Source organism: Hoplias malabaricus, chromosome 11 (assembly GCF_029633855.1).
Source record: "Hoplias malabaricus isolate fHopMal1 chromosome 11, fHopMal1.hap1, whole genome shotgun sequence".
NCBI lineage: Eukaryota > Metazoa > Chordata > Actinopteri > Characiformes > Erythrinidae > Hoplias > Hoplias malabaricus.
The window spans coordinates 37,151,163-37,295,341 of NC_089810.1; the positions used below are offsets into that span (position 1 = coordinate 37,151,163).

The following is a 144,179-nucleotide window of genomic DNA, read 5'->3' on the forward strand; positions in this document are numbered from 1 at the left end:
GAAAGTTTGGCTTCATTCCTCCCTACGCTGTGTTCCTTCTGCATACCAATCACGCTGCATCTCTCCCTTTGTCTCTCAGGATTTTTTTTTTTTTGAAGCTTATTCTTCAAATCTTTTTCTTCAGAAATAAAGAAACATTGGTGGTAAGGCAGAAGAAAATTAGAGGACTAAAGTTAAGCTGCAATTTGTCGACACTGTTTATTCACGTTTACTTTATTTTTATTAAAATTCCTGAAGGCCCCTGCATATATCTTTCTGTTAATGGAAAACTATGTAGTATTTTTACCTTACAACGACAGCTTCAAAATGATTGTGAGACTCCTCCGACCTGTAAAAGGTAGAAGAGTGCCTCTCTCATTGCTCCCAGGGCTGCTTCTCTAAAATACTTGGCCGTGCAACTTCAGAACCGCATAACGCTTTACCGCACGTAGCTCATGGGTGTTTACCTCACTACAAGAAGAAGGTTTTCCTGGTATGGACATTATGGCAGAGGGAGCAATGAGGAGAGAGAGAGTGAGAGCGGTTGTTCAAGAGTTAATATTGGACTCACTTTACTCAATGGGGTGAGCTGAAACAGACATGAAGGCACAAGACAGGCACACTTTTCTTCTTGAAGTAGTAAGTCACATATCGATGCACTTTCGTCATGTGTTGCAGTGTTAGTGATAAAATTTGTAGATGAATGTGTTATAATAAGGTTTACTGAGCATTTAATAACTTTAGTTTAATAACAATTTAATAACGTTAGTGTTTATAAGTGTTAGAATCAGGTTTTTGAGAGTTATTGATAGGCCAGTGGTAGCACCTGCTAACATTAGCCGGATTAGCTTACATTTTAGCATTAGACATAGATTCTTTTAATAAGGGTTTTTATTTCTGTCAGTTGCTGTGTGGTTGTAAAAGCTAGAGATCCACTAAAGTTACATTTTGTGGCTCTAATAACATGGCCCAGTGTATTATGAGTGTTATGTGGGGTTTATCATGTAACCAACATCATTTTATTCAATTACACACATTCCCCAGGCTCAGCATTGAGGTAATGTGTGTGTACCACAAGAAGCCCAGATTGTGTTTATTAGCTGAAGCCCAAGAGCCATTTGTGACCGATGTGAATAACCCTTGGCTCAGCAGGTGTTTGTGTGAGAGAGAACACATTTGTAGGAAAACACCAAATACCCAGTTGTATGTTAGCTATCAGATGCCTGCTTAGCGTTTAGCGTCTTTAGAGATGTGGAGTGTTAGAGTCACATTACCCACCCAAAAAGAGACCATCCAGATGTATTATCTTGGACTCCTAGCCGTGGAAGGACAGACCTCACAATTTGCTCATTAAAGGGCCACTTACTATACATTTCATTGCAGTAAAATATGACAAATGACACTAGAGGGCGCCCATGAGCCAGGCTTAAATGGGTGAAGTGAATGTGATCAAAATGGCAAATGTAAGAACTATGTCTCAAAGTTGGAGGCCACTGAGGAACCTTTGTTATGAATGTGATGGGAGACCACAGTAAACTCATATTCTAAGCGTCCAGTCAATTCTAGCAACACAAACGTCCACTTACTGATGAGCCACTCTCACATATTTCTTGTCTTGGTGACAGCTGTCTTCTCTTGTCCTTGGACTCGTCTAGTATGTTTCAAGTGAGGCGTTTGGGTTTTTCAATTTGAGACTTCTCTGCTAGTCTTTGCGTCTCTTTCCCACACCCTGTCTTTCTCATTCTCTCTTTATCTCTGTCTCTCTCTCTCTCTCTCTCTCACTAAATGTGTGGTGTGGACTTGTTGTAGGACTTTTAAAAGTCAGCGCGGTCGTCTCCTGGGGCGTGGAGCATCAGTAATAACCCGCACACAGAATCCTCCTCAAAGTCCCATCATCACTTTCTCCATAGGACCTGAGGGAATAAAGAGAAGAAAAGAGAGAAAGACAAAGAGAAAAGCTTGTTTTTCTTTTCTCTGACTCTCCGACTCTGCACACAAGTCCAAACATGAAAGTGATCAAAGCGTCTACATTGTCAAAAGTGAAGGAGCAGACGGACGTGGAGAGCAGGAGCGATGAGCCGATGGATGACATTAGAGCCATGAGTTAGTAAGAATTAATAGTAATTATGAATAATTGGGCGGCACGGTGGCGCAGCAGGTAGTGTCGCAGTCACACTCCTCCAGGGACCTGGAGGTTGTGGGTCCGATTCCCGCTCCGGGTGACTGTCTGTGAGGAGTGTGGTGTGTTCTCCCTGTGTCTGTGTGGGTTTCCTCCGGGTGACTATCTGTAAGGAGTGTGGTGTGTTCTCCCTGTGTCTGCGCGGGTTTCCTCCGGGTGACTGTCTGTGAGGAGTTGGTGTGTTCTCCCTATGTCTGCCTGAGTTTCCTCCGGGTGACTGTCTGTGAGGAGTGTGGTGTGTTCTCCCTGTGTCTGTGTGGGTTTCCTCCGGGTGACTGTCTGTGTGGAGTGTGGTGTGTTCTCCCTGTGTCTGTGTGGGTTTCCTCCGGGTGACTATCTGTAAGGAGTGTGGTGTGTTCTCCCTGTGTCTGCGCGGGTTTCCTCCGGGTGACTGTCTGTGAGGAGTTGGTGTGTTCTCCCTATGTCTGCCTGAGTTTCCTCCGGGTGACTGTCTGTGAGGAGTGTGGTGTGTTCTCCCTGTGTCTGCGTGGGCTCCTCCGGGTGACTGTCTGTGAGGAGTGTGGTGTGTTCTCCCTGTGTCTGCGTGGGTTTCCTCCGGGTGACTGTCTGTGAGGAGTGTGGTGTGTTCTCCCTGTGTCTGCGTGGGTTTCCTCCGGGTGACTGTCTGTGAGGAGGGTGGTGTGTTCTCCCTGTGTCTGCGTGGGTTTCCTCCAGGTGCTCCGGTTTCCTCCCACAGTCCAAAAACACACGTTGGTAGGTGGTTTGGTGACTCAAAAGTGTCCGTAGGTGTGAGTGTGTGTGTGTGTGTATGTGTTACCCTGTGAAAGACTGGCGCCCCCTCCAGGGTGACTAATGACTAAATTGATTACCAATGGATTAATCTGTAAATGACTCTGGTTTTTACTGTATGTAAAGTGTTCTTCAGTATTTTCAATTCATAACACATATTTGACCACAGGGAACCTACTTAAAGTTAACCCTTTGGGCTATTTCTTATTAAACTGATTAGCATTACTAGAGAGTTTGTCCCTCTTTGCTGCACTAGATGTTAGAAAATTGCTGTGAGAATTTAATGGCATTCATCACTGTGGTCGTATGTGAATGATGTCAGATATTTCTCCCAGTGGTAGTAGATGGTGCGCTTTACTTTTAGAAAATGCAGTTCCAGTACTACACTCCCCTCTAGCGGATGCTTGGCGCGTTGACACTGTGACCTTAGACCTATGTATGGCTGTTAAACACATCTCAGTGGAGGTTTTACAGTTAAACTGAGCATATGTAACAGCAGTGTGTGAACATTGAAGTAGCCGAAATGAAAATGCAGTAGAGGTGTCTGTAAATATTTGGATTACCGTGGATATGAGCGTGTCCTCATCTCTATGTCACTGTTCTCTCACCTGAGAACGTGAGCTCTGCCGAGCGTAAATTAGATCAGACACGAGCAGTTGTGGCATCTTGTCGAGTCCAATCCCCTCACGCCTTGTCACACACACTTCCGCTCACCGACAGCTTCACGAACAAAAAGTGTGAGTGTGAGGTAAACGAGGGAGAGGTGAGGTCGGGAGCTGCTTTTATGCTCGCGGCGACGCAGCAGAAGCTATTAGCATCAGGATCGATGCAGATGCTATGGAGACAGCTGCTGAGGTTCATTACTGATTAAACAGAGACACAGACTCGTGTAAGGGGCCGTTGTTTGATAGACATTAAAGATCAAGGAGAAAATTCAAATAATAGACAGAGGAGAATCTTGAACAATAGCATGTGAGTCAGCCATTCCTTGACATGATTTTAGAGTAATATTTAATTCCGAAAGATTACATATTATGTAAAATAATCGTAATTTTAGTACATACTATAATACGTTAGCTTGAATGGCACACTCAAAAAAAAATAAAAAATCACGTACACTGTAACTACACATTCACAAGTCGTGCCAACAACAGATCACTCATTCATGTGTATTTCTATTCACAGTCCCCTCAAGCCAACCTTCACTACTCAAGCCCACACATTCATTACAAAACCATGTAACCATCCTCCGCACCCAACCAACTCAACTGAATCCCCACCCATAAACCAGACAGAGGCCAAATAAAAGCTGCCCCAAGACTTACACACACTACTGTCTAACTAGGGAACCCTGCCCCCATGTGGCCAGAAAGGGAAAAACAAAAGAACACTGAAAACAGAAGTATGAGGAATCCATAGAAATTCATTCTCCCAAAAAGAACCGGCCCCTCACACCGCTCCCAGTGTCTTTACACCTGCTCTGTATAAGGGACTACCCACATTTTTAGGTCCATCACCCAGAGGGGAAAAGAAAAACCCCTACTAGTCCCGAAACGTAGCTAACTTCCTCATAACACTCACCTTACATATGGGACACACCTCTACCGGACCACCCCAGTGATGCACCCAGGTGTCAAAGAGACCTCCACGACATACGAGTCCACTCTCCCTGGGGCAGATGAATCTCTCCAGTCAGTGGGGGAACAGGCACTGATTGCAACAGTATGGTCATGTACAGCATCACTCAAATCTAACGTATCATCGTTAAGTGTGTGTTCGTTCTTGTAAGCTTTGGCTCGATTAAAACAAACCCTGGTGTCATTTCTCTGATAGTCCTGTTTGTAAGAATAAGTGCAAACTCTGGTGCACACCAAACAGCTGGACTATGTCTGCCTGAGGAGGTGGGTCCCTGTCAGTTTCTGAAAAGACTGTGAGATGATTCGTTTCATGTATGAACACAACACAAATGAAAGCATATCTAATAGAGCTTTTCCACTGCATGGTACCTACACTACTATACTAGGCTCTCTGGTGCCTCGTGCTTCCAAGTGACCAAGACCAGATCAAGAGAACTAAGCTAAAACTCAGATTCACTATATCCACGTCCAAGTCCTCCTTGTTGAACCCACCTCTCACTGCACACCGCTTAAGGTTGCCATCTTTGGAGCGTGTATTGATGTTCCACTCTTCGTCCACTTAAGTCTGATTACCGCAATCAGCCCTGTTTCTTCAGTCTATGGGAAGCAAGAGTCTCTGGGTGTCCATTGTCCGGCGTGATGCCAGCGCCTCACAAAAGAAAGACTTTTTATGTCTGTGCCACTCCAGATATAAAGGCAACAAAATCTTCTTAAAGTAAAAATGACCCAGAATAACAACAACACACCTGCTTTACCTGCATCAAACACACTCTCACACACCCCCTATTCTCTCCAGATTGTGTTACTTTACTCCCTGGAGAAGCAGATTTGGGAAGAACAAGCTTGCGACAGCCTGATAGTCAATTCCCCAGCTACAAACAGCCATCCTTTCCTTTGGGTTTCTGACTGAGGCTTGGCCCAAGGTGTAGAGATATGTCCAGAAAATGCGGAGAGATATAAAGTCACATTAAATCAAAAGTTAAGGCTTTACAATTGAGGAAACCTGTGGAGAACTAATGCGAGAGAAGAAAGAACTATAATAATACACTGCGGCTAAAGTGATATTTATTTGTTTTTTAACATCATCTCCCAAAAAAATGACATCTTGTCAATACCTCTAATATATTTTGTGATTATGAGTAAGAATATTTTAAGAATATTCAGTACTGAGCTAGACAATTTTATGTGTTTTATTTTATGTGCAGAAGGCAGGAATACACCCTGGAGGTCACCAATCGACTTACCAATGTGTGTTTTTGGACTGTGGGAGGAAACTGGAGCACCCGGAGGAAACCCACGCAGACACAGAGAGAACACACCACACTCCTCACAGAGAGTCACCCGGAGGAATCCCACGCAGACACAGGGAGAACACACCACACTCCTCACAGACAGTCACCCGGAGCGGGAATTGAACCCACAACCTCCAGGTCCCTGGATCTGTGTGACCTACCTGCTGCGCCACCGTGCCGCACTTCATGGTGTCTATACTATGGTCATTTTCCCACTAGTCATGGAACTATGTATACAGGACAAAGTTAAGGAGAAGTGGAGAATGGGAAAGAGAGAGACAGGAGCAAGACCTAAGGAGAGAGAGAAAAAGAGAGAGATGAAAGACTTCCAGAGAGAGAGTGCAGAGTCAGACCCCTAATAGAAGGAGAAATGATCAAGGTTTTCTCTGACTTCACCCAGATTATTTACTAGTCCGGGTGGAGGATAAAGTCCGGGTAATGTTTAGGACGAATGTTGCAGGTGGACAAGTTCACACACACAGCTCCTCCGGGAGAACTCCGGGATATTTCTGGTTTACCGTGCATGTGTGAAAGAGAGGGGGCTTGAGAGGTTCAAGACCACTGGAGAGTGAGAAATGAGAATTTGAGAACAAGACAAAGAAAGGTGAACGAGAGAACAGGACAAGGGACAAGAGAATGGACAGAGAGAGCTGGTGGTGGAAGAAGAAGGAGACTTGGAGGAGGGAAAGTGAAGAGACCACAGTGGTGGCAACATGATGACAGTCATCAAAACATAGAACCAAATTCACACACTTAGTGAATCGATCACTCTGCAAAGCAGTCACTCCGTAACTTAATAAATCAACCAGTTAATCAGTGAGTCACTGGATCTATTTAACCCTGTACTTCAAAGATCAGGACCACCACAGAAAAGGTATGATTTGGTACGAAAAAAAATGGAAGAGGAAGAGGTGAGAAGGCCTTGTTTAAGGAGACAACAAGTCACCAATGAAATTTCAGCTAGAGTAGAAGGCCATATCATTAGCAGTGGTTTATCCACAAGAGAAACTTATTTTAATGGTCTTTGTAGATCATGGGTTTAGAAACAAAAGCAAGTCCTCTGATGGAAGTCTCTGCTCTACTATAAGGACTACTGTACGTCCTGAATATACATTTTCTTCAACCATTCTGCTGCAGCCACATCCAAGCCATTCACTCCATTAGACCAGCACCGTATTCATCATTTCTCAGTTTTCTATTTCCTTGGTGTGGGAATGTTTGTGATCGCAACCCTCATAAACAGGCAAACCTACCCCAGGGCACAGAGGAAGTTATTGGTGATATCAGAATAGAAGGATTTTTCAGGTCACTGCTGATTGTGGAGAGGAAGTTAAACTATGGATTTGTGTTGTAGACATTTAAACACCTGTTTCCATTCACCACCGTCAAGTAAAGTAGCCATGTCTCTCTCACTCACAAAATGTCCTCTTTGAAGCCACAGTGTGTGTGTGAAAGTGGTGGCCACTAGATGGCGCTGCTGTGTTTTCTCGTGCTGCCTCAGTTCCGCTTCTGGGGGGAAGAGTACATTAAGTACACTAAGTTGGGCCACCAAAAAATTAATTTATCAATCAGATAAAGCGTTTTTGTTTGAATTAATACACGGGGTTTACCTCATTTAACGATTTAGGGTTTTTTCATTGTTGCTATATTTTATTTAATTTTAATTTTACTGAACTAAGCTAACTCTGAATTAGCTCTGAGCTAACGATGAATGCAAAACGCGCTAAATTAATTTTGTGAATAATTTTTGTTATATAATAAACAATGAATATTTTCCAGTTGATTACTCGAATTCTTTTCAACTGAAAATTTAAAAGAAATTAATTTAAAATATTTTAAATATTAGATATATACAATAAGATACATCAATACATTTAATTATAAATTAAGTTAATCAAGACATGTGTCTTGAGCTTCATAATTCATTGGCTGTTATTACTCCTGAAGCACACAATATGAATGAAGAAACCTAGAGTTAATTCAGAGAACTGAGAGAGTCACTTGGGATTCAGCTTCTTTGTGTTAGAGAAGTGATAGATACATGATGACTCTCTCCCTATTCTGTATGTACTGTATAGTACACTATTTGTAGTCATGGATTTGAACGTTATCTGCACCTGTGACAACTGCATTGCCTGTCTAATATCCATCTCTAATATTTTATGTCACGATTTGAGTACAGAAGCTATAGAATTACATGGTGTGTGTGTGTTGTTTGGGATTTGTAGTTTTATTGTCCATGTGGCGCATTGCTCCACCCTTTTCAGCCTTGCTTTGAGGTATGTGGGTTTTCATTTCAGATACAGGTGCTGCCCAAACTTAAAATGGTTCCCTGCTCCCTACATAGTGCACTACGACGGTTAAAAAAATAATAATACGACCTCTACACCTCAGCAGTGCTCTAAACAGTAGACAAGAATACGTGAAGATTATGGGTGAGTGTATATATTTAAATATTAAACTGTCATATTGCGCACTATCTGTTTGTAGAGAACTTATAGAGTAGTGCACTACGAAGGGAGTAGGGAGCCGTTGGAGCGTCTGTCATTTTGTGTCAAACAGACGCCCCGCCCACTTTGTTTACGTAATGCCGCTCTCTTTCTTTGGGCGGAGTTTAAATCGATCTATGCCTGCTATGTAGTGCACTAGTTAGGTCATGAAATGTTGGCATCTACAAATTAATAAAAATTAATAACGTATTACATGTCTAAAAGTAAATTGCTATATTTAACCCAAGGCTCACTCTATAATTTATATCGTACTTTTCATGTGTATATTGCACCTAGATGGTGCACTATGTAGGGATTATGAGTAGGGATCGAAATGCGAAATTGGGATAGATCCAACTGCGCTTCTCTCTCTCTCTCTCTCTCTCTCTCTCTCTCTCTCTCTCTCTCTCTCCTTCCCACCCCTCGGTGTTTGCCCATCCCCCATTCTCGCCCCCCCCCCTCTCTCTGTTTCCATCCAGCCTGCAAAAAAGAGAGAGAGAGAGAGAGAGAGAGAGAGAGAAAGCTCTGAGATCACTGAAGCTGCAGCAGTTAAGCTGCCGGAGGAAAAAGACCAGAACCACAAAGGAACGGGACACGTTTGCCCTCAAACATCTGCCCCAGAAGGTGAGTTATACCCCTGCACGGGATTGTTTTTCACTCTTTCCCTCTCTCAGCATTTCTCTCGTCCCCTCCTCGGCTGTCCTGCTTTGTAAAGGCACCGGAGAAAGAGCGGACGGAGGGAGAGTGGTGATTTGTTGCCTTGTTTTGTTTGGTATGGTTGGTGGTGCGCTCTCTTCCACCTCAAATCTCCAAAGACAGTGCGGGAGCGCGGAAAGGTGAGTTTATAAAATGCGTATGAAGCCTGTTTTCCGTCTTTATGGGAGCTCTGCATTGTTTGCTGTTATCCGTATTTGTCCACATGTATCCGTCAGCTTTCATAGTCCACGGGATGCAGTGGATGGAAGATGAGACGGGGAGGTGAAAGGATATAAGGAAGAAAGCGTGGAGAGAGAGAGAGAGAGAGAGAGAGAGGGGGGGGGGGTTGCACTTCTCTTTCTATCGTCTTTTTTCCAGTGGAGGAGCGCAGCCAAAATGGTGTCATATGTGTGGAGCTATGCTTTAAAGAATAGCGGAAAAACACTCTTTTTCCCCGGGATCACCAGGCCAGGCCTAGATCTAATGGCATGAGGCTCAGTGCGGTGTGTTGGGAGGGGGGGGGGGGGTGAAGTGTGACACAGCTGGGATGATGATATTTAGGTGATGTATTTATTTACTGTAACGGTTTACACAATTGTTTTGTATATGATGCATTCATAGATTCCACCACTGAGACAGACTCGAACTGAACCTTTCAATAAATACATTTATTAATGTGTGAAAAGAGCGTGTCGATATTTATTTAAAAAAAAACATACAGATATTTCCCAGTAAACATTCAGCCGTTGATTCAACGTTGAAATAACGCAGTGACTGTCGTCTAATCAACGTTCTCTTAAGGTTGAAAATGAAAGTTGAAAAGACGTTCAAACACAGACATTGAAAAGACGACTATTAGATGTATTTTGGACGTCCATTGACGTTTTGAACTGGTCCCGAAATAAATTACTTGTATAAAACGCCTTTTGGACGTCCACTGACGTTATCGATTGGTCACCACTTAACTAACTTATTAAGATAGATTTTGGACGTCCATTGACGTTTAAAATATGTCCTTGACGGACAGACTACTTTCACACCTAGTTTGAACGTCCAGGGACGTTCCTTGTTTACTGGGTTGTCATGAATATATCAAGAGTTTTGGTAAATATTATGCTATATAATATAAATATGCAGTCATTCCCAGTAAACAATTAGCCGTTGATTCAACGTTGAAATAACGTAATGACTGCCGTCTAATCAACGTTCTCTTAAGGTTGAAAATGAAAGTTGAAAAGATGTCCGAACACAGACGACTATTAGACGTATTTTGGACGTCCATTGATGTTATTAATTGCTCCCGAAATAAATTAGTTGTATAAAACGCATTTTGGACGTCTACTGACGTTTAAAATATGTCCTTGACGAACAGACTACTTTTAGAACGTCTAGGGACGTTCCTTGTTTACTGGGTTATTACCAAAGACTGACTTTTAAATGGCACTGACCCAGGCCATGTCCCATTACAGAGACCTCAGTCAGACTTGGTCTATTGATTTTGTTGCAGTGCAATTTGTGGAATGTAGCAGACGTCATAAACATCATATCTGTTTTTTCGTGGCTGCTGCTTAAAATATATATTGATAAAATATAATTGTGCTTTTGGATGAGTGATGTTTTTATCATCCTATATATTTGTCATCGCCATACTTTAGAGCATTTCGAACATGGTCAGGGCTTTAAAATCACTGGCTCCATGTTTCATAACAATGAGAGCTCGGGCTGTGGATTGACTGCGTAGTGAGTAAAGTGATGCGCTGGTTCCAAAATATTGCCAACCGCTAACGTCACGTGATGTTGAGGGCTCTAAATGCTCAGCAGCGTTTGTCAGTTTCTCCCAGGGTGTGACCCTATGAGTCCTTCATCATCAAAGCATTTTGCTTAAATATAGACTGTCAGTTCCTTGTTGAATTATGTTGGTGTCCACTGTAATACTGTGTTTTATAATATGCAGAACTCATCAGGGATGTTTTTGTAATTATACATTGAGGTGTAGTCTATTATGGGACATATATATGTCTCCTCAAAGATAAGGGACAGAGTGTTCATCCAGTTTGGATATACGTGGAGTAGAGATATAGACTCGGTGTATGTAGAACACATGATGATATGGCCAGTCGTACATTATATTGCAGTGCAGTGCTTTTGTACATGTTGGGTCAGTGTCGTATACTGCAGTGTTATCTACACTTCTACAATGTGATCTCACTTGTACATTAAATTATACTTTTCATTGTTTGTTTTGTTCTGTGGCACATAAATCGTTATTTTACAAGTTATACATGTGGATTATGGATGTGTTAGGTATATATGTATATGGATAAATATTACATATCATTGCATTGTATCTCATTGTTTTATGGGCCATATAACTTCATCTCAGATCTAGAGGCTTTATTATTGTTATTGATTGTTATGGTGTATATATATATATATATATATATATATATATATATATATATATATATATATATATAGACGGTTGGATTCTAGTTGGGGCAGCATGGTGGCGCCAGCAGGTAGTGTCGCAGTCACACAGCTCCAGGGGTTTGATTCCTGCTCCGGGTGACTGTCTGTGAGGAGTGTGGTGTGTTCTCCCTGTGTCTGCGTGGGTATCCTCCGGGTGGCTGTCTGTGAGGCGTTGGTGTGTTCTCTCTGTGTCTGCGTGGGTTTCCTCCGGGTGACTGTCTGTGAGGAGTGTGGTGTGTTCTCTCTGTGTCTGCGTGGGTTTCCTCCGGGTGACTGTCTGTGAGGCGTTGGTGTGTTCTCTCTGTGTCTGCGTGGGTTTCCTCCGGGTGACTGTCTGTGAGGAGTGTGGTGTGTTCTCCCTGTGTCTGCGTGGGTTTCTTCCGGGTGACTGTCTGTGAGGAGTGTGGTGTGTTCTCCCTGTGTCCGCGTGGGTTTCCTCCGGGTGACTGTCTGTGAGGAGTGTGGTGTGTTCTCCCTGTGTCTGCGTGGGTTTCCTCTGGGTGACTGTCTGTGAGGAATGTGGTGTGTTCTCCCTGTGTCTGCGTGGGTTTCCTCTGGGTGACTGTCTGTGAGGAGTGTGGTGTGTTCTCCCTGTGTCTGGGTGGGTTTCCTCCGGGTGACTGTCTGTGAGGAGTGTGGTGTGTTCTCCCTGTGTCCGGGTGGGTTTCCTCCAGGTGACTGTCTGTGAGGAGTGTGGTGTGTTCTCCCTGTGTCCGCGTGGGTTTCCTCCGGGTGACTGTCTGTGAGGAGTGTGGTGTGTTCTCCCTGTGTCTGCGTGGGTTTCCTCCGGGTGACTGTCTGTGAGGAGTGTGGTGTGTTCTCCCTGTGTCTGCATGGGTTTCCTCCGGGTGACTGTCTGTGAGGAGTGTGGTGTGTTCTCCCTGTGTCTGCGTGGGTTTCCTCCGGGTGCTCCGGTTTCCTCCCACCGTTCAAAAACACACGTTAGTAGGTGGATTAGTGACTCAAAAGTGTCCGTAGGTGTGAGTGTGTGTGTTGCCCTGTGAAGGACTGGCGCCCCCTCCAGGGTGTATTTCTGCTTTGCACCCAATGATTCCAGGTAGGAAGTAACCAACTATTATTTGTTGTTCTACGTATTCGGTTCCTGTTAGGCATTATGTTTTGATAGTATTTCCAGTACTCATATCAAAACCTTGAGTGATGGCCTAACGCAAATCTGAAATCTCTACTTTAGAGATTACGAAGCTTTGAAATGAGGAAAAAAAGGAATAGACAGTTTGAGAGAAAACACTACATCACACAGGGTGTGTTAGTGCTGTTTCATGTTTGATTTGTTACAGGATTGTAGCACATTCATTCTTGTTTTTCCCTCTAATGTCCCATTCATTTCAGCCCAACATTGTTTTTTTTAACAGATATATATTAATATATACTTACATTTACATAAGTATTGACTGGATCAGTAAACTAGGTCCAGTACTGGTCCCCTTTAATCTAAGACACTTTACGTTATATAACGGTAAGGGCCAGCTTAAGTCGTCTGAAGTAATAACATTTAGAGAGTTCCACCCATAACTTTCATAACATTTTGGGAACAGACACCATTCCCTCAGTTCTTAATGATTGCACTATTATTAATCATCAGTTCTGTGAAATGCTGTAATTGAGAGAGTAACATCTGAGAGAGAGAGAGAGAGAGAGAGAGAGAGAGAGAGAGAGAGAGGTGTTTATTCTCTCTCTCTCTCTTTCTCACAAACACTTTTCTCCCTGTATTTGGTGTGTGTGAGTGGGATGTGTGGTGGTCTCTCTGGGGGCTTTTATAGTGTGAAGTTTGGCAGAGAGGTGTCTCTGTAGCTTTAAATCTTATAGCTTTCTTCACAATATACAAATTGTAATGAACTAATTAGGCATTGAAAACAAAGAAACAGGGCTCAATAATACTGCTATTAATCTATTAATACTTAGTGTGTATATATATATATATATATATATATCACCAGGGATCCAACCAGTGATCTGATGACACCTACGCTCAGACCCCGGCGCCACTCGCGAGTACATGCTATATATCAGTCTTTAAGGCACAGTTACATAATGTTATAATGTTAAGTGATAGATATTCATTCATTCCTTGTGAGTCGGGGAACAGGCCTCAAAAGTGTGCCATTCTCTTAAAAGAGAATCAAATATTCACCCAGTCACCCCAACGATCACAGCCATGGACCTATGGATTTTAGAGTCATCCTACCATAGGGTTTTTGGAAATGTAGACACGGGGAGAACACACCACATCAGTGAGGACTGAACCCAAGACCCTTGAACCCACTGCGCACCGCTGTGCAGCTCTGACATAGATTATTAATGATTAAATACATAATTACTAAATAAAACATGGATTTCAGAAGCCAACTCATAATAATGAACAGGCTTTTGAAATCATGAAAACATACAGAGACTTTGGGAGGGAAACATGAAAGAAATTAAAAATAATAATAAGTCTTTTAACCCTTTAAGCTTACAAGTTAAAAACCAGCATTCGTATTGCACCATAATGATTCTGGTCTTTTTATTAAGTAACAGCATTTCTCCTTAAACACACACACACATACACTTCAGCCCTGGGGGCGTGTTGTTTTCTCCAGATGAAGAGTTTGAATGGAGAATGCTGGGGGATTCTGCCTCCTGGCTGCTGTGCAACACTCCACTAGGTTTCTGCTGTTGGTTTTCACTTTTATTTTTATTTATTTATTTTTTTTGGGAGCTGTTTGTGTACAAAGGCATTTCATATTTACTCACTCCTCATCGGGATTGTACTTCCCGGGAGGAGCCGAAATCTTTGAATGAATTAAATATTTTATGAAGTAACCCCTTCAGCCATAGACCTATTAATCATTCATGAACCATGAGACATTTTCAGTTACTAAATTATTTGGTAACTGCTATGAAACTACCAGCCTTGGTCCTGAGTTTATGGTCGGGTCTGTGTTGCTTTAATGTTAGCTACGTTAGCTAATGTTAGCTGAATTAGAATTACAGAGAATTCATAATTTCCTCTAATGAGTGGATTCAACGGCCTTACAGTTAAACCTTTGTTGAACTGCCCACACGGTTGTATAATCTCTACAGATATAAGATGAATAAATAAATTTAATGGGTGGAACAACACAGCAGCAGCACATGAGGCTAAGGTCACAAGGAGCAGTGCTAATAGTCGGCTAGCTGTATATAAACCCCCCCTCGCTAGGCCGTTGAGCAGTGGAACTGTGTCGTATGGAGAGATGAATGCTGTAAAGTAGCTTTATGATAGACGTCATTTAGAGAGAGTGTTAGCTTGTGAGGTAATGTGTGTGTCATGGTTACTCTGAGTGACCAATCAGTGTGAACAAATTGCTCTGTTGGTTTTGCTAATTGTTAGCGATCCAGTGAAGTTAGCACATTGTCATCAGAGTTCATGGAGGATGAGCTTGCTCTCTCTCTCTCTCTTGCTCTCTCTCTCTCTCTCTCTCTCTCTCTCTCTTGCTCTCTCTCTCTCTCTCTCTCTCTCTCTCTCTTGCTCTCTCTCTCTCTCTCGCTCTCTCTCTCTCTCTCTCTCTCTTGCTCGCTCTCTCTCTCTCTCTCTCTCTCTCTCTCTCTCTCTTGCTTGCTCTCTCTGTCTGTCTCTCTCTGTCTCTGTGTTTATTGTGGGGAATGCACTAAAGCCTGGCAGGCTAAGACTGGGGGTATTTTTGGACTGTGTGTGTGGGCAGACGCTCAAACTCACTTTCTTTTCTTTCTGCTGCAAGGAAGAAAAAAAGAGAAAGAAACCAGCCCCATTGCTTTAGTCACTTCAACCCAAAGGAAGCAGTTTCTCTGCTTACACAAGGGTTAACCCCTTAAAGTCCGCAGAATAGAAATACAAGTGTTTGAATGGGAATAAATGAGGGGTCTTGCGGATTTTGATAAATCTATAAATATATCGCAAATCTGCTATCACTCTAAACGTCGTAATCCACATGATAATAGAATTAGAACATGGCAGACGCCCAGTGATATAGGTACAATACACTTATTTCTAAAAAAAAAAATAACTATATCCCAAGAAATATCCAAAGAAAAACATGTTTTCTTCATTTTTTTTGTCGAATTTTTAATTTACTGCATCATTTGAACACAGCAGCTGTTCTTCACATTGTGTGAAAATTTCATGATGAATGGTGAAATAAATGTGCTCCAAAATGACATGGAAATACATTGACTTCCATTAAAGGTTTTTTTTCTTAATTTAGTTTTTTGAAGATACATGTTTTTCTTTGGACAGAGGTGATGTTTCATATATTTTTAACATTCATTTCCATGTTAATGACAAACTATTATCATATTTACGCTTTTGAAAACCATTCAAATGGTTTGTTTTTGACCATAAAATGAGTGTTTATTCTGTTGAATATTATAAAGCAATGCAGCTTCGGGTTTCAAAACTTCGTAACAATCCATTTGGCGTCTGTACCTCCTAATTTTACAGCATCTGTATGAATAATAATAATATTAATAATAATAATAATAAATGATGAAGTGCATATGAATAGATCTTATCCTGTCAATAAAGCTATTCAGTACACAATTGTCCTGTCATTTTGGTGTAATTTGTTCTCTGTGCAAATAGTTATGTATATGTACTGAACTCTGGAGGATATAGTGTGTGTGTGTGTGTGTCTCAGAATTTGGAGTTATTTCATTGTGGGAGTGATTGGCGTACACACATTCACATGCATGCACATACTCATACACATTCACACAGTTACTCACACTCAAACACTCATACGTACACACACACAAGCTTACACTCACTTCCGCAGTCAGGTTCTGGCTGGTGGGTGGGCCATGTATGATCCAGAATTAGCATGATCACCAGCTGCCTGTGTGAAAGTGCGTGGTTCCAGAGGTGATAATGAGAGGCCGTTGCTAGGATGAAGGGCAGGAGGGTCACACTTCTTCTCTCACTGGGCAGCGACTTGAATTTCTGCTGGAAAAATGTATTACTGTTTTGTTTTTTATATATATATACATTCTTTATAATGCAATATACTAGTACTACACTGTAAAAGGAATCCAACATTTTTAGGGTTAATAGCACCCCTTGAGGAGAAACTTCAAACTGCTAAATGTGAGTTAACAAGCCACATATGAGTCGTTTTAAAACGATTGCAACAAAAGTCATTTACATACAATATTAATAGTACAATAAAGCACCACAGATGAGACAAATGTACAAGGAAGTTGACAAAGCAATAAGCAAGATAGAGAAAGATTCAAATTCAGCCTGTGTGTGTGCGTGGGCGCTGTGTGTGGACTGCCAAGCGTGGTTTAATTTAGTATCACACGCTGCACTAGAATTATCCAGCCAAACCTCACTCCATCTCCACCAGCTCAAAGGATACAGAGATCTGTCTGTGTTGGAGGGGTGGAGAAATGGAGTCCAGTGGTAGAGAGAAGGAGTTGTGGCAAAACGTTACAGTCGTTTTATACCAATTGTATGGTGCGTTTATTTGAGGACAGTCGTTTGAAAGACGTAAATTGAAATAAATGAGGTTTGTGAGTGAGGTTTTGTAGCTACTGTATGTTAGAACCAACTATTTTAGTAAATACAGTAAAATAGTTAGTAATTAATATGAATTGTTCGGTAACAACAATAAAGCATTGAAGATTGTCTATGAATTATTCATCTATTATTTTGTTCCTAGTATATTATTCATTAACTACTATAAAATGCATTGTATCTACTATTAATTAATGTATGCAGTTACTTCTATAAATTATACAGTGTCTCCAGTGAATTAAAGCATCACTTCTTACCAGTCATTCACAACGCACTGTACAACTACTGCTGTGTAGTTGTTAGAGTCAGGAGCCGAGGTATGGACCTGTATGTGGACCACAGGGGTGTGCGGGGTTAATGGTGGCCCCTGGGGGTCAATAGAAAGGCCTGGGGCTGGAGGTGGGGGGGGTGAGCCGTGTCCTGGCTCTGTCTCAGCGCTCTGCGGCTGGGGTTTGGACGATTGTTCAGAGGATAATGGCTCGTACAAAGCGGAGGTGAAAGCCAGGACCAGAGCCAGGATGGAGCTTTTTTTCACAAGCTTTTTTAGAAACCCAGAGAGAGGGGGGAAAAAAAAGCTCTTGCAGTAAAAGAACAGAGATGGACACTCCCCACCCTCTGCCTGCTTTCATTCAGGTCCTGTAGGGCATGCATGAGGAAGGTGGGTCTATTATGTGCCTGTTGTTTCAAGTGTGTTAATTGAGTGACTTGGAGTGTGTTTGTGAGTGTGTGTCTTTGTGTGCGCTCACGTGTTGGGTTATAGAGGGCGCGCGCACACACACACACACACACTACGGTTCTGAGTGTGAACATAGAGGAGTGAGTTGGCTCAGGTACAAATTTATTTCAGCCTCTGCACCTGTGTTTGAACAGCAGATGATTACAACTCCAGCACCTGTACTTCACTCTTTATAAGCTCTACTCTTACTGGCCACTTCATTAAAAACAGCTTCGCTACGTGTCCAAAGGTTTGTAGACATGAGTAAGTTCTAATGAGTAAGTTCAGCTATTTTAAGGTGCTACCAATTCTGATCCCCGTTATAAATACAGGGACCAGTAGAATAGGAGCCTCTGAAGCAGATGTGCAAAGTGAGGACAAAAGGGATATTAATTCCTTGTGTTCTTGTGGCTCAAGGCTGATTTTGGCTTTAGGCAGAGCCTGCGCACGTGCAGTTACACCGGCAAAACACTAGGATTAACTCTTCAGTTTTCTAATCTGTGAAGTGCACTATTCAGGGAGTAGGGCGCTAATTGGAACAGTGAGTTGTTTACAACGTGTGGTGCCCAGAAAGTAACCAAAACAAAGCCAGTATGTGTTCCTTCTCCTTGTATCCATCCATCCATTCATTATCTGTAAGCGCTTATCCAAGTCAGGGTCACGGTGGGTCCAGAGTCTACCTGGAATCACTGGGCGCAAGGCAGGAATACACCCTGGAGGGGGCGCCAGTCCTTCACAGGGCAACACACGCACTCACACCTACGGTCACTTTTGAGTCGCCAATCAACCTACCAACGTGTGTTTTTGGACTGCTGCTCCTAGTAGAGTTTTTTTTTCCTCCCCTGAGACGTCCACATTTTTCACGTGCTCCGCATTTTTATACGTACGATGACGTCCAAACCAAACCAATGAAAACCAAGTAAACCTCTCCCTCTTTAAGAAATTGTCTACAATAATCTACATTTTTCTAGACCTTATTAACACTTTAATGATTGACTTACACACACCCCAAGGGCGTAGAATTAGCATGGACGGAGGTGACCTGTCCCCACCCATATCCAGCGATTATTGAATTGTCCCCACCAATAAATAAATAAAAAAAAAAAAAAACAGATCTGTCAACGTCTAGAGCTGCAGAAAGGGTTAAATCACATTCTCTACTCGAGTCCTACCTCCCCGTGACACATGTGGCCAGTGTGATTGGCTGTGTGCCTTTCTCTGCTCTCATGTCTTTCTAGTTTGGTTGTTAGCGGTGCCAAAACTGATAGGAAAAGTTTCCAGTCGTAAGCGAGTGTTACTGTGCGAGACTCAGGTGCATTGTGGGTGACACATGGGCGTCAAAAGCGGGTGAGGACAGCAGTATAAAACACCAAAGTGGACACACTGAGCTAGTTTTCAAAGAAACGTTTGAGTCACTGAAAGTCAAGTTCGCTAATGAAATGAGTCCATGATAATAACAGCACAACACACTGCCACTTGTCAAATCTACACCATTGAGTCACACACCGACGATCAATTGGTCTCTGCTTCAGAAAAATGGAACTAGACGTGACAGACGTGTTCTCAGGTCCTGAGTTGACCCTGAGCGGAGTTAACGCAGGTGGAGTACAGTTACGTATGGAATGGAGGGAGGGTCTGATGCATACTTTGCACATCTGTGAGACATTACACCTCAGATTCCATCTCAGTCGGACCGTGCCCTTCAGTCTTTGTTTTGTTTTGTTTTCTTACTTTTTCACTTCTGCTCACGTGTGCTTTCCTCCGTTCCCTTAAACCCTGGAGACGACTCCCATCCTCAACAATGAGAGAGGGGGAGGAGATGAACAGATAAAGTGGTGGGAGGTTAAGTGATAGAACAATATACATATACAGAGAGATGGAGAGAGAGGGAGATAAACAGATAAATAGGAGAGGGAACAAAAGGGAGTATGAGACAGAGTGATAAAGTGGGAGAAGAGGAGAGAAAGGCAGAAAGACTGAGGGGGGAGGGGGTGTCGGACAGATTTCTCCCTCTGTCTGTCTCTCTCTCTCTCTCTCTCTCTCTCTCTGAGGTGAAGGACACTACATTAGTGCTGAAAGTTTACAGCCCAGTGAAAATCACTCTGTGATGAATGATCATGTGACTTACTGAAACAGTGATGGATGAGTTGCAGCCATCACACACACACACACACACACATACTGAGGCTGTGGGTAAAAATAAATATTCAAGTTTTGTTTATTTATGCATATTTATATTTATTTGTATTTATTTTAAATTTATTTGATTTTTATATTTATTTATTTATTGTTTATTTGAAGCTTCAGTTTGTTTCTAACTGTACGCATTGTTCTTTATTTATTTATAAAACTGGAACTTAAAACACTTCCAGTCCCTGCCGCAGGGAGGCCGATGCACAGATGACCAACCTTCACGGGGTCTATGTAAAATAGTTATCGCTGCTAAGTTAGAAACAGGACAGTTATGGGGAAGGAAAAGAAAGGGCTCTGGAATTTGATCCAGCGCAAATAATAATAATAATAATAATAAATTTTGGGGGGGAGGGGTCGCTGGGTTTAAATCACCAGCGCAAAAGGTGGTTGCGACACATCTCCCATTTACTGTATAAAGCCTTGTTTCGACTTAAGTGGAAGAATACACGGTTGCGCGGCGGAAGAATACACGGTTGCGCGGCGGAAGAATACACGGTTGCGCGGCGGAAGAATACACGGTTACGCGGCGGAAGAATACACGGTTACGCGGCTCGGGACCGAGGAGGATAGGTTTTAGGATAGAATAAGTGCGTACAGTATGTTATTTACGTACAGTATGTACGTATGTTCCGACTTACACCGGAAATCGGTTTACGACGCGACGTAGGAACGGTTCAACGTCGTAAGTCGAGGACCCCCCTGTACACCCTTCATAAAACACTGAACCGGTTTCTTCTATTTTTTTATGGCCTTCTACAGTCGACATTTTACAAGCGTTTTTTTTTACGTGTTTTGGCACAAGGCAGCTGGCTTATCCCCAGTGAATGCACAAGAATTACAGAAAACATGAACACAAATGTATTCAAATTATATAAAACCTACACACAATCTGTAACTCATTCAATGTGTATTATTATTTAATTAATAATTATTATTATTTAATATTTTTACCCACAGCCCCTCCTGGGCGCCATAGTAACAGTATAGTGACATATTAGTGGCTTCATTAGGAGATGTAAACACACTGTGGTTCCTGCTGGGTTCAGCAGGTAGATTACATTATATTTAAGCTGAAAAACGGATTAAATCTCGCAACTAGCGCTCTCCCTTAGTCTCACTCTCTTTAGCAGCTCCAAAGAGACTCACCGCATTTCTCACACAGACAATCATCACAGTCCTAGTTAATCTGAAAGGGAATACAGGGGAAATATTGTGATGCCGTAAGATCATTCAGTCCACAGCCACTCCGGTCTGTCTCTTTTTCTGTCTCTCTCCATGGTGCTTGTGGAACTTGTCTCTCTCCCACAGTGTGCTCTGTTCTCACAGCTGGACATCAGGAGCACGTTTAGTCTCCACAGCACGAACACACAGAGACACACACAGGGTGCAGTTGTGCTCCGACTCTCACACAGAGCATCTCTTTAAAATCGTCATTATAAATAATTCAGCTCTCTCTCTCTCTCTCTCTCTCTCTCTCTCTCTCTCTCTCTCTCTCTCTCTCTCTCTCTCTCTCACACCCCTCCACAAACTTGAAAAGAGACAGGAACTACCCTGTATGCCAATTTGCGTCTTTTACATTAGTACAGAGAGAGAGTAATGTGAAATATATTAAAGGTGGATTTACTAATGTAAAAGTAGAAAATGTACAAATGATGGACACATTAAAGAGAGAGAGAGAGTGTGTGTGTGTGTGAGAGAGAGAGAGAGAGAATGTCTCACACATTAATGGGAGGTGTGTAATGAAGGTGAAGATGAAAATCAGTTTCATGTGCCAGAGAACAGCAGGAAGACAAGTGTCCTCTCTCTCGCTCTCTCTCTTTATCTTTCTCTCTCTTTCTCTCTCTCTGTCTTTCTATCGCTCTTTTCTCTCTGTCTCTCTTTCTCTCTCTCTCTCTTTCTCTCTCTCTCTCTTTCTCTTTCTCTCTTTTTCTCTCTCTCTCTCTGTCTCTCTCTTTCTCTCTGTCTCTCTCTTTCTCTCTGTCTCTCTCTGTCTCTCTCTCTCTGTGTCTCTCTCTGTCTCTCTCTATCTCTCTGTGTCTCTCTCTCTCTTTCTCTCCGTCTCTCTCCGTCTCTCTCTGTCTCTCTCTCTTTCTCTCTGTCTCTCTCTCTGTCTCTCTCTCTCTTTTTTTCTCTCTCTCTGTCTCTTTTTTTCTCTCTCTCTGTCTCTCTCTCTTTCTCTCTCTCTCTCTCTCTTTTTCTCTCTCTCTCTCTCTTTCTCTCTCTCTCTCTCTCTCTCTCTCTCTGTGTTTGTGTACACTGCTTGGCCAAAAGTTTGTGTACGTGTGCTCATCCAGCTTTAATAAAATAAAGGGATTCTACACGTCAGTGGATGTTTTTGAGTAACTGTTGGAACATTTCTGTGTAGATTTGAGTGCATTCAGCCACAAAGAAGAGTCCAGTGATGCTGTACGATTAGTTCTGGATCATAGATACCACTCCAGCTCATCAAGGCAGGTACCTCCACTGCTACCCAGGCCAGGCCTTGCTTGGGTGTTATGCCCCTCCAGGCCACATTTAACTCTAGGCCCAAGTGCAGTTCCAGCTTTACATTCTGTAGTTCAATACACTAAAATAATACTGTAGATAAGAGCAGAGGTGTGTGTAAGGGTTTAGGAAGCTCTGGATAAGAGCAGAGACATGTGTAAAGGTTGTTGGCCTCGGGGCTCCACACACACTCACTTTGTAACCTCAGTGCTGAAACTGATTTTGCTCCAAGCAGAGCAAGAGGAGAAGTGGAATGGAGGTGTGTGTGTGTGTGTGTGTGTGTGTGTGTGTGTGTATGAAGGATGGGAAATATGAGTGAACGGAAATATATTTCCATGTATTAAGTTGTTGAGTAATCGAGCTACACTCGACATCAAAATATAATTTTACATGCAGTTACATTATAACATAAATAATTGCAATAAATTCATTTATTAAACAGTGAAACAGTTCCGTCGACAGTAGGATCGTGAGATGGGATTCGTGCTCCCTGGCTTTACAAAAATCGAAACGGACATTGGTGACACGGTGGCGGAGCAGGTAGTGTCGCAGTCACACAGCTCCAGGGACCTCCTCCAGTCCCGCTCCGGGTGACTGTCTGTGAGGAGTGTGGTGTGTTCTCCCTGTGTCTGCGTGGGTTTTCTCCGGGTGACTGTCTGTGAGGAGTGTGGTGTGTTCTCCCTGTGTCTGAATGGGTTTCCTCCGGGTGACTGACTGTGAGGAGTGTGGTGTGTTCTTCCTGTGTCTTCGTGGGTTTCCTCCGGGTGACTGTCTGTGAGGAGTGTGGTGCAGACAGTGAATGAATGAATGAACAAAGGAATGGAACTGCCGTGGATACAGTGAAATTTATTCAGAATTTTACAGTGTGCTAACAGCTTTGTTAACAATTTATAATTATTTTTTGATAAAACAGGTGGAGTGCAGATGTTAATGATTAAATTGATGAAACGATTAATCATTTAATTTCTAATAGAATTATTTTTAGTGATGCACGATTTATCCGTGGCCAAAATATGTAATTTGCCGATTTTTTTCTAGTCATTGTTATTTTTGTTATTATTTTTATCGTATATTGTCAGATATTGGAATTTTAGCCGATATTACAAATGAGAACTTGCTGCTTGCGAATGTGCACAGACGCCTGTAAATACACAACTTTCTCTGCCGTGTGAACGTTTTTCACAGTTTCTGCAGAGAACACTTTCTGGGATTAAATTTCTCCGTGGTGAAAAGTAACTTAAAATATCAGTGATGCTCAGTACACACACGCACACACATAGCAGTGTAAATATAGACACACACACACACACACACACACAGTAGGTTAACTGACAGAAAGATACTCTCAACCACCACAGTTCTTATATAAAACACATGAAAATAGATATAGAGTCATTCAGCATCTGAATCTATTGATGATAAACGATTACAAACTCAAACTCCAGCAGTAAATCTTTGATTAAAAATATAAATAAACTACAACTCACACTTAAAAGATAAAATAAAGTATAAAAGTACAGAAATGTACAAATACTGAAGAAAAGTCCTATGGCCACCTGTGATAAAGAATGTGTTTTGCTTTGATCCAATGTGAATTTGCTTTTATTTAAAAAAAAAAATCCATCCATCCATTATCCACCGCTTATCCAGGTCCGGGTCGCAGGGGAAGCAGTCGGAGCAAAGAAACTCAGACCTCCCTCTCCCCAGCCACCGCCTCCAGCTCCTCCGGGGGTATACCGAGGCGTATCGAGACATGTAGTCTCTCCAGCATGTTCTTGGTCCGCCCCGGGGCCTCCTTCCCGTTGGACATGCCCGGAACATCTCACCAGGAAGGCGTCCAGGAGGCATCCGGACCAGACGCCCGAACCACCTCAACTGGCTCCTCTCGACGTGGAGGAGCAGCGGCTCCACTCCGAGTCTCTCCCGGACGTCCGAGCTCCTAACCCTGTCTCTAAGGGAGAGTCCAGACGCCCTGCGGAGAAAACTCAGTTCAGCCGCTTGTACCCGCGATCTTGTTCTTTCTGTCACTACCCAAAGCTCGTGACCATAGGTGAGGGTTGGGACGTAGATGGAACGGTAAATCGAGAGCTTTGCTTTTCTGCTCAGCTCTCTCTTCACCACAACGGACCGGTACAGAGCCCGCATTACTGCTGATGAGACCCCGAGGTATTTAAACTCCTCCACTTGAGGTAGGATCTCACTTCCAACCCGGAGAGAGCACTCCAACCTTTTCCGACTGAGTACCACGGCCTCGGACTTGGAGGACTTGGATCAGTATCGACTACTCCAAGGTTATTGTATCGGCACAAACAATTCTAAATCAGTGCATCCCTAAATGTCAATTTTATTTAAATGAGTGAACGGCATCAATTTTAGAAAAATAGAGTTAAATACGGCAAACGTAAACCTGTTTATTGTATCCATGTTTTAGTTTGTACAGCTGTATGTCGTATATAGATCTGCAGCCACATCTCTGTATTCGCTTTATTTTTCAAGGATTTTCATGGATTTTGATACCACAGTGATTTGATTCCTGACACTAGAATTGACTCTCTGAATCAATTTTAAAGAATTGGAAATGAATCCAATATCGAGGTCAGTGATGTGTGCTTCTGTGCATCACAAATAAGCCTTGATTCATGAACTACATTGTAGTCGTTCGTACGTGAATTAAAGTTTAACCAGAAGTGACAACTGCTGTTACTGATTCATTTGACCCCATTGTGGTCATGAGGGTCCGTCCGAGTGCTAACAGGAGCAAGGTTCATGCCGAGGTCACAGGTGTGTGTGGGTCGATGTTGGTGTAAATCTGCATCATTACATTGCAGTGACTCTAACTGGGGGCAGCAGCTGTACAGTGCTTTTAATCTACTGTACATCCAAAGACAGACTTCTATTTTACTTTATTCATAACACATAACACCTCATACGCTACTAGGAAGGCCTTAGACTAGTTGTTGCTGTGTTACTTTGGCAGCATTCAGCCACAAGAGCAATATAGAGCTAAATGTTATTTAACTTTTATATGACATTTTATTTTACGTTACACATGTGCTGCAATCCCTTTGCAACCCCTGCACAGTGCTGTAACCCTCCACTCCACTAGGATTATCAGCTTTCTTCCTCGTAGATGATGGCGAAAGATGACCAGCAGAAAGCTGCAGCACCTCTCAACAACTCAGTACAAAAAAGAACAGATTACATAACTACAGCAGGACCACGGTCTTCCTTCGGAGGGGAGGGGGGTGCAGTGGCAGGGGACAGAACTGGGAGATTGAGAATGCAGGGCAGGGAGAAGAGGTACAGAGAAGGCAGAGGAGGAAATATAAGACAGAAAAAAAGAAAAGGGGATGAGGAGGGGATGGAGAACTGATAGATGTTTATTTTACAGTTACAAAAATATATATGAAATAATTTTAAGTGTGTGTTCTCCCTGTGTCTGCGTGGGTTTCCTCCGGGTGACTGTCTGTGAGGAGTGTGGTGTGTTCTCCCTGTGTCTGCGTGGGTTTCCTCCGGGTGACTGTTTGTGAGGAGTGTGGTGTGTTCTCCCTCTGTCTGCGTGGGTTTCCTCCGGGTGACTGTCTGTAAGGAGTGTGGTGTGTTCTCTCTGTGTCTGTGTGGGTTTCCTCCGGGTGACTGTCTGTAAGGAGTGTGGTGTGTTCTCTCTGTGTCTGTGTGGGTTTCCTCCGGGTGACTGTCTGTGAGGAGTGTGGTGTGTTCTCTCTGTGTCTGCGTGGGTTTCCTCCGGGTGACTGTCTGTGAGGAGTGTGGTGTGTTCTCCCTGTGTCTGCGTGGGTTTCCTCCAGGTGCCGCGGTTTCCTCCCACAGTCCAAAAACACATGTTGGTAGGTGGATTGGTGACTCAAAAGTGTCCGTAGGTGTGAGTGTGTGTGTGTGTGTCTGTGTTGCCCTGTGAGGGATTCCCGACTTGTGCCCAATGATTCCAGGTAGGCTCCGGACCCACCGCGACCCTGAACTGGATAAGGGTTTACAGATAATGGATGAATGAACGAATATGAACGAAGTGTAAAAAAAAAAAGAAGAGAAAGATAAAAAGCCAAAAAGAGGGGAAAGAAAGAATGACAAAAAGAGAGAAAGAAAATCGAGATGTAGCTAAATGCATGGGAAAAACCCTGGCTTGTCTCCGATGATGCGTCAGCTATCCCAAAAGAACACGTGAGATGTTATGGACGTTGCATGCGGCTGTCCACCCACTTAGCATTAGCATCAGTTCGAAAAACAGGGACGTGTGACATCACATGTTTCAGTGGGAAGCATGGCCTCCCAGTGTCAGTGGCGTCATGTGTGATTAAGCCGTGTTCAAGACAACAGGCGGAAGTGGAGACAACTAATGATGGGGTAAATACATATAAAAGGAAAAGAAATAAAGGGCAAGAAAGTGCTAGGAAAAAAATGACGGAAATCTACAGCGAGAACGGGGTCGGAAGTGAGAAATGAGAGGAAGAGTGATGGAGAAAAAGAGAACAACAAACAGAGAAGGCGCATGGGTGAAATGAGAGAAAAACAGGGGGATCCAAAGATGGAGAAGAGATGCAGGCTCAAGGGCACTGCAGCAATGTTCCACACTCACTTCGATTATAAAAAAAGAGAGAGTGGGGGGGGGGGGGAGTTATTCATAGTCACTGCTGAAGGAGGAGGCGGACAGAGGCGATTGGATTGTAAAAGGAGTTAGAAAGAGAGAGAGAGAGAGAAGGAAAGGTGATTATTGATTCAGTGGAAAGAGAGATGGAGGGAGCTGGAAGGATAGAGAAAGAAAATGAGGGAGCAGGAAGAAAGATGTTGGAGAGAGAGAGAGAGAGAGAGACTGAGAATGATACAAAAAAAGAAGCCATCTGTGATATAATATTTTTCTCTTACATTTTACTGTCTTTCGCTCTCTCTCTCACACACACACACACACACTCAGACGCCCACACTCATGCACTAAGTTAGCCTCAGTGGGGTGTTATTTTCTCAGTGTGACCTCCTGCATGCATTAAGCTCACGTCATGCTGCAGTGTTCACAGCAGCCATCTGAGAGAGAGAGAAAGGGAGAGAGAGAGAGAGAGAGAGAGAGAGAGAATTGGGGCTGGAGGGATGTAACAAGGGCTCTAGAAATAAATCAAGGGCACTGAAAAGAGAACAAGGGCACTAGAAAGGGAGAAAAAAGCCCTATATTTACAGTGTCTGGCAGAGAATCTAATCCAAAGCTAATTTCAATGTTAATCATGTTACATCTCCAGGCTAATACAGCATTGGGAGTCCTGCCCAGGGTATGACATAGGGTCCTTGTCCCCAGTAGAGAATCAAACAGTAGACTGCAATGCGAATGTTTCTGCAAAATTCAGAATATAATAAACCTTAAATTATTGGGCTGCGTTTATTCTTTTAACGGAGCAAAGCTTGAAGAATTAGCATTTTTGGATCACCTCATATAATGAGCCAACATTACTACTGGACTCAAGGATTATTATTATTACTATTACAGTGTATTTAGGGAGGAGCTACAGCAGTAGCCCCAGGACAGAAGCAAGGCCACTATGTTACACTGGTGGGAAATCAAATCCTGTGTGTCTGCCAGGGGCAAGCGTGGCCTAATGGTCAGAGAAGCAGACTTAGACCTGGAAGGTCACTGGTTTGATCTCCACAGCGGTGAGAGTGAGATCAAGGCTGCTCCCCAGGTGCAACTGATGTCTGCCTGCGGCTTTGGGTGTATGTGTGCTCACTGACACTAGTGCAAGTGTGTGTGTGTGTGTGTGTGTGTTCACTGCCATGGATGGGTTAAATGTAGAAGACATTTTGTTTGTTGTGCAATGACTAATAAATACAAGTGTAATCTGTAACAGAGTGGAGAGTGGGTTTGGTACCATCTACTCTACCATAGGAAGTCCATGCTGAAGTCATTTCAAGTTATTTCCTCTCACCAGTATCTCTTTGACTGTAGAGAGACCTATATACTCAGTAACTACAAACCACAGAAAGGTTTCAGAAGCATGTTTGAAGTAATGATCAGGTCATTTTTCAGCTTGTTTTCTTTGCTGCTCATATTTCGATGAGGGCAGGCTTTTCTCATTTATTCTTTACCAGTAAGCATTGTGAAACTTCCATTTTATAAATGCCACGTTTAGCATTAAACGTCTTTACCATTTAGGGTCTTTTCCACTATAATGCCTCTGGTTATACAAAGCTCCATGTCTGCTGCAAAGGGAGTGCTGTACAGTTGCTGTAGAGATGGATCTATAAGGGAATAAAATGACTAGAAAGGAGCAGACGTTCTAGAAAATCGAGAAGGCTTGAGGAAACAAGAACCAAGGACAGTAGATGAGTATTTGACCTAGAGGTTGTGGGTTTGAGTCCCGATCCGGGTGACTGTCTGTGAGGAGTGTGGTGTGTTCTCCCTGTGTCTGCGTGGGTTTCCTTCGGGTGATTGTCTGTGAGGAGTGTGGTGTGTTCTCTCTGTGTCTGCGTGGGTTTCCTCCGGGTGACTGTCTGTGAGGAGTGTGGTGTGTTCTCCCTGTGTCTGCGTGGGTTTCCTTCGGGTGACTGTCTGTGAGGAGTGTGATGTGTTCTCCCTGTGTCTGCGTGGGTTTCCTCTGGTTTTCTCCCACAGTCCAAAAACACACGTTGGTAGGTGGATTGGCGACTCAAAAGTGTCCATAGGTGTGTGTGTGTGTGTGTGTCTGTGTTGCCCTGTGAGAGACTGGCCCCTGGGGAATACACCCCTCCAGGGTGTATTCCCGCCTTATGCCCAATGATTCCAGGTAGGCTCTGGACCCACCGCGACCCTGAACTGGATAAGGGCTTACAGATAATGAATGAAAGTATTCTAAAAGAAAATATTTAATAAAAATGAGAAATTATTTTATGTATACATATGTTTTTAAAAGCGTTTTTGCGTAACATAATTGTAGTTGAATATTCAAACATTCTACAGCTCTTTTGCCATGGTAACTGCTGTGTAGTATTAAAAATAACAAGCGAGATTTTATTCAACAAAACATAACCAAATAAACACGTATGAACATGCAACGTTTACAAACGCTAACACAACACAATCTTTAAATCATCTAAGCCAAAATTCACACACATTTTTGGATACAGAACCATCCCCAAGAAGAGACCAACTTGATGTACCGGCTTTTGCAGCGTTTTTTTCCTGATGGAACTCATAATGAAGGCAGTGACGAGTAAATTCTTCTCATTTGCCTTTTTTAAACTATTTATTTATTATAAAATGAGCACTGTCTTTAAGACTATGCAACATTTAACAATTAAAATTACAACAAAGTGGGAGAATATACCTACATTTAATAAAAAAGAGCAAGAGATTAAGAATGTGTACTTGGACATTAAAAGGGGATTAAAGGTGCTGGATAGAAGCAAGGACCCTGGAACAGTAAAACAACGTAGGGTAGAGAATACAAGGCATTATGAGTTGAGTAAAGTTATGGAATTATGTTTCTTCAGATTTAGGCTTGAGTATTGTTTGAATCTTAAAACTGAGTACCTCCAATAAAGAGCGTGAATGGGCTGCAGGGCTGGGCTGCATATGGTGATGTGCACTGTAGGTGAAGAGGCTCTGATTTGTTTTCGCTGGTGAGTTGGGAACATCTGTTCTCCACTCAGTCCCCAGAGACTCTCAGCCACACATTTATCAGTTTCAGTGGTAGAGGCACCTGAGATTCAGCTGATTTACCTGCCTCAGGTGTGTTAGGAAATCAAACACAAGAAAACATGGGGGTGCACCGGTCATCCCTCGGGAGAGAATTGCTACCAACGATGCGGTATAGTACACATATAGACATAAGACTATTATAAGGGATGTCTGCGTACTGTTGGATAGTGCTGGACGATGTGGCCCAAATTCATATCACTGTATGTTTCATAATTTCATTTCGATACAATATATTTCTGACGCAGTTATGAACAAAATAAAAGCCACAATAAACTGCCAAGAACAAACAAGAAACATGACATCACCATCAAACCTAAACCTTTTTTAATAGTAATATAGTGATCCCTCGTTTTTCACGGGGGATGCGTCCCAAGACCACCCGCGAAAGTAGAGGAAAGATTTTATATTTTTTATGTATTTAACGAGTATTAGGACTTTTAAAACCCTCCCTGTTTCTGTTAACAACCCGCCCTTTGCATTAAACAGTCATTCTATAATGTTTTTCAGCTGGAACTACATGTAATATCCTACCAGTTTCTTTAATAGAGTCATTCCTAAGCTGTGATTTAGCGTAAGTAAATTTCACTCGGATGTGGACATAAACAATACATGTACTGTACGTAAGATTCACTTGTAAATGATATATTTTGTCACCTACAGGTCTAGTCTAATACATTCATTATCTGTAAGCGCTTATCCAGTTCAGGGTCGCGGTGGGGTCCAGAACCTACCTGGAATCATTGGGTGCAAGGAGGGAACACACCCTGGAGGGGGCGACAGTCCTTCACAGGGCAACACAGACACACACACATTCACTCACACACTCACACCTACGGACACTTTTGAGTCACTAATCCACCTACCAACGTGTGTTTTTGGACTGTGGAAGGAAACCGGAGCACCCGGAGGAAACCCACGCAGACACAGGGAGAACACACCACACTCCTCACAGACAGTCACCCGGAGGAAACCCACGCAGACACAGGGAGAACATACCACACTCCTCACAGACAGTCACCCAGAGGAAACCCACGCAGACACAGGGAGAACACACCACACTCCTCACAGACAGTCACCCGGAGCAGGAATCGACCCCACAACCTCCAGGCCCCTGGAGCTGTGTGACTGGGACACTACCTGCTGCGCCACCGCATAATGTAAAGTGAAATATTGAAAATGTGTTTAAAAATCATATTGTTATTGAAACATTTTATATTGTGCTGCACGACTTTTGGACGTAGAGTGTGTATCCCTTTCTCTCTAAGGCTGCTTTTTAGTAGCAAGGTGAAAAATTAACTTTAGCTGGAGCAGAAGAACAAATAATGTCCACGTGAATAATGATATTGTTTGCATTTCATCTGAGTGTGTTAGAGGACTAGTAAAGGTTAAAGGAGTAGTTTGTCCTTTTAAAATATTACACACACAACACAATAAGTTAAAAAACCCATGTGTAAGAAGTCATCCAGGACCTAGATAATCACTTATATCTCAAGTATCTCATGTATGTTTTATTTCCTACCGATTACTTAAGGAGAATTCCACTTCAGATATTCTGCGTAGTTCAGTGGTTGAGATGTAAAATATGACCAGTGCTGTTAAATGGAACCAGGCGCCTCTGTGTCTGCAACACAAATGGAGTGTTTTATTTCCTCTCCACAACCAGCAGTGAACGCCTCCAATCTAAAGAGCTTCATGTGGAATGATGATGGAGAGGTGTGAATTATCTGAACAAACAAAAATGACTTGAGGACTATTTTGCCTTATAACAGCCTGTAAAATAATATCCCTCCACCATGAAGGGTGTTTAAAACCAGAACCTTCACAAAACAACTCAAAGTCACCATTCCGACGTCTGGTTCCATTCACTACCATTGGGGACCGTTGTGACTCTGTACGTTTCTCTAAAATGGAGCAGGTGATTTTGATTCGTAGTTACTATGATGCTGAGTGGTGATAACCAATGAGACATGAGAGACAAATACACACAGGACAGGTGAATAAAAGAGTGAGTGATAAAATGTAAAGAAGTGGAAACAAAGAGGGAAATAGAGAGAAAAGGAGATGGATAGAAGGGAGATAGTTTGAGGCAGACGAGAGAGAGAGAGAGAAGAGATGGAGGAAAAGAAGAGGGAAATGTAAGGAGATGCAGAGGTATGGTGAATTGAATGAGGAACGCTTTCATTCTACTTTAGTGGGACAAGGTCATTCTGTCAGTCTGATTAATGATTCTGCACAGCAGGAACACACACACACACACAGATATACACATATTGCAGATTTGCACACATGTTGAAGTCTACATGTACACACAAACACCACATTGAGGGCAGATGGGAACATGAAATTTATTGTACCTGGCATACTATAGTGTACACATACACAAACCCAGAGTAGAATTATTAAATATATGGAGATCTTGCATTGTGATTTATTATTATTATTATTAATATTGCTTTGTTTATTTAATATGTAATGATTCCTATTGTACAGTCATTCTAATCCATGGTCTCTACATACATACCATACACTGTAAAAAATACTGGAAATCTTGGAAATTTTACAGTAAAATACTGGCAGCAGAGTTCCCAGGCATTTACAGTATTTTTACAGGAACACTACTGTATTTCAAATTTACAGCATATTACTGTAATTGAGTATTACAATAAAATACTGTAGCAGACTTGCTGTAAATTTACAGCAATTTTTTACAGTGTACGAAACAATCACACTTAATTTCAGACTTCATACATCGAAACAGCATATGGAAACATTGTAACATTTACTTTGTCTGGCAAAGAAACAAAGAATGGTGGGAAATATGCAAATTAACCACAGAGCGAAGGAATCCAAGTCCATTTTCTCTACAGAGTAAAATCAAGAACTCTGGAATGTGTGTGTATGTGTGTGTGTGTGTGTGTGTTCGTTCCTGCTGCACAAGTCATGTCTGCGCATTCTGTATAATGTCATTGTTAAATTCACACAGGAAACTGACCATTCCATGTTCCTCGCTCAAAAGCATTCTAGCAACTGTTGCTAGGTTAGACAAGCTTTGCAGAATCTTTATAGTTTTGTAAAGCTTGTCTAACCTAGTAACAGTTCTTACAAAGGAGCATTTTTGTGAGCATAGCATGGATTGGAAGCTCTCTCTCTCTCTCTCTCTCTCTCTCTCTCTCTCTCTCTCTCTCTCTCTCTCTCTCTTTCACTCGCTCTACCTCTTCGGTTGCTGCTCTGCTTCGCTCTTTTGCTTGGTGTGAGTTTTATTTTGCTGTGCTGTGCTCGATGGTGCTTCTCTTGATCATGACCTTGCTCTCCTTTTTTGTTTTCTTTTTTGTTTCTTTTGTTTGTTTCATTTTTTCAGATTTGCATATCCATTCCTCCTCCTCCTCCCTCCTTCATTTCCCTTTCCTTCTCCTTGAGAATGGCAGGCGGACCCCCCACTGACAAATACAGTTTTCTCTACCAGACAGACAGCAGCCACTTAAAGAGGTCAGTCTAGTGCATACATTCACCTGCAGAGAGAGAGAGAGAGTGTGTGTGTGTGTGTGTGTGTGTGGAAGTGCTGACCCAGATTTGAGTTATTTGTCTATAATATGTGTTTAATATTCTTGATTATTTTCTAGAGATATTGCTGCTTAATAAACATACATCCAGTGGAAAAAACCCCAGAGGTGCACCCTTTGCACCGTGTACTTTTATCATTTTTCTGTCCTAACCTTGTATTTTTATTTAATTGAATAAAAGGTTTTTTTGTTTTTTTACAAATTGCATGGAAAATGTCCTTTTATTGCTTCAGTGTCTTAACAGTTTAGAGATGAATGGACCAATAGAAATACTAATTAAACCCATTCAGGCCAGGAGTTCAAGAAAGATTGGGCCACTTTCAGGCTTTGTACTAGCATAGTCCCTTCTCTCCCAACCACACAAACACAGGGCTTGCCCATGAGCGGGATCTGTCAGCAGACAGATCTGGGCAGCTCTATCAGCACGACACACTGTTCAGTTTGAAAAGAGCTGGTGGCTGGTCTCAAACGTGTGCTTGCCTTCACCCTCAAAGGTTGTTGGCATTTTCATTACTTGACATGATGAATATCTAGAACTTTTTAGAACAGCAACATAGAATTGTGTTGCTATATTTTCTACAGTTACACACACACACACACTTTACACAATACAATTTTATTTTCTATTTTAAATACACAGATCTTATTTAAACACTTGACTAGATGAGATTGGGCCCATGTTTGTGAATTAACACATTCATTTCCAGTGAGTTTGTACGATGAAGTGTTTTTGTGTTGATTTAGTGTTCATTTAGTGTTTTTGTCTGAAATTTTAAAGACTATTTAAATATTTTAAAGACTATTTAATGCCATTGATGTAATGATATTTTAACAGCATAATAATGCACTTACATCCCTTTACAGCAATAAACTATTAGCAAAAAATATATATACTCATATAAACAAATATACATATTTAAATAAAACAACTTAATGGCTACAGAACAGAGAGACCAGAGAAAACCAAGGAACATAACATATTGCGAGCGAGTGGATATTGGAGAGGTTAATTTTTATAAAATTAAACACACCAGAAAACAAGGTCATTCAAAATTATTGAGAAAATGTCCATATATTGTACAAAATGTTGATAATGTAATTACTGTTCCAGGTCTATTTACACAAGGATTATATTCTGTATCCACTGTATATAATTTTTGAAAATCATATATTGGTGTTTCATGTAAAATTACGATGTTTCTTCACAGTTATAACAAACTCATCAAACTTATTACTGCTGTTCCTTCCTCCATTTATCTACTTTCTCTCTCTCTCTCTCTCTCTCTCTCTCTCTTTCTCTCTCTCAGCAAGAGCAGACTGTCTTCCACCATGAACCCAGTCTACAGTCCCGTTCAGCCTGGGACCCCATACGGAAATCCTAAAAACATGACCTACACAGGTGAGACACTTTTTTTTTAAGAACAGATACAGTCTGTAATATGGCTGATTGCAGAAGAAATGCCTTATGATTTTGCTGTGACATTGCAGTAAGGTTTTGTTGATATTAAGCCACATAAACATTGGTGAGTTTTTTGGTAGTTTGGTAGTTTTTTGTTGGGTGAGTAGTTGATTAATATTTGACCCCAGCTTTAAGGTCTGAATGGACTCAACCACACTCCTCACAGACAGTCACCCGGAGGAAACCCACGCGGACACAGGGAGAACACACCACACTCCTGACAGACAGTCACCCAGAGGAAACCCACACAGACACAGGGAGAACACACCACACTCCTCACAGACAGTCACCCGGAGCGGGACTCGAACCCACAACCTCCAGGTCCCTGGAGCTGTGTGACTGCGACAACACCTGCTCGTTATAGCAAACTTTTTTTTTTCTGCTTCCAGATTTTTTTGTTCAATTTTTTCCCTTGTTCCACATGTTATTGATTTGTGAAATTGTAACCAGTAAATCTTTCGTCATGAATTTGCTGCTGTCTGCAGATCTGTAGAGTGGAGAAGTGTAGTTCATAAATCTGGACTTCCTCTGTTCAGCTTTACACTTATTGTGGTCTGCCTCGATGTGACATTTCATATTACATATCTGGGGAGGTGCACGTGGGGCTACTGCATAGAGTACAATGTAGTGTTCACATAGGACTGGATCACCTATAAGAGCATCCCAGAAACTTCATACTCCTGCAGAACCTCCTATATGCATCTTCAAACCCACGAAACACGTGAATACGATTGATGAGCTCCCATGACTCATACACTCGGTTGAGCAAAAAGTGTTGGACTGTTCCACGACCTGGGCAAAATGCATATTGTTCCTCCTGAATCTGAGGGTCACCTGCCAGGCTCGGCCTCCTTTCCATCGCCCTGGCGTAAGCTTTTTCCTGGAGGCTGAGGTGTGTAATATTGCTAGAATTAGAACACAACCTCTGGTCTTCTTTCTTATTAATAGGGTCCAACATCCCAGTTTACCAGTCCCTGGGCACTGCCTCCTGATGGAAAGCGTAGGAGGGGCATGTCTGCAGGGTTAAGAGGTTCATGAAAGTGCTTCTTCCACAGCTCAGCTATATCCCCAGAAAAGGTCGATGCTTCCTCCGCTTGCTTAAAACAGCTTGTACGAGCTCTCGTCTCCCCCTCCTGACCGATCGAACAGCTTCCGGCAGCTGTCTCACAGCTTTTAGCAGCTGCCTGTATGGCTGAGGACTTGAACATGGTCCATTCTGACACATTGCCCTTGCCGTGACTTAGCACACAGAGCAAGTGTTTACTCAGGTGAGAGCGGAACTCGTCCCTCACCAAAGCCTGTGTTTGGTGCAGAAACTGCACTGCTGCATTTAGCAGATATCTCCAGCCACAGCTCTGATTCTCTTCTCAAACAAGTGTCCAAAACAAGACTTTAGGTCAAATTATAAAAAGATATTGAGGAGAAAATTGAGAGAGGAAAAATGGGGGAAATATATATACTTAGATATAATTATATTTTCAATTTAACACCAGCAGGTGGTGTCGCAGTCACACAGCTTCAGGGACCTGGAGGTTGTGGGTTCAATTCCCGCTCCGGGTGACTGTCTATGAGGCGTGTGGTGTGTTCTCCCTGTGTCTGCGTGGGTTTCCTCCGGGTGACTGTCTGTGAGGAGTGTGGTGTGTTCTCCCTGTGTCTGCGTGGGTTTCCTCCGGGTGACTGTCTATGAGGAGTGTGGTGTGTTCTCCCTGTGTCTGTGTGGGTTTCCTCCGGGTGACTGTCTATGAGGAGTGTGGTGTGTTCTCCCTGTGTCTGCGTGGGTTTCCTCCGGGTGACTGTCTATGAGGAGTGTGGTGTGTTCTCCCTGTGTCTGCGTGGGTTTCCTCCGGGTGACTATCTGTGAGGAGTGTGGTGTGTTCTCCCTGTGTCTGTGTGGGTTTCCTCTGGGTGAATGTCTGTGAGGAGTGTGGTGTGTTCTCCCTGTGTCTTCGTGGGTTTCCTCCGAGTGACTGTCTGTGAGGAGTGTGGTGTGTTCTCCCTGTGTCTGCGTGGGTTTCCTCCGGGTGACTGTCTGTGAGGAGTGTGGTGTGTTCTCCCTTTGTCTGCGTGGGTTTCCTCCGGGTGACTGTCTGTGAGGAGTGTGGTGTGTTCTCTCTGTGTCTGCGTGGGTGTCCTCCGGGTGACTGTCTGTGAGGAGTGTGGTGTGTTCTCCCCGTGTCTGCGTGGGTTTCCTCCGAGTGACTGTCTGTGAGGAGTGTGGTGTGTTCTCCCTGTGTCTGCGTGGGTTTCCTCAGGGTGACTGTCTATGAGGAGTGTGGTGTGTTCTCCCTTTGTCTGCGTGGGTTTCCTCCGGGTGACTGTCTGTGAGGAGTGTGGTGTGTTCTCCCTTTGTCTGCGTGGGTTTCCTCCGGGTGACTGTCTGTGAGGAGTGTGGTGTGTTCTCCCTGTGTCTGCGTGGGTTTCCTCCGGGTGACTGTCTGTGAGGAATGTAATGTGTTCTTCCTGTGTCTGTGTGGGTGTCCTCCGGGTGACTGTCTGTGAGGAGTGTGGTGTGTTCTCACCGTGTCTGCATGGGTTTCCTCCGGGTGACTGTCTGTGAGGAGTGTGGTGTGTTCCCCCTGTGTCTGCGTGGGTTTCCTCCGAGTGACTGTCTGAGGAGTGTGGTGTGTTCTCCCTGTGTCCGCGTGGGTTTCCTCCGGGTGACTGTCTGTGAGGAGCGTGGTGTGTTCTCCCTGTGTCCGCGTGGGTTTCCTCCGGGTAACTGTCTGTGAGGAGTGTAATGTGTTCTTCCTGTGTCTGTGTGGGTGTCCTCCGGGTGACTGTCTGTGAGGAGTGTGGTGTGTTCTCCCCGTGTCTGCGTGGGTTTCCTCCGGGTGACTGTCTGTGAGGAGTGTGGTGTGTTCTCCCTGTGTCTGCGTGGGTTTCCTCCGGGTGACTGTCTGTGAGGAGTGTGGTGTGTTCTCCCCGTGTCTGCGTGGGTTTCCTCCGGGTGACTGTCTGTGAGGAGTGTGGTGTGTTCTCCCTGTGTCTGCGTGGGTTTCCTCCGGGTGACTGTCTGTGAGGAGTGTGGTGTGTTCTCCCCGTGTCCATGTGGGTTTCATCCGGATTACTATCTGTGAGGAGTGAGGTGTGTTCTCTCTGTGTCTTCGTGGGTTTCCTCCGGGTGCTCCGGTTTCTTCCCACAGTCCAAAAACACACGTTGGTAGGTGGATTGGCGACTCCGAAAGTGTCCGTAGGTGTGAGTGTGTGAGTGAATGTGTGAGTGTGTCTGTGTTGCCCTGTGAAGGACTGGCGCCCCCTCCAGGGTGTATTCCCGCCTTGCGCCCAATGATTCCAGGTAGGCTCTGGACCCACCGTGACCCTGAACTGGATAAGGGTTACAGATAATGAATGAATACATATATTTTTATAAGTATATTTGCTGATAAACTTATAAAAAATACTACATTGAACCATTATTTCTTCATTGGAAATACAACTGATAATAACAATCCTTTATAATACTGAGTGTCCCAAAAGTAAGGAGACAGAAAGAAAGGAAACACCCACAGACGAAATGCTGATTCAATTTTAGAAACATACTGTGGAGCAAAGGGGTACAATGGCCTTAACAGGTTTAGCTCTTCACTTACATCCTGTGTCTTTAATTGGATCGCCATTTTTATTTCTGTGTTTTCCTTTTTTTTCTGTCTGTTTACTTTTGGGACACACTGTATACTCTTTTACCAACAACAAAAAAAGGATGCCACAATAAGAGTCCCTTTTACTTTTTTTTTTATCATTGGGACATTGCTGTTTAAATCTCCAGTGATACCTCAGCCATCTTATGCTGGAAGAACACTATTTGCACTCTGGCTGGGTAAGATGGCCCCCCACAGTGTCCCATCACTGCTCTCAGTGGTAGCCAGCCTAGGCATCTGTCAGCAGATTGGACAGATTCGGGCAGTGCTTAGCTTCACTTGATTTGGAGGAAGCTAGCTTTCACCTTTCTGAGTTTGGTGATGATGTGTGTGTGATTGGAGGAGACTAGCCAATAATCGAGGAGAAAAGTGAAAAATAAAATAGAAATTAAAAGACAAAAATGAGGTGCAAATATTTGTTCCAATGGATCAATGAGTAATAATTTGTTTAATAATTAAAATATTAATTTAAACAAATAATCATTTATTTGAACGATTTGTATTGCTCCATTTGTCATTACATATAAAGGCAAGTGTGCTATCTCTCTCTCTCTCTCTCTCTCTCTCTCTCTCTCTTTCTCTTTCTCTCTCTCTCTCTCTCTCTCTCTCTCTCTCTCTCTCTCTCTCTCTCTCTCTCTCTTTGTTCACATTTTTCGGTTACCATGGGAGATTTACATTACTGGATCAGAGGCAGTGAGTCAAGTGCATTAGTCACCAGCTTTATAAAAGTGTATAATCCCACATTGGCCTTTGGTTCAAACTCATGATTTCTAAAGAAATCATATTCTTTTTCACTGTCTTCAGTTTTCTTTTCTCTTGAATGTCTGCAGGTTATCCAGGAGGCTATCCAACCGCCGCTCCAGCGTATACACAAAGCCTGTATCAGACTAGCAGCCCAGGCTATCCTCCAGGTAAACACAGACACACACACACACACACCATGCTTATTGGTCCTAGCATAAAACTTGGCCTGTCAATCAATGGACTCAATGGAAAGTACAGTTCTTTATACAGATTGAAAGGACTGACCATATAAGACCCATGTGAAGCACACATAACAGACACATGCTAATGTAAAATTAAATATACCTGGTCAAATGATAGACTGCACAGTAGCACAACAGGTAGTGTCACTGTCACATGAGCGTTTAATCCCCACCTGAGGGTTGTGAGGTGTTTGGTGAGATCTCCCTGTGTCTTCAAGGGTTTTCTTCAAGTGCTCAGGTTTCCTCCCACAATCCAAAAACACATGCTCGTAGGTGGACTGGCTGTGCACAAATGTCCATTGGTGTGTGTTGTGTCCCATGATGCACTGGCTCCCTGTCCCTGGTGTGGTCCTACCTTGCACCCATTGATTCTGGGTAGGCTCTAGACCCACTGTGAAATATAAAAATTTTAATCTGAATTTTGCACAGGCCACATTTTATGTATGATTATACCCAGTATGTAAATATATATATACTTCCATTAAATTAGACGAGGGGCAGGTAGTGTCACAGTCACACAGCTCCAGGGGCCTGGAGGTTGTGGGTTCGATTCCCGCTCCGGGTGAGTGTCTGTGAGGAGTGTGGTGTGTTCTCTCTGTGTCTGTGTGGGTATCCTCCGGGTGCTCTGGTTTCCTCTCACAGTCCAAAAAACACACGTTGGTAGGTGGATTGGCGACTCAAAAGTGTCCGTAGGTGTGAGTGTGTGAGTGAATGTGTGTGTGTGTCTGTGTTGCCCTGTGAAGGACTGGTGCCCCCTCCAGGGTGTATTCCCGCCTTGCGCCCAATGATTCCAGGTAGGCTCTGGACCCACCGCGACCCTGAACTGGATAAGGGTCACAGATAATGAATGAATGAATAGACCAGGGGCTATTTTCAGCTTTAAAACACTCAATACTCACACATGATTGTTCCCATAAATTAATAAACATTGCATGAAAGCCGGAAGTTATTAACTACAAATTAATCAGTAATTAGTTTCATTACGAGTAGTTGAGTTGCTTGGCAACAGTAACCTACTCTTCATGAACTGTGTCGCTTGCAAAACTGGCTTATTGCAAATGTAACTTAAAATAAGTGAAATGATTTATTGACATTTTTATTTTATGATGTTGCATTCTGTCATGATTTTACAAAAGCAATAAGCCACATCACAGTGGCACAGCATTGTTCTCCATAGTACAGTCACTGTAGTGCAGTCTTACTTCTTTAGTGTTAGCTAAGACTTGTAGTTAATTTGCTTTTGTCTCACAATAATTGCTGGATAGCGATGTTTTATTTACACTTAGCAATAATCATTATTATAATCTTTTTCACCTCAGACTGTGAATTTTGCATGTATGTGATTCTTAATGGTAGATAAATAAATCTCTATTATTTCACTTTTACGTCAGCCGTTTCACTGAATTTCTACCTGCCCCGTTACAAGAGATGTTAAGAGAATTCACACGTCCATTAGGAACCGCTGAACAGCAGGCCACTCTTGGGAACACGCCATGGGTATTTTCATACAAAATCAATGGTAATGTTCTTGCATTGGGCATCTTTCCTGTAAGGTCTTTAGTTTTGGGCAGTTTTGTAGCAGAGACAGAGGTTGAGTTAGCCCTAATGCAATAGATTTAGCCAAGGCCTGTTTAGTGACTGAAGTTCAGCTTCTTTAGGTTTGCTCTGGAGCTACAACTAATTGATTAAACTGAATAATAGAAGCTTATACACCGCACACCCACCATGTGTTGAGTAAATGAGTCGTTCACTTTTTACATAACATTTTTTGACGTTTTCAAAATTGAAAACTGTGAGAAATTTAATGAGTAAAATCTTATATTTCTTTTCTTTTTTTTAAATATATATTTATTTATTTATTTTTAAGTTTCTTGGTCAGAAACAGCTTGTGAATAAATCTAATTCAATGACATTTTGTTACATGTTTGACCTCAATTTTATTCTCTCATAAATTTACAATATATACTGTAATTTCTAGCTGGAAAACCAACAAAACAAACTTTTTACAAACATGTCAAGGCTGATTGATTTCATTTGGGATTAAGTGGAATTCCATTAATCACCAAACTCTTTTCCTGTTTCATTCATTCATTGTCTGTAACCCTTATCCAGTTCAGGGTCGCGGTGGGTCCAGAGCCTACCTGGAATCATTGGGCGCAAGGCGGGAATACACCCTGGAGGGGGCGCCAATCCTTCACAGGGCAACACACACACACACACACACACACATTCACTCACACACTCACACCTACGGACACTTTTGAGTCACCAATCCACCTACCAACGTATGTTTTTTGGTTTGTGGGTGGAAACCAGAGCACCTGGAGGAAACCCACGCGGACACAGGGAGAACACACCACACTCCTCACAGACAGTCACCCGGAGGAAACCCACGCAGACACAGGGAGAACACACCACACTCCTCACAGACAGTCACCCGGAGGAAACCCACGCAGACACAGGGAGAACACACCACACTCCTCACAGACAGTCACCCGGAGGAAACCCACGCAGACACAGGGAGAACACACCACACTCCTCACAGACAGTCACCCGGAGGAAACCCACGCAGACACGGAGAACACACCACACTCCTCACAGACAGTCACCCGGAGGAAACCCACGCAGACACAGAGAGAACACACCACACTCCTCACAGACAGTCACCCGGAGGAAACCCACGCAGACACAGAGAGAACACACCACACTCCTCACAGACAGTCACCCGGAGGAAACCCACGCAGACACAGAGAGAACACACCACACTCCTCACAGACAGTCACCCGGAGCGGGAATCGAACCCGTGTGTGACTGTGACACTACCTGCTGCACCACCGTGCCGCCCTTCTTTTCCTGTTAATATTTCTTTATTACAGTAAAATACAGAGATTTTACTTGGCGATGAGCTTCGTCTGAGTGTATGATGAGTCCCTGATTGACTGATAGATTCTGAGTGGAGAGAGATGCTGTTTTGTCTGTGGACAACAGATGGGTGTGAATGGGGTGTAGGTAGAATTTGGATCTGTACATATGGGCTGTGTGTGTGTGTGTGTGTGTGTGTGTGTGTGTGTGTGTGTGTGTGTGTGTGTGTGTGTGTGTGTGTGTGTGTGTGTGAGAGAGAGCGAGAGAGAGAGAGACCTGCTGAGTGAACGTCAGCTCCTGTGGAGCTCCAGGCTGGCATCTCCCTGTCTCATGGCGCTTTGACTCAGAGTCTGAGACAAAGACCAACCAGGTGTCAGAACGGTGGGAAATATTGTGCTTTACACCTTTAAAGTCATAGTTAGTGATGATGAGAGAGATCTATGAATTGAAAAGCCATAAAATGAGTTTGTCCAATTGTACATGATCAGTGAAAGGAAGCATCAGTCTGACAGTATTTACAATACGCGACTCGGACAAGACCACACTACTCACAGAGTTTAGAAAAGTACCATGTGAGAACATCATCCATCCCACTACAGTGAGGATCAGTGAGAACCCACTGATTTTGGTTTCATTGATTTCTTTATTGCTAGAAAATGGCAGTGTTGCTTATCGTTTCTGTGGAATCAAGATGTAAGACAAGGCCAGGCTGGATTTAATAAAGCAGCTTTCAAACACAATTCATACATTCATTCATTCATTATCTGTAAGCGCTTATCCAGTTCAGGGTCACGATGGGTCCAGAGCATACCTGGAATCATTGGGCGCAAGGCGGGAATACACCCTGGAGGGGGCGCCAGTCCTTCACAGGGCAACACACACACACACACATTCACTCACACACTCACACCTACGGACACTTTTGAGTTGCCAATCCACCTGCCAACGTGTGTTTTTGGACTGTGGAGGAGGAAACTGGAGCACCCGGAGGAAACCTACGCAGACACAGGGAGAACACACCACACTCCTCACAGACAGTCACCCGGAGGAAACCCACGCAAACACAGGGAGAACACACCACACTTCTCACAGACAGTCACCCGGAGGAAACCCAATTAGACACAGGGAGAACACACCACACTCCTCACAGACAGTCACCCGGAGCGGGAATCGAACCCACAACCTCCAGGCCCCTGGAACAACAGCTTTTAAAACAGTTAAAATTTTGTAAAAATACATTAGAATCTAATGTTACATCTAAGAGTACATTTATTTATAATGCACATAACTAACTGTACCATATTGAATTGTGTTGATTGCATACACCTCATTTAAACTCCAGGTCTCCTTTTATTTTACGCAGTTGTAGAATGAACTATTACAAATATTCACGTTAATTTAGCGAACACGAATGGACTTTAAAACCACTGTTGTAGGTTTAAAGCTTCATTTACACTGTTTGTACGTTTAGTGACAATAACGTACCTCTAATGTACCCTTTTTTTGAGTGTGTACTAAAGTGCTGTTGCTATAATTTAGACTGAGCTCAAGGCCTGTGCAAATAAGTCTGGATTTAGAAGTGGGTTCCTTCAAAGTTCTCTGTGAACTGGGTCCGTTTAAAAGTGGCGTAGGAGCTGAACGCTGCTTCTCCCTGGTTAGTCTTCACCTGAGGCAGAACTAACCGAGTGATCTGAGAGTCCTGCTTGGCTCATATCTCTGTAGCACATCTGATAAATACGTCCTAGAAGGGCCTCTGGACCTTACATCCATTACGATCGTCACTGGTTTTAAGGTGGAGATCATTGTTAATACACCATTACCACGTTTAACTACGACTTGATACATGTCGTGTATATTCTGTATCATAAAGTTGCATTATAACACCATATGGAGGCAGCTTTAGATCCATGGACATGTCCGTGTCTCTTTGTAGTTGCTGTGGTGCATGAGCCCAGTGAAGGCATGCTTTTATTTTGCCTGATCCTGCTCCTGCTGCTTGTCAGCTTGTGATTGGCTGATTCCGCTGGCTCCCGGGGCTGTGGATGTGAGGGAACGCTGGTGTTTGTGTTTCCGAGCTGAAGGCCTCTGAAGGCATTGTTCACTGCAGTTCTCTTTGTCCCTCTGTGTGCTTTGCAGTGGGCTTTACTCTGGAGCTGCACTGCTCTGGTGCCTCCTTGTGGCTGTGAGGGGGGCTGCGCTGTTGTGTAGGGATTTCTGTTGTTCAGTGACTTAAAGCAGTGTCTTGGGGGGGAAAATGTGAACAAAGCTCAGGTTGAATCTCAAATTGCTTTCCACTCCCTACATAGGGCACTACCCAGGTCCCTGAGTGGATTCACCCACTGTTAACCAGGGATTGAAGTAGATTCTGGTTAAATTTAAGGCTCTCTGTAAGATGTGTAATAAATGACTTGGCTGTAGAATCTATTGCCTATGACCTAAATAAAGCATGCGATATACAGGGGTTGGATAATGAAACTGAAACACCTGTCATTGTAGTGTGGGAGGTTTCATGGCTAAACTGGAGCAGCCTGGTGGCCAATCTTCATTAACTGCACACTGCACCAGTAAGACCATGTGCATCCAATGGTTCAAACACTGTGTCCTGAAGGCGGTGCCGTGTATCAGGACGACAATGCACCAATACACACAGCGAGACTGGTGAAAGACTGGTTTGATGAACATGAAAGTGAAGTTGAACATCTCCCATGGCCTGCACAGTCACCAGATCTAAATATTATTGAGCCACTTTGGGGTGTTTTGGAGGAGCGAGTCAGGAAACGTTTTCCTCCACCAGCATCACGTAGAGACCTGGCCACTATCCTGCAAGAAGAATGGCTTCAAATCCCTCTGACCACTGTGCAGGACTTGTGTATGTCACTCCCAAGACGAACTGACGCTGTATCGGCCGCAAAAGGAGGCCCTACACCGTACTAATAAATTACTAGTTTCAGTGTCATTGTCCAACCCCTGTACAGTCATCAAAGTTTCAGCCGACATTTCCCCTTAGAGACTGAGGAGTGTGCTTGAGCTGAAGCTATAAGACTAATGTAGCACGGTGCGTGCCAAAATGAATGTGTTTTGAAGTAATGCAGTTGAAGTGAGGATCTGTATGTGTGTAACACTCTTTTTTGTGTGTAAGGACAATAGTGCTGGTAAAGCAGGGCTCTACGGGATGATGGTGAAACAGGAGTAGTTCCAGAAGGGCTATGTGTTTGTGTGTGTGTGTAACCTTCTTGTTCTGTGTGTGTTGGGACAGTGGTGCTGGTGAAGCAGGGCTGGCCCCAGACGGTGTCGGCCCCAGGGCCAGCTGAAGGCTCCTTTGATCTGGCCATGGACGCGGGCTCAGAGAGCAGACAGTACCAGGCCTCGTCCACTGCATTCAGTAAATATAACCGTCATCCCATTATACTGGACCAACACACACCTGCAGACACACACACACACATATATATGTATTATAAACGTGTTTATGCAATAATAACTCGTCCCGTATGTTGTATATACACAATGTGTGCGTATTTATACATGAAGTATTAAAAAGTTACACATAAACAGTGTAAATACCTGGAAAATGTCATAGTAAAGTGTTCCATGTGTTCGCTATGTGTACGTTTGTAGCAGTTCTGTTGCGTCTTATTTATAATTGAACATTAACACAAATGTAAAAGGTGTTTTAAAGTTATGTAAAAAAAAAAAGGGATCAGTTCTGAATTAATGGGGTTTGATTGTGCTGTGGCTAATTGTAACAGTGTGGGTGTCTCTTGCTGTGGACAGACTGGATGTGTGCGTATGGTCAGGACACCCACAGTGTACTGGATACTTCTGGTCGGTGGACTAGCAGTTACCTTGAGGGGTTTAAAAACTCCAGTAGCACTGCTGTGTCTGATCCACTTGTACCAGCAGATACAACACACACTAACACACCACCACTGCAGTGTCACTGCAGCACTGAGGATGATCCACCAGCAAAATCTTGCCTGCTCTGTGATGGCTCTGTGTGGGTCCTGACCATTTAAGAACATATATATGAGAATGTGTGTTAACTGATACTGTAGACACAACATCACACTGTGTTTTACAAAGATGTATTATTATTTAAACCAAGAATATCTAGAAGATTAAAACACAGATGTTTAAATAAAAGATTCTGCTGGAAGTAGACACATTAACACTTGATAAATGTAAACAAACTTTCGGAAACTAATTTAGTCTTAGTTTTCAACTTAATACTAACCGTTCTTCTATCTTTTTCCGTAGGATATACAGCAGGAACCCCGTATAAAGTGCCCCCAGCTCAGAGTAATGGTGCCCCTCCTCCGTACTCCCCCTCTCCAAACCCTTACCCCACAGCTGTGTACCCAATACGAAGTGCCTACCCCCAACAGAACCTCTACGCTCAGGTAAAGGAAAGATACACAAAGAGATCAGAGCTATTGAGACCTTCTTTAGTTAATCTTTCCATTTCTATGTTTCTTTAATTATGAATAATCATTTATCGCCAGTGAATTAATCAATATCATTAATAACAATAAATTATTGAACTTCTACTACGGATTTTTCAGTTACTGCTTCACATAATTTAGTATCTACTATGTGTTATACATTAACATCTATAAATCGTTCAGCAGCTGGTGTAAACGTATAGGCAGGGTATCAGTATAAAGAATTTGAAATTGTTTAACACACACTAAGTCTGAGAGACCAGGTTTTGTTCTTACTTTTCTTTTTGAGAAATGTCCTAAGAAAAAGTGTGCATTGAATTCATGACATGTTTTTAACAGCAGAACTGTGTGCAACTTTGTTCTCTTCAGTGAGTGTAGATGTCTTGTCTTATCTAAGAATAATCTCAGCTAAGAAAACACTGGTGAATGTCATATTTCTTCTGAATAACGGTTGGTGAATGAGGCCAGTTTGATTCTGATTTCACAGAGTTCTGAGAGGACATGGTCTAATTCTAAAATACAGATGATTATTAAGTACATTAGTCATACATTCTGTATGGACTCCTTTGATATGCTTGGCTTATTGTTTGTTGATTTTTAAGTGTAATGGTGTAAAGGCTTAAAGGCTCCACTTAATGGACCTCCATGAATATTTCACATTATTGTAGTTACTGACAGATATAAGTATGAATTAAAATGAAAATAGCAGCTTAATTTGCTTTAAAACTGACAATTTTATTAAACTGACGGAAAAACCCGAGCTCGCTACGGAAATTTTTGAACGCAACTGTGACGTCACTGGTGGACAACAGCTGAACAACGCCGCGGTAAAACACCGTTATGACTGACTGTTATGACAGTATCTAGCTAAATAACCAACATTATTCATGACAATAGCCTAGCAATAAGCTAAACTCAAATGTAGAGGTACCGTTATTCTTGTAAATGTGATCGAAGTCGAACTCGAATTCATCCGACACTATAAACCTCCGTGATGCAGCTACGTAGCCGAGTATAATCTGAGACACCGAGTTTAGCGAGTCAAGCTAACGTTAAGTAACACCAACTAAAACAGGCGAAGTGAGTGTCCTTACCCTGTTTACCTCCATGTTACAGAGGCTCTTGAACACCTTTCGTTGGTGTCCTTACATGCCCATATTGTTGGAAAAGCGCCAGTGAAATGAGCTACAGATAACGGAGTGAGCGGATGGTCCTTTCCAAAGTGCCCGTTTAAAGTTGACAAATTGAGTCCATTTTCTGGATATTGTGGGATCTTTGGGCCATTTGTTCACAGATGTCCCACTGTACATTGAATGATTGCAGCCAAAAACAACACACCTTTTCGTCATTTTGCATTAAATTAAGTGCAGCTTCTAGAGTTGTTGTCCACCATCTACGTCACAGGCAAGACGCCTATTAGAGTTTCCCAACACCGTTGGGGGGTGGACCAACGGTCTTTTAAACCTTATTCCTTCAATTAGTAAGAAATAACATGTTTTCTGACTATCAATAAACACAAGTTAGGAACTCAAATTCCACTGTATTTATTTGTTTGACACTTTCATATCGCTGGTGCTTAGCCTTTAAACTTATTTGCAGTGTAGTCTGAATAAATATCATAATCATAAAGCATCATAATCAATTATTGTACCCTTTCACTGTGAAAGTTATTCTCTGATAATTATTGTTTCTTGATGAAGTCTTAATCCCTCATTGTGCGTATGTTCTTCAAGAATTCGGAAAATAATCCGTTAAAACCCTCTACTGGGAAAGGTTTTAATCAAACGTTTCCTGAAAGTAAAACAGACTCTAGGTCTGGAGCAGTGTAATGAAGCCTGATAAATAAATGTGATAACAGCTTGAGTACACTACTTTATTCATTTCTCTCCTCTCTTTTCCTCTGTTCCCCAGGGAGCTTATTACACACAGCCAGTTTACGCGGCTCAGCCACATGTTATCCATCATACTACGGTGGTCCAGCCCAACAGCATCCCCTCCGCCATCTACCCTGCCCCTGTCCCAGCCCCCCGGCCCAGCGGTGTCACCATGGGAATGGTGGCAGGAACAACCATGGCCATGTCTGCAGGTCAGAGTTTTGAGCTTTGTTAATATCAGTAAATCAGGTTTTATCAATAAAATTTGTGTATCCTGTCTCTCAATTTAGTATCAGAGGTTTTAAATGTGACCAGTTGCTGCGTCTGTATTCTAGACAGAGCTGTGTGTCCTTTAATATCTACACAGAGAGGGAGAAGAAGTCTAGCCAGTCAGTAACGACAGCACAAACCATGAGAATGTTAAACTTATGTAAAGCTGTAATCAGTCATCATGTGACATTAAGATATTTGTATTAAGTTTTATGTTTAACAGGAAATCAGTAATTAAAGCTTTGTTTATGTGGAAAAATACAAAGACATGTTTAAAACTAATAGCCTCTAGGTCACAAAGGAAAATGCATTTGAATGTAAATCATTTAAGGTGGAACTTAGGAGTGGCAGAGCACCGTTAAGGAGGAAGGATGGGCTCAAATTAAATTATACAAATATATATTATTTAAGGTGGAACGGAATGGTGAAATGTAAGCTGCTGCACCATCTAAGGCAGAATGGAGTGACTAGTGTTTGGTGGTGGTAGTAGAGCTTATCAAGAACCCAAAGCACTGACAATGTTATAGCACAGGGGTGCCCAACTCCAGTCCTGGAGGGCCGGTATCCAGCAAAGTTTGGTGATTGCTCTGCTAAAACACACCCCTTAAACCTGGCAATTAACAGATGAGTTGACTTAGGTGTGTGTGAGCAGAGGTATAACCAAAATTTGCTGGATACCAGCCCTCCAGGACTGGAGTTGGGCACCCCTGTTATAGCACAAAACAAAGAACATCAAAAAACAAAGAGTCACAGCAACACAAAGAGCACTACAATGCATTACAAACAAAAATGAGAGTGCATAGAGGCCAATAAGCAGCACTGTACCATGGGAATAAAATTGGGTCCCAAGACAGACATTGTAAATACTACCAGTTTTAGAAGCTGGAGATCGCAGGTGGCTAATCAAAGTCAGCAGCCAATGGGAACGTGTTCCCTTGGTCGTCATCAGCGTTACTGCGTTATTGTATGCTGAGACGCCTTGTTTATCGTTAACAATAAAACAATAAGACTAAAACAGCATATTTGTACGCTAAAAGGCATGTGTTGACAAGAGTATCAAGATCAGCTACGTTAGCCTATCGTTAGCTTCATTTTTAGGATCTCTAGAGCTCTGCCACTGTGCTATATTTGCCCTCCCTCACAAAAAAAACGAACAAACCCACTTTACGTGCTGTGTCTCCATCTGTGAGACTGTTGCTAACTTTGGTTGATGCTGTGTGCGTTTTTCTAACCGCAGTAAAGGTGTTAAACATGAATAAACTCTGTGTTTGTATTTATCCTCTTCTCAGGTACACTGTTGACCACACCCCAACACACACCCATTGGACCACACCCAGTTACCGTGCCAACATATCGTCCCCAAGGAACGCCGGGGTACAGCTATGTGCCACCACACTGGTAAAGCCCACCTGCTAATCATGTAAGTCTAAAGGCATTGTCCTGATAAAACTGTAGTAGTTTAACACATTAGACTTTTTTAAATCAGCAATGTAGCTTTTATCAATAAAATTATGATACAAACCCATGTTATACATATACATGAAGGTAGCACTTACGAACAAATATAAATGATGTTTTAGAAATATATAATGCACTGTTAAGATCTAGATTGAGTAATTTTACTAGCATAGTGCTCTACAAAGGGAGTATGGAGTGATATGGGATTAAACCTCATGCTCTGTTTCTCTCATGCTTTGTGTTGTTTTGTTGTCTCTCTTTAAGAGCTGCTATGGCCCCCTACTGGACTGGCATGATAATGCAACCACTTTCGTATTCATCTGGACAGGGATATTTTCAAAAGCGGGGGGAGGAAGATCTTACTATATTGTTTAAATATTGGGAGAGGTAACTTTGTTAATGGGTGGAAGTGTCAGTGACTAAATTGGGAAAAAAATATAAAAGAAAATTAAACTAATCTGACTCCATACACCTAAGATATCTTAAGACTACAAACAAAAGTCAGAGAGCAAAGGCTTTAACTTCTTGATTGAAGGTTCAAAGAGGGAGAAAATGTCTAGCTATTCACTAACAACAGCTTGCCATTCAAAAGAGAGCATTATCTCCAACATGTATTTCCAAAGACGTAAACAGAGATGTAATTTTTTAGAATTCAAACACAACTGACAGATTTTACAGTGTAATAAACAGACAGCATTACCTAGGGATCTAGTTTAGCTATCAGGTAATATCAGGAGTGGGCTTTACATGTGCAAGAAATACCAATGTAGTGATGGTATTCAGAAACAAGGTTTAATAGAGTAATAATAATGTGTAAAAATTGGGGAAGGTTTTTGTCCCAAAGTCAAAAATAAGTGCTTTATTTTCTTTGTTTTCAAACAGATCTGGAGTCAAAACATCGTATGCAACTACTCAAGTCTTACATCGGCTCTCTGTGGTCAGCAGGGACACGTCCGTCTGCAAGAACAAACGAAAAAAGGGTCACTTTATGCATTCTTAATTGTTTTTGTAAAAGCTGCTTTTTTTTTTTTTATTTAAATTGAATTGTTTTTTTAATTTTTTCTCCTGTTTTGTCTTAGTATTCTGGGCCTGTGTTTTTTGAATTAGATAATTTTTTTTTTGTGTTTTTGGGGTGTTTTTTTAATTTAATTTTTTCTGTAATACCACAATTCTTGATGACCAACTCCTTCGGAAAACTCCAGAATGATTTTGACTAATCACAGCTTTTGAAATTTGATTTGATCTTTTCCATCTGTAGGAATGTACGTGGCACAATACCGTCATCAACAACGTGCTCGAGTTATGCTGCCAAATTTTATAACTTTTAGATATTAGTACAGGGTTGTTTTTTGGTGAATTTTTTTTTTTTTTTTTAATTTATTTATGTCAAATTTAATTCATTTCCCATCTCCCTCATACTTAACCCTTTTCAGAAGGGCTGTTTTTCAGAGTTGATTTAATTTGGTTCTGTGAATTCATATTTAAATCCCACCGTTTTTTGCATTCATACACTAGCTTCGATAACAAGGGTGTCTTCCAGCTTGTAGCAGTTTATTAGGAACACATTTGTAATAAATATATCGCATTAGGGCCAGTGAGATGTGGTTTAAACTTCATTAGGACATCGAGAGCTCTCAGTGATCTCTGTTTATGTTATTCGCTTTGTAGAGGACGCTGGAGTGAGCTGCTTTCTTTTTTAGTTCCCTTGGGATTAGAGTTAAAGCTTCTAATTACCACATGCGTATTATATATATATATAGGTGTGTGCATATAAGTGCTTTTGCGGAGGCATGCAATTGCACAGATGCTGGAACACACTAAAAATACACATTTAAAGAAAAAAATCCAAAAACATGATGTAAAATATGGAATGGAATCTGTCTGTGGCACTTAGCTGAAAGAAAATGGCCAAAAGTGAGGTCAGTTCATTTCAAGTAAATCAAAAGGAGCAGGGGCTTCATTAGGGCTCCATTTTACAGTGGCCCTGAGTCAAAACATAGCTGTAATTATCAAAGAGGAAGTGACGACTTTAAGAACACAGAAACTAAAGACAAGAACGTTGACTATTAATGGGACCACAAAATCAAAGGATGAAAAGGGGATAAACAAGGGCACCAAAAATGAGATGAGAATGAAGGAAAAACAGGGATATGACAGTGTTTAATGGGAATATATAACACTAAAGGGGAGGACAGGAGAACAGAAAACTGAAAGATGAGAAAGCTACAATATTAAAGGGGACTAGCAAAAGACAAGAACACTACAAAATGCAAAAAGATAAAAAGACAAAACATGACATTACTGGTGAGGATGCATGAACATTAACTGAAAACTCAGCATCACAAAAATAATGTATTTTTAGTATAGTCATGTTCCTACATCTTTTTTCCTCCTAGTTGTTATTGTGTGTAATTGACTCTCTGGGCCACTGTAGATTGTACAGAAAAAGGATCAAATTCATCCTTCCTTTCTCTGTCTCTGGACCTGGGTAAAAGGGTGAGTCTTAAAGGAGAACATTTAGACCCCGTTCTGTCTAATGCCTTTGTATAGTGATAATTTTTCATGCATAAATATTCCCTAAATTATCCCGCATAGAAACCCAGTACAGAAGCATAGAGAAACTTACGAGCAGTTGTTAAATTCTTGGAAACATTTGGAATATGACACTATTTAACATGATTTTAAAACTATATTGCGGTGTGACTGTGAAAATACAGAAACAAGTGTAAATCGATTCAGGGAACAGGTTATTAAAAGCTAATTTCCCTAAAATCCCCATTCTTGTGCAGCCTATTCATAATATGTTATATTTACCCAGCTAGAATTAGATTTAAGATGACATATACTTCAATAAAGTTTGTAATGCTGGGCAAAATGATGTACAAATCATTTAAACCATATATTTAATTGTACAATGTATCAATACAATAATTCAAATGTTCAAGCTGAGAAGTTTTGGGGGGTTTTTGAAAAATATAAGCCCATTTTGAATTTGATGGCTACAAAAAATGGTTATGACATGATTGTGGTTCAAAAGAGCAGAGTCAATTTTGTGAAAACTGCAAGAATCACATTTCTCAACTTAAAATTCTGCAGTAAATATACCATTAAAATATTCAGGGAATCTGAGGAAATCTCTGTATGGAAGAGACAAGGCCCATGGCCAACACCAGCTGGCTGTAGTTTTAAGAAACTCTTCCCAAAACCATTGTCTGTCAACACAGTTCATCACTGTTCATAACGCCAGTTGAAATTTACAGACGTAAATCAGAAACTGCACAATTCTATTTGGAAAATGGAGGGTTAAAAAGGAGGAGGACCATTCGATGTACAGTTCAAAAGCCATTAGTGCACATGGCATGGGTGACATTAAGGCTCCGTTAATGCTGAGTGATATAGACCTCTTTTGGAGCAACATGTTGCTATCTGTTTATTTCAGAAGACAAGGCCAATCCACAATCTACTTTGATTACAACAGCATAGCTTCTTAGTGAAAGTATCCAGGTGCTAAAGTAGTTCACACCTGTCGCATGTTGAAAACAATTGGTGTATTATGAAATGACAAACACTAAAATGGAGACCCTGAGCTGTTGAGCGTCTGAAATCCTGTAACGAGTAAGAATCAGAAAACCTTTCTCTTTCCAAACTACAGCAATTGGTCTCCTCACTTCCCAAAGGTTTACTGAGTATATTTAAAAGAAGAGAAGATGCAGCACAGTGGTGAAACCACCCCTGTCCCAACTTCTTTGGAACAAGTTGCTGACATCAAATTCAAAATGGGCAAATATAAATAAATAGTAAACGTCCGGTTTCAACATTTGAAATGTTGTCATTTCACTGTTTTAATAAATATAGTGTTTGAATTATTTGCACATCATTGCAATCTGTATGTTTTTATTTACATTTGCATTTACATTCTGCACAGAATCCCAGTTTTAATGAGGCTATATTCTTAGAATTATTCTTTAGAGAAACAATAATGACAAAGAAATGAAGACAGCTTAATGATTTTTAAACATTTCTTTTGATACTACAGTTATACAAAAGCTTACCTAACTCTAAAACAGGCCTGAGTTCTACAGATTTATTTGGAAATAACTTTCTCTTCACATACATCATAGTGTTCTGTTGACAAAATTTAACAACTGCTCATTGACTTGCAGTAAACAGATTCATTTATAGGTTTTATGTACTTTTTTGAAGTAGAGAGAAGGGTTTCAGATTATCCACAACTGGAGATTAGATTAAAGAAATGTTGAATTGTTCCTTTAAGTGTTCCCCTCTGTCATGGGCCCTAATGAGAACTGGTGTTGTTCAATGCAATAATATACAGAGACGAATGGCCCATATTTGTATTTTTTTTTTTTTTAAAAAAGGGGGACAAAGATCCATGAGTTACCTGTAATTTGAGACATATCAGTTATTCTGATCAGATATATCGAGTCATATCAGCCTGATGAAGCATTGCATACAGAAAAATATAACTTCATAACCAAGTATATGGTACAGTCTCTTATTTAATGAGCTAATAAATAAAGTCCAGTATTTACTATGGTACCCGTTAGTCTTGATAACGTATTTTTTTGGAAGTGATATTATCCTCGATAAACAGTATTGTTCGTTTTTTAGCTACTCAGCCACTATCGGAGTATATTTAAGCTGAAGAAGGAGAGATGACGTGGAGATTAATATTAATAACAATAACACAGTTATGGCATGTATTATGCAGGAGAATGCAGTGGACCCTTGCCCTTTAAAGCATGGTGCATCATGTCAATCGCAGCTTCACTTGCTACTAAATTGAGAGTGAAAATGGGGAGAATGAGAGAAAGCACCTATAAATATTCATATTTCACAGTTTAATGTATAAAAAATATATATTAAACCAAGCCCTGAGAGTTATTGCCTGGCTTTCATATTAAAAACAAACTCAAAAAAATTACCTTCCGTTATTACCTTACCTCTCACGTTCCACATTACCCTGGTTTTGCGTTACAATTCTGTATGTAACATTACCTCTTATCTCTGAATATTTCAATGTATAGCTTTCTAGATTTCACTGTGACTGAGTGCGATAATGTTTTCCAAATGATTTTGGAGCATTTCTATTGCCCTGTTCAGTTTGAAATAATTCAGCATGTATTTGTTATTATTGCCAGAGAGGATTCGAAGGGTTAAAACGTATATAAAATTGCTCCTAATTGAATTATATTCGTGTCCAAGTGAAAAACAATTCATGAAATTTTACCGAAATGTATTCCATTCAAAACCAAAATATTCACGCTTAGTCTGACTCCGGTCGTACCCTCCTGGTATTAAAACATGCTAGTGATATATATATATATATACCTACTGGTGTTCTTTATACATTTACATACCAGTATATGCATTTGATGTAGAACCAGGGGCCTGAATGAATAGGTTAACACTTTAAAAACAAACTTTTCATTACCTCACTCTATCTCTCTTTCCCCCTCTCTCCTTCTTCTCTCCTTTACGAAATCCCCCTCTCATCTGCAGGACAGTGTTACGGTGAAGCAGTGAAATATATATTTTGTAAACGTTTGCAACAGATCCGTTCGTAATGCGAGACTTAATCAATGCAATTTAAAAGTTCTGAAAGGGTTCACTGGTCCAGGACTGAAATAAAAACTAAATACCGGTCGACTTTTGTTGGTTGTGATGAAGTTTAAATCTTTAAAATATACATAAAACTCTAGGATTTTCTGCTGATATTTTACACTAAGAAGAAATGAACAGTCAAAATTCGTTTGCAATGAAAGCTCACTGTAATTAAAGCGCTTTTTAACGTGTTATTTAAGGTTTTCATTGATGATTGATGTTCATGTTTATTTTGATTAGATCTTTACGCTTGGATCCGGAGAGTGGTGTGTAACAGTGCATTTTGCCGAGGGACATTTCACAGCACAAGTCTACGAGGGGTTTCTCTTCTCTCTTTACGTGTGTTTAAACAGGAATCCCACTGGATTTCCAACATTCTCCACAGCTGCTTGAGATTTAAGAAGCATTTAACTCTTGTTTACCAGTGTGAACAGAAACATTAACTCCCTGTAGAACGTTGGTGAACCAAGAAAATGGGGGATGTGTTTGTTGCACGGGACGTTTAAATAAACGAGAAAATAGAGGTTACAAAGGATTTCTTTAGATTGTTTTTAATATTAATTAAACATTTCCTTAATTTACATCATTCCATAAACCATTAAGTATTAAGTTCGACATTGAATTAACTTTATACAAATGTGTATGATGTTTCCATTTCAAGGGAAGTTACTGCTAAAAGTAAGTAACTACAAAATTAAATAGAAGATAGTATTGATAATAATATATATTACTGAATGTGGAAATGATGCGCACATTTGTATTAAGCATCATTTTTTTTAGGTGAATGCAGCGAATAAATAAAGGTTTTTCTTCAGAAGTAGATACCCGTTTGGCCACTTTGGGCCACGCAGGTTTGTGACGCAAACATCACGAAATTGAAATGCATTGAATTTACTCTTTTAATAAATAGAATAATTTCCATATCAACAGTTATTCCTAAAATAAGCTACAAAGTGAAATGTAAGATTGCTTTGATATATTTTTTTGAATGTGGAAATGATGTACACTTTTGAACTGTACATTCGTTGAATTAAATTTTTGTGCGTTTTTTTTTTCTCAGAAACATTTTTAAAACTTGTGTTTATTTTCCCGTTGCCAAATGACAGTTGCGTATTCTTTCTTTCTTTTACATTTGATGTTAACACACAGTTATGGCTTAAGATCTGTGCCAAAAGTGTTTGTATTTGTAAATCACATTTGTACTGACAATAAATAGATTTATGGAATTTTACTGTTTGTTAATCCTTCTCCTAGTCATATTATTATTATTATTATTATTATTATTATTACAGACACAAAATGTGACAGAAACAAAGCTATTTACTACATGTATGAATGTACACATACCTACATACAGCTACAAAGACTTTGCACAGATCTGAGGCCATGGCAACCCTAATGACCAGACCCTTATTAATTGTCATTACATTTTATAATAATGACACTATAAACAGCAATACAGCTTCACTGAGTATTTTGATATTTATTTAAAAGAAAATGCCATATTTGAGGAAGATAACTGTTGAGAGGATTCAAATTAATAATAATAATAATATTAATTTATATATATATATATATTCAGGAACTCAAGGAGGCTTACAATTTGTACAACACAATGAAAACCAGATAACACATACTCATACATACACAGCAGGACAGGACACAGCAGATCCCCCACATGGGGGCAGCTATGTTTAAAGCCAGAATCTCTGATACATCCAGGCCACTAGGGGTCCTGCTTCTTTAACAGAAGAGTAACCTGTTGTTACATTTAAAGGTGTAAACTCTCAACCTTTTTCACATTTTCTGTTCTTAACACTAAAAACTGAAATGTAAGAATCTATAAACAGTTCAGTTTACGGGTGTTAATCCACATCTTCTGTTCAGACCATATCCATTTGTTTTTGTCTTTATTTATTTATTTTATTAGCCTAATAGGATGGTCCACAGGCCTAACACAGTATTAACTCCAACAACCCCCCAGTCCTTGCAGTTGTTCTTTGTGTATACAGAAAAAAAATGTTTAAAACAAGGCAACTTTTACATCGTATCCTTTTTTTCTCCTATTTAAGTCTTAGAAAAGAATATTTGAATTCATGTTTTATGTATAAATGTCAGTGTTTTATTGGGAGACTAAAATGAAAAACAGGAAAAAACTTGGTGTTATTGGTAATTATTCATACAGATTACAATTTGCTTTCTTACAATGGAGGAAAACACAATCAATGGATTTGTTGATTTTTATACAGATGCAGAGGGAAGATACACAGATCTGAGGATCCACTTATAGAATTATAATTCTACACACTTAAAAATGACGGTACTATAAGGGTTCTTTAGTGAATAAAATGGGTCTATTTAGAACCCTGAATATCTGAAGAAGCTTTTTTCATGATTAAAGGGTTCTTTGCCTCATGAAGGGGTTCTTCAGATTCATAGAGGATGTGCTATACAAGGTTCTATACAGAACCTTTCAGAAAAGGGTTCTGTATGGCATCAAACAAAAATGTTCTATTGTAATAAACCTAACATCTTAACAATATAAGAGCCCTTTTCTAAAAGGTGCTATATTAAACCATTCAAATTAATCTGAAGAACCCTTTAATCAAACAAAATGTTTAAAATGGTATTCAGGGTTCTATATAGAACCTGTTCCTTTAATGCAGAACCTATTGTAGGACCATCGTTTTTAAGAGTTTTAAAGGAAAAAAATATTAAAACACTCCCCTCTGGTCACTGTGTCGGACCACATCATTTTCTTATATCTGTAACGACTCTCAGAACTGAATGTGGCAGTCAGATGAGGCAAGAAGACCCTGGTCAGGCTTGTGATATGAAGTGTAAATCTGTTGTTATGAATTTTGTTACTTTTTAATTGTAATTTTTATTTTATTTTATTTTTTATTTTTTTGGAAGATCAGTTAATGATCTCAGTGACAGAATTAAGCCAAGTTTGTAATTGTATAATATTTACTGTAAAATGTAGAACATTCAATAACTATTAAATTTTTTCCCAAAAAAAATGAATACTGTGTTTTTGAATCTGTTTCTTGTCTCATATATAGTAGTATTAATAATTTATTATATAGTCATATAGTCTTTAACCTATGTAATAACATGTTTATTTTTCATTCATTCATGCATTATCTGTAACCCTTATCCAGTTCAGGGTCGCGGTGGGTCCAGAGCCTACCTGGAATCATTGGGCGCAAGGCAGGAATACACCCTGGAGGGGGCGCCAGTCCTTCACAGGGCAACACAGACACACACACATTCACTCACACACTCACACCTACGGACACCTACCAATGTTTTTTTTTGGACTGTGGGAGGAAACCGGAGCACCCGGAGGAAACCCACGCAGACACAGAGAGAACACACCACACTCCTCACAGACAGTCACCCGGAGGAAACCCACGCAGACACAGGGAGAACACACCACACTCCTCACAGACAGTCACCCGGAGGAAACCCACGCAAACACAGGGAGAACACACCAGACTCCTCACAGACAGTCACCCGGAGAAAACCCACACAGACACAGAGAGAACACACCACACTCCTCACAGACAGTCACCCGGAGGAAACCCACGCAGACACAGAGAGAACACACCACACTCCTCACAGACAGTCACCCAGAGAAAACCCACACAGACACAGGGAGAACACACCACACTCCTCACAGACAGTCACCCGGAGGAAACCCACGCAGACACAGAGAGAACACACCACACTCCTCACAGACAGTCACCCGGAGGAAACCCACGCAGACACAGGGAGAACACACCACACTCCTCACAGACAGTCACCCAGAGAAAACCCACACAGACACAGAGAGAACACACCACACTCCTCACAGACAGTCACCCGGAGGAAACCCACGCAGACACAGAGAGAACACACCACACTCCTCACAGACAGTCACCCAGAGAAAACCCACACAGACACAGGGAGAACACACCACACTCCTCACAGACAGTCACCCGGAGGAAACCCACGCAGACACAGAGAGAACACACCACACTCCTCACAGACAGTCACCCGGAGGAAACCCACGCAAACACAGGGAGAACACACCACACTCCTCACAGACAGTCACCCGGAGAAAACCCACACAGACACAGAGAGAACACACCACACTCCTCACAGACAGTCACCCGGAGGAAACCCACGCAGACACAGAGAGAACACACCACACTCCTCACAGACAGTCACCCAGAGAAAACCCACACAGACACAGGGAGAACACACCACACTCCTCACAGACAGTCACCCGGAGGAAACCCACGCAGACACAGAGAGAACACACCACACTCCTCACAGACAGTCACCCGGAGGAAACCCACGCAGACACAGAGAGAACACACCACACTCCTCACAGACAGTCACCCAGAGAAAACCCACACAGACACAGGGAGAACACACCACACTCCTCACAGACAGTCACCCGGAGGAAACCCACGCAGACACAGGGAGAACACACCACACTCCTCACAGACAGTCACCCGGAGAAAACCCACACAGACACAGGGAGAACACACCACACTCCTCAGACAGTCACCCGGAGGAAACCCACGCAGACACAGGGAGAACAGGTCCCTGGAGCTGTGTGACTGTGACACTAACCTTCTGCGCCACCGTGCCGCCCTTTTATTTTTCATTATATTGAATAAATATGTGTATTATATAGTTTTTTTTTTCTTCTCTGTCAATTTGTGATTTTTATTATTATTATTTATTTAATATTATATATTTATTTTATATTATTATTTATTATTAATATTACAGTTGACTATTTAATAATAACAATGTTGCATGTTTTTACAATCTTACATTTTCTACATGTAGTTATCACTGCCAAATATTCCTTATACTCTTCCCAGAAAAGCTACAGAAATTAGTCTTATGTTGTTTTGAATCTGAATGGAATAGACATCTAAAGGCGTAGTTCACTATTGTAATCCAATAACACTTTTTATAAATTTCAGAATATCTTTTCTCATCATTTGATAGTTCTCTGGTCTGTCTGTGCGCTCGAAACCGGTCTAAGCCCCAAGGGAGGTAAATGAGTGAAAAAACAAAATGGCTCGTGTCAGGGGCATTTAGAGCTGTTTTAAACAACGGAGAGAACTCCAATCATTAAAAAGTACAAACAGAAATGAGGATTGCTCTATTCCTTCTCCATTTGTGGGTGAAACTAGGGTGACCAGATCCGAGATGGTGAAAAGAAGCTCACGCCTCCGGGGGGTGCTATGTGTGCTTTTAGGTCCTTTACACCTTTATTTGCTACACAAAACATGGGAATTTCTTTTTTAATTCATCCAAGAACTTACATTTACGTTTCGGCATAGCTGCTCGAGATGAGGGTGGGTACATGAGCTTTGCCTGAGGTAAACAAGGACTACTGACGTGCAGACTGAGACTGACCAATTAAATGTTTACAGAGAAGGTTATCGACCAATAACGGTAGCGCTACAGTCAGACCGTCCAATCCGAAGATTTTAGGCTACTTCATCACGCCCCCTTCTCACTCAAGCGAACCAATCGGAGTAGGGGAGGGCGGGACTAGTTTGTGAACGAAACTTCTCGAAGTTCTATGTAAGCTCTAGAAAAACAACATCCCGGACGTTTGTGAAATTCCGGCCGGACATTTTTTTAAGTCTAAATAAGAGGACGTGTCCGGGTAAAAGAAGACGTCCACTTAAATCACTTACTTTTGCTGTTTCGGATCACTTACGGTGGAAATGTCTCTGAGCTCAAGAGACAGATTACTGAAAGTGCAATAAAACTAAACAACTACAAATGAATAAAACCTTACAAACAATTTAAACTTACATTAAAGTTAAAATTACAAACAACAGCCATTTTTTCCCCCCAAACACGCCGTTCCACCTTAAAAAACGTGTTTTTTTTAACGTTGAAATGTAAAATCAACAATTACAGTACACAGTAATTATCAAAGTTAAAAAATGACTAAAAACCCTAACATTTAACACTCAATTCTAGAAATGGATTGAAATTTTAGATGTTTTATGTGGGTTTTATCACAGTTAATATCATAATTACACACACGGAGTTTGTCCACTATGTAATAATGTTTCTGAAGAAAAAGTGGAATGTGTTGAAACATTGATTTCTCAGCAACTTTCACTTCTTTGTTTTATGGCCTGCAGCTTCCAGGGTGAAGAAATACTACCAACCTTCACATGTATCTGTTAACCACAAAAATGCAGACAGTCTCAGCAAGTGCCACAGACTGCCCTCAGGACTCTTTACCTAATTTAATTAATTTAAATAGAATTACTTTTATTTAATTAGAAATAAAATTAAATTATTAAAACTTAAGGTTTATTTTTTCAAACTGAGCTCAACTGAAACTGTGATTGGTCAGAGCCACCCCCGAGACCCCTGAGGGCAGTCACAAACCCCAGGGATAAAACCCTTAATGTACTATGTACATACTGGCATACATTGCCAGCAATATTCTGTTTCCTGGATCATGTCGTGTGCAGACATTGTGTAATTTTCCATTGACCTTTTCTTGAACTACCTGTTTCCAGTAAAACATATTGCAGCATTGAGCAGTAGTCTGCTTCATGCTCATGTGATAAGGCCTTGGAAAACAGCAAGGTAGATGTAGATTTGCATCAGCCCACATATGAAGTAATAGTGATCAATATGCAAGTAATAAGTAAAGAATGTTAGTTATGTCAGCGTGAAGACCATGTGCTTCCTCTGGTCATCTGAATGAGATTTAACCTTATCCCTGCTGCTCAATACCCTTTCAATAAAAGGTAAATAATACGAGATAACATTCGGATATTTCTTATAAGGGTGGCGTTGGTGTGTGATCGCAAATGATCCATGACCGAGCTCATCGTTCTCTTTTAGCTTCAGTGAAGGGGATTTAAATAATAAGAGGACAGCTCAAAAATGAGAACACACACACCTCCCCTCAGGCTGTGTTCTAACAGCAATGTGTTTGTGTGTACGTGTGTGTGACAGTCACTTAAATACACTTTCCCTTTTCTTTCCCTTTTCTTCAGACATGCACTAAATCCTGTTTTACTTACACAAGAAAGCCCAGCAACGCCTCTACGTTCTGCGAAGGCTGAAGAAGCTCGTCTCCCCCCTCCAATTCTCACCACTTTCTACAGAGGAGTCATCGAGAGCATCATGACCAGCTGCATCACTGTCTGGTTTGGAAACTGCACTGGGGCAGATCGCAAGTCCCTCCAGCGGATCGTGAGGACAGCTGAGTAGATTATCGGTGTCTCTTCCCTCCATTACAGACATCTACACCACTCGCTGCACCCGCAAAGCACTCAGCATTGTGGGAGATCACACACACCCTTCACACACACTCCTCAACCTACTGCCGTCTGGAAAAAGGTATCGAAGCATTCGAGCCCTCACATCCAGACTCCGTTAACAGCTTCTTCCCACATGCTATCAGACTCCTGAACATCTAGAGACTGAGACTGGACTGAAGAAGCACACAAACACACACACACACACACACACTTCATCACGCAAACACTGGTCTGTTGGACTGGAAATGAGTGTACTGTTTACACATATCCTGTTTACGTCATGGTTACATCCAGTTACCGTTTACAGCACAGATACACTTTAAATTGCAGTGTCTCTCTCCCTCACCCCCTCTGTACTTATGGTTTTGTATTGTCTTGTATTGTCTTGTACTGTAAGGTCATTGTTTTGTATTTTCTTAGCCATATCTTTTGCACTTTAAGTGTATGCACTGTTTTATGTTGCACTAGCTTTGCACTAGTTGTGTATTGTCTTATGTAGCACCCTGGTCCTGGAGGAACGCTATTTCGTTTCACTGTGTACTGTAAACACTGTATACTGCTGAAATGACAATAAACTTCTTGAACTTGAACTTGAACTTGAACACATACTTTGGAATGCACTGTACCGTATTGTACTTGTACATTTCAACTGGGAATTTCAATCCACCATATGTTTTACTCCATATTTAATTATGATGAAATATGTGAAGGTAACAACTCACTCCATTAACACAGTGCTATATTAACGCTAAAGTTTTATAAAGTTTTAAAATAAAGATTAAAAGATTCACCATGAACCTAAAAGTCTAAATTTTGATGCAATCAGACAAAAACTGTTTCTCAGTGCTAATTTTGGATAATTCATTCATTCATTATCTGTAACCCTTATCCAGTTCAGGGTGGGTCCGGAGACTACCTGGAATCATTAGGCGCAAGGCAGGAATACACCCTGGAGGAGGCGCCAATCCTTCACAGGGCGACACACACACACTTACTCACACACTCACACCTATGGACACTTCTGAGATGCCAATCCACCTACCAACGTGTGTTTTTGGACTGTGGGAGGAAACCGGAGCACCCGGAGGAAACCCATGCAGACACAGGGAGAACACACCACACTCCTCAGAGACAGTCACCTGGAGGAAACCCATGCAGACACAGGGAGAACACACCACACTCCTCACAGACAGTCACCCGGAGCAGGACTCGAACCCACAACCTCCAGGTCCCTGTAGCTGTGTGGCTGTGCCACTGTGCCGCCCTAATTTTGGATAAGTATAATTTAATTAAAATTAAAAAAATAACTCTGTAGTTGGGTAAAATAAAGTGCATTTCCTGAAGTAATTGCAGCGACTGCGGCTTTAGTGCTAATCCAGTATTGCTAGGTTGTCGCTAGAGTATTCCAGGTGGTTGCAATTGTGTCATTTGTTTGCTAGGTCAATGCAATTTTCAATTTTCTTAGGGTATTTGCGTTTGTTGCTCTCGTGGTTGCTAAGTTGTTTATAGTGTTCCAGATGGTTGCTACTGACTCGCTAGCTAATTGTGATGGTGTTGCTTTGTGCTAAACTATTGCCAAGTAGCTGTTAAGTGGTTTCCAGATCGCTGGGTTATATCGCTGTCTAGTATGGTTAACCCTGTATGGTTTTTCATGCCTGCTTTATGGTTGCTAGGGTGCTGCCAGGTGTTTTGAGTTATTTTTAGGGCTTTGCTTGAAGCCTGCTGAAGTATTCCAGGTGGTTACATGGGTACTATTATGTGCTTGTTTTAGTGTTCCAGATGATTAGGCTTACTATGATGTTCCAGATTACTGCTAGAGTGTTGCCAGTTGTTTGGTGTTCTTGACCTGGTATTTTAAGTGGTTTCTCAGATGGTATCGCTAGGTGTGGGTCATATGTTCCACAGCTTTTTGGGTGTAAAACAATAATGAAAAGATACATATTTTTAAACAATGGTAATCTGGTTTTGTCACTTCAAGTTCTTTGTTACATTACAGTAGATGTGTCATTGTAGGAAAAAGGCTAAAATATGCTGAACATCTGTGTTACTCAATAGCAGGCTTATCAGACAATGGCCTTTAGTATTAAATATCCCACTTGATATGAAAACATGAAAACGGAAAATAATATTTACTAAGTGATAACTCCTTTTATGAAATGAATGTTTACAAAAGAAGCTACCATTCTCAGAATTTCTCTCATTCCAGGGACATGTTAGAGCAGGTTTAAAAGGATCCTTGTGATCTTTGACCCCAGTAGAAGTGTATAAAAACCCTCCAGCAATGTGTTTAAGAGCAGTGGGACTGTGTTCTCTCGGGTAATAGATTTCCATCTAAAACCTGTTGATGAGTTGGAGTGATGTTTATGATCCAGAACTATACTCATCCTTATCAGCGTTTGGATATCATTAATGTTTATGTGGCTGAATGCCATCAAACCCTGAGATTATCAAAAAACGTTATCATTAAAAAAATAAATGAATAATACAGAAGCACAATAATTTTGCAGTGTGTTAGCTTGGATCGTTTGCTTGCAATATTAACTTCTTAACAATTTCATCATTTAAAAGGTCCAGTGACATTCAGAGTGTATCTGGGTTGCAGCAATTGTGTTTACCACAGCATTCATTCATTCATTCATTATCTGTAACCGTTTATCCAGTTCAGGGTCGCGGTGGGTCCAGGGCCTACCTGGAATCATTGGGCGCAGGACTGGAATACACCCTGGAGGGGGCGCCAGTCCTTCACAGGGCAACACACACACTCACACCTTCTGACACTTTTTGAGTCGCCAATCCACCTACCAACGTGTGTTTTTGGACTGTGGGAGGAAACCGGAGCACGCAGACACAGAGAGAACACACCACACTCCCCACAGACAGTCACCTGGAGGAAACCCACGCGGACACAGAGAGAACACACCAACTCCTCACAGAGAGTCACCTGGAGGAAACCCACGCAGACACAGAGAGAACACACCAACTCCTCACAGACAGTCACCCGGAGGAAACCCACGCAGACACAGAGAGAACACACCAAACCCTCGCAGTCACCCGGAGGAAACCCACGCAGACACAGAGAGAACACACCACACTCCTCACAGACAGTCACCCGGAGGAAACCCACGCAGACACAGAGAGAACACACCAAACCCTCGCAGACAGTCACCCGGAGCGGAAATCGAACCCACAACCTCCAGGCCACAGCATGTTAAAAATAAGCCCAATCATTGTCGCATTTACATTTACATTTACGGCATTTAGCAGCTGCTCTTATACGGAGCAACTTTCAAAAGTGCTTTATTTTCAGAATTTGTATAATACAAACAGGTTAGAATCTAAAATCCCACTGCCAGAACAAGACCAGTGCTGTTTTATATAAAGACATTAAAAAGAGTTAAACACCGCTTAAAGGAATACAATGCAGGGTTTGGCTTTTTTTCTCTCCTGAGCTCCCCCTGCCTGCTGCCGGGTGTAATTCACGCTTACAGTACTGTCGTGAAATCAAATCTTACACCCATCTCTCTCTCTCTCTCTCTCTCTCTCTCTCTCTCTCTCTCTCTCTCACACACACACACACACACACACACGTGTATGCACTGTTTTATGTTTACACTAGCTTTGCACTAGTTGCACTTTAAAGTTGTGTATTATTTTATGTAGCACCTTGGTCCTGGAGGAACGCTATTTCGTTTCACTGTGTACTGTAAACACTGTATACTGCTGAAATGACAATAAACTTCTTGAACTTGAACTTGAACACACACACACACGCATGCACATAAAAAAGACACTCTCCCTGTTTCTCTCACACAGATAAACACACACCTAGGGATATTACCATCAGTCACAAACGGCTCTCTGTATCTGCTGATGTTGAGCGGGAGGGATGTGTGTTGTTACAACCATAAAATGTAACTTTGGTGGTACTTCAACCTTTATAACCACACAGCAACCACAGAAATGCACCTATTACTAGATTCGGTGTCCAACGAAAGTGAGCTAATAATAACAGGAAGAACACACCACACTCCTCACACACAGTCACCCGGAGGAAACCCACGCAGACACAGGGAGAACACACCACACTCCTCACACACAGTCACCCGGAGGAAACCCACGCAGACACAGGAAGAACACACCACACTCCTCAAAGACAGTTACCCGGAGGAAACCCACGCAGACACAGGAAGAACACACCACACTCCTCAAAGACAATTACCCAGAGGAAACCCACGCAGACACAGGGAGAACACACCACACTCCTCACAGACAGTCACCCGGAGGAAACCCACACAGACACAGGGAGAACACACCAGACTCCTCACAGACAGTCACCTGGAGGAAACCCACGCAGACACAGGGAGAACACACCACACTCCTCACAGACAGTCACCCGGAGGAAACCCACACAGACACAGGAAGAACACACCACACTCCTCAAAGACAATTACCCGGAGGAAACCCACGCAGACACAGGGAGAACACACCACACTCCTCACAGACAGTCACCTGGAGGAAACCCACGCGGACACAGAGAGAACACACCAACTCCTCACAGAGAGTCACCTGGAGGAAACCCACGCAGACACAGAGAGAACACACCAACTCCTCACAGACAGTCACCCGGAGGAAACCCACGCAGACACAGAGAGAACACACCAAACCCTCGCAGTCACCCGGAGGAAACCCACGCAGACACAGAGAGAACACACCACACTCCTCACAGACAGTCACCCGGAGGAAACCCACGCAGACACAGAGAGAACACACCAGACTCCTCACAGACAGTCACCTGGAGGAAACCCACGCAGACACAGAGAGAACACACCACACTCCTCAAAGACAGTTACCCGGAGGAAACCCACGCAGACACAGGGAGAACACACCACACTCCTCAAAGACAGTTACCCAGAGGAAACCCACGCAGACACAGGAAAAACACACCACACTCCTCACAGACAGTCACCCAGAGGAAACCCTTGCAGACACAGGAAAAACACACCACACTCCTCAAAGACAGTCACCCGGAGGAAACCCACGCAGACACAAAATGGATTTCGATTTTTTTGGTCCTTTCTTTAGTGTTGATGTTTTAGTGAAATGATGAACACAATTCTTTTTAGTTATTAGTTTCCACAGTTCTTAAACCCATCTCTTGTTTGTTCGTGTATGAGCAGTTTTCCTCAAACTGGGCACCTGGTCAAGCTTCAAGTCTGGGGACGAGAGGGAGGAGACAGAAATCTCTCTCCTCTGTTTTGAATCTGTATTGTAGTTCCCATTTCACACGCTTTGAGTCAGTAATACAGACTGCTACTTTAAAACTTGTAAAAGGAGGAGGGGTGTTATTTTTTTCAGAGGTGAGTGGTGAAAATGTCTTTGCGCACTTTTTAGACGCTCCCTTACACCCTGAGGCGCTGAGTGTGAGTGTTTCTGATCCGCTCACTTCAGCCGCAGTCGCCGGAGAAACGTTAAGGAGTGAGCTTTGCTCTTTTTGTGTGTGAACTGTGGATTCTGGGCTTTTGTTCTGACTGGGACAGGTTTATCTGCGCTGTTTATTTTTATCTCTCGAGAGGTCAGCTCCACTGTACGAGCGCCTGCCTGTGCGCGTGGTCAAACAGCGCGAGGAGCTCCGGGGGAATTTTGTGGATTACAGTTCAGGAATAAATCATTAAAATTCTCCTTTAATGATTCAGCCAGGTCCCACCCAGATTGTACTTTGTTTAAATGATGTTTAACTAACACATTAAACATCGTTTTTTACTACAAACGGCAGAGAAACAAGGTAAGTGCTAATTTACATTCATTCAAACGGAACAACTCAGTAAACAGAGACATGGGTTTAATGTTGACATATATTTTAGTTTATAAGTCCAACAAAAACAAAGTGTCCATGTTTATTTTGCACTGAAACAACTGACCTGTGGGTTACGGAGGGCATGTAAAATGATAGCGACTGTGGCAAACTACCGCTTTCCATAAAACCGGTACCGATATTGTTTCCTTGAGATTTGGCCGATAATGACACCTTCCGGTATTAATTTTTTTTAAACATCCTTTAATTTAAATGAGCCCTTTGCCCCCAAATCACTAACTAATATTATCAGTACTTATTGAGATTAAAGTGCCCATTTTTATAATTAATTGTATTTTTAACTGTAAAACATGATTCAAATCTGAATATTAAAAATTGTAGTCGATATGATCAGTTTACATTGATTTCTGTTCATCTGCTTCATCTTACACTTCACTTATTTTGTCTGGAATTGATTTAGGAATCAGCAATATATTCACACAGAAGCAGTTTAGTTGTAGATGTGTGTAACTAAAACACGTTTGTTTCTTTTTTGGACAAGCAATCTTATCGTGAAGGAAAAAGTTTGACCAAATGTATAGACATATACACCTACATTATATTTAAGGCACTTCTCTCTGTGTCTGTGTGGGTTTCCTCCGGGCGACTGTCTGTGAGGAGTGTGGTGTGTTCTCTCTGTGTCTGTGTTGGTTTCCTCCGGGTGACTGTCTGTGAAAAGTGTGGTGTGTTCTCCCTGTGTCTGCGTGGGTTTCCTCCGGGTGACTGTCTGTGAGGAGTGTGGTGTGTTCTCCCTGTGTCTGCGTTGGTTTCCTCCGGGTGACTGTCTGTGAGGAGTGTGGTGTGTTCTCCCTGTGTCTGCGTGGGTTTCCTCCGGGTGCTCCGGTTTCCTCCCACAGTCCAAAAACACACGTTGGTAGGTTGATTGGCGACTCAAAAGTGACCGTAGGTGTGAGTGAATGTGTGTGTGTCTGTGTTGCCCTGTGAAGGACTGGCGCCCCCTCCAGGGTGTATTCCAGCCTTGCGCCCAATGTTTCCAGGTAGGCTCTGGACCCACCGCAAACCTGAATTGGATATGCGTTTACAGATAATGAATGGATGGATGACTTGCAAAGATGCTTTGCTGGTAGCTAGTTTCTATAAGGCTAGAATCCAAAAGATACATAGAAGCATAGATACAGCCCAAAACAGAATTTAATATGGATAGACACACAATGCTCATATGCTACACTTTTCCTGAATATCAACTGAAGTATGGCATGACTATAATCGTACGTGCAAGATAAAGATTGATTTAAATACTCTCTTGAAAGAAATGAAACTTCAGTCTGTGCTGGAAGACAGCAAGCGACTCTGATATTGGGATCCCTAGGGGAAATTTGTTCCAGCACTTAGATGAAAGGACAGGAAAATGTCCACACATCTTTAAGGATGGAGAGTCTAGCTGAGCTGTATTTAAAGCTCAAAGGGCTCCACAGGGATTTTACCATTGCCATCTTGTACAGAGGGGTAGGGCAATGTTTGGCTGTGTATGCCAGCGTCAGGGTTTAAGATCTGATGAGGGACCAAGGCTTCGTGCTTCTGCAGATGGAGTGTCCAGTAAGTTCTTGAAGAAGACGGCAAGATGATGGTTAAGACCTGTAGTTCCGGGGGTGTCCAATAGCGTGGGACATGTATTGATCGTGTATAACCAATATTTATCAACCAGTCATGAACCAACGGGTGATGTGCCTCCCTCAGCCGTCAGTTTAAAACTGTGAAGAGCAACTGGCCAGTAATGTGTTAACCTTCCACTCAAGTGTCTATTTCTGAAGAGCATTCTCATGTCACATGTTTTTCTTCTGTGGTATGAGCAGATGTTCGGTCCTACATTCACTTCCTGTTGAATCAGATGTGTTTAAGCTAGAAAAGGTAGGGTTCAGATACCCCAGTTCTGTTCCAATGATAGCTAGCCAGAACAATATCTGCCCTAAATATGTATTTGAAGCCAGTTTTTGGAGAAATCCAATCAAAAAATCCCAAACCCTAGATTCATCCCTGCTTCCAAAGCCACTCCCCTCAATTACGAACCCGCACATGGCTTGATAAGTCACACAGAGAGAGGAGCACAACACCTCACATTTAAACACCACCCACCTACTTCATGTCTCATTCACACAGAGATGGACTGTGATGTACTCAGTTTGTTGTTGTATAGAAAAGTGGAAAGAAAACACATACAAATACTGTACTGTTTCACACTGTACTTGTTTAAACCCCCCTCCCCCCAATACGCCAATACACTCTTACTATTCCATTCCTTCATAAAAAGTGAAGTAGTTACTTTCAAGTGCTTAGTTAAGTTTGAATTTTCAGTTCCACATTAAATGAAGCCGCTTTATTCATTCAATCACAGCACTGACTTGTTCGCGTTAAAACAGTGAAGCAGTTACAGGTGCCTTGATGAAACTGCTGCACAATTTCCACCTTAAATCCTGCAGCTATTAGAGAGTTTGTGTTTGTTTCCACCTTAAATAGCGAAGGACTTAAAATCAAGTGCTTCTACTTGATTTCTTAGTGTTATATTTACCTTAAATCCACCTTAAATCCTGCAGCTATTAGAGAGCTCGTGTTTGTTTCCACCTTAAATAGTGAAGGACTTAAAATCAGGTGCTTCCACTTGATTTCTTAGTGTTATATTTACACTCTGCCCCCAGTCTTCAGGGATCAGGGATGTGTGGAGTCTCAGTGAATGCATGCAGCATGATATGAGTGGCTCTGAGGAAGATATGGTAGACACTCAGGTAAGCCATGTCTGAGTGGATTTTACGGTCTTGTGGGTGATTTACTGATTGCGTATGGGATGTAAAGCGTGTTTCAAGAAATGTAACAACATCGTTTTTCAAACAAATCACTTACTCCATCTGTAACGTCTTCAGAAATCCTCTACTGACTGGATCAGGTGTTTTGGCCTTGGTTTTTGTGGGTAATGTGTTATGGAATTTGGGAAACACAACAAATCTCACAGTTCTGATTTGCCTTAAGTCGTCATTTCTGACATCGCTCTGCCTCTGCTATTGCTTTGGGATCTCAATTGAACAAATGGTTTAAACCAGAGAAAATGTAATGACTACTCAGAATGAGGAAGTTTGTTGTCCAGTTGATCCTAGCTAGTTCAGATGTAGCTGGATCCATGGTGCTATATAAAGACCAATCTAATTTGTTTGGCAAATTGAGTTTTGATGTCTGATCTCACTTGAGTTTCACTGTATAGAAATAAAGAAAACAACAACGAATAATCCTTTTTATAATCAAATTTGGTAAAAACGACTGCTCCTTTATGTCTGTACCACTCCTCTGTATTATTTTTACAAAGATCACAACAAGGGTTTGAAATCTTCTCATGTTTTTCAGCACATTGTTGTCATTCCTCGGTCGTTTTGTACTCATTCAGTGCTTTACAACCAGAGAGATGGCATCTGAGACCCTGCAGGCCTCTTTTACATTTGATAACATCTTTTATTTATGGCATTACAAGCACTGAAGTAACGTCTAAGGCATCAAAGTACATTTTAAATTCTTTTATCTTGTAAATAAATGGAGAAGATAGCAGAGCAACATTGTATATGTACAATGTAGCAAGAAATGTAAGAGTTTTTAAAGAATAAATTAGTATCTCAATTTCTCCTCAATGTTCCCAGCCAACAAAACATGCTTTAACTTAATACAGGATTGATCAGATTAATCAAACACTGAACGATAAACACAAAAAATACTTGGCCTCTATGAGAAGTTTGAAAAGTATTAAGTGAAAACAATGACTTGCTTAAAATTACCACTTATTGTAATAATATTTATTTTCATTTTTATAATTTTAGTGATTTTTCTGAGCTACTAAGAGAAGAGTCTTAAATATTTGTACAATATTATCCTTTAAAATAAACTCTAAAATAATGTTTGTAAATAATAATGAGTCCACAAATGAACTACGGCTCCAAACAATTAATTAAAACTTGGTTGGTTGGTTTTTTTTATGTTGGTAAAGAACCTACAAAAGCAAAGAAAAAAAACAAGATACTATTTTAATTAATACATTGGAAATTGACTTAAAAACATGTTGAAAGGTGTAACGATACTCCAGTTTTGCACTTAAATTTTGGAAATAAACAGGTTACATTTTTGAATCACATGATTTTCAATTTGTGTTTCAGGTGGTGTTTGTTTACATTCAGCCAAGCGAGACATTGGTTAGAAGTTTAGGAGCTGAACCTAAGGCCTTACGTGTTCGGTTACCTGCAAACATAATTAAAAAGTGGCAGTGAAATCAACCAGTAACATTTTAATGGGATCAGTTTCATGAGAAAAATATCGCTCCAGTCTTTCCAGACATTTTAGTGTAGTGTGTAGTACTAGTTCACCAGGTTACACATCTAACCAGGTCAGAACATTGCTTCTCTGCAGGTTACAAAAGGACCCTTCCTCTGTTATAAATCATGTAGTCTGAGTTAGTTTGATAATAATTAAGAGTGTAGGATGTGATTGTTGTGACTGAAGTGGGCTGTTATTCAGATTAGATTCAGTTTATATATTACTAAGACCCACACTTTTAACCACTTTTTCATCAGTGGTTTGTTACTGAAGAGTGATATTTAGCTGCAGAAATCTAGATCATTCCAAAAGGTTCAGTGCTACACACGAAGAAACAATTGGTTATTGCAGATTTCCCAAACTCCAAAAAATCCATCTCGATTTGTCAAACCCCAAAAATATCTGCTGCATTTCTGCCTTGTGTTGCATCTCTTGTCTTTGTGACATGTTTTTATGTTCGTGTTTACAACAAAGATCACAAACAGGTTTCATCAGAACACCAAAGCCTTAAATTTACAGAAACTCAATGCTTTGTTTATTTAGTGGCGTCTAGTGGATTTGTGATTTAAAAAACAATGTACACAGCCATTGTTCATCTCCAGTAAAAGTCTTTCAATTTCCATTAGGGAGTCCATTAGGTTAGCAATGCAGTGTCTACAGATGTATTCAGATGATATATCCATGAATTTGAAGACAACCCTTATAATAACTCATTTTGGCTAATATATGGTACATTAATAAAATAGTGTACATGGAAAACAAAGCTTGGGATGTGGAGCAGTGGAACTCTTGCATTCTCTGGAGCAGTTGTAATTCAACAGAGCTTGGGATATTCATAATACACCAGTTTGCATAACCAAAGCAGAAAAGGTCTAAAGTGAATTTAAAGGTTCACTATAAAAGTGCCCCAAATATAAAATATGAATTGTACCATAACATATTCCTAGGCAATATATAATTTCAAAACAATTATTATTAGCCTAGTTAATATTATTTTTCCACACATACTGATGCACTGCAGCATAACCAACATTTACAAGATGTTTTATATGCTTTTATACAAAGATATTTTAACTTTTATATTGCTGTTTGATATTTCACTGATGAAAAACGTGTGTTTGCAGTTCTGATTCTGTGCTGAATGAAGTACACAAGGCAAGGGTTGTTTGGCTCTGTGCTCACTACAAAGACAGCTCTGTTAAGCAGGATTTGAATTAAAATGAAATATATAATGTAATTAAAAATAAGTGATGATTCTCAACTCCTGCTAATGCTACTCCGTTTTTAATGTTCAGCAAAACAACCTTTTAGTACAAGTCAAAATGCTATTTGCTATTCAATCAGGTAGCTCAAATAATGCTAGCAGAGCCAGCTAGCACGCTAATCAGCTAATAACCTCAATCTACCAAGCACAAACACAACTAAAGTAAATAAAAATAAAATAACAGTTTACATGGCCAAATGCTGCATATGTACACAGCTCACTAAGAACCGAGACACAGTTTATGTCACCGCCTCAGTACATATTGTCGCTGTCTAGTGGAAAACGCGTATCTCCATTTTTGCCAAGTTTAAGTTTACTACATCATTTGAGCACAGCAGTTGTTCTTCAGACTGTGTAACAAGAGGTCAATAACAAAGCTCCAGAATCACTTGGAGGAAAATCTTTTCACGTTGACTTCCATTGAAAGTTAAGAAGATTTTTTCCCTTCTCCTCTATATTTACTAAATTTGGAGATACATATTTTCATTGGAAAGCGACGATATCTTGGCTTGTTTTCCAGTGTTCACCAGGTCGGATCTAAAACTAAGGTCACTGAGTAGAAACAGACTATGAAATTGCGTTGACAAAAACATGCAGACCTTGGGCTCATTTTTCAGATGACCATGACTGTCTTTTATTTATTTATTTACTTATTTTTTATCAGAGTCAGTTGATTAGCTGCTGTTTTTCTTTGTAAGTGGATAAACTGTCATGTGAAAAAGTCTTTTTGAACATTTCTAAACATATGGACATATGAGCTTCATTTGAACAGTACTGAGAGATGGAGCTTATTTAACTAAACAAAAAAAACTGAAGATATTACTTGTAATATATGGATATTAAGTTGTAAAATGTAATGAACAAATGCAAGAACACACCACGCTCCTCACAGACAGTCACCCGGAGGAAACCCACGCAGACACAGGGAGAACACACCACACTCCTCACAGACAGTCACCCGGAGGAAACCCACGCAGACACAGGGAGAACACACCACACTCCTCACAGACAGTCACCCGGAGGAAACCCACACAGACACAGGGAGAACACACCACACTCCTCACAGACAGTCACCCAGAGGAAACCAACGCAGACACAGGGAGAACACACCACACTCCTCACAGACAGTCACCCAGAGGAAACCCACGCGGACACAGGGAGAACACACCACACTCTTCAAAGACAGTTACCCGGAGGAAACCCACGCAGACACAGGGAGAACACATCACACTCCTCACAGACAGTCACCTGGAGGAAACCCACACAGACACAGGGAGAACACACCACACTCCTCACAGAAAGTCACCCTGAGTGGGACTTAAACCCACAACCTCCAGGTCCCTGGAGCCACCGTGCCGCCCAACCGTGAAACAGGGAGGTGGAAATGTAATGGTTTGGGGCTGCATTGCTGCAGCAGGGGCCTGACAAGCTCTCCATCATATAATCTACTATGAATCCTTCATTGTATCGGAGGGTGCTTGAGGAAAATGTGAGACTATCTTTCCAAAACCTGAAGCTGAAGTGGACATGGACCATGGCACATGACCATGAGCCAAATCACTCACTGTGTAAATTCACAAGGAATGGCTCAAAACTAAGAAATGGAGAGTTCTGAAATGGCCAAATCAGATTGTAATCCTACTGTGGGGTGATCTGTGCATTCAAGAGACTCCACAAATATCACACAGCTCAAGGAATTCTACATGGAGGGATGGGAAAACCACCTCCCAGTTGATGTCAGAGACGTAGATGGTTACAGGAAACATGTAATTGAGGTTATTTCGGGAAAGGGGGAAATAGGGGCTATTAGGGAACAGGGCGTGCTGACTTTTTTTTTATTCATTACATTTTATAACTTCAAATGAAGCTTGAATATTTATATGTTTAAATATGTTCAAAAAGGCAAATATTATCATGGAGTGTCCTAACTTTTTCACATGACTGTATCTGCCACTAATTTTGGAAGCAGAAATCCATGTAGAATATGATTTGGAAGTGTTTTCCCCAAAACCGGAGGGTGGGAGATTAGTTTGTTAAAATAAAATAAAAAATATACAATCCTGTGCAAAAATACATTTATTTTGGGAGCATTTCTCTTTACCATTACAGCATATGCCAGACACATTTGTCAACCACTTTCAGTTTGTATCGTGTCACAGTTTTATTTACATGCCGTGTTAGGAGTCTTGCCCAGGGACTCTCTTCTTTGTACAATGTGATTTACATGTGTTTAGCACATGCCCTTATCCCTAGAGACATACAGAAGTGTGTGTGGTTGCATAAATGGGGAACTCTTCTGCATTAAAGGCAGCAGTTTAGTCAATTTTCTCTTTCAAACATCTTAATGTTGAATTTATAAATAGTTTTAAAGTGTTTAAACCAAAGTTTTATCTCTTTATTCTGTGTTACACCAAATCCTGGATATTCTCTGATTAGTTTAAACCAGGACCCTGAGCAGAATATTGTCCTGATGAACTTTTTCTCCAGACTGTTTGTGACGATCTTTGGCCTGTCAGAAGTGTCCGGTTAAAATCATTTTCAGCCATTTCTCTTTTTGAAATCACTTCTGAGCAGTGGGAAGCAGTACGTCAGCAGCATTTTCCTGTCCTCCAAGCTTCACTGCAATACTCTCCTGTTCTCCAAAGCATTTCTGCAACATTCTCTTGTACTCCAAGGCCTTTCAGTAAAATTGTATTGTGCAATAAAGCCTTTCTGCAATATCCACCTCTGCTCCAGTATTTCTGCAATATTCTGTTGTGCTCCAAGCTTTTTCTAAATTACTCTTATCAAAATTTGTTGTTAATATCATTCATTCATTCATTATCTGTAACCCTTATCCAGTTCAGGGTCACGGTGGGTCCAGAGCCTACCTGGAATCATTGGGCGCAAGGCGGGAATACACCCTGGAGGGGGCGCCAGTCCTTCACAGGGCAACACACACACACACACACAATTACAGACACTTTTGAGTCGCCAATCAACCTACCAACGTGTGCATTTTGAACTTGGCCTATGATCTGTTTTATGAGATTGTCTTAGTTTGTGAAAACAAGGAACACTTGTTAAAGACTTAACTTATAGACCATACATTTCTGACTCACAGAGGAAACTTTCAAAACTTTAACTCTATTTATTACCATCTTCTTATTTTTATTTCTTCTCTGGTCACATTTCAGACAGATGCTGTCCATAGAGGCCCTGCCTTATAGAATGTGTTTCAAGTTCTAGATCCTCTAATAGTTTGAGCTCTTATGTTGTTGACGTCTATTAATGGGGAAGTTCTGCGATATCGCAGCCCATATAAGGTGATAGCTGAAGCTGAATTTGAGTGTTCATATGTTTCATTTTCACATTAGTATGTCACCATTGGAGAGAATATCACAACACACATGAACCCCTAAAGAGCACTGAACCCCTAAATTCCACAGCCTTATCACAAAGGCAGCAACTACATTATGCAAAATAACTTAACATTAGGTAGTATTGCTACGAGGATATTACTGCACTAATCATATAAAGATTAGTGATGTCAGGTAGTTAATTGCTGCATGAATAACCACTCCAACTCAACCTACAAGTATTGGATGGAGTTTGATCACTCTTAAAAACATTGTTCCACTGTTCCACAGCCTAGTGCTAGGGGCCTTTTGTGTACCCCTCACAAGCAGGAAATGAGAAGTGGTTGAGTATCCTACGTTATTATATTTCATCGTATATTGACTGTAGTGATTGTATATTTCTTAAGTGCAGTGCCTGCATATGAACAGCAAATGTATACAAATTAGTGTTGTCACGATACCAAAATTATGACTTTCGATACGATACCTGCCTAAATATCACAATACCGATACCGAAATGATACCATCGCAAAAACCTGGAGCATTTGGAAAAGCAATGTACTTTCTCTACAAGCTCAAAATCGCTGGTATCTGCTTGTTAATTGTGACGTCACATGTGACGTTTCGCCATTTCTGTTTACAATAGCGCTTTCGCCTCCATGTCTAGGGTGACCTGATCTGAGATGGTGAAAAAGAGGACATGTCTTGGGATTGGGGGGTGGGTGATGAGGTCACGCCCCTCGCTGCCGTTGTATGTTTAGCTGAACCTATGTGGGCTTTTAGGTCCTTTACATCTTTATTTGGTACACAAAACATGGGAATTTCTTTTTTAATTCATCCGAGAACTTACATTTAAGTGTCGGCATAGCTGCTCGAGATGAGGGTAGGTACATGAGCTTTGCCTGACGTAAACAAGGACTACTGACGTGCAGACTGACCAATTAAATGTTTACAGAGAAGGTTATCGACCAATAACGGTAGCTCTACAGTCAGACCGTCCAATCAGAAGATTTTAGGCTACTTCACCACGCCCCCTTCTCACTCAAGCGAACCAATCGGAGTAGGAGAGGGCGGGACTAGTTTGTGAACGAAACTTCTCGAAGTTCTATGTAAGCTCTAGAAAAACAAAATCCCGGACATTTTCTTAAGTCTAAAAAAGAGGACGTGTCCGGGTAAAAAAGGACGTCTGGTCACCCTACCGCTGTCATACATTCATAAGACGCGCTTACTATTTGAATACATTTAAATGTGTCAGTCAATTATGGTGTCAAAGGGAGGGAGAGCCGTCTCTCCAGCTCACGGTCAGCCCCGGTGTTCTAACGACTTGTGCTGCAGGCTGTTCTCTTCTATAAAAAGTAGCCAAGGTTTGTACAGAAATTCGCTGGTGCTAGACGGGTATTTTGTTTTTTTAAATAACTCGCTAGAAGGTCTGAAAAGTCGCTAAAACTAGCGACAAAATCAAGGGAGGGAGAGGAGGCAAAGCGCTGCGGACGCACACTGCCCCCTGTGGCACTTGTTGGAAATACCACTCTACTTTTCAAACACTTCTTAAAATAATAATATGGGTTATGGTCCCGTTTTTAATGACGTATAAAGTATTGAGATACTTTTCTAGTATCGTTACACCGTGCAACACTAACACAAATACCCCAAAACAGCCTTAAAGCTTCACAGTAAATAACAAAATACATAGAAAATGGATGCTGTTCTGAGTCGGTGTCCCTCTGCTTGGGTTGGAGCTCATGTTTGTTGAGCTCTTCGTGGCATTTTTGACTTTCCTCCTTCTGAAGCGAGTGGTTCTGCTTGAGGTGATGAAACAGATTAGTTTCCCAGTTTTGTTGTTACAGGCTCTTACCCCACACAGCAGCATCTGTAGTACTTTTTGCTTGCGGAAGTGACTCGCATAATGGACATATGCCATATTATGTGTAACTCTGTGACATAATTACATAAACAATCAGAATATCTCTATTATCACAATAAAGATTTATTTATTTATTATTAATTATACAACACAGCCGTAGTATTCAGTTTGGTAAACATTAGTGGAGCGTCTTTACTTCATAAAACACTATTCTGTGGCAGGGCTTAATATCCTACTAGCTGAAGCATGGTATGGAGCAATGTGACCAGAGGCCTATGTGCAGCTTCCTTAAAGCATCACATTTAATGGTAATGCTTTTCTATGGAGGTAATAAAACTGGGCTTGTAAAAATGGGTGTGGCTTAAATTAGCCGATTCTTCTTACATTGCAATGTAAAAACCTGCTGCTATAAATGCTAACTGCAGGCTGAATAGATATAATAGAACAGATATAAAGAAACGTTTTTGTGACATCACAAAAAAATAATTAAAAAAATAAACAGGTAATTTCTACCAATATGAAGTGGCACTGTGTGGGTAATGGACCCAACACTTGAGATATGTACAGTCAGTTATTATAATTCGTAAACAATACCTGCTCTTCAACGACTGAACCCGTTTTACTTGCTTCTTTTTAAGTCACAGGGACAGTCAAACATAACTCGGTGAAGAAGGTAAACCTGGACATACCCCAGTGCTCATATGCTATAAAACAGAATCATGTAAGTGTAAACTGTCTTGTGTGTTCTGGCACAGGGCAAAAATTCAGCAGAATCACACATCGATCCAGGTTTCATACCCAGACCCATTGCCGTGGTTATGGTGTGCAGAAGGTTGGAGATCTCTTATCATTTGGCAGGGTTTATATATCGGAGTAAAACATAAAATATTTGCAGTCGACATTTTTATGTTTGTTTCCCAATGTTCAAACCTCAGCAAGAAAAAGAACCTTTTTTTTTCTCAGTTTAACTTCCTCTCCATTTGATTTATGTTGCTTTGTTTGGTAGCGCCTTAAAATAAGACTAGACTTTATAAAGGGTTACTGCTTATTTATTAGTTTGTAAACACATTTAAAGTCATAATAATCATTTGTAACACAGAGATAGAAAGGGTGACAGTGACCTCTTTTTTCTCTAATAACTGTCAGAACTTACTGAAAATATCAAGGTAAAGACTGAACTCAGACCTGAGAAGATGAATGTAGTGTGAATCATTAATCTGTAAAAAGACACTCTGTTGGTGGTCAATCCATTAAATGGTTAAATCTACTAACAAATATGTGCTAAAGCCAACAGGCTTAATGTCGACTGATGGAGAAGACAACATAAGGTCAGTATTCTGCAAGATCTGAGATTTAACTGTAGATGGACGTAGGTTCACTTTTTGGCAAATAGGTCCCTGTTGCTCTTTCTATCTAATAAATGTGTTAAACCTTTATAAGTGTAGTCTTATTCTAAAACATAAACATTTTATGTTATTATTTTATTTTCAGTGGGCGGCACAGTGGTGCAGGTCACACAGCTCCAGGGACCTGGAGGTTGTGGGTTCGATTCCCACTGTGGGTGACTGTGAGGAGTGTGGTGTGTTCTCCCTGTGTCTGCATGGGTTTCCTCCGGGTGACTGTCTGTGAGGAGTGTGGTGTGTTCTCTCTGTGTCTGCATGGGTTTCCTCCGGGTGACTGTCTGTGAGGAGTGTGGTGTGTTCTCTCTGTGTCTGTGTGGGTTTCCTCCGGGTGACTGTCTGTGAGGAGTGTGGTGTGTTCTCCCTGTGTCCGTGTGGGTTTCCTCCAGGTGACTGTCTGTGAGGAGTGTGGTGTGTTCTCCTTGTGTCTGCGTGGGTTTCCTCCGGGTGACTGTCTGTGAGGAGTGTGGTGTGTTCTCCCTGTGTCTGTGTGGGTTTCCTCCGGGTGACTGTCTGTGAGGAGTGTGGTGTGTTCTCCCTGTGTCTGCGTGGGTTTCCTCTGTGTGCTCTGGTTTCCTCCCACAGTCCAAAACCACACGTTGGTAGGTGGATTGGCGACTCAAAAGTGTCCGTAGGTGTGAGTGTTTTAAAATCTTTTTAAAAGCCTTACTTAGACTGACATTGGTGCAGAGGTGGTATCATCAGGACACTGATACTTACTGAGGCTTTAGCTGTTAAAGGACTGTAGTTCTAAAGGCTTCAGTCGACTGTCTGGTTCACTGCGTTAATGAGTGGAATTGATGACTAAGTTGGAGAGGAAAAAAATCAATAAATAGTGTTATTTGATCAGAGTTGTTCAGGCAACATTCAACACTTAAAGTTGCAGCATAAAATGGAAGCTCACTTGTTTAGTGATGGCACAGTCAAAACAGTTGGTCCAGGCCCCACTGATAAATATAATGTTGCGGATGCTGGTTGATAATCAGTGTTTGCCCTTCAACCATAAACTCTCTGTCTGCAGCTGTACAGATCAGTCAGAGCTCAGCCTCAGAGCAAGGTTAGGAGCACTATTTAAAACCCTTTCCAGTTCTTTATACAATTGCCTGTTATTTGGTGATTTACTATTATATTTATTCTTTAAAATTATGTAGATAATAAGAAATTGCTCCAGAGTTACTTCACACACTTTTAACACACTCCATTATGTTATTTATTTCATCTAAACAGATTTAAAAGGAATGGATATTATAAATATGATATAAATTTATGTCTCGTTTATTCATGAAAACACAGTTCAGAATTTCTCATATTCAGAGCTAAGGACTAGTCTAGGAGCAGAGCCTTTGATGACTGGAGCAGATCATAAATCTGGTCTCTTTACTCTTTACTTAGTAAAGTATCTTAACTTTGTTATATTGGACCAGCATCCACGCTTTCAGGCATTTGTTTATTTCCTCACTGTTCAAAGAAATACAGGTACCTCCATTTTTGTCTGTTTTCACTTTGTTAGTTTGTATCTGAACACAGCTAATGTCCTTCATGATGAATGGACCATTAGAAATGCTCCAAAATTACTTGTGACTTCCACTGAAAGTAAGTTTTTTCCTTCTCCATACCAAATATATGTTTTGGAGATGATTATTTTTGACATGGTCTAGCAGCGCTACAGCCAGTATGTTCTACTTTGAGAAGTGTTGTTCCAGAGCACAACTGTTTTTGCTTGGATCCCACACATTGCGAATCCCCGGGTTGCCAGGTGTGAAACACAATAGCAGAGAAACACAGCATGAAAAACTTAAAAAAATACAGATGCAGATGTGTAATGTTTAACTGTGTAAACTCCATGGTTTGTGTGTTTTTAATTAAAACAAGATAAGGAATAATCTTGAGTCTCACATAGTCACTTGTTTAAGGTGGAATCCGTTTAAGGTTGAAATCAGAAGCCAAATTTAGCCTCATAAACGGACTCAAAGAAGGTGGTACTAGATGTTTGAATATAAAAGCTGTAAATAAGTGCCACCTAAAATGACATTGAATGTGGAAGTGGAAAATCAATAAGGAAGATAACATCTGCCTTTTCCAGTGAATCATTTAAGGTGGAAATGGAAAGGCAAATACGAAGCTGGTAAATACAGTAAAAACGACAGAGGTTCGTTCACTTGATTACCTCTCGCTAGCGTTGGAAGATGGTTTAGTGAAATGATGTACACTTTTCTGTGTTAACGGGTTGATTGTGGCACATTGTTTTTAGCTATGAATGTCCAAAACCTACGCTCATTCGTGTAGGTTCAGTTTTCTCAACCTGGCAACTCATGTGAGCCCTGATAGGGCCCTGTCTCAGGGAGCATGCTTAGAACTGCAGCTGATTTTAGGAGGAGTCACGTGGCACTGTACATTGTGCAGCTGAAATTAATTTAATTACCTTCAGTTGAATGGTATTTTCACATTTAAAGTCAGCCATAGTTTTTGCTTCACAGGACACAGTCTACAATGTTTATGTAAATATGGGAGCAGCACTGTGGCACAACAGGTAGCGTCATTGTTACTCAGCTCCAGGGTCTTAGGGCCATGGGTTTAAATCCCACCTTGGGTCACTCTCTGTGAGGGGTTTGGTGTGTTCCCCCTGGGTCTGTGTGGGTTTCCTTCTGGTGTTCTGGTTTCTTCCCACAATTGGAAAACACATGCTGGGTGGTCTGTCCAAAAGTGTGTGTGTGTGTGTGTGTGTGTCGCATGAGACCATAATTAACTTAGCTGACTTAGACATAAATCTGCCTTTATTTCAAAGGCTTATTGTCTAATGTGTTATTCACATTTTCCCATATTTTATAGGAGATATTAATGATGAGTGTCAATGACACCAAAGTTCCTGCTCTTATCTCTGTTGTTCTTCATTCCTTTTATAGTAACACACAGCTCCAAATCTGCAGTTCTGAAGTATAAGACGGTTGGAGAAGGAAGTTGGCAAGCTGTTTTCCAAGGAACTCTTAAGTCGATTTGTAGAATATATTATTACTTCAAAGTGACAGCTAGTTTAACTTGAAATATTGGCTGTGTACCAGGTTGCCCTAAAAGCCTCAACAAACAACCAGAAGGGGTTGAAGCCCTTTTATGTGCTCCCTAAATGGAAAAGAAAACAGTTCTCAGGAACTACGTGTTTCTGTGACTGAGCTGTCACTCATTCACAGAAGAGCTGAGTTGATTTAACGTTATGATATAATGAATGAATAATTAAGTTTAAGTTTCTGGTTCTGTTTCACAGTGAACTGTCATTACAGTGGATACAGGTTTGATGATTCTTGATGGTACATCGTTCCATCCAATGAAGCTATTTTATGATGGACACATTGCTGACACAGCTGTATAAATAACGTTTATATAATCGTCATTACCACACAGTGGCAGTTCCTGCCACTCACATCTCTCAGGGGCGGGGGGGGGGTCAGTTGTTGTGACTTGTTCACTGGACAAATTAAGAGCTAGCCATGAAGACAGTTGGCACAATGCACTGTACAAATTAATCAGGAATCTAACTAGACGGTGACGTTCTTCTAACATTGAAGAGTTTTATTTATATGGTCACCTCATGAAGAAAATACCACCAGTAACCATTAGATTCATAGAGCTTTCTCTTTATCTACATACTGTGTTTGTGGAGAGAGCATTATCCAGGAGTTCATTATAAAGGTCTTCTTTAATAATGATAATTTGCCTCTAAAGTGAAAAATCAACAATCAGCTGTGGTCATAAACAAACAAATAGTCATTGAGTTCCCCTCACCGATATTTTGAAGAGAAACCAGCTTTATCGGGTGTCTGTACAGGATTGTGCCTAAAAGTAATCAGTGCCCTATTCGCTATATACTTCACTAAATAGTGAGCAACGTAGGGAATACAGTCATTTGGAACACACCTCAACCTGAATATTACGAAAAGTACCAACCAACTGAGAAGGTACTGAAGGCTCTGCAGCTCGAATAAAAGAGCTTTAACGTAAGAGTTTATGAGAGGATTCTGGGGCAATTTTTCACCATCTTGAAATTGCCCAAAAAAAGAGGCGGGACTGTATGGAACAAACCAAACGCTGATTACACTGTGGTACTTGGAGGCAGGACAAACAGTCTGGCAGAGCTTGGTTAATAAAGAGCCATGGGTTTTTACTGTAGTGGCATGAAAGTAAAAAGTTTCCTTCCTTTTGGCGGTGCATTGAGGATGGAGCTCCGTTCAACATAGTGTGATCATCCTACACCTAAATGACATTGCATCCTGACAGCAGGATGCAAGGCCTTGCCAGAAGATTAGAGGTTGTCCATATGTTGCTGGACATAAAATGTATTTTTTACTGTATTTTGTCTCCTTACTTCACTTTACATAACGTCGCTGTCCAAACCAAAACATGTATCTCCATTTTTGCCGATTTTCACTTTACTGCATCATTTGAATGCAGCAGGTGTCCTTCACAGTGTGTGAAAATTGCTCAATGAATTACTATTTGCATTGACTTCCATTGAAATTAACACGATTTTTTCCTCCTAGTTCCTATTTTGGAAACGACCGTGTATTATAAACGTAATAAGAGTGGAAATTGTCACGGTTTCTGAGCTTTAGGCATGACCAACTTCCTACCCACAAACAAGTCCAGACTTCTGCCGAATCCAGAAGATTAACGAGAGCTTGCGCTGAGCCAGAAAATGTGTGTCAGTGTGTGTAAATGCCATTACGCACCAATGTGGGCAAAAAGAGGGCAGAGTTGTGTAATCTGTGCATGTCTCTGAGTTATTATTTTACACTCTGAGCTGTTCGCTGGAATGTCAGTAAAAAGATGTTTGTAGTTAGAGTGAGCTCAGGAATCAAGCCCAGATGTGAATGTCTACTCTATTTCCTCTTTTCTGTGTAAGGGGGAGTTCATTCAAATAAAAGTATGAATCTGTCACTGAACAATGACAGAGGTGTGGGTTTGTCATATTCATTCTTTCTACCTTGTCTACACAAGCAACATTTCAAGCTGTACTACTTCCCCAGCTCTTCAGAAACACCTCTACTGTTATACTGAAATGAGATGAGATGCTCTGGAACAGCTGCACATGAGCCTAGTGCCAGGTATCCCATGTCCCCAGCACTGGGTTGTACAGAAGTGGAGCTGTGTTCTAACAGAGGCTCTGTTATAGAGTCTTGAATTCCATAACACACCAAATACTAGTTTATCACGCTGAAGGTCACACGAGGTCTGGATGGCAGTATGTTGACGGAAACATTTAGTGCACTAATCAGTAGAGGTGGGCGGATCGATCCAAATATCGATACCAGCGCTGGTATTGGTATTGATCAATACTCGTGTAAATACTCAAGCCAAGTTCCACTCCCGCTAAAGTCTGTGTGTGACTCTTTGGTTATTGCTCCGTCACATTGTGAAGAGTAGAACGCCCCCCCTCCCCCCCCAGTGGTAGACTATCGGTATCAGTATCGGTATCTGGCCCTGTATTTACTTGGTATCGGATCGATACCAAAATTCCCGGTATCGCCCACCTCTACTAATCAGGCCGCATTGTCAGGATTCTGCCAGCTGCATTCTGATTGGCTCTCTGTACAGCCGTATGTACGCACTTCCATGTATCATTTTGTATGGGCCCTGGCTCTGGTCGACATGAATCAAAAACTGCCTCCTGCTACATGTCATGCCGAAATAGCAGACGTGTGATTGGTTCATTTGCCAAGAACTCTCTCCCTTATATAAAGGTGTGACACTACTGACCTTTTGCCAGTTAACCTAATTAGTTTTTATAGCCTCACATAATTTTACCTGTATTTTGTGCCCCATGCAAGATTTTTTTGGCATAAAATTCAAAGTAGGTGTATAGTTTTTGAAAAAAAAAAAAGTCTCAGTTTGAATAATTTAAATATCCCTGAGAGCAAGGAGACGGCGGACCACTGTTGTTCCACTGAGGGCAAAGTTGGAGGTCCACTAATGTTTTGCACAGCGTTTTCTGAGCGGACCGCTGCTGATTAAACAGAATTTTAGACAAAATGCCACATTTTAGCACTTTTCCATTCACAGTCCAATTTAGATTTTTTTTCTTCATTAAGTTCTTTTTGTTATTTTTTTATAAATAAGATTAGTAAATCATTTTAATCCAGCATTTTTAATCATTTTATATCAGTCTTATACTCATTATTATATCTCTCATAGTTGTTGGTAATATTTGTATTAGTTTGTTTTCCAGAATAAAAGTCTCTGTGAATGTAAAATCTGTTTGTGGAGATTATAACTGAGTTATATCCGGTACAGGACAGTAATCTGAGGGGTTCGATGGTGCACCAGCGGTGGTCTACAGTCAGTGGTGTGCCCGCCATTTTATGACAGTGGTATTGTTTACTTTAAATACAGGGTGGAAATGGTTTTGTAACGCATTGCTTTCTACTTCATTTACATTCATATTTATAATATATAATGTATGTATATAGGGTCTGTGAGGTGTGTTTATGATAACATTGTCATTAAAAGCCACTAATAAGATGGCGGTTTAGTCTATGACTGACCATCGATGTACAAACTGACACGGACATGACGATCACTCAATGGAATTCGACATACACCTATAGCCCTCTAGTGGCTGAATATGTGTATTGCGATTATGCAAAGGCTCTGCCCAATGGGGTATTCCACCAGTTATTAAAATGTAAACAAACTCATGTGGGTTTGGTGTGAAATTGTAAAGTGCTGTATTTATGTTGTAGTCATGGAGACGTCTGGTTCCATTCACCACTACTGTAAGGAAATATGAGTTTAAAAGTTTCTCTACAATCAACAATTTCACACACTGTCCACGACTTTGTTTTTTTTAGTTCAGACACAGAATTAAGCAGTGGTTATGGGGGGTTTGAGTCAGAATAAATCAGAATGTTCTCTCTGTGTCTTCTCTAAGGTTACAGAACAGGCTCAGTTTCCTGTTTGGAATATGGACATATTTCTGGATGCTTTTAATCAGACTACAGTCTCTACAGGAAGCAATCCTCAATTCTGACACTTCCTGACACACTTTAAACACTTCCTCACACACACACACTTGGAAACACAAACATTTCATTTATTTCATTAATTACATAGACCTCCAATTGTTTTATGGAGATTAACATTTTGTTATCAATTTTTGTGTCAACGTCCGCTCTTTAAATGTCTTGGCTGTTCTTATTCTTTGTGAAATGTTTAAAAATGATACGAATGTGTTATTAAATGGCTCTCAGAACAGTCTGGGCTTCACACAGCGTTTACTGGAGCAAATGGAGACAAGGAAACAAGTCTAAACCTCTGTGTAAAATCTGTAATTAATGTGTTTATGTTATGGACCCTGTGCACGTAATTAGACATGTTATGGCCTAACTACACCACTTGTGGGAATACAAATACACCCCCCCCCCAACACACACACACACACACAGATCCATTGGGACAGGCTGTGGGTTGCTGGCTTTGAGCTAATTGAAACACATAAGGAATTAGAGCATGTTTAGCTGGTTCAGCGTGTAATTAGTGTGATTTATGGCCACGTCCGTGTCCAGAGCCCTGGTGTCCAAGCCAAGCTCAATTACCCTTCAGATTTCTTGCAGAAATCAGCGACCAGATCCTTGGATTAGATTAAAAGCCACAGGGATCGGTTCCTTTTCATCCGTCAGCTCATTAATAGGTTTAGGAAAAGAATCCGAATGGACAAGTAATGCATCTGAGGACATGTAGGCCCTTTACATTTGTATTTTAAATTGTGGACTGAACACCCACTGTCTGCTCATTGTCCTTTTCATCAGCTCCACTGACCATAGAGGGGCACTTTGTAGTTCTGCAATTACACACTGTGGTCCAACTGTTTCCTGCATACTTTCTTGTCCCCATTGCACCCTGTTCTTTAACGGTCAGGACCCCCACAGAGCAGAAATGATATGAGTGCTGGATCAGAGTGGATCAGACACAGCAGTGCTGCTGGAGTTTTTAAACACATCAGTGTCGCTGCTGGAGTTTTTAAACACATCAGTGTCACTGCTGGACTGAGAACAGTCCTGCAAACCAACACCATCCAGCCGACAGCGTCCTGTGTCACTGATGAAAGACAAGAGGATGAACAACACAAACTGTGCAGCGAAAGACAAGCTACTGTCTATGAATTTATGTTTACAAGGTGGACCAATGAAGTAGGAGTGGGCAGTGAGTGGAAACAGTGTTTAAAAACTCTAGCAGCACTGCTGTGTCTGATCCACTCATACTGCTGCAGCGCTGAGAATGATCCACCGCCCCGTGGTTTTATGAAGGTCCTGACCATTGAAGAACAGGGTGAAATGGGGGTAAGAAAGTATGCAGAGAAACAGTGATCCTGTATGGTCACTGGAGCTGACCGTTTAGTGCATGTGTGTGTTGCTGTTAGGCTGAGAGTCCATGATTAACTCTTTCTCTCCTCCAATTCTCCTTTCAGAATGTGAAGCAGCGAATCTCTGCGCAGATGGACAACGTTTCTCTTCCTGCCGTTCTTCCTTCCTGCACCTACAATGAGGACTTTAAACGTGTCCTCTTGCCCCTGGTGTACGGAGTTGTGTTTATCGTTGGTCTGCCTCTGAACTTCGCAGTGATCTTGAGGATATGGCGTAGCCGCCGCTCCCTGAGTCGTAATAACATATACATGCTGAACCTGGCGGTGACCGACTTCCTGTACGTCTGCTCGCTGCCGTTGCTCATCTTTAACTACGCCAGCTGGGATTACTGGCCGTTTGGAGACTTCACCTGCCGACTGGTTCGCTTCCAGTTTTACTGCAACCTCCATGGTAGCATTTTTTTCCTCACGTGCATTAGCTTCCAGCGCTACCTGGGCATTTGCCACACTTTAGCTCAGTGGCCTAAAAAGGGGGGCAAAAGAATAGCCTGGGTAGTGTGTGCTTGTGTCTGGATAACCGTGGCTCTCTTAGTGGCACCAACGTTTGAATTTGCATCCACTGGGATCCAGAGAAACAGAACAGTTTGCTATGACCTCAGCACTCCGGAGCGCTCCTCGCAGTATTTTCCGTATGGATTAGCCCTAACCTGTTTGGGCTTCTTGATCCCCTTCCTGATATTAGTGGGACTTTACTGCAGCATGGCGCGAGTCCTCTGCCGTGCAACAGAAGCCAGAGGAGCAGCGGCTGCAGAAAAGAAGAGCAAAGCAGTCAAAATGATCGTCATTGTGGTGCTAGTGTTCGCAATCAGCTTCCTGCCCTTCCACATCACTAAAACTCTGTACCTCCTAGTCCGGACCATGCCCTCGGCCCCCTGTGAGCTCAGGAACTTCTTGTCCATAGTCTACAAGAGCACCAGGCCCTTTGCCAGCATGAACAGTGTCCTGGACCCCATCCTCTTCTACTTCACTCAATCCAAATTCAAACAAGGCACTCGCTGCATCATACACAAGATCACCACTCTGAGAGAGAAGATCAGATAAAACAGTGCTGCTACACGAGGGGCTACTGGGATTTACCCCTCTGTTTATTTCCAAATCTGCTTTTTCTACATCAGGGGGCATAGTTCATCCCTTCAGCTCTTTATATCGAACACCAAAACTCAGAAGGATGCAATAAGGACACATAAGAACAAATTCGTCAAGTCATGGTTAAGATCCAGGGGTCACCTGAGGTCACACAAGTGCTACCATGTTGCAGATTTGTTCATTGTGATGTACTTGCCTTTGTTTAGGCCAGTGGTTCCCAAATTGTTCTAAATGAGAATATTTTTAAGCCCCCTCCCCGTACTCAGACACAACCGTACAATAATATGACAAATATTTGGCAGTCCTGTGTGGATTAATTATCATTGGAAACATGATGCCGTTTCCTATCAATAAGAAACATTATGAAACCATAATAAGGCTAGCGAACAAGTACTGTAAGCTTAAAGACACCAAATCATATGTCTCCATTACGTGCTTATGTCTTTGTTATGGGTAGCATTGTAGTAGAAACCATACACAAATATTGGGGATATTTACAATGCTTAGGGTTAAGGTTAATGATAATAATAATACATTACATTCATAAAGAGATTTGCAGCAACCTAAAAAACATACAGTTACAGTCATTATGGACAATTTAACAAATAACAACAATGGAGTTTTACGCTGGGGTTTGAAAGAGGAGAGAGTTTGACCGCTGGATTTGTGAGGGAAGGGAGTTCCAGAGATGTGCGTTGATTCTGGAGAAAGCAAGGTCTCTTAGACTGTGAAGATTAGAAGAGGGAATGGACAGCCTGCTGGCACTAGAGGGTCTGCAAGGCTAAAGACGGTCTGAGAGGGAGGAAGGCTTTGTATGCACTGTAAAAAATTGCTGTAAATTTACAGCAAGTCTGCTACAGTATTTTATTGTAAATTGCAGTATTTACAGTAAATTATTGTATTACTCAATTACAGTAATATGCTGTAAATGCAGTAGTGTTCCTGTAAAAATACGGTAAATGCCTGGGAACTCTGCTGCCAGTATTTTACTGTAAATCACAGTATTTACAGTAAATTATTGTATTACTCAATTACAGTAAATTGCTGTAAATTTGAAATACAGTAATGTTCCTATAAAAATACGGTAAATGGCTGGGAACTCTGCTGCCAGGATTTTACTGTAAATCGCAGTATTTACAGTAAATTATTGTATTACTTAATTACAGTAATATGCTGTAAATACAGTAGCGTTCCTGTAAAAATACGGTAAATGGCTGGGAACTCTGCTGCCAGTATTTTACTGTAAATCACAGTATTTACAGTAAATTATTGTATTACTCAATTACAGTAAATCGCTGTAAATTTGAAATACAGTAATGTTCCTATAAAAATACGGTAAATGCCTGGGAATTCTGCTGCCAGTATTTTACTGTAAATCACAGTATTTACAGTAAATTATTGTATTACTCAATTACAGTAAATTGCTGTAAATTTGAAATACAGTAATGTTCCTATAAAAATACGTTAAATGGCTGGGAACTCTGCTGCCAGTATTTTACTGTAAATCACAGTATTTACAGTAAATTATTGTATTACTCAATTACAGTAAATTGCTGTAAATTTGAAATACAGTAATGTTCCTATAAAAATACGGTAAATGCCTGGGAACTCTGCTGCCAGTATTTTACTGTAAATCACATTATTTACAGTAAATTATTGTATTACTCAATTACAGTAAATTGCTGTAAATTTGAAATACAGTAATGTTCCTATAAAAATACGGTAAATGCCTGGGAATTCTGCTGCCAGTATTTTACTGTAAAAAGACGTTTTTTACAGTGTGTGAGTGACAGGATTTTAAACTGGAGGTGATGTTTAACAGGGAGCCAGTGAAGGTGTAATGTGATGCGAGCAGTTAGCTTATGGATGGAAGAGGAATTAAGACAGTAATCAAGACTTTATCTGCAGTTAAATCTTATGGCATACAGCTATGGTTGTGACATTTTATAAAAGTATGTATGTTGTGTGTTATGAGTTTCTAATATTTGTTTTGTTTTAATAGCCTTAGAGGTCAAGTTCAAAACTTTAAAATAAATAAATAAGTAAAAATAATTTCTTGATGATTGACTACATTTGTAGAAGTTGGAGGAACCATATCACTACAGAGCTCCCGGGCCAATAGACGCCAGTCTTTAATAAAGCCCAGAAAAGGGTATAGTCGCTGTCCAGTCAAAAACATGTATCTCCCAAAATAACACATTTACAGGAGAAGGAAGATAACCTTCATAAGTTTCAATGGAAATCAATGTGACAAGATTTTATTTCAAGTGATTCTGGAGCATTTCTATTGGTCCATTCATTATGGATTGTTCACAGAGCGTGAAGGACGTGCTGAGGGGACATTTCAGACTGATCCTATATGTAGTATATAATTCAGCACATCGTTTTTCAGTATTATTTCATGCAAAATGACATGAACTCAGATGTTTCAATGTTGACTCGTGCTGTTTTGTCAAATACATACAGGGGTTGGACAATGAAACTGAAACACCTGTCATTGTAGTGTGGGAGGTTTCATGGCTAAATTGGAGCAGCCTGGTGGACAATCTTCATTAACTCCACATTGCACCAGTAAGACCATGTGCATTCAATGGTTCAAACACTGTGTCCTGAAGGCGGTGCCGTGTATCAGGACGACAATGCACCAATACACACAGCAAGACTGGTGAAAGACTGGTTTGATGAACATGAAAGTGAAGTTGAACATCTCCCGTGGCCTGCACAGTCACCAGATCTAAATATTATTGAGCCACTTTGGGGTGTTTTGGAGGAGCGAGTCAGGAAACGTTTTCCTCCACCAGCATCACGTAGAGACCTGGCCACTATCCTGCAAGAAGAATGGCTTCAAATCCCTCTGACCACTGTGCAGGACTTGTGTATGTCATTCCCAAGACCAACTGACGCTGTATCGGCCGCAAAAGGAGGCCCTACACCACACTAATAATTTACTGTGGTCTAAAACCAGGTGTTTCACTTTCATTGTCCAACCCCTGTGTATATATATATATAATATTCACAATTTTATTTGCAGTACAATACCTATGTGAACTGTAAAAATGAATAATGCACAAAACATGCCAAACATTTACCAGCATTAGTCTCACTTCACTACTGTTTTGAAAAGAGATGTAAAAGCTTACATCAAGCACAACATCTGTAAATAAGATAAGAATTATATTCTTATTAAGACCTTTTAATATAAGCCATAGCATATAATTGTTGGCATCATATTAAATGTCTTTAAATTAAGGTAATTTTGCCTTTGAATTATGTGTAAGTTTCAGAACAGAAGAGAATGAGAACATTTTTTCTTTTATTGAGTGTGGTGTGAAAATATAATTTTTTAATTAAATATACTGTGTATTTTCAGGTTAACGGCACAAATATTGATGCAATAATTATCACACTAATATACAATAATACAATTTACAAAACAATAATCATCACAAGCATCAAACATAATATTTATAATTTTTAGTGAATATTATAAGATTCTTTTTTGGAAAAAAATTTTTTTCTTTAAGTAAAAATCTAGTGGCGCGACACAGTGGTGCAGAAGATAGTGTCACAGTCACACAGCTCCTGCTCCGGGTGACTGTCTGTGAGGAGTGTGGTGTGTTCTCCCTGTGTCTGCGTGGGTTTCCTCCGGGTGACTGTCTGTGAGGAGTGTGGTGTGTTCTCCCTGTGTCTGCGTGGGTTTCCTCCGGGTGACTGTCTGTAAGGAGTGTGGTGTGTTCTCCCTGTGTCTGCGTGGGTTTCCTCCGGGTGACTGTCTGTGAGGAGTGTGGTGTGTTCTCCCTGTGTCTGCGTGGGTTTCCTCCGGGTGACTGTCTGTAAGGAGTGTGGTGTGTTCTCTCTGTGTCTGTGTGGGTTTCCTCCGGGTGACTGTCTGTGAGGAGTGTGGTGTGTTCTCCCTGTGTCTGTGTGGATTTCCTCCGGGTGACTGCATGTGAGGAGTGTGGTGTGTTCTCTCTGTGTCTGCGTGGGTTTCCTCCTGGTGACTGTCTGTGAGGAGTGTGGTGTGTTCCCCCTGTGTCTGTGTGGATTTCCTCCGGGTGACTGCATGTGAGGAGTGTGGTGTGTTCTCTCTGTGTCTGCGTGGGTTTCCTCCTGGTGACTGTCTGTGAGGAGTGTGGTGTGTTCCCCCTGTGTCTGCGTGGGTTTCCTCCGGGTGACTGTCTGTGAGGAGTGTGGTGTGTTCTCCCCGTGTCTGTGTGGGTTTCCTCCGGGTGACTGTGAGGAGTGTGGTTTGTTCTCCCTGTGTCTGTGTGGGTTTCCTCCGTGTGCTCCGATTTCCTCCCATGGTCCAAAAACACACGTAGGTAGGTGGATTGGCGACTCAAAAAGTGCCCGTGGGTATGATTGCGTGTTGCCCTGTGAAGGAATGGCGCCCCCTCCATGGTGTGTTCCTGCCTTGCACCCAATGATTCTGGGTAGGCTCCGGACCCACCAAGACCCTGAACTGAATAAGGTTTACAGACAAAAAAGCTATAGTGTAAATGTTTGAGTGTATATTGGCATATTTTTAATGCTCAAAACAATTACAATAATCTGCCAAATCAATAAGAAAATCACTAAAAACCAATAAAAATGCATAGAAAACAATAATAATATTCTTAAAAACACCATATGGAAGAATTAACTAAATAACTAGATTGATTTTTTCACTTATAATACAAGACTGCCTTCAGTGATCATGAGATGTAGAAGATTGCGGTTAATGTGGATATTCTTCTGTAAAACTGACTGTTCTGAGCCACTAGGTGGTGAACTCCACTCAGTAAAGCCCTGGTTCCCTGCGGCGGAGCAGCTGTTATTTCTGTACAGTAAACTGTGGTTAGCTGTTTCCGACACATACCAGTTTAAAGGGAAAGTATTTCGGCTCCAAGCAATGTTTCCATCCCCACTGAAGTGGTTTCTCAAGCTCTGTTTAAGGGAAGTATTTATATCCTGAGAAAACACAGCCCAGAGGTTGAAGCTGCAGCAAGTTCCAAATCCCTGAATTACAGCATGTCTAAGGAGATAGGGTACAGGAGTCGGCCTGGGATACACGAGCTTCATAAATTGCAATATTCGGTTCTGAGAAATACCTCGGATTGTACGTAGTTACACTGGTACAGTGACTAAATCAAATACTGTATTAAACTGACCCTTTGTGTTCATGTGGAAACCCATTCCATCCAGGTATCACCGATAATTATCGTCACGTTCCAAGTCATGAATCAATATTCTTAGCTTGGAATAGAACGTCATTATTTCAACATAGAAATATTATATATTTTAAATACCGCCTTCCAGAAACACAGGGGTTGTACCTTGAGAGTCTGGGCTTCAATACGAGGTCATTTCCTTAATAGATTTGAAGGAATGGGATCTTTGAATGTGCAGAAATGATGCTTTTGATAAAGCCATAAATTCAAATGAATGTAGCTTCATGTTTGTTTTATTTTGTTGAAACAGTGAAGGTTGACTGTAGTGAAAACTACTGTAGTGATGTAAAACTTGTGCGTCAAGCTAAAGTGTGTGTGTGTGTGTTTACTAAATGAAAGTGTCATAGAGAATATGGCTGCCTTTTGTATCTGAACCAATCTGTTTATTGTAGATGTGTGTTTTGAACGTTTGTTGTAAGTTTTTCGCTCTTCCACTGTTTTTTTAATGCACTGCACACTGTTGTGAATGAAAAGAGCACAATAAATATGATTTTTAAATACATTGTGTCATGTTTACATTGTCTTATTTTGGCATCTCTTCACTGCTCAGGTGAATTTTAAAGAGGGATTCTGCATGTTGTGGAGGAATTTAACAGATGGAGTTCTACACAGTGGCAATGAATGAAACACACACGGTAGCTCTGATAGCTTCATTGACATGCATTGTTATTAATTTAGCACGGTGGCGCAGCAGGTAAGTGTCGCAGTCACACAGCTTCAGGGACCTGGAGGCTGTGGGTTCCCGCTCCGGGTGACTGTCTGTGAGGAGTGTGGTGTGTTCTCTCTGTGTCTGCGTGGGTTTCCTCCGGGTGACTTTCTGTGAGGAGTGTGGTGTGTTCTCTCTGTGTCTGCGTGGGTTTCCTCCGGGTGACTGTCTGTGAGGAGTGTGGTGTGTTCTCCCTGTGTCTGCGTGGGTTTCCTCTGGGTGACTGTCTGTGAGGAGTGTGGTGTGTTCTCCCTGTGTCTGCGTGGGTTTCCTCAGAGTGACTGTCTGTGAGGAGTGTGGTGTGTTCTCCCTGTATCTGCATGGGTTTCCTCCGGGTGACTGTCTGTGAGGAGTGTTGTGTGTTCTCCCTGTGTCTGCGTGGGTTTCCTCAGAGTGACTCTCTGTGAGGAGTGCGGTGTGTTCTCCCTGTGTCTGCGTGGGTTTCCTCCGGGTGACTGTCTGTGAGGAGTGTGGTGTGTTCTCCGTGTGTCTGCGTGGGTTTCCTCCGGGTGACTGTCTGTGAGGAGTGTGGTGTGTTCTCCCTGTGTCTGCGTGGGTTTCCTCAGAAGGACTGTCTGTGAGGAGTGTGGTGTGTTCTCTCTGTGTCTGTGTGGGTTTCCTCCGGGTGACTGTCTGTGAGGAGTGTGGTGTGTTCTCCCTGTGTCTGTGTGGGTTTCCTCCGGGTGCTCCGGTTTCCTCCCACAGTCCAAAAACACACATTGGTTGGTGGATTCGTGACTCAAAATTGTCCGTAGGTGTGTGTGAGTGAATGTGTGTGTGTCTGTGTTGCCCTGTGAAGGACTGGCGCCCCCTCCAGGGTGTATTCCTGCCTTGTGCCCAATGATTCTAGGTAGGCTCTGGACCCACCGCGACCCAGAACTGGATAAGGGTTACAGATAATGAATGTATGGATTGATAAATGGGGGAGTAGTGTAAAACAGTTATTTGTTTATTTAGTTTATATATATATATATATTCCATATTGATAGAAGTGCTCGTTTGTTTAGAGGGGGAAAACAATGCTGAATTTGTACTGCAGACTTGGAGATAACTGTTTCCTATCACCACCACTTTCTCTACTGCCAAACGCCTCACACCAAAACCCTCTCCACCATCTGCTGAATTATGGGAGTTTGAAAGATTACTGGAATACCTTTATAAATAAGAATTTTCTCAGACACAAATTTCGGTGGACTTTCCCTTTACAAGAGTTAAAGCACCGCACGAGAGCGCAAGAAAACCAAATTCCATGTGTCTGAAAGCTCTAAGGAAGAACAAAAAACATCTTCCACAATTTCAAACAGGACAGACCTGAGACATATTACTAGAGATTAAAAAAAACATAAAATAATGATACAGACAACAATAAAACAACTCATTTTTAGACTGGGTTTCAGAAGACACACCACCCTCAGAAAGGGAGGGCTCCAGTGTTTATTCAAAACTATGAGTATCTGGTCCATATCTGAACATCAGAGAGGAAAAGCCCCCCTCTCAACATTTACCCCAGGGGCTCTGACTGCCCTCACCGCATTAAGCCCCTCCCACACTTGAACTAAGCATTAGATGGTGAAAAAAAAAAAAGACAGAGAAAACAGAAGTCAACGAAGGCTTCATTATGGACAAATGACAAAGTGACGGTCAAGGATGAGTTTGAGGAGCTCGGGGAGGACATGGGATTGATTTTGGAAGTCGTGCTCAGTGCCAAAGTTATTGGGGAGCCTTTAGGCTGGAACACGCTGGTGGGAGAAGGGGAAGAAGAAGAAGTGGTTTTCTGCTCCATACTCCTGAGCCCTTTTGTGCATGGAAGTTAGAGAGAGTTGGAGTTGGGAAAGTAGACGACATGAAAGGTCAGGAGGCAGCTCTCTCTCGCCGGAGGTAAACTTTACGCTCTTATTTACGCGTGTTTTTACTCGAGCAGAGCATGGTTAGAGTGGTTACGCGGGGAGTGTGTAGTAATTGCGAGGAAACAGACGAAAACGTGGGGTATTTATCAATGAACTAAACAAAGAAAGGCGAAATAAAAAACAAAAACAAAACAAGACACAGGGAGAAACGCGATGGCAGCGAAGGAGACGCGGAGCCAAGCTTCTGTTTATCGGTCTGTCTCTTTCAAGAAGCTGGAAACCTGGAACGTAAATAAAAGTGGAGTCGAGGAGCAGCAGCACCACAAATCAGAGGATTTACAGAGCGCAGCCCTTCCCCCTCAGGCGGCAGGCGAAAGAGCACAGCCCTCGGACACGCAGAGTGTTGCTGTGGCAAGAAAAGTTTCCAAAATCTCAGCAGCCTGCCTCTCAACCGCAGAGCTAAAGACAGGCTCCAGTCTCACGGTCTCTCCCTCTATCCGGCTTCTCTCGGAAAAGTTCAGTTCTAGCTCGGCGCTGAGAACTTCAGGCAAGTCAGCCGTCAAGGCTAGGACCACTACAGAGGATCCCCCTCCCCAGGACGCTGGATATTCACTTGACCAGAGCTCAGATCCTATAGATCTCCCAACAGCTGAAACCCAGCCCAAGGATCATAAATCTCACTCGGCTCAGGAGTCGGTCTCCGGCTCAGATTCGGACAGAGGTCCGAGACGGAGGATCCGAAAGACTGTGCCAGGTAAGAGAGGCTCTTGTGAAATCTCTGCCCACATTCTGAAAGACGGCATACATTCAGAGGATGATGTTTTTTTCTTAGGGGCTCCGACGTACAAATCTCGTCGCAGGTATCACTCGTCGTACGGCGAGACGGTTCACGTTGACTCTAACTGGCCGAGCGTTACTAAAATCAGAGAGCTGTTTGGTGACGGACACAGGAAGCAGCACAGATCCACGTCAGATGCTGAGGATCTTAGAGCTGCCAGCCATCACCTTCATCACGCCTTCAGCTCAAGAGACGGCAGTACGTCTTCAGACAGAAGCGGAACGCAGTCGCCGCTGGCACAGAGACGGGCCTGGCAGGATGGGGGCACGGATCTTGGCTCCAACAGATCGTGTACTGACTTTTTAGGCCATAAAGAGAAAGCATGGCAGGCTATGGACTCTGATAAATATTCTCATGATCTGATCTTTGTGAAAGAACAAGACCGGTCATCAGAGAGCCACAGTGGCAAAGTGGGAGCTGAAAGCTGGCCAGGAAAAGTGGAGGGCGACCCCAGGCACTCTCCCCCCACCCTTCCACCTCGCAGTAGCTCAGCTTTGCCGCTTAGGTCCCGTTTGAGTGCTCACCGGGAGCAGCTGCAGCCACCAGATAGTTTGCATTCCTCACATAGCTCCTCGAAACCACACACGGGCCTCTCCGTGGAAGTGGAAGAAGCGACTAGCGCTCGCAAGAAAGTGAGCTCTGGAGAAGAAGAAGAAGAGGAGGAGGAGGAGGAGGAGGAGTACGAGTCTGGAGGACAGACGGCCAAAAACACACAGTCGTTTGTCAGAAGCACTGGAGGAATTAGCACACACTTCTCCAGGAACAACAAGTATGGCGCCTGGGCAAAGATGCTACGAAGGTCCTCTGGCAGCGAGGAAGACAGTCCAGCAGGTTTAATTTATCACAGCAGGGATGTTAGACGTCGCTCTTTGAGGAAAAAGAAGAAAAGCAGCTGCAGTAGAGACAATGGAGAGTCGGATGATAGTGACGACCAGCCAGTGATGACGGAGCATCTGGAGCGCCACCAGCAACCGCGCGATTCCCAGATGGAGGGCCACAGGATCGAGGGCTTGAGGTCCAGGGCCTGTGTCAGTGGGCAAACATGGGAGAAAGGACAACCAGTGCAAGGTTATTCCAAAATTCAGGAAACCTACAGGCGCCTGTATAAAGCATCCGAGGGACAAGTTGGCTCCAGTCATGTCCCACTTGTATCACGAGTGTCAAAGGTAACAATCCCCTCATTCCTGTTAAGTCCTTTAGGATCACGGAGTAGCAGCAGATATTCCAGCACAGAAACCCTGAAGGAAGAGGATCAACCACCAAGTGCCTTGTCTTCAGTTTTAAGCAAAACTTACCATGGCAACACCACCATGTACCGCTCCCCCAGCTTTGGCCACGGAGACAATTTTTCTCGCGCCCCTGTCCGAGTTCGGCCCAAGCTGGTGCCCAGCTTAAGTCCAGGAGACAGTGCTGCCTCTGCTGCCTCAGAAAACAAGTTGTACCGCCGCTCTGTTATTAACGAAAAGGAGAAGGACAGAATATCAATGTCTAATCCTGACATTGCCTCTGAAACTCTATCGCTGCTTAGCTACCTGAAAACAGATTTGTCAGAGCTGAGGATGAAGCGGAAAGAACGAGATGGGGAGGAAGGACTGAACTCCAGTTTTCAGGGTGTTCCAAACACGTCAGCTGTGTACAGAATGGGCTCAAGAACACCGGGCCTGAATGCTAGAAGACCCTCCTTGAAAGACCTCACTGCCACATTGAGGAGGGCTAAATCTTTCACTTACTCGGAAAAGCCGTTAGGGCGGTGTTATTCTGGAAGTGGGCCAGCCATGAGGAGTTCCTCTGAGCAGAGACTGGATTGTGAAGGTGACGGAGATCGAGTGGTGGTCTCTGACAGGGAGGTGGAGAGCGATGATTGCAGAGGTGGCTACGGCTACGAGGAGCCCATGCCGACCCCTCTGCAAGACCGCTATGTTCAGGAAGCTAGGCAAGTAATAAGGGATATTTGCAAGATGAGCGCTAACAAGGACGACGATGATGATGACGATGAAGGTTTCAAAGGCAAAGAGAGTTTTGTTCTTCAGGAAGATGGTGACGAAGTGGGTAAAACAAAACAGGAGGAGGTTAGCCAGATTGTGTTACCTGAGAACAAAGAGCAGCCTGAAAGAGAAAGTGTAAAATGCCTACCAAGGGGAAACTCTTTGGAGAATGTGTGCTGTGATAAGTCGCTGGATGAGCTTTCTGGACATGAGTCCAGTCTGACAGATGAAGGAATAGTCACTGAGCCAGAGGCTGGAGGGCCGTCCTCTGGCACAGATCTGCTGGGCCAGACTCTCACTGTTTGGAATCAGTCTGGACTGTATGAGGATCACTCTGCTGACATGACTCCAGAGGAATCTCAGTCGAATCAGTCTCCATCTGTGAGGACTGAATATGAAGTGGTAGCCATAGGCGAGGACATAAACATCAGTAAAAACATTGCCCTGGCAGCAATAGAGGCTCCACCAACTCCTGGTGCTCTCAGAAGGCGGAGAAAGTTCTCTTCAGCTGGCAACAACGGCTCGGACTCCAGCAATGGAAGTAACGGTGAGACAAATGGTGAGTCTGCTTACCGCTCCCTCAGCGATCCTATGCCTCGACGTCGCTCTGTCTCTGAGGACGCTAATAACGGCTTCTCCGTAGACAGCAACCTGCTCGGCTCCCTCTCTCTAAACTCTAAGGCGGGGGTTGCAGACTCCTCTGCAGCGGACCTCTCTGAGTGCACTGGTAGTGCAGCCAGTGACCTCTCTGTCTGTAGTGACACTTTAAAGGACTACAGCACCGTCATCCAGAGCATTGTGCATGAACCTGGTGCTATGGACAAACTCCTAGACGAGAAGGCGAATGGAAAAGCTGTGAAGAAGAAAAGCTTTAGCGACCCCAGTCGGCGTGGAGAATTGCCCGCTCCAGCAACTGAAGTCCAGAAATACCCAAACGAACCAATTAACGAGTCAGAGCAACCCATCCCACCTTCCAGCAGCGAGCCCATCTTGTCTGAGCAAAGAGATGAGCTGTGGGAACTGAACAGTGACCAGCGTCAGCCTCACTCTGGAAGGAGGCATCGTTCCCAATCCGAACACCTTCTTCCGTCTCACCTTGACCGGAACGGAGATACCGAGGCAAACAATGAGGAGTCCACTTTCCCCTTCAACCCAAAGCTGGCCCAAGTGTTGTCACCTTGCATTAGCCGTCGCAGCTATAAGAAACGCACTCAGAGAGTTACGCATCAGGAGTCGTTCAAAGATGGAGAACACCTGGAGGAGCAGCTTGAGGACCAGGCCCTTGAAGAACATCATGATGACTCCACATCCATCCTGCCTCAACTTCCACCAAAAACTAGGCCCAAACATGTACGCCATGCTAGTGAACCCACCACTTTTGTGCCCATTACCCAGTCCACCATCCAAGACCAGCAGGGGAGCACTTCTAAGGTGCCTGAACCTTCAAGGCCCTCAAAACAAGATCAAGGGGAGGGCACCCCCTCACTGGAGGATGTGACAGAACAATACATCCTGGCCTTGAACGCACCTGAAGGGGCTTCGGATGCTCCTGTGTCTGCTGAAGAAGCGGTGGCGGAAGGTAGCAGATCAACTCCCGCAACTCCAACAGCCCCCAGTGAACCCAAACTGCAGAGGAAGTCCAGTGTAGAGCTGAACCCTGTCCCGCTGAAGGCCAAGCCTCAAGTGGTAAGTGCCATGTTTTCCCCTCTATTTGTGTCTGCTTATATGATTATAGCCAAGTGTGCTGTTTGTAAGTGCCTTAAACTGAAACAGCCGAAATCTGTTTTGCAATTTTTGAATCTTCTAAATTGATGGTGAAGTGGGCTGAGTTGTTTTGCATATTTCTGCCAGTCGTTTCAATTAGACGGAGCTCTCTGTAATGACCTGCAGGACTATGTTACACCAAAGATAGCAAGGATAAATCTTCCTGAAGAGAACTTGGAAAGGTTTGTTTGACTGTGTGTGCACTCTCATATCTGCTGGTCTCTATTTGCGAACTGTTGAATGTGTTGTTGCTACAAATTCCAGGGAAGTGAATTTATTGCCTGAGATTTGTTTTCGTCTCGGACGTGATCGAGAGAGCAGATCCTAACTGGGTTTCTAAGAAAATTCTTATGTAGTCCTATGCTGTGTTGATCTTCAATTCTGCCCACCCTTTTATTTGAAGGCCACACGAGGGTCTGTTTGTATGTATTTGAGTGCTTGGCTGTTCGTGCGTTCTTTCCTGGCATGTTTTTGAAGGGACTCTTTTTATCTCCTTGTGTAGAGACCCACTTGATTTATCGTTTCTAAAATAAAAGTTCCATTTCCATGAGTTACTCAGCTGAGAAATAGCCTCCATATATTTCACATTTTAAAAGGGCAGTATACTTTAGTGTGCGCAGACTGTTATTTATTATAAAGCCTTACGCATTTTTAGTAACAAATTCGTTCTCTATGTCTTTACTCTCAGTCTATTTAAGAACCAGGGCTATTTTTAAAAGGCCAGAACAGGACTCGCTGTCTCGTAGTGCACCTTTTATGGCGGTGTTTTTTTTTCCAGATTTTGTTAGCGCGAGTCTGTCCTTGATTCTTGGTGGTTTGTTGATGTTCAGGCCCCTGTTTGGGTCTGGCTTGATACTGGCTGATTATGTGACGAGTGCAAATGAGTCTGTTTGATTGACAGTGCATGCCCTTTGAATGAAAGGTCATTACAGAATCCACAGCAGGGGAAATGCCGCCTTGGCCAAAGCTTTAAGCTCTGATAATTCAGTATAATTTCAGCATTTACAGCAGGCTCAGGACCAAGTGTTTCTCTCTTTCTCTCTCTTTCTTCTGTCTCTGTCTCTCTCTCTGTACATTGTGAGGGATACGTGGAATTAAATGCATGATCTCTCTCTTTAGCTGTGAGCCCCAGGCTCTGCTCTAAACTCTGATTCCTCCTTTATGACTCTGCTGTGTGTCTCTGTTTAATGTTAGCTCCATATGTAGGATCTCTTATCCTCCAGCTCGCATCCTTTCAGGGCTTTGTTGCTATATCAGCAGCGAAAGCTGTTTGTACTTCCCCTTATTGCACATTTTATCAGGTAAATCTAGCACGCACAGGGCAAGAGATTTATTTCCACTGCAACCTTTAAGTTATAAATTTTGTGGCGTCTGAGGGAATACGGTGGGAGTTCTGGGGGGTGGCGGCTTGTTGTTTTTTAGCTGTCTCCTGACAGCTGCACATTATTTCAGTGCGGAGTTGTCTTCTCGCAGCTGAAGGATGGACTCACACACGGCTTAATTTTCTTCTCTCCCTCAAAGTGGAGAAATAAAGGGAAAAAAAGAAGGAGGGGAGCTAAGAGCTGCTGGCTAAGCATTCCTCAAGGAGCGTGTGACGCAACGGAACAGCGTGCACACCCAAACACCCTCCACACATGTACGAGGTGGGGGTGGGGGGGACACACCCTCGGCCTGGGAGGAGAGGGTGGAATACAGCTTTTATGTTGAGAGCTTGGCCTTGAGAAACCAGACGGAGGATGAGAATAGCTTTAATGTTTTTGTGTCTTGAAGCAAAATACAGATACGTAGACTGTTTACAGTATTTTCTATGTGAGAGCTTTCTATGAGTGTATTTGTTTGAATCTGATATTAAACCCCACCCCTGTTGCCCCCAGAGGCTCCCAGCTCCCAGTCTGAGAGCCACAACTTACTGCGTAGTGCTACTAATGCCTCCTTCCCTGTGTCGTCTGATGCCAGTGTTGCTCTTACAGCGTGTGTTTATGATCTGAGCAGTTTGCAGTGTTTACAGGCTTCATAATGTCATGATTTACTGCTGCTTGATTACTGGGCGCCATTGTTTGTGTGTGTTCGTGTGTGTGAGAGAGAGCACAAGCACGTGCAAGCATGTGTGTGTTTGTCATTGTGTGTAGCAGTCTGTGTCTGTGTGTGTTCATGTATATGAGCGAGAGAGCGCATGTGTCTGTGTGTGTATAGCAGTGTTTTGTGTGTTGGAGCGTGCTCTAAGTCTGATTCTGGCAGTGTGGAATGATCTTGTGCAGACAGGAAGCTGGGGAACAGAAACAGGAAGTTGTTGTGGTTACTAATGTGCTTGATGATTTGCAGAGGAGGATGCTGGGAGATTGCCCCGAGCAAATGTTTGGAAATTAAGTGCCAGGCTGCGGACAGCCAAGTTATGCTCTTTTAGAGGAGCAGTAAGTCATTTTTACCACCAAAGAGAAAATAATTATAATAAATAATAATAATTTAATAATAATTTCTTTATAGGGCCCATGATGGAAAGCCAAACGTTTCTGAAATAAAAATGTACTGTTCTATGTGAATTTTTTAAAGGCTGGTATGTTATGACTTTGTGGCTAAAGGAAACGTAGATGATTGTGGGGAACTACTGTTCTTTCAGCACAATAAACTGAGCTCTAGAAGTTTAAGTTGCCTTTATGATTTAATTTACTGTTTAAATTAAAACTTAAACACATTTGTAACTTGCGTTGTTTCGTTAGAACTGTCTGTGAGTGTGGTGTGTTCTCTCTGTGTCTGCGTGGGTTTCCTCCGGGTGACTGTCTGTGAGGAGTGTGGTGTGTTCTCCCTGTGTCTGCGTGGGTTTCCACCGGGTGACTGTCTGTGAGGAGTGTGTTGTGTTCTCTCTGTCTGCGTGGGTTTCCTCTGGGTGACTGTCTGTGAGGAGTGTGGTGTGTTCTCTCTGTGTCTGCGGGGGTTTCCTCCGTTTGACTGTCTGTGAGGAGTGTGGTGTGTTCTCCCTGTGTCTGCGTGGGTTTCCTCTGGGTGACTGTCTGTGAGGAGTGTGGTGTGTTCTCTCTGTCTGCGTGTGTTTCCTCTGGGTGCTCCGGTTTCATTCCACAGTCCAAAAACACACGTTGGTAGGTGGATTGGCAACTCAAAAGTGTCCGTAGGTATGAGTGAATGTGTGTGTGTGTCTGTGTTGCCCTGTGAAGGACTGGTGCCCCCTCCAGGGTGTATTCCCGCCTTGCGCCAAATGATTCCAGGTAGGCTCTGGACCCACCGCGACCCCTGGACCCACCGCGACCCTGAACTGGATAAGCGCTTACAGATAATGAATGAATGAATGTTACCCACCTAATGAAGCAGGAATAGAGCAACATCCCCATCTATTTTTCATCCTTTTCAACATTCAGAGTTCTCTCCCCCATCCAAATGCCTCCAGATGCCATTTCTGGACCACATGGAGAGACGTGGAAGACGGGGAGAGGAAACCACGTGCCATCATTCCACCAAACAATTCCACTGGTCCACAGCCCTTTATTTGTCAACCCTGGTTCTGGAGGCATTTATAGCTTTCACTTCCCCCGACACACCTGATTCAGCTAATCAGTTAATGTACAAGTCCTTTCAGGGTTGCAGTGGGTGTGTTAAAGCAGGAAAACCACTAAAATGTACTGGGCAGGTTGCCTCGTGAACTAGGGTTGAGAAACGGTGCCTTAGCCCATGTTTAACATCCCGAACTCCACAGTGTCCCATGTCTCTACGGTTAGCACTGAACTAGACTTCTCTCAAATCTCCACTTGTTTCCAAATTGAATTAAAGACTCACAATACTCTCCATAGTCCGTGTGTAATTCAATCTGCACTCAGTTTAAGTTTCTTTAATGAATTATTCTTTAATGCATAAGTAAATTAAAATGTGAATTCACTTTTATTTCTGGAAAATGTCAGACATATAGTGTACAAACATTTTTGTTTCTATTCTACAGCCTCAAATCTGACTCTCAGTCATTAAATTCTGGACTTTTTGGTGTTTTATATAATCCTCTTAGTATCCAGTGTACAGTATAATTATTTTACCTTGGTTTCCCCCTCTGTTATTAAGACTGTGTACTGTGTAATTTTCTCCGCTGCTGCCCACATGAGTGAATATCATGTTTGTCTTATTTATTTATTTATTGTGTGTGTGTGTGTGTGGGGGGGGGGGGGGTGGTACAACCAAAAACCATAAGCTTTGTCCCAGATTGTCATGGTTACCCAATAACGATCAGTTGTCCCTGGTGTCCCGCAGGTTCTAACCCATGGCATGAGGCTTCATGAGCTGTGTCTCTGAGGCTGAGAAACACATTCTTTTGCGTTCTGTGGCAGAGGCAGGTTTTATATGGATGACTCGGCAGTGTTTCTCCTCAGCTGAGTTAATGAATATAAGATGGAGGGAATGTGGGGCATGTTCAGGGGTAAAACAATAAGGAAAAGGAAAGAAACAAATGGCTAATGGAAGAGGGCACACATGAAACTGTGAGTTTAGGCACAATGTCTTTACTGTAGAAGTACGTAGGCCACAGTTGTATAAAACAACAATAGTAGTAAGTTTCTCCAGAAGCTCTTCACTTCATTTTTCTAAAGTTAAAAAAATAGATACTGGGTGCTAGGTGGGAACACAACCTGGAAGGGGTGCCAGTCTTGTTTGAGTCGCCAATCCACCGACCAACGTGCGTTTTTGAACCAGAGTACCCAGAGGAAGCCCACGCAGACACAGGGAGAACACACCACACTCCTCACAGACAGTCACCCGGAGGAAACCCACACAGACACAGAGAGAACACACCACACTCCTTACAGACAGTCACCTGAAGGAAGCCCACGCAGACACAGGGAGAACACACCACACTCCTCACAGACAGTCACCCGGAGGAAACCCACACAGACACAGAGAGAACACACCACACTCCTTACAGACAGTCACCTGAAGGAAACCCACGCAGACACAGAGAGAACACACCACACTCCTCACAGACAGTCACCTGGAAAAAACCTTGCAGACACAGAGAGAACACACCACACTCCTCACAGACAGTCACCCGGAGGAAATCCACGCAGACACAGGGAGAACACACCACACTCCTCACAGACAGTCACCCGGAGGAAACCCACGCAGACACAGAGAGAACACACCAACTTCCTCACAGACGGTCACCCGGAGGAAACCCACGCAGACACAGAGAGAACACACCACACTCCTCACAGACAGTCACCCAAAGGAAACCCACGCAGACACAGAGAGAACACACCACACTCCTCACAAACAGTCACCTGGAAGAAACCTCGCAGACACAGAGAGAACACACTACAGTCCTCACATACAGTCACCCGAAGCGGGGTTCGAACCCACAACCTCCAGGACCCTGGAGCTGTGAGACAGAGACACTACCAGAAGCGCCGCTATGCGGTCAATTGCTAGTCGTGTGTTTTATTATGATACCTTAAAAATAATTTTGGTATGTACTGATCACTTTTGTTTTCAATTTTGAGTTCATAGGGTTCTCCTCATATTAAACGCTTTGGCACACCCGTTATATTTCTGTGATTACTTGGACAACTGTAAACTTATTCGGACGTTTACTCTACTCATAAATGTGATATGGAAATTGTTATGTTCTCCATTGTATTTATGTGCTGTTAGTGATCTCTCTCTCTCTCTCGCTCTCTCTCACACACACATTACAGAGAGATGAGATCATCTCCTTGGTCCTTGGTTGTGTCTGAAGCGAGATTGGAGAGTGATATCAGGTATAGAAAGAGGAGGCAGGGGAGTGGAAAAAAGGAAGAAAAGTGATATTTTGGAAAAGGCAGAACAGAGTGAGGGGGGATGGAGGTAGAGAGGGTGAGGAGGAGAAGAGAGGGAAGCTGGTGGCCCTGTTATTTTTCTCTCTCTCTCTCTCTCTCTCTCTCTCTCTCTCTCTCTCTGTTATTTTCACTTAAACAGGCAGAAGGAATTTGGCCTATCTTCCCTCATTGCATAAAGGCCTTGAAAGCCACACAAGGAGAGAGTGAGAGAGTAAAATTCTTGTCTGTGCTGTGAAAGAAAGAACAACTTGTTAAATGAGGGCCCTCTGCTCTTTATTTTGTTGTCCTCGCCTCTTTTGAATCCCAAGTCAAACCCCTCAGACTCTTCTTCGTTTCTGAATGCCACTGTCATTCCATTGCTTTCCCTCTGCTTTTTTACAATTTCTTCTCTTTCATTCCTGAGATTTCCATCTCTCTCTTTGTCACCGTGCCCAGGGCTGGGTGTGAACTAGAGTGGTGTAAAGCCCACCATGGCTGGATCCAATCAAATCCTCACAGAGATGTTTCAGCATGTAGTGTAAACCCTCTTAGAAGAGAAGCTGTAACAGCAGTTCACTTTAGAAGAAATGCTACTTTTCAGATGTGAATAAAGTCCAGAAAAAACTAACTCTCTCTCTCTCTCTTTCTGTTAGTACTTTTCCACCAACGTAGAACTGACTCCATTCCGTTCCGAACCTAATTTTTAACCCTTTGGCGCATTTCCACCACCAAAAAAAGGTTCACAATTCTGAAAAGTTAATTTGCAGCAGGAACCAAAAAATAACGTTTTTCGGCACAAACCGTGACGACCTCTGTGGGCGTGTCTAGTTGTATAGGAGCAAGGGGCAATGGTGACACCCACGAGGATCATACCGTGGTCTACTGACGAAAGCTGGCATTTCTTATCTATTTGGTGTTCTTTGGAGTTTCAGGAGAAACTTTAAGAAAAACAAATGTATGTAACAACTGCACAAACGCTCGCAGGTCACCTATAAGCTCCGCCATCTTCTCGCTTCTGTTTACTGCCGCTGTGCAGCGCCCTCTGTTGATGACGTACTGTATGACGTCGCCTCGATTCTGAACTGAAACTGGTGTAAACGTGGGCTGGTTCGCTGAAAACCACCAAGGGTCTTATAAACCAGACCGGAATCAGTTTAAGAACTCTCTCTCTCTCTCTTTCTCTCTCACTCTCTCTCTCTCTCTCTCTTTCTCTCTCACTCTCTCTCTCTCATTCTCTTTCTCTCTCACTCTCTCTCTCTCATTCTATTTCTCTCTCACACTCTCTCTCTCTTTCTCTCACTCTCTCTTTCTCTCACTCTCTCTTTCTCTCTCTCTCTCTCTCTCTTTCTCTCTCTCTCTTTCTCTCTCTTTCTCTTCTCTCTCTCTCTCTCTCTCACTCTTTATCTTTCTCTCACTCTCTTTCTCTCTCTTTCGCTCTCTCTCTCTCACTCTCTTTCTCTCTCACTCTCTCTCACTCTCTGTTTCTCTGTGGTGGTCTCTGTATGGATCCACTTACAGTTCTGATGAGTTTAGAGCTGCTTTCTTTATTGGTTTGATATTCTAAATGTTTTGAATTAGTTTCTGAGTAAAGCTGCAGAACACACTGTAACTCACTGTAAAATCAAAACATGCCAAACTCCAAGAGCCTCACAGCGCGGTGTAGTGGATTAGGAGAAGGTAAACATGCGGAGAGTGATATAAGTTTTACTTGCTCTGAGAGAGAGAGAGAGAGAGAGAGAGAGAGAGAGAGAGAGAGAGAGAGAGAGAGAGAGAGAGAGAGAGAGATTCCCCACCAGAATTGTTTCTTTAATCAGGTCCATGTAAGAATGATGTAACTGTCTGAATGTTTCTGTCACTCTTAATTGAGTTAGGAGATTTTCACTGAAGCAGTGCGTTTAATTCTTGGTTTATAAAACTCTCTCATGACGTTTGAACATCATAGTTTACTTCAACAAGATTTATGGAAAGAGTTTTGCGCTGGAATATGTAGTTCATGTATAAATCTACTCAGGCACTTTTCAGATCTTTGAAAGATGGCTTTAACTCAAATGTCTCATGTTTTTCTCATTTCCAGAATTTCAGTAAATCCACTCATCAGGGAAAAGAGAAAAAAATTAATCCATAACTCAAGTAGGAATAAAAAATAATATTCTCTCTTATTTTGCTTTTTAATCGTCTTCTGTAAGAGTTAATGAAATGGTGGACTTCGGGAAATGATCCAATGGTAACTGACGAACTGACAGTGTGAGACTGTAAAAGTTCTTTGTCGTCTTCATTTCTCTCTCTCTCTCTTTCTTTCTCTCTCTCTTTCTTTCTCTTTCTCTTTCTTTCTCTTTCTCTTTCTTTCTCTTTCTCTTTCTCTCTCTCTCTCTCTCTCTCTCTTTTTCTCTTTCTCTTTCTCTCTCTCTCTCTCTCTCTCTCTCTCTCTTTTTCTCTTTCTCTTTCTTTTTCTCTCTCTCTCTTTCTCTATCTCTCTTTCTCTATCTCTTTCTCTCTCGCCGTCTCTCTTTCTCACTCTTTCTCTCTATTTCTCTCTCTCTCTCTCTCTCTCTCTCTTGCCGTCTCTCTCTCTCTCTTTCTCGCCGTCTCTCTCTCTCTCTTTCTCGCCGTCTCTCTCTCTCTCTCTCTTTCTCTCTCTCTCTCTCTCTCTCTCTCTCTGTAGTGTGTCTGTGTCTGTGACTGAATCAGACCATGTTTGACATTGTATTAGTTTAAGCTGTGGAGCTTTTGTTGAAAGAATAATCTCCGTCAGTCGATCTGTTGTTTTGTGAAAAATTCCTTAGTTTTGAACGTACTGAAAATGACATCATGCGGTAAATGTTAAAGAAAATAATCTGTCTCATTCGCTCTGGTCTAAAACTGTATGTTGTAAAATGACAGCATTGCCAAGCCAAACAAATCCAAGCATCTTTCCAATTTATCTTCAAAGACCAAAATAACCCTGGAGTAAACAGTTCACTGAAAACCATACTGTTGCATGGACCCACTAAAATTACTGGGTAACATATGCTTAAGATACATTTTAAGATGGTTTTCTGTGGTCATGTCAAAAGTCAACAAAATCCTTCGCGATTTGACCAGTTGTTGGTCATTGGAACACTGTTGTGAGGATTTGATTGCTGGCAGATAGCAATGTGAATAGTTCATGTTCATAAACCCCACTCCAACTCATCCCAAAAGTTAAGGCGGGAACTCCCATCACTCCAGAGTACACAGTTCTGCTACTCCTCGGTCTAAAGCTGGGGCTTAACACCCCTTTACCTCACACGTGGTGATCTTAGGCTCAGATTCAGACTCTCCAGATTTCAGTCTGTTCTATAGACGTTACACAACTGTTTTCACGATTGAACATCTGCCCTATAGTGCACCTTAAAGTCAGTGGAACCACTCAAACCTTTGGTCTTATAGTGTATATATATTTATCGAGAATAAAACCTGATTTATGGTGCCGTGTGAACAAAGATTTCCCCTTAAAATGATCAGACAATATGTTAATTTCAGAACTACTGTCTCTTCCTGTCCACTGCGCTGCGCTCCATGAGAACGAGGTCAAAGGGCGACGGAGCCAGCGGGAATCTGCCTTTCCCATGGTACCACTGGCAAGGCTCCAGTGAGAGAGAGAGAAACTTACTCTCTGTTCCTGGTAAAGTAGACCAAATACGGAGGGAGAAGGGAAACTGAGAGAAAGTGCTAACTCAAGAGGGAAGCGAGCAAGTGAGAGAAAGGGAATTAGGAATGACGGAAGAAAGGAGGAAAAAAAAATGGAGAGAAAGTGAGAAGGGAGAGACAAAACGATGGTGGGGAAAAAAAAAAAGAGTGGAAACTCTCTCTCTCTTTCTTCCCAATTAACATTTCATTCTGATCCTCTGTGACACTTTATGGAAGCATAATTTTCCCAGCAACCGGAAAAAGACTCAGTTTCCCCAGCGAGGAAGTATTTTGGATGGAATTACTATAGGTTCATGGCACTGCAAAACTGTTGCTGTTGTTCGCATTGCAAGTTACAAGTGACCGTATCTGATGTGTGAGATCACGCCGTTGTCATGTTTTCCCTGTTTGCTGCTTGTTTTTATAAGACATCTGTGTGTACACTGAGAATGGGAAGGCAAGACTCAACCATTCATTCACTCATTGTCTGTAAGCGTTTATACAGTACAGGGTAGCGGTGTGTCCACACGGGAACACACCCTAAAGGTGGCGCCAGATCTTCGCAGGGCAACACACACTCACACATTCACTCTCACATTCACACCTAGGAACACTTTTTTGAGTCACCAATCCACAACGTGTGGTTTTGGACCGTGGGGGGAATCCAGAGCACCCACAGGAAAAACCCCGGAATTGGGCTGGAACCCACTATCCCAGGATCCTGGAGCTTCCACGGAATAAATATTATAGAATCTAAATGTAGATGCTGTGATATAAACATTTGACACTGTCTTTTTGATTTTGTATGAGGTCATATACAACATTAGCTCCTGAGAACACATTTGTGGGCGGAGCCTTGAGAGGTCAGTATAGTGTGTACTTATTTGGGGATTCTGATCTATGGCTTCGTCTTGTTTCTTTTTCGCTGATCTCCAGCATTTCATTTAATAACTGCCTCGTGTACCATTCTGTTTCTAACGGAGAGGAATGTTCCCTCTATCTTTTTTTCTTCATCACTTTCTCTTTCTATTTCTCTAGTTCGTCTTTGTCTCTGTGGAGTCACGCTCTCCACATACGCATGCACACACACACACACATGCCTGCATACAGACACAGACACACTCATTACGAGGGAGCCTCCCTTCATAATTACAGAGAGCGCTCTTTGCTTATGTAAGGGAAGACGCTGTGAAACAGCACTTTCTGATGTCACAGAGTTCAGAGAGTAAGAGTGTGTGTGTGTGTCATGTCTGAGTAAGTGTATATGGTGTTTAATGTAATTGTTTGAGTGTGTGGAGGGTTGTAAAGCGCAACAGTGTCGTCACTAGTCCTGTGCACTATGACGATTTCACTGTCCCTGCACGTCATCTCACACTGTAACAGTATCTGGTGACTTTGCTTCTATTTATATTGAATATATTGTAGCTAGAGTGTGTAGAGCGAGCGGAAAGACATGACCTGAGTCAAAGAAGAGCTAAAAAAAACAACAACAGCTAAAATAAAATAAAGCACCAAGGCTGGTGTGAAAACAGGGCCCCTTTTATTGATAAACAATGAGCACAGTCCAAGAGATTTTGAGGAGCTGGTACAGAGCTGAAATGCCACTCCATGGCTTTGTTTTATATAATTTATTTATATATTTTTTAATTATTGTTAATTTTTGTTGATTTTTTTTTTTAAGTATTACATTGTTATTCAAGAGTATTATAGATGCAAAATGTAATTAGGGAAATATCACAATATTTATATCATTAAATGTAGCATTAAAATTGTATTTCATCAGTAATATTTTGTTCGTCCAAACGGTAAATCAACCCAGTTACAGGGTTTTTTTTAACATGAAAGTGTGTTTTTTTTAAATATGTGTATGTGTGTTGTTTGTGATCTGATGAATCCAGTCATTTCTCTGTGATGTGGTCCCTCTTCTTTCTCACAGTGCCGTTATCCAGGCTGAAAGGCACTGTGGCTGTGTGTGATGTGGGACTATTCTGTTTCTCTTTTGTGTTTTTGCTTCAGGGTCACGGTTTTTCAACTGACAGAAATAAAGAGAAAAGCTCTTCCTTTTGAGAGAGCCATCTGAAGTCTCCAGGGAAGTGATTCTGAATGGTTTTTGTTCAAGGACTCATTCATTTTAGCATTTACAGGAGTTTAGTTGGAGGTGGTAGGTGTTGGTTATGTTCTTCACACCTCTAGGGTCTCGCATGTCCACATTAAACTCTCAAACACAGCTTTGTGAAAATTTAACAGCTAACCAATCTATTATTATTCAAAGTGTATTTTCAGTGACTCATCATTTAGTTTTATACCAAGCAATGGTGCCTCCGTCTCCTCCATGTCCTCCTGGGGGTTCCCCAGGCATTACTAAGCGAGCTAGGAGATGTAATTCCTCCTGTGAGTCCTGGGTTTACTCTGGGGCCCCCTTCCAGTTGGCTGTGCCTGGTATACCTCCAGAGGGAGGAATCCAGAAGACATCCTTATCAGATTCTCAAACCACCTCAACAGGCTCCTCTCAACGCGAAGGAGCAGCGACTCTACTTCGAGCTCTTCCCGAATCGCAGAGCTCCTCACTCGATCACGGAGAGTACGCCCAGCCACCCATTTGAGAAAATGGAGTGTGGTGTGTTCTTTTTGTGTCTGTGTGGGTTTCCTCCCGGTGACTGTCTGTGAGGAGTGTGGTGTGTTCTCCCTGTGTCTGCATGGGTTTCCTCCAGGTGACTGTCTGTGAGGAGTGTGGTGTGTTCTCCCTGTGTCTGTGTGGGTTTCCTCCCGGTGACTGTCTGTGAGGAGTGTGGTGTGTTCTCCCTGTGTCTGCATGGGTTTCCTCCAGGTGACTGTCTGTGAGGAGTGTGGTGTGTTCTCCCTGTGTTTGCGTGGGTTTCCTCCGGGTGACTGTCTGTGAGAAGTGTGGTGTGTTCTCCCTGTGTCTGCGTGGGTTTCCTCCCACAGTCCAAAAACACACATTGGTAGGTGGATTGGCGACTCAAAAGTGTCCATAGGTTTGAATGTATGAGTGTGTGTCACCCTGTGAAGGACTGGCGCCCCCTCCAGGGTGTGTTCCCGCATTGCGATAAGTGATTCTGGGTAGGCTCTGGACCCAACGCAACCCTGAACAGGATAAGCGGTTTCAGGCAATGAATGAATGAATTAATAAAAATATATAGCCTAATATTTTTTCATTACTTTCTTTCATGATCTTGGCTGTATTTTGACTTTCTTTGCATTCATCCACTAAAGACCCAGTCAATTCTACTAAATTTAAGTTGGACAGGACTTTTTCCAGCTGGTGGTGTCACCGAACGAAGAAAAAAAGAAGAGCCCACCAAAAGAAGAGCCCATTCTCATTGTCATTAACATAAGAACAGCATGCATGAAGAACTGTTGATTTACAGTGAGTCCACGGTAGTGAATATACAAAGAATAGAAGTGAGTAGTGCAGTCAGTAGTGCATAGATAGTGAATGATATAAAAGAAAATGAAAACCAGTCACAACAGAAGTCTATAATGGCAGGGTAAGTGAGCGTGTTAAGACCTAGGTTAAAGTGTACTGTGAGGCTCTGTGATTGTTCAACGGTGGAATAAATACTGTCTTCACTCTTCAGCTAATTCCTCATTGGAATCCAAGCCCACTCTCTGTCCATCAAACACAAAGTGCTCTCTGTGGAGGTCTAGGCCCGAGCTGGGAGAGTGGGCCACTGGGTCTGCTCTGTGTGGGACGTCCTGAGCAGCGGTCACTCTCTAAGACGACAACACAGGAACCATCCGGACTCCAGGTCAGTCTCATGCTAGAGACCAGGCCCCGTTTTAGGAAAAAAGCTGAGATTCCGGCCCCATGGCATCAGTCCGGCGCTCAAAGAGCTCTTCATGTCTCCGTCATGACTTTAGAAATACATTTCCACTGTGGAGCGCCACCTCCATGAAGACTCCGGCACTGCAGTCCAGAGGATTGAGAGACAAAATTGGAACTCAGGCAGGTTCTATTGAACTTTACATATATGGCATCTAGCAGATGCACTTAGTAAAGTAAGTAAGGTAAGATATGTTTAATATAATAAAAGTGGGAGACGGATATTGGGACTTTGTTTCACCATCTGAGATACAGAACTAATCTTAATGCATCTCTTCCGTGCTTCCAGTTTCTGAGCGTGTCAAAACAACACTGCTGATGTCAGAAGCATGGCTAATAACAACTGTGAGTCAGGTTGCAATCAGCCACTTTGCTAATGCTGTGTACACCTAAACTGTAGTCCAACAGACTGTTATCAGACACTTATCTCACGGCTGTGGATTCTTAGCTCATAGCAGCTGCAGTTATTCCATAATCAGATGCTGCTATACTAACACTTGTAGATTTGTACTTCTGTGAATCTGTGCATTTTTACCAAGCTCCTTTGCTAGACAGCAAAGTACTGAATACTGATTTAGTATTTTCAGCATATGTTAAACATAGACACATTTTGATGCCATATTCAGACTGGGGCTTTATTTTTACTCTAAACATTCTACTTGGTTAATGCTAACTAGTAGCAGCTTATTAGCTGAAGCTAACTGCATAGTAGTATCAAGTCAAGGCTAGTAGTATCATAGGCAAGGCTAAACTTAGCTAGCTGATTAGCTAATGATAACTGTAGTCAGACTGTTCTCTTACGTAAAATAACTGGTCAGATTGTTATGGGACACTTGCGTAAAATGCTAATTGTATAAATTTCTTAATCAGACTTTCAGCTAATGCTAACCATATACAATTTATAGTCAGAATAATGCTAACTCTGGTCAGATATGTATCAGACAGTTAAATTAACCGTGTTCCAGACAGAGTCATGTCTTGGCTTACGTAGATGGAACTTTACTTATGCTGTTATTCGATTCTTAGCTAATGATAACAGTATTATTATAACGCCTAAGTGGGCCAACTGTGGTCTGCTTCTTGCTTGTACTCAGGGCAGTTACATTTATTTATTTATTTTTACCAGTTTATTTTATTCAGGCTGTTAGAAGGCTTTTACAAAGCACTTTTATGGAGGATGTGTCTGTTCCATTTCAGCACCATTCTAGTGGGATTTAAGTAGTGTAAATGTAAACAGCAATTTTTATGTCAGGGCAGTATCCCATGCTGAGTGTGTTGTGTGATTATTCTGTTTGTTTTTTGGTTAATGGAGTGTGCAGAAGCTGTGATATGGAAGTGAAAATGTAGAATTCTGTCAGTGCTGCATTCCCTTTAGTCATGAGTAGGTAGCTGAACTGCTAAATGCTAATTCTAAATCCATCACACTGGACTGTGCCGAAACTTCAGAAACATGCCTCATTTTGGGTTTTTATGGTGTGTTACAGGGCTTCAGGACTGATTTTCTGTGGGTTGTTATAGCTAAATTTGACACTTTTTTAAAAATAGCCCTTGTCTCTGTTGTCCTTTTTCAGTCTGTTCCTTCACTCCCGCTCTGCTCTGAAAAAGGCCTTAAGATAGAAACAGTATTTTAACACAACTGTTTTTGAAATAAGAAATGAAAACAATCGGACGACTGGAATGAGGGCTTGGCAAAGAACAGCCGTCCAAGGGGCTGAGCGGGTGATGGAGGGACTGGCACTCGGCCCTCTGTCCCAGCTCCCAACCACATCTCTTCATTCTTAAAGGGGCATCAGAGGACACTTTACTGAGCCAAAACAGTTTGAGTGGGCAAACCTGGTCCTTGAGTATACTTTTTAAAAAATGCTGAACATCGGAAGTGATTATGTTCTCTTGAGAGGATGTTATTTTGGACGTTTTGTTCAAACAGTGAAAACGTGCTTTGGAATTGGTAACCTGGTCAGCAGAAAGGGAAGCTGCAAAACCAGCATATATTGTGTTTTGAGTGTTGGCGTGTTGCTCCACCAGCAAGATCATTTGGGATAAGCAGTTAAACCAGCATAACACTGTCAACCAGCTTAGACTGGAATGACCCAGCTGTTTCCAGGAGGAATGTACAAGTCAGGAGTTTGTACAATACAAAAATAGTCAGAAATCAATATCTATCTGTAATATTTTGTCATATTGATGTCCTCTAGACGAGGGTAAGGCGTCTGAGCATTACATACTCTTTTTGAATCTGTCTCTCTGACTTTCCCTCTCTCATTTCTCAGAGACATATGTTTCCCTTTGTGTTGAAGTGATTGGTGTCTTGTGCTGTTAGAGAGCGCCGCTGCTTTATGAAGGGAATGACCCACCGAGGACTGGTTAGAGAGAGAAAGAGGGAGAGTGTTAGTGCATGGGTTGTGGCTATAAGGTTTTAAGTGTAGATCTACTCTGCTGCTTGTGTGTCATGATTTATTTGACAGTATAATCTACCTAATATCAACCCTGTAGTTAATACTGAGTCTCACTACAATGAAGTGGTCAAGGTCACCTACAGCCATATGTAAACCATTGGGGGCAGTGGTCCCCATTGTGTCAAACTTGATCCAGGTACAGGTTTTTGTTTTTGTCGTCTTGCACTTTTTCCCCTCCCTCAAAAATTCTCGAGAATAAACTCTGCACGTTAGTTTACATAAGTGTCAGACTTTTTAGTCTTCATCTATGCCTATAAAATGACCAGATTTGGAACCATATTTTCATACATAAACACTAGCAAGTGAACAAACAAGAGGGCTGATATTTATGGTCATTCTTTAAGAGAGTTCCAGCAACCATTAAATTGGATTTATTTCTTCAGGAGCCAAAGTTATTTCCATGTTTTATTTTTGTCGTAGTGTAGAAGTTATGTAATGTGTTTTTAAATATTCCTGTCTCTTGTGTTTGCTCACAAAACAGGAGGGGTCTAGATTTGACTTTGAGGTGTTCAGTAAAAGAAGAGATGTGGTTGGGTTTGCTGGGGAATGTTTGGCTGTTTGGAGTCTGAACAATGTTGGTGAAAATGAGGTATGTTAGTATTTGTAACAGTTTATATGTAAAGGAAATGTCTACGATTGTGGGGAAACGCTGCTCTTGGGTTTGTTTATTTTCAGAAGCTCTGAGTATTTTAAGGTAGAACGGTGGGTTTGAGGAAGAAAACGACTGTTTGTACGAGGTTGAATTTTAACTTGTCTGTAAATTTTTATTCACTGTTTGAATTACCACAGAAACTCATTATTAACTTGAGTTGTATAGTTTTGTAGCACTTTCAGTCTTTGTTTACTTTCATGCAATTAGCACTTGCAATTTAGAGTTAGTTCCATCTACAGGAAAAACACATATGGGTTAGGAACAAAGCAATACAGGTCTTTTGGTGAGAGAGAGCCTAGCGTACTGCACCAATACACCAATTTACAGACACGGGGGCTTGATAAAAAACATATTAGACCATGCAGTTGAGATTTTAGGTTGTGAATTTAGTCAATTAATATGTCATGGTGCACCACATTATCATCCCTGTCTAAAAAGACATTGTGTCTGTGGTGAGTTGGTTAAACATGGTTGTTATATGGTTAAACCTGTTAGCAAATATGTGTTAAAGTTAAGAGGCTTCAGGCCGACTGATGGAGAAAACATAGGTCAGTGTTTGGCAGCTTCGGAGGAGAAACACTGTAGATGGATGTCGGTTTACTATTTGGCAAACAACAGGCCACTGTTACCTTTTCTTTCTGTATGTTATAAATGATTATTAATAACATTTTAATGTGTTTATTACCTACTTAATTACCATTAATCAACAGATTGTAAACCATTTATAAACCTTTAAAAGTGTAGTGTTATTCCAAATTGGTACTGACATTTGTGCATAATTAGATATGTGCATCTGTAGTGAAAATTACAGATACCATTACTTTAATAGCTTTGAATTATAGAACTATGGAGATTTGTTGGAGGGGGGGATGGGGCGGGGTGGATGGCAGCTGGCTTTATTCACTGTTAAATGTCCTGTTCTGGGCTCTGGATCTAATGGTAGCAGCATTTCCTTTGTGGACAAGAAAAGCTTCCAGAATCCATTTGGGTAGAATGTCTTTTCCTTTCCTGATTCAGTTGCCAATAGAGTTGCCAGCTTATGTTCTAGGTTTGATGGACACATATTTGTGAGCCATTTCCAAAAAGTGGTGGTCAATAGACAGACCAAATTCGCCTCCAATTCATTCTGCCGTGACATTGCTTCCTATCCAGATGTCTTTAAAACAGAATAGTCTGGGAATGAGCCATTACTGACCACGGCTCATTTCGTAATCCAGAGCTTGTGATAGTGTTACTGATGAGACCTTCTGAAAAGAGCATAACTGTTTGTGTGTGGTAGTAAAACGTCTGTCCATACTACATGCATTCAGGCATTTGATGGCTATATACTACACATGTAACCTCATACACTGGCTTTTCTTATCCACAGGCTAGTATTTGCACTGTCCTTTGGCTGGTCCTTTTCTGAATCAAGCTCTGGCCTGCCCTAATGACCCTAATTTTCCCAGCTAATGATGATTGGAATAATGGTAATGATTGCTGATTTTGTGCATGTGTGTATGTGTGTCTGTGTCAGTGTCAGAAAGCCATCCGGAGAAATGGACGCTTCCCCTTGATGGAGCTGTCCATCAGGGATACAGGGACGATAGTTGTGGGACAGTGGTAAATCCTGCCATTATGTTCAGATTGACCTTGTATGAATGAGGAGTCTGTTCCTAGGATCATGTAATAAGACCCCAGAGTTTGGTATTTTCTCTGTGTGTGTGTGCGCGTTTGTGTGTTTTGGACCGGCTGTACCAGATTGTTGGCATATCAGAGTTATCCAAGCCTTTTTAACCACTGTAAAAGTGCATGTTTTGCAAGGAGTCAGTCCAGTCTTTCCATCCTGAGAAGTTAGGTGCAATGTTTCTTGGGCTAAAGACAAAAATTATCCAACAGTACAGAAACAGAAAACTTATTAAATATGCCTCATAAAACCGGCTTGTAACTCATTTACTCATTGTCTTGCAGGTGGAAAGTTCCCTATAAGGAAGACTGTTAGCACTCAGCAGTGCTTCACTACACGACCAATAACACTGTTTTATAATATTACTCTATTCCGGGAGGAGTCAAAAGTCACGGGACACTTATTATTTCAGAAACGAAAGGGAAAATGGCATATCTGAATACTCCAACAAGTAACGTTTGATGGCTATCTTTAAGGCTGTGTCCGGAACATGGCCGCCATCTTGAAAGTCGCCATATTGGAACATGGGCCAATTTTTCCCAAAGGGGAGTATGTCATGTAGCATATCAAACAAGACCAGGATTGTCTCAGAAATCGATTGCCGCAATCATATTTACAGTATCTCTTGTAGTCTAAAAGTTATCAGCACAGAACATTCAAAACTGGCTTGAAACAGTTATTTCACTATGGTAAACATGGGCCACATCCAACATTCACATGGGCCCAATTTTTTGAAGCCAGGATTTAAAGTGGGCTTTTTTTCCCACTGATAATTTTAGACTTCAGAAATAAAACAATGTTTTCTTTTCAGTCAGGCCACCATTGACTGTAACAAAGAAGACTTGGAGGGTGCTGATAGATATAGCAACCTCTTAAAGAGCTGTATCTGAAGCACTTGACCTTGACTGGACGTAGTGGTTTGTAGTGAAGGAGCTGCTCGTAAAATCTATTTTAAAAAGTCGATTATTAGCTCTATTCCCTTAGCTTTATGCTTAGGGTTTTGTTTGTAAATCTGAAAGCACTGTACTGTAGGTGCTCCTTCATAAGGCTGCATTACTTTTAAATAAGCTTTTCATGACTGCTGAAATAAACCTTTCTATGAAAGCTTACTTACTTTAGGAGTAAGGCTTTATAGGTATCTTTTTCTCTTTGTTTCTCTCTCTCTCTCTCTCTCTCTCTCTCTCTCTCTCTCTCTCTCTCTCTGTGTGTGTGTGTGTTGGACAGATGCAGCTGTAACAACAGTCTTTCATTTATTCTTCTCCTCTCAGAATCAGCCCCTTAAAGGGAAGCAGAGTGGCGTTTTTTTTTGTTTTTTTTTTGGCCTCCTGGGATTTTAACGATTTTTGTGACCGTGCTCACATTTATACATCACCATGTGATGAATGTGAACACGGTTTTAGCTGCGTTTTAGGGGAAGAAAATGAACGGTGAAGTTTCTGTAGCCATGTGTTAAAGTACAGCCTTCAGACCCTTCTGTAATATTCTTCTTAAGGATCATTATTCTTGCTGTAGTTGGACTGAATCTTACTATTTATTGACATAAGAAATTGTTTCCTTTGTGTGGTAAATGACTTTCGTAAAGAAAGTTATAACTAATCTCTAATCAGGGGCTGTTTTGAGTTTGAAACTGGAGCGAAGAGGCTAATGGAATTAGCATAGCGCTAAAGGCATAGGTAAACTAACACACACTGACCTCAGCCACACTGAGTTAAGTAAAGCGAAGTAATCTCTAAGATCATGTACAGACAGTATTTATTTTAATTATTACAGATTGTCTGCGGTCTCCGCTGCTAAAAGACAAGAAACACAACCATTTCTGGTCAGGTGCAGACCACATGTGGGTGGTTTTGAATCTGATTTTTATCCAGTCTCTGAACATGTGACTCCATTTGACCAATGAGATCAGATTTCATTTGCCTTTACTTTTGACATTTGTTTTGTGGGTCAGAGGGGCTCATTCAGGGGTGGATCTTCTTGTATTGCCATCCTCAGTGTACTGCATCACAGGACAATCCACAGATACGAGTACAGTGCATATAAATCGGATTTGGTCACTTGTAACTTGCCGTGTGGATTAAATAATCCCAATCCAAAGCGTGAACAAAGCCAAATAGACTTGCTTATATGATTTTTTTATGATGGACTATTATCTACCAACATAAACATTATTATATAAGCATAGCTTTTGTTATATGCAATTTGGTTTTTTCTGCTTTCCTTCCTTCTCCTCTTCCCTTTCCTTCTGAGAGGCCCCAGCTTCACCCCCAGCTCAGACTCTTCATTTTAAAGGTTATTGCGAGGAAGCTCATGATGATATACTCTTCTCTGGACTTTGATCTTGATCACCAAGAACAAAGGCTTTCAGCTTATTAGACAGCACCCGCCATAGGGTGGAATTCTCTTTGGCAATAAAGTCAAATCCAGTACACTATATATATAAATAAAATTTGTAGTTCTATGCAGTTCAGATGCGCATACTGTGGTTACAATCGTTCGTCTTGGATAATCTCCACAGTAAAGCACGTAATTAAGTTGGACACTCTCTAGAGCAACTACACATGTGCTTTAAATTACCATGCCCAGTGTGGACTAGAGGTGTGTAGATCCTCGCAGCGCTGGGCCATGGAGTGAAGGAGCACCATTCCGTTGGAATGAGTTAGAGTGGTGTTAATGATCCAGTACCTGACCTCGTACTAACAGCAATGTTCAAGCCATTTCAGAAGAGTAGTGACAAACTAAAAGCTAACAAACTAAGATTTGAATTGGGTCTACACTGCTTTAAAGTCACATTTTTAAAAGTGAAGTGAAGTGACTTTAAAAATCAAAATACGCTTTACATGCTTTATGCGCACTTCCATCAGCTGTTGTATTCCTTTGATTCTCCAGTGTCTCCAGCTCGGCAGTGTAAGTGTGCTATTCTTCTATCTGAGCCTATTTTTATCCCTCCATCCAACTCAGTCCTCCAGCTCACATCTGGTTCTCATTCATGACAACAGCAGTCATTCCATAAAAGACAAAGTTGCACTTAGCAGGGGAAAGAACAACGCGGCTGATATGAAAATATAACTCTCTCCGTCTCTCTCTGCTCCTCATCCCTTTCTCACACATTCGCTCTGTTTTTATCTTTCTCTCCCGCTTTTCCAACTCTCTCGTTCTTCATAATAAGAATGAGAATAACGAGAAGCTACATGACGTTATTCTTGAACTCTATTGCTTTACTTTTAAAACTTCTCTGTAGCCACTATTTCTCAGGACGTAAAGTTGCGTGTTTTGGACTCTGGCTGCAATAGACCAGGTGTATCTCCGGAAATAAGTGTGTTGATATATTTTTAAGGGGCGCAACAGATAGTGCATGGCTTTTTTAGGTCTGTGAACCGTCACAATGATTTTGAAGCTGCCGCTTTAATGTAAAAATACTACATAGTTGGGCTGGACAATACCTAAATAATCATTCCAATAACAGTGATATGATTGTTAAACACTGTTTCAATATTTCAGTATGCACCATTTACGACGTCTGTCACTGACTGACGGTGATTACAGGGCGCTGTCGTTGGTTCATTGCACTCAGTTTTAAAGTTGGTTTAAAAATACAGTGGAACCTTTACCTATGAACTTGATCCGTTCCGTGACCCGGTTCGTAAGTGGAAAATTCATTTCTCGAGTCAATTTTCCCCATTTAGAATAATGGAAAACTAATTCATTCGTTCCAGCCCCCACCCTGAAAGTCACCCTTTTTGCACTGATATATGTTTACAACACTCTCACATTAGTAAAAAACACATGTAGCGTTACTAAAAATAAAAGAGAAATAGTGGTAACAGTAATAAAAAAGAAATAATAAAGTTTTAAGTGGTTACACATCGCTACCTTGAAGACGTGACGACTGGCTGGAGGAGTAACACAGGCACTGGCTGTATGACGGGAGGTGGGAGGTGGGTGGAATAACGGAGAGTAGGCGGGTGAATGTGGGGAGACGAAGCGTAGATACGGTTTAACTTAGCACGAATTTCCATGTCTGCTATTTACGCTAATGCTAAATTGCTAAAGCTACAATTTGCTAATCTTAAAAGCTCACTCAAGTCTGGGCGCGCTGGGAGACTCGCTTATTGGGGTCAGTGGCCATTTCCAGCCGCCAGCTCGGCGGAGGTTTGGGTTCGTTTCTAGAGTCGTGGTTCGTTGGTGGAGGCAAAAAATATTCAAATGCCTGGTTCGTATCTTGGAAAGTTCGTTAGTAGAGGTTCCACTGTGTTAATATTGCCAAAGCCAAGAGGTTGTTGTTTGAAGCTGATGTCATGTTGCTTTCAAGTCTTTTCAGATTTTCAGTGGCTTTATTTTATTGTTTATATCGATATCAAAATTATGTTAACCGAAATATATTGTGATATAAATTTGAACCATATCGTCCAGCTCTACTACAAGGTGTTCCTTGATGCGATTAAGACCAGAAAAACATGAGCAGTGGACAGCCTCCTGCAGCTGCAAACCGAAGAGTTTAATGATTAAATTGATAGTTGGAGCAGTGAGCGCGAGAGTGTTACCAAACACTGAAGCAGCTTTTATAATTAGAGGCTTACTTTCATGAAGATTCTCTGTATATTTTTACCTTCTTTGACTTAACCATTGGGAATATTTTCATTTTATAAACATCATGAGTCCAGGCCGAGCTCGTGGAGCTGGAGACGGTGGATCCTGAGATTTTCTCAGGGCTGGAGGTTTACTCTTTGTTCTGCTGTGTGTTAAAGTGTAACTGTAAGTGAAGGTGGTGGATCACGGTGGGGGGCCTGAAGGTTAAACAGAAATTACAGCATTGGCCAAAAAACTATGATAGAACTGTTCTTGTAGTGCCCTCTGGATATTTTCGGTCAGGGCTCATATCCTGACTCTCTTTGGCACACTTTGGTCTATTTATGAATTTCCTGTGGCATTTATATTTGAGCATTACCAAGAGTTACTTACAATTTTGCCTTACTTACATTTTCATCCGCTACACAATATCAACCAGTATGCAACTTTGTTTTCATAATTAAATTGAACACATTTGCTCCATTTACTGTGTCTTTAAGACTGACTTATGTAAACGTTATCCTTTCTGATTGGCTGTCCTGTATTGTGGCTTTTACCTCTCTGTCTGAAGTGTGGAACAAACTGAAGTCTTCAAAGAAGGCGGGAAAACTCAGATGTGTGAATACGTTGAATCCCAGGCAGCCATGAACAGTGCAGAGTTTAATCGTTTTTCTTAGGGCTGTCAATAGCAATTTTAATTAATAATTAGCAATTAAGTAATTAATTTGAGAAGTAATCATGTCATCTGTAGCAGCAAACATTTAGCTTAATGTCCTCCAAAGTAGAGTTCAAAAATAGAGAGCGACTGAATATTTCCTAACAGAAGTATAAAGGAAATAAGTGAAGCATTTTTATTTTTTAACTAAATTAAACATTTCCTTTTCCATCCATAATACGTCTAATTTAAATGTGATCAAAATTGTACAACGCTCTATATTGGAGTTTATTCCCTTAATTATCGGACAAACTCTATCAATAATCATTTATACAATATGCCATAGAGTTTCTAGAATATTCAAGATTTCCATGTAACTAATTCATTCATTCATTCATTCATTCATTATCTGTAACCCTTATCCAGCCTACCTGGAATCATTGGGCGCAAGGTGGGAATACACCCTGGAGGGGGCGCCAGTCCTTCACAGGGCAACACAGACACACACACGCATTCACTCACACACACACACCTACAGACACTTTTGATTCGCCAATCAATCTACCAACGTGTGTTTTTGGACTGTGGGAGGAAACCGGAGCACCTGGAGGAAACCCACGCAGACACAGGGAGAACACACCACACTCCTCACAGACTGTCACCCAGAGGACACCCACGCAGACACAGGGAGAACACACCACACTCCTCACAGACAGTCACCTGGAGGAAACCCACGCAGACACAGGGAGAACACACCACACTCCTCACAGACTGTCACCCGGAGGAAACCCACGCAGACACAGGGAGAACACACCACACTCCTCACAGACAGTCACCCGGAGCGGGACTCGAGCCCACAACCTCCAGGCCCCTGGCGCTGTGTGACTGCGACACTACCTGCTGCGCCAACGTGCCGCCATGACACTAATTCATTTAAGTCAAATAAATAAATAAATAAATCCCTGTAGGACCAATCTGTGAGATGAAGGTGTACTGGTCCAAAGCATGTTTTAATTTAGTTGGGTCAGATGGGAAACATTTATTTCTGAGGTTGAATTGGAGAAAGACTGAGCCTAGTTATGTTATAAGAAGCATCTTGGTCTAAGGAGGTTTTCCTAAGCAGGAGTTGGGCCTCTCGTCCAGCTACATAGCACGGTGAATGATAATGATTATCAGACCCTCTTTTGGCAACACATGGGTCTTTACTTGCAAACATATCCCAATCAGCCAGCAATTTTTACGCAAGATGCCCCACATGGGGAAAAAAACAGTTAAAGCACTTCCCTGGAGCTGTTAACATTGAAATAATGAAATGACCAGCCCAGAGACCTGATGTGAACCCGATTGAGAATCTCTGGAAGATAATTGGAAAGTTATGGCTAAGAAGTCCACTACTGTTACCGAACCGAAAGAAAAGTAGAACAAAATCAAACTAGAGCAGTGTGAAAATCTGGGGATGTCCTGCGGGCGCAGATGTACTAAAGTCTTTCAAAGCAAGGGCCTCTGAATTTTTACAATTATTTTCTAAAGCTTTAACAATGAAGAATTTCTTTGTAAGCTTCCTTTTTGTAAGCTTCAGTTATTTGTTTTCTAATATTGATCATAGCTCTTATTCAACTTTCATGTTTTTTAAGATAGCAAGAGAGTACTTCTAAATTGCGAATTATTAAACGGATATTTCCAGCCCTAAAATCTGATTAGCATTCTCAAAGGTCACATCACCATATTAATGCACCACTGTTTTAAACTCGTGATAATTAATCTCTCTCTGTAAAAGGGAAGACATTAGATTTATGAGCAGAGGGTGGGACTCGGCTTGAATGAACGCCATTTTGTGGGTCCCTCAAACAGGTCTAACAATGTCAGTGCCACAAACAACATGAAATCAAGACCGAAATACAGCACTTCACATTACTCAGTTGAGCTAATCAGCAAGCTTCTTGAGTTTAAGGCTAAAAACATAGCCACTTCCTGTAACTTCGCCTTTAGAATAAAAGTCCCTTCAGAAAGAAAAACAAAAACAAACAACGCTTTTCTACTAGGCTAAAACTCCTTAAAAACATAAAAATATTTAGATTTGTGGCTATGAAACACCAATTAATACAGTTAATCATTTTACGCACATGTTGCCTAGCAACAGTACACAATGCTAACAGGCTACATTTTAGACGCTCCACTTCACATCAATGTCAGAAACACCATTCCCTGTGATAAAATTGCTGTAACTCATAGTCTCTATTGGCTTATTGGTTTAATATCCTTGCCCTGTATGTTCCTAATGCTCCTGTTAGAAAAACGTGAAATTGGAATGAGACTTAAAAATTCAGAAAAATGACTGTTTTTCTCTACTTTTGTGGGTTGTTAACTTCTAACTTATCAGCAGCCATGAGATACAGCTAGTGTGAGTTTGCTCTCTTTCACTGATGTGCCAAAAGCGTTCAGCTCATGCTAGAAGCAGTGTGTTTATTAGGATGTGATAAAAAAACATTCATTTGTTAAAAAGAAAAATGGCTCCTCAGATGCTGTGTGTGCGCTTCTGAAATCTCAGGTTTTGAAAATATTTTCATAACATAATTTTCAGGCATGAAGCCCAGTTTAGGGCCTTTAGCCTGCGGACACTCAGGAAAGTGGTCAGTGTGTGTGCTGGTGGAACTAGTGGAAAAGTGATGTTTTTGTGTTGCCGTGTGACTGAACATACGATCTCTGCCCATGGCTGCACTGCTCCGTATATTAATGGACAAAGGCTTATTTCACATGGGCTTAGTTTATCTTCAATAATCAATAAGTGATAAACAGAAAGTTCTGTTTCTTTGGTCAGAACTTTAACCTCATCTTTGCACTCTCACATAAACACGAGTCCAGCGCTGTGATTGGATAGACTCGGACGTGGAGGCGGGAAGTGCCTGGTGTCTACGTTAAGAAACAGCCCAAAATGAGGATGGATTTTTTTAGGCTGATCACCAAAAACTGACTATGCTGTATTATTTCACAGTGTGTGATTCATATGAACTCCAGATCCCCAAATGAATGTGCTCAAAAAAAAAGCCAGTTTAATATTTCTAAAAGATATTATATGACATGGTTGTAATTACACTGCCAGAAACTTCAGATATTGTTTTACAGTATTTTGGAGAATAGGCCCAAAACAATAGTCTTTAATGCAAATGTAGGAAAAACAATCCCCAGTGTGAGATTCCCCACTCTTTCATCATCATTCCATGAAAAGCTCTTCAGACTGGTTTGGTGAGGAAATAAAATGCTGGATTTGTGTTGTAGGCATGGATACGTCTGGTTTCATTGCCCACCACTGAGTGATATTTTACATAGTAGCGTTTGTAGAAATATGAAGAAACCAGAACTGAACTCTTTTAGTAACAAATTCAAACTTTTTCTCACGCTGCACCGAATAAGTTGCTATTGTTGCTTTTCTTTCTTCCGTTTCTATCATCTGGTTTTTATCAGCTTTGCACTCTGGGGCCCAAATTAGAGCACTTTCAGTGGAACTGTAGCCATTGTGTTTCATTGCTGTGGCCTTTCTGCTGTTTGGTGCTATCCTTAGGGCAGGGTGAAGCTCAGAGCAGAGGTTCAGATGGACATCTGGGGATAGGGTTCAGGGTGGAGGTTCAGCTGGACGTTTGGGAATAGATTTCAGGGTGGGGTTTGGGGATAGGGTTCAGGGTGGGGGTTCAGCTGGACATTTGGGGATAGAGTTCAGGGTGGAGGTTCAGCTGGACGTTTGGGAATAGATTTCAGGGTGGGGTTTGGGGATAGGGTTCAGGGTGGAGGTTCAGCTGGACATTTGGGGATAGAGTTCAGGGTGGAGGTTCAGCTGGATGTTTGGGGGGGTTCAGCTGGACGTTTGGGGATAGGGTTCAGGGTGGAGGTTCAGCTGGACGTTTGGGGATAGAGTTCAGGGTGGAGGTTCAGCTGGATGTTTGGGGATAGGGTTCAGATGGACGTTTGGGGATAGGGTTCAGGGTGGAGGTTCAGCTGGACGTTCGGGGGTGGGGTTTGGGGATAGGGTTCAGGGTGGAGGTTCAACTGGACGTTTGGGGATAGGGTTCAGGGTGGAGGTTCAGCTGGACGTTTGGGGATAGTGTTCAGGGTTCAGGTTCAGATGGACGTTTGGGGATAGGGTTCAGGGTGGATGTTCAGCTGGATGTTTGGGGATAGGGTTCAGGGTGGAGGTTCAGATGGACGTTCAAACATCCAGCTAAACCTCCACCCTGAACTCTATCCCCAAATGTCCAGCTGAACCTCCACCCTGAACCCTATCCCCAAACCCCACCCTGAAATGTTCAGGGTGCATGTTCAGCTGGACATTTGGGGGTGGAGTTTGGGGATAGGGTTCAGGGTGGAGGTTCAGCTGAACGTTTAGGGATAGGGTTCAAGGTGGGGTTTGGGGACAGGGTTCAGCGTGGAGGTTCAGCTGGACGTTTGGGGACAGGGTTCAGGGTGGAGGTTCAGCTGGACGTTTGGGGATAGGGTTCAGGGTGGATGTTCAGCTGGACGTTTGGGGATAGGGTTCAGGGTGAAGGTTCAACTGGACGTTTGGGGATAGGGTTCAAGGTGGGGTTTGGGGATAGGGTTCAGGGTGGAGGTTCAGCTGGACGTTTGGGAACAGGGTTCAAGGTGGGGTTTGGGGATAGGGTTCAGCTGGACGTTTGGGGATAGGGTTCAGGGAGGAGGTTGAACTGGACGTTTGGGTCGACTTTAGGGTAAAGTCTAAAACCTAGAATCCACATATTTACAGAATTTGGCCCAGAGGAATGTGTAGTTTTAATCATGCAATAAATGTAATTTAAAGTAGTGTTAGAAGTCCTGCCCAGTGACTCTTATTGGTGCAGTTCTTGCCTTTGACTTTAGTCTTGTGTTCTTCTTTCTGAGACCCCAACCGTACCAAGGAACCAAGTTCTGAGTTGTGTGTTCTGAATCCTGGGTTCTAGTTGAGGAATCTGGAATATGCTTTCCAGGTTCTCCACATTTTGGGTTGTAGCTTTTGGGTTTGAATTATTAGCGCTGGGATCTGGTTCTCGATTTAGCGTTCTAGATTTTGTAGAATGTGGATCATGTGTTTGATTTTGAGTCGCTGGCTCAGTTCAGTTCTCTATGTTAGGTTTTGGGTTTCCTCTGATTTATATTTAGCTTTAGCTGTTAGCTTCTGGATGTGAGGTTTGGAGTTTGATGTTTTTAAGCTTGAGGATCTATATATATATATATATATTTCCTCCAGTTCTGTAAAATACAGTGACTATCTGCACTTGTTTCTGAATGATGCTGTGAGAGCAGAGGATTCCTCATTGCTTTTTGCTGTTATTTATTTTTATTTATTTTTTAGTTTTTGTTTTAATTTTCCAGTTGTTTATTTCTGCTCAGTTTCTTGAGCAGAAATTTGAGATTTTGTTCAGTATTTAAACACAGAACCGAAAAGAAACGTAGTTTATAAGGAACGTGACTTCCTTTTTGTGTGAGTGTGTGTGTGAGAGAGAGGGAGGGAGAAGGAGGGAGAGAGAGAGATGAGGGAGGGAGTGTGATCTAATCGCTCAGAGGGAGCTGTAGACTCGGCCAAAACCCGTATGGCTCAGAGTCAGGCTCAAACCTGCCATATTTGGAGAGAGAGAGAGAAAGAGAGAGAGAGAGAGACGTTGTCTCAGTCTCTCTTTCTCCCCCATTTCATTCACTTTCTCTTCAGTTTGTCCTCCTTTTGTCAGGTCACTCCCAAATTCACTCGTTCTTGAATTTTTTTTTTTGTTTCTCTCTCTCTCTCTCTCTCTCTCTCTCTCTCTCTCTCTTTTCCACTTCCTGTTTCCCTTTCTTTTCTGTTTTTAGCCTTTCTTTCTGTCCAACATTTTACTCCCATTTTTCTTTCTCTCTCTTTCTCCGTCTCTCTCTCTCTCTCTCTCTCTCTTTCTCCCTGTGTGTCTCTTTCTCTCTCCCTCTCTCTCTCTCTCTCTCTCTCTCTCCGTGTGTCTCTCTCTTCCTGTGTGTGTCTCACTCTCTCTCTCTCTCTCTCCCCCTGTCTCTCTCTCTCTCTCTCTCTCTCTCTCTCCCTGTGTGTCTCTCTCTTCCTGTGTGTGTCTCACCCTGTCTCTCTCTCTCTCTCTCTCTCTCTCCCCCTGTCTCTCTCTCTCTCTCTCTCTCTCCCCCTGTCTCTCTCTCTGTCTCTCTCTCTCTCTCTCTCTCCCCCTGTCTCTCTCTCTCTCTCTCTCTCTCTCCCCCTGTCTCTCTCTCTCCCTCTGTGTCTCTCTCTCTCTCTCCCCCTGTGTGTCTCTCTCTCTCTCCCCCTGTGTCTGTCTCTCTCTCTCTCTCTCTCTCCCCGTGTCTCTCTCTCTCTCCCCGTGTCTCTCTCTCTCTCCCCGTGTCTCTCTCTCTCTCCCCCTGTGTCTCTCTCTCTCTCCCCCTGTGTCTCTCTCTCTCTCCCCCTGTGTCTCTCTCTCTCTCCCCCTGTGTCTCTCTCTCTCTCCCCCTGTGTCTCTCTCTCTCTCCCCCTGTGTCTCTCTCTCTCCCCCCCTGTGTCTCTCTCTCTCCCTCTGTGTGTGTCTCTCTCTCTCTCCCCGTGTCTCTCTCTCTCTCTCTCCCCCCCTGTGTGTCTCTCTCTCTCTCTCCCCCTGTGTGTGTCTCTCTCTCTCCCCCTGTGTGTGTGTGTCTCTCTCTCTCTCCTTGCTGTTGCCAAGGACGCCACTATTTAGAGAAGAAAATTTAAGCCAAATATAGAGGCGCAGTGTTATGTTTGGGTCTCACATTCTTGCGTAGGTGTGTGGGATCGACTGGTCTTATCATTGTTGACATCACAAAGAGTATGGATGGGCATTTTATATATGATCCACACACACACACACACACACACACACACACAACCTACAAACACAGAACACACTCTTTATCAGTAGAGAAACCCTCTGTGACCTTCTCAGAGCTTCTGGTTATGATTTGATATTCTGTACGGCACCAAAAGTTTGTGGACACCAACTCATTTCCTCTAAACTGAAGGCTGTTCCCATTTTGCTGCATTCTCCCCCTCTCTCTCTCGCTCTTTCTTTTTGCCCCTCATCCTCTTTCTCTGGCTCTCACTCGATGATGTCATGAGCTTTTGAATGCTCTATATTTACTCAAATATTAATTGTTTTTTTCCTTCCTTTTTTGGTTTAATACTGAATCCAAAGCCCTCAGTCGGTTCTGTAGCTGGAACGTCTAGCAGAGTTGAACGGAATCTGCTTCTTTAACCCTCTGCGGCTCATTCTGAGAGCCAAAACCACTACTCCCCCTCAGAATCTGCTCTGACTCAGGTTCTGCTCGAGTAAATACCAGAGAAGTGTAGTGGTAATTACAGTGAGATATTCATGAGTAGGAAAAATGTCCTTCAACACCAACTGTGCGTGTGTGTGTGTGTGTGTGTGTGTGTGTGTGTGTGTGTGTGTGTGTGTGTGTGTGCTTGTAAATGACTCAGCATGGCACAAAAATGTTTTTTTAATTTTTTGCAGAATTCAAACACAGATGTTCCACTGAAAGAAACATTGAGTCTGTTCACACTTACCATTGTAACAAAGTGGCTTTAAAGTCACGTCTATAGTGCAGTCAGCTAGCTTTAGGGTACTCCAACATTACACATGTTTACTACTGCATTACATCACTTTTCCTTTTGATTACACTTTTAAAATCACTTGTATCCAGCAAAAAAAATTGGCAAAAATTTCACTCCAATGTCCAGTCACCAGACCGAGTCCTCGCTTCACGCTGCACATGCCCACGCTGAGTCCACTCAGCCACTCTGTTATGACCCGTGTAGAAAAAGGCCTGGAATTGTCTTGCTGAAAAAACCATGGGCTTCCCAAGAATTGAATCCCAATATACCCTTCCACATCAGTGTCTCCCACGCCATCACCCGTGGTGCCACTTGCAACGGTCACTGTTTACCATCTGGATTGTCCTTTTCATCTTTCGCACAGAGAACTCCACATGGGGTCTGTCCCATTTCACACCATGTGCTTATTATCACTTATCATTCATTTTTCCTAGGGGTACAGTACTTGAGATAGATGGGTGGTGCAAGGGCTCACTCCAAATGGAGTCGTATGAATACCAGGAGCCCACTTCTCCAACATGTAGGCCCCACTAAAGGAATAAAGGAATAAGACACTTCACCTATTTATATATCACTTGGTTATTGTATTATTTCATTTTTCTTCGGAGGGATTCTTCGTCTATTGTGCAACAGAGGGATAAAGTTCTACAACGCTGTTACAGACAATCACACCTTCAGCTTAATACTCAAGAACAGATCATCCGCAGACAAAAACACACCTCTGAATGCGTCATGTTCCTTGCCCAGACTGTGTAATTGGGAACGGACTGAGAGACTGTGAGTGAGGATAAGTGGCCTGGTTTCCTGACCTCTGCGTAATTCAGGTCTGTGTGTTATAGTGTGGTGGAGCTCCTCTGGGACTAAAGGCTGATATTAGGTTGTGTGTGTCAGGCAGGTGTGGTTCATCTCTGTGTAGTTGCTGTTTTATTGTCAAATTCGGCTCAGTTTTACTTGTTTCAGCTTGTTTCTGGTTTTAATTTGGATTCTTGTGGTGTTATTTTTGGTTGTTTTTTTTTGGAGCTGTTTCTCATTTAAAAGCTGAGGCACTTAAACATGCCCTTTCTCTGCATCTTAAGCCCAGGCTCTATGCAAATACACTCAGAGGATCTTTATACTGCAGCCTTCAGACTGCCGTTTATACAGAGTTTAGTATGATATCAGTTCTGTGTCTGCATGGGTTTCCTCCGGGTGACTGTCTGTGAGGAGTGTGGTGTGTTCTCCCTGTGTCTGCGTGGGTTTTCTCCGGGTGACTGTCTGTGAGGAGTGTGGTGTGTTCTCCCTGTGTCTGCGTGGGTTTCCTCCAGGTGACTGTCTGTGAGGAGTTGGTGTGTTCTCCCTGTGTCTGCGTGGGTTTTCTCCGGGTGACTGTCTGTGAGGAGTGTGGTGTGTTCTCCCTGTGTCTGTGTGGGTTTCCTCCGGGTGACTGTCTGTGAGGAGTGTGGTGTGTTCTCCCTGTGTCTGCGTGGGTTTCCTCTGGGTGACTGTCTGTGAGGAGTGTGGTGTGTTCTCCCTGTGTCTGCGTGGGTTTCCTCCGGGTGACTGTCTGTGAGGAGTGTGGTCTGTTCTCCCTGTGTCTGCGTGGGTTTCCTCCGGGTGACTGTCTGTGAGGAGTGTGTTGTGTTCTCCCTGTGTCTGCGTGGGTTTCCTTCGGATGACTGTCTGTGAGGAGTTGGTGTGTTCTCCCTGTGTCTGTGTGGGTTTCCTCCGGGTGACTGTCTGTGAGGAGTTGGTGTGTTCTCCCTGTGTCTGTGTGGGTTTCCTCCGGGTGACTGTCTGTGAGGAGTTGGTGTGTTCTCCCTGTGTCTGGTTTCCTCTGCGTGCTCCGGTTTCCTCCCACAGTCCAAAAACACACATTGGTGGATTGGTGACTCAAAAATTGATCGTACTTGTGAGTGTGTGAGTGAATGTGTGTGTGTCTGCGTTGCCCTGTGAAAGACTGGCGCCCCCTCCAGGGTGTGTTCCTGCCTTACACTCTGGACCCACCGTGACCCTGAATTGGATAAGTGGTTACAGATAATAGATGGATGGATGGATTTGATTCTCATGTGGTCTCCCCCACCTCTGAATCCTCTTTATTTTCCTCCTTATTTGGGGAAAGAACCGGAGAACTTGATCTGTGTTGAACTGGTTCCGATGGTGCAGTGAGAAGAAGAGTGTGAATGGAGGAGTGAATCATCTCATCTCATATATCTATTCACTAACACATCCCAGTGGGAGAAATGCAGAGCAGTGTGTGAGAGACTCTAGATTTCTGAGGGTTAATCGTAGCCTGGAAACTTGTCTCTTATTCATTAAAGCATCTCATTTCTTTAACCCCTCGCTGCAGACCACACACTCTGAGGACTTCCCCTCGGTCACCACCAGGTCACTCACGTCGGAGACATTACTGTACATTATACGCTGTCGGGGTGGGAGTTTGGATGAAGGGAGTTTTCTGTAATAAAGTACATGACGAGACACTTTGTAAATGTACAACCACTTGTTCCCCACAACAATTAGTCCAGGTGTGCTCCGTGGGACTCCCCGCCCATGACAAGGCACCGAGGCATCAGCTGTAATCCGACCAGAGACGACCAGCGCTCCCAGAGCAAGTCCTTTCACACACTATAACCCTGGAGCTGTATAACTGTACTGACATCTTCAGGGCTGGAGGAGTGTGGAGGAAAGTGTGTCTTCATTCTGTTCATTTATTATTTGATGGATCTCATTACGTTTTATAGAAACTACAAGGATTTATTTCCTCGCCCCAAAAAATCTGAAAATAAAAATGATTTCTTGAATTTTTAGGTAAAACATACTGCTTTTAGTGCCGTGGATGGCCTCTTAATACACTTTTGTTTGTGGTCAGTTTCCTCTGGACGCTGTGGAGGATATTGTGGTTTTAAAGGATCTGTTTGCTCTCGCTCTTTCTCTCTTTCTCTCTCTCTCTCTCTCTCTCTCTCTCTCTCTCTTTCTATCTCTCGCTCTCTTTCTCTCTCTCTCTCTTTCTCTCTCTCTCTCTCTTTCTATCTCTATTTCTCTCTCTCTCTCTCTCTTTCTATCTCTCTCTCTCTCTTTCTCTTCAGTTCCATCCATTAATATTATTTCATTCTTCACTTTTCAGGGCTCTGATACACAGTTGTTTAGAGGATGTTGTCATTGTCCCGTTATGTAATCATTCTACGCTTATTGGGTGATCAATACACACAACACACGTTTATAAACACAATACACATCTACACACACAATACACAACGCACATTTACACACATCAACATCACGCACACTATATCTACAAACAACACACACACACATTTTCTGTAATGACACTAAGGTGAAGTTTGTGGCCAGCCGTAGTTTAACTGAATTCCATTAACGCGTTTCTGTGGTAACTGCTGTTGCTTAGCAACTTGGCGTCCAATGACTTTGTGTGTTAAAGGCTCTGAGCCAGAGACTGAAGAATGCAGAGAGAAACAGTGTGAACCATAATCTCTCTCTCTCTCTCTCTCTCTCTCTCTCTCTCTCTCTCTCACTATCTCTCTCTCTGTCTTTCTTATCTCTCTCTCTCTTTCTGTCTGTCTGTTCTGATCTGTCTATCTCTCTCTCTCTCTCTCTCTATCTGTCTGTCTGATCTCTCTCTCTCTATGCCTGTCTCTCTCTCTTTCTGTCTGTCTGATGTCTGTCTCTCTCTCTCTATCTGTATCTCTCTCTCTCTCTCTCTGTGTCTGTCTGATCTCTCTCTCTTTCTGTCTTTCTGATCTCTCTCTCTATCAGTCTGTCTGATCTCTCTCTCTCTGTCTTTCTGATCTCTCTTTGTCTGTCTGTCTCTCTCCATCTCGCTGTGTGTGTGTGTATTCAGTGATCCTCTGCACTGAGAGGCACTGTGTGAGGTAATGATGTGGGATTATATATCTTATACAGGTACACTCCTTACATTCCATTACTACACACACACACACACACACACACACACACCTGTGCTTTCACCTGTGTGTAAATGTGGGCTCCTTTCACCTCTCAGCAGAAATGTAGTATAGGCTTGATTCTACTTGTGTGTTGGCTTCTACGCTTTGTCTAAATGTGCGTAGACACTCCTCACAATTCAGCTTCTTTAAGGAAGGTGCACACACTCCTTATAATATCCATAGAATGACCTTGACCAATAGAAAGGGATGCTGCACATGATCCTTAGGTCGCCGAGCACAGGTTTCAGTGGACGAAAGTGGACTTTTTTAAATTAATGAATTAATCTATGTATTGTTCTGAATGAATGAATGAATCCCAGTGTGATGTATGTGAGTAGTTTCTTTTTCTCTCCCTCCCTCCCTCTGCCCCCTCCCTCTCTGTAATATTCTTAAAGCTGTTTGTTGATGTGGTGGTGGCAGGCTGTAGATGAAGGTTATTTTGCTGTAATTTCCGCTGGTGTTTCTGAAGGTTTTGCAGGCTGTCAGTCATCAGGATGCTGTCGTTAGTTTAATGAAGGCCAGTGGTGTGTGGTCGGGGTTCTTTCTGGAGAACTTCAAATATACAGATACATCACATGAAACTGAACCTCTAGTTTTCTTCTGTAGTTTTTCACTGGAGCTACTGGGCTCGCGGTGCTCAGTAGGTGGACTGTTCAGCTCTCTGGAAACTACGATGCATGTGGGAGTGCACATGTACTAGGCTTTTGTAGATGAGTAACAGAAACATAGTCCCCATCAGGTTTAAGTTTATTACCTGCGGCCGTAAATCATCATAGTTCTGTCCGGCTACTCATAGCTCATGTGGACAAATGTGGACTCATTCAGGCTTTAAAGGGAACGCTGGTTATTTACAGTCTGATGCTAAGCGGCTTTTAAGGTGGAACGGTGTGTTTGGGGGGGGGGGGGTATGCGGCTGAAGGTTTACTTGTCTGTGAGCTTATATTCACTGTTTAAATTACCACAGAAACTCATTTGTAACTTGAGTTGTTTAGTTTTGTAGCACTTCCGGTAATGCAGTTAGCCGTCTCCTGATTTTGGACCTTACGGGGAGCTGAAACAGCGAAAATATCCCCAACATTACCCACCTATGCAGCAGGAATAGAGCAATACCCTCATTTCGATTCATGCTTGTCAACGTTTGGAGTTCTCTCTGTTGTCTAAAAATACTCCAGATATCTCTGCCATGAGCTGAGAGAGCCTAGCATACCGGATTGAACCAGTCTGGTCCTGTTCCTGATTCTTGGAACCTTGCCTCTTGCCTCTACAAGTTTAGAGAGGAACCATGCTACATCATCAGCGGGGGGTTGTTGTTTGTTGTTTACCGTGGAGTCAGATCAGAGTGAGATATAACACCTGTGTAAATGTTGCTAAGTTCCGAGCCGTTCTGCTGAGCCTGTGAACAGAGAAATGTAACGCAGAGCCATGGCTCTGACCAACGCACATGGTGTCACACCAAACACATCCCCAGAAACACACACAAACAGAGCATGTTCTTGTTTTATTTCATATTATTTATTTATATGAAACATTGAAAACGACCCAGTGATGCTGTATTTGATGCTCTTGAGTTCCTGAACCTCAACATGCCGACGGGCAACGTCACGGGTTGCACTGAAAAAACAACACTTCTTCGATTCCAGCTGGAAAAAAACGTACAGTAATGGCTTCCCTGTTGGTGGAAAAGTAGACCTGCCCTGTAGTGGTTGGATGAACTTATTTGATGTTGTAGATGTTCAGAAATAAAATAAATAAATAAATAAAATTAGTAAAAAGCAGGTAAATATGACAATGGTTAGTAGGAAAAAGGTGCAAAACTCTCTCAACACTGTCATATATAGTAAAGTAAGTAATACTTAACAGTTGTTCATAAAGGTCAGCTGTAGGTGATGTACGGTTCTCTCGTCTTGGCTGATCAGCTTCATTTAGCGTCAGGGGAAACCGTATACATTTGAGTTTCCATCAGAGTACCACAGTCCTAGGGGTTTGGCTGGGCTTGAAACAACCCTTACGTTTTATAAGCCCCCCTAAATGTGCCAAATCATGGTTTCTGACAATGCAAGGCCATATTTGGAGCTGCTGTTGTCATGGTGACCAGGCGGGCAGCGGTGTCACTGGAACAAAGACACTGAAGTGTTTCTTTTTATTTTCTTTTTCCTTTTCTTTTTCTTTTCATTTCTTTTTTTTTCTGTGTCTAATATGACAACTGTGTCTGGGTTGTTTACGTGTTAGACTGACTGCTTTTTGAAGAGCTGTAATAGAAAAGGAAGAGTGGGAGATGCTCTTTGTGTCCCAGGGCTGTTCTGAACACCCTGAAGAAAAAAAAAAACACTGTCCAGCACATATCCCTGAGCCTGTGTCCTCCTCCAAGGTACGCGTTCCATCCTGAAGCATGGCAACGTTCAGCTAAAAAAGGTACACATCGTTTCCTTCTGGTCAAGTGGGTGCTGATGTACCTGTCTGAAACATCTGTGAACAATTTCATTCATTCATTCATTCATTATCTGTAACCCTTATCCAGTTCAGAGTCGCGGTGGGTCCAGAGCCTACCTGGAATCATTGGGTGCAAGGCGGGAATACACCCTGGAGGGGGCACCAGTCCTTCACAGGGCAACACACTCACTCACACACACCTACGGACACTTTCGAGTCGCCAATCCACCTACCAACGTGTGTTTTTGGACTGTGGAAGAAAACCGGAGCACCCGGAGGAAACCCACACAGACACAGAGAGAACACACCAACTCCTCACAGACAGTCACCCGGAGGAAACCCACGCAGACACAGAGAGAACACACCAACTCCTCACAGACAGTCACCTGGAGGAAACCCACGCGGACACAAGGAGAACACACCACACACCTCACAGACAGTCACCCGGAGGAAACCCACGCGGACACAGGGAGAACACACCACACACCTCACAGACAGTCACCCGGAGCTGGAATCGAACTCACAACCTTCAGGTCCCTGGAGCTGTGTGACTACGACGCTACCTGCTGCTCCACCGTGCCGCCCTGTGAACAATTTATTTAATTAAATTTTATTTTTTATAGCTAAATAAAGGCATCACTTTAGTCTCTGACATTTAGATACAAATATATAAACAAACATTCACACTAATGTTCACACTTACACTTGTCTATGAAGAGTAGTCCAAACTGATTAAAGAAAATAAAGGAAGAGGGTGGAAGTGATACCACATAAACAAATAAACTCGGTATAGTATTCTCAGAGCATTGCTGCACTCCATCGATGAATACATTTCTGCTTCTCTACCTTCACTTTCAAAATGTATGTTATTCCTTCCAAATTATGTATTACCCATAGGCGCTGTATCCAGGATTCACATGTTGAGACAGTAATTTAAACCACTTTAGAGTTATACACTTAATTTCTGCTGCAAATAAAGCCTGAGGAACATCTGGACCCTAGTATCAAATCCATGGAGAACATCTCCTAGTAGGGCTGGGCGGTCTATATCGATTATTTTTATTCTTTTATGTCCCCACTGTGTGTTCATGTACTGTCCCTTTTAAACCACGCTACCAAGCTGTAGTCACGTGGTTCTGCCCCCTATCTGCCACTTGGAGGCGACCTAAACCCCAAGGCAGACCAAGCGACTCGAACAGATCGCACCAAAGAAAAACACAGCGTCTGTGGTTTGAACGTGCTGTGTTTTGACTATAATTAAGACAACACCGAACAAATAGAAGTCAGATGTAAACACTGAGAACAAACGAGAAGAACGAGGTCCCAGCAACATTGGAAAAAATAGTACTGGAGTATATTTACAGCACAAGCCTCGTCACTGACCGTCACTAATCGTGATATTGATTTGCGCTAATATCGCCCTGCACTAGTGCCTAGCAATGACACTAAAGGCTCTTTAGGAATAGGAACTTCAAAGAGGAAGTGTAAGCGCATTGTAAATAACCTCCCAATACTTCATTAATTTTACACATGACCAACTAGTATGAAAAAAGGTTTGAGTCAGTTTCCTCACAATTTCTTCAACTGCTAGACGACGATAAGCTAATCTTCATGGTTCTGTTTGGAGTTCTGTAATATCTTCCATTTTAATTCTCTCCAACTACTGGAACAACTAAAGTAGGGTGTGTTCAGACTTGTCATTCAAAAGAAGCCTGTAAGTAAGTGAAAACTATTTAGTTCTAAATGAAATCTGGGTTTGTTTCAAATGTGAAAGCAGTACAAATCAAACGCAACGAAGCTAATACAGGACGTGCACGAATAATCATTCCTTGAGGGAACAGAGTGCATTAAGAACAAATAATGAGCCAAGGACACACCTTCTAACATCTTCTCTCTCTGGCAGAGCTGCTCTGGTTCGTGCAGTGGAGGAATTTCTGGCACTGTTTTGACTCTTATCCATTTTATCAGCTCTCACTGTGTTTCCAGTTGGTAAAACTACCTCCAGGTAAACACACACAGTCCTGGTAAATGCATTAACGCAGCTGATGACTTCCTCGCTGAATAAAAGTCGTTTGTGTCATGTGTCACTTTTTATTTACTTACTTTGATTAAATGGTAAATGTGTCAGTGTGGAATTGACAAAACCACGGCTAAATTGCTCTTTTAGTCCAGATCAATGGAACCGAACTACAAGTCTGAACACACCCTAAATGACATTCCCAACATATCTTTCCAGTTTTCTGTCAAAATGTTCACCTGCAATTCAGTTGCCCACTTATTTTTAATATACAAGGAGTTATGAGGCTCTGTTAATTTAAAGGCTTTAAGATACAGTGGAACCTCTACCTATGAACTTGATCCGTTCCGTGACCCGGTTCGTAAGTAGAAAAGTTTGTTTCTCGAGTCAATTTTCCCCATTTAAAATAATGGAAAAGCAATTAATGCGTTCCAGCCCCCACCCCCGAAAGTCACCCTTTTTGCACTGATATATGTTTACAACACTCTCAAATTAGTAAAAAATACATGTAGCGTTACTAAAAATAAAAGAGAAATACAGTGGTAACAGTAATAAAAAAGAAATAATAAAGTTGTAAGTGGTTACACATCGCTACCTTGAAGACGTGACGACTGGCTGGAGCAGTAACAATCTTAAAAGCTACAATCTTAAAAGCTCACTCAAGTCTGGGCGTGCTGGGAGACTCGCCTATTGGGGTCAGTGGCCATTTCCAGCTGCCGGCTCGGCGGAGGCTCGGGTTCGTTTCTAGAGTCGTGGTTCGTTGATGGAGGCAAAAAATATTCAAATGTCCATCAGGTGGAGCTTCTGAACGTTAACAAACCAGAAGGAATTGTGTTTCCCCACAATTGTAGGCGTTGCCTTTTAATTGCGATTGCCTTCTCGGGAGTGTCACGTATATGTTTTTTAATGAGATATTGGTCTATAGAAGATTATAATTTTATTTTATTTAGAACTTCCCCTTTATTTAGAAAGTGCCTAATGTGTAAGTACCTGAAAAATCTTTTTCAGGGAGAACTCATTTTTTTTGCCTTAATTGGGCAAAGGACTTGAGAATTTTTGATTCATATAAATGATGTATGTAGATGAGGCCCTGTTTAGACCAATTAAGAAGTCAAGGATTCTCTGGAGCAGCTGCACATGAGCCTACCATGCTCAGGGACGGGCTCTGGGTAGAGAGGGTATAAAGATGTCCATCAGCAGTAGGCTAATAAGTAATCAGCCAACTTCAGTACCTGACCTCATTAATGCTCTCGTGTCTGTCATCAAATCCTCACAGCAGTGTTGCAGCCTAGTACAAAGCCTTCCTGAAGGAATATAGGGCCTCAATTCAGAACAGAGGGACAAACGTACCTTCGTTTGAGAAGAAATGTTGGACGAGGAGTCGCCCACAAATGTTTGGCCACTATCCAGGTGAGGTCTGAGATCTAAGGGAGTTGACCACAGACGGCTCTGGGTTTTATTTTTCCTGCTTTGTGTCCCACAGTGTTGTGTGC

The 144,179-nt window shown here is 42.2% G+C and overlaps 3 protein-coding genes across 7 annotated transcripts in view; all 3 read left to right on the forward strand.

Annotated features, from left to right (window-relative positions):
- Nucleotides 1-8,830: 8,830 nt before the first annotated feature.
- Nucleotides 8,831-59,254, forward strand: fam168a (family with sequence similarity 168 member A). 4 transcript variants are annotated; one of them, XM_066684666.1, is made up of 10 exons: nucleotides 8,862-8,950; nucleotides 9,042-9,162; nucleotides 33,450-33,577; nucleotides 34,959-35,050; nucleotides 39,579-39,659; nucleotides 45,853-45,978; nucleotides 46,854-46,996; nucleotides 48,950-49,124; nucleotides 50,472-50,602; nucleotides 51,523-59,254. In XM_066684666.1, exons 3-9 carry the CDS (start codon nucleotides 33,510-33,512, stop codon nucleotides 50,582-50,584), a joined length of 798 nt encoding a protein of 265 aa, XP_066540763.1. In that variant the 5' UTR covers nucleotides 8,862-8,950; nucleotides 9,042-9,162; nucleotides 33,450-33,509; the 3' UTR covers nucleotides 50,585-50,602; nucleotides 51,523-59,254. The 4 variants fall into 4 exon arrangements, with proteins under 4 accessions (XP_066540764.1, XP_066540762.1, XP_066540765.1 ...); XM_066684665.1 differs by lacking the exon at nucleotides 9,042-9,162 and having other exon boundaries at nucleotides 8,840-8,950; XM_066684667.1 differs by lacking the exons at nucleotides 9,042-9,162; nucleotides 33,450-33,577 and having other exon boundaries at nucleotides 8,831-8,950.
- Nucleotides 59,255-69,259: 10,005 nt separating this feature from the next.
- LOC136709346 (P2Y purinoceptor 3) lies at nucleotides 69,260-91,048 on the forward strand. The gene is made up of 2 exons (XM_066684490.1): nucleotides 69,260-69,357; nucleotides 90,053-91,048. The coding sequence occupies exon 2, from the start codon at nucleotides 90,080-90,082 to the stop codon at nucleotides 91,046-91,048; it is 969 nt and encodes a 322-aa protein (XP_066540587.1). The 5' UTR covers nucleotides 69,260-69,357; nucleotides 90,053-90,079.
- Nucleotides 91,049-98,649: 7,601 nt separating this feature from the next.
- Nucleotides 98,650-144,179, forward strand: part of LOC136709267 (rho guanine nucleotide exchange factor 17-like) — a 98,178-nt gene continuing 52,648 nt past the window's right edge. Inside the window, exons 1-2 of one of the 2 annotated variants that reach the window (XM_066684392.1) lie at nucleotides 98,650-99,610; nucleotides 99,689-103,365. In XM_066684392.1, the coding sequence (XP_066540489.1) occupies nucleotides 99,070-99,610; nucleotides 99,689-103,365 (4,218 nt within the window). In that variant the 5' untranslated portion in view covers nucleotides 98,650-99,069. Of the gene's footprint in view, nucleotides 103,366-144,179 lie in introns of both variants that reach the window. The other variant, XM_066684390.1, reaches the window with a different exon arrangement.

Bases quoted from the DNA above. Each gene is read 5' to 3' on its own strand.
- fam168a (XM_066684665.1), top strand. From the start codon at position 33,510: ATGGCAGGCGGACCCCCCACTGACAAATACAGTTTTCTCTACCAGACA. The intron at 33,578-34,958 runs GTCAGTCTAGTG...TCTCTCTCTCAG, and splicing joins GACAGCAGCCACTTAAAGAG to CAAGAGCAGACTGTCTTCCA. The intron at 45,979-46,853 runs GTAAATATAACC...CTTTTTCCGTAG, and splicing joins GGCCTCGTCCACTGCATTCA to GATATACAGCAGGAACCCCG.
- LOC136709346 (XM_066684490.1), top strand. From the start codon at position 90,080: ATGGACAACGTTTCTCTTCCTGCCGTTCTTCCTTCCTGCACCTACAAT.